Source organism: Neovison vison, chromosome 9, assembly GCF_020171115.1.
Source record: "Neovison vison isolate M4711 chromosome 9, ASM_NN_V1, whole genome shotgun sequence".
NCBI classification, from domain to species: Eukaryota; Metazoa; Chordata; class Mammalia; order Carnivora; family Mustelidae; genus Neogale; species Neogale vison.
Genome location: NC_058099.1, coordinates 23,597,945 through 23,742,123, shown reverse-complemented (window position 1 = coordinate 23,742,123; position 144,179 = coordinate 23,597,945). Strand labels below are relative to the sequence as shown.

At 43.5% G+C, this 144,179-nt stretch overlaps 4 protein-coding genes across 4 annotated transcripts; 2 read left to right on the top strand and 2 right to left on the bottom strand.

The window, feature by feature from the left end:
- Nucleotides 1-64,439: 64,439 nt before the first annotated feature.
- On the bottom strand, nt 64,440-65,968 carry ACTL7B (actin like 7B). The gene has a single exon (XM_044265190.1). The coding sequence runs from the start codon at nt 65,691-65,693 to the stop codon at nt 64,440-64,442; it is 1,254 nt and encodes a 417-aa protein (XP_044121125.1). The 5' UTR covers nt 65,694-65,968.
- A 4,397-nt stretch (nt 65,969-70,365) lies between these two features.
- On the top strand, nt 70,366-71,701 carry ACTL7A (actin like 7A). The gene has a single exon (XM_044265189.1). The coding sequence runs from the start codon at nt 70,366-70,368 to the stop codon at nt 71,683-71,685; it is 1,320 nt and encodes a 439-aa protein (XP_044121124.1). The 3' UTR covers nt 71,686-71,701.
- A 5,324-nt stretch (nt 71,702-77,025) lies between these two features.
- On the bottom strand, nt 77,026-136,622 carry ELP1 (elongator acetyltransferase complex subunit 1). The gene is made up of 37 exons (XM_044265187.1): nt 136,295-136,622; nt 132,349-132,511; nt 130,088-130,240; nt 129,793-129,874; nt 128,983-129,063; nt 125,576-125,661; nt 123,884-123,980; nt 123,113-123,203; nt 121,952-122,075; nt 120,728-120,821; nt 118,191-118,421; nt 116,991-117,161; nt 116,032-116,131; nt 114,199-114,381; nt 111,396-111,502; nt 110,984-111,087; nt 110,217-110,270; nt 110,027-110,132; nt 108,356-108,471; nt 107,693-107,766; nt 106,892-106,970; nt 106,713-106,792; nt 104,758-104,895; nt 104,570-104,655; nt 104,127-104,275; nt 101,814-101,937; nt 100,815-100,912; nt 99,143-99,344; nt 96,790-96,851; nt 90,146-90,208; nt 89,718-89,778; nt 87,766-87,879; nt 87,143-87,254; nt 85,210-85,337; nt 84,591-84,745; nt 81,567-81,642; nt 77,026-77,671 (listed from the first exon to the last, which is right to left on the bottom strand). Exons 2-37 carry the CDS (start codon nt 132,496-132,498, stop codon nt 77,604-77,606), a joined length of 3,999 nt encoding a protein of 1,332 aa, XP_044121122.1. The 5' UTR covers nt 132,499-132,511; nt 136,295-136,622; the 3' UTR covers nt 77,026-77,603.
- A 199-nt stretch (nt 136,623-136,821) lies between these two features.
- Nucleotides 136,822-143,610, top strand: ABITRAM (actin binding transcription modulator). Its single transcript, XM_044265186.1, has 6 exons — nt 136,822-136,942; nt 138,039-138,090; nt 138,677-138,806; nt 141,913-141,989; nt 142,289-142,358; nt 142,452-143,610. The coding sequence occupies exons 1-6, from the start codon at nt 136,864-136,866 to the stop codon at nt 142,587-142,589; spliced, it is 546 nt and encodes a 181-aa protein (XP_044121121.1). The 5' UTR covers nt 136,822-136,863; the 3' UTR covers nt 142,590-143,610.
- Nucleotides 143,611-144,179: the final 569 nt, after the last annotated feature.

The window sequence follows — 144,179 nt, the reverse complement described above, 5'->3', positions numbered from 1 at the left end:
CTTACTTGATAGAGATGGACAGCAATAGAGGCAATACAAGCAGGGGGAGTGGAAGGAGGAGAAGCAGGCTTCCCACTGAGCAGGGAGCCCGATGTGGGGCTCAATCCTAGGACCCTGGGATCATGACCTGAGCTGAAGTCAGATGCTTAACAACTGAGCCACCCAGGTGACCCAGAACCTTCTCTTACATGAAGTCAAAACCTTAAGCCACTAGGGGAATGGTAGGCAACCGCAACTCCACCCCGCCTCTCGAGGCGCAGGCTGAGATCCTCTGTTTGCAGAAGGGACAGACATAGCCATCTGCCTCTGGGGAAGAAGTAGGAAATTTCTCCATACCCATGGTAACCCCTGCATTGAATAACAAGCAAGGACCTTCTTCTCCTGGTGGGGAAGAGCAGAAAACCCTCTTGCAACCAGTTCTCAATAAGGAGCTACCACTACACACCCAACCAGAATGACTACAATTCATTAGACTGATGATGCCAAAAACTGGCAAGTTTGCAGAACAACAAGGACTCTCCTATGCTCCTGGGAAGGGTCTAAGCTGATGCAACCACTTTAGAGAAGTATCTGTTAGCACCGACCAAAGCTACACACATGTATATCCTATGACCACTTCTAGGTACTAATCTGAGCGAAATGAGTACAGAGGTGAGCAAAAGACATACAAAAGAGATTAATAAAGAGATTCATGGCAGATCTACTTGAAACAACCCAAACCATAAACAAGCCAATAATCACCAACAGTACCATGTATAAACTGTATAACTGTGGTTTTTCCCCACACTCCAGAATAAATACTACACAGCAAAGATAATGAGCCACTACTACTGGCAACATGAATCAATCTAATCAACATGATGCACAAAAGAAGCCAATTAAAGTGAACCCAAGAATTCATCTATATGAAGTTTAAAAACAGAAAAAAACAATATATGGGATGGAAATCAGGCAGCAATTATCCTTTGGAGGATAGTAAGTGGACAGGAGGTAGTGGGGGTAGGGGGAGGCACTGGGAGTCCTGGCAATGTTTTACTTCTTATTCTAGTTCTGGATATATGAGCAAGTGCATGTTGTGAAATTTCATTGAGCTGTACCTTTGTGATTTGACCACTTTTCCATTTGAACATTACATTTCAACTGAAAAGAAAAGTTTAAGGAAAAGTGACTGGTATGAAACGTTGACCAAGTCAGGCCTGCAGAAGTGGCGAGAAAGGAGCCTGAAGGCAGGAGAGGGAAGAACCAGAGCACGGAAGGGCCCTGAGTTCCAGACCAAAGGGCTGATCTTTCGTTCCACAGGCAAAGGAGGGCCACCAATTCTTTTTTGCTTTGTTGTTTGAGATAACTGTAGAATCATATGCAGTTGTAAGAAACAGTATAGAGGGGGCGCCTGGGTGGTTCAGTGGGTTAAAGCTTCTGCCTTCGGCTCAGGTCATGATCCCAGAGTCCTGGGATCGAGTGCCGCATCGGGCTTTCTGCTCAGCAGGAAGCCTGCTTCCTCCTCTCTCTCTCTCTCTGCCTACTTGTGATCTCTGACTGTCAAATAAATAAATAAAATCTTTAAAAAAAAAAAGAAAAAAGAAACACTATAGAGAAATTCAATATATCCTTCATCCAGTTTCCCCAGTGTAGACATCTTCTAGACCTATAGCCCAGAATCACAATTAATAAAGGGGCACTGATACAATGCACCCATGTTCCTCAACTTTCAGCACGTATGCACCCACTCGTGTGTACGTGTGTTTTGTTCTCAGCAATTGTATCACGTGTGCTTATTCACGTGGCTGCCACCACAGTCCAGAAACAGAGCAGCCCCATCACGAGGCTCTCCACTCGTGGCTGCACGAGCGGTAATACACGTTGACCATGGGATATTGCTCAGCGACGAGAGGGAACGAACTCTTGTTACACAGAGGAATTGCGCCCCGTGCAAAAGCCCACCTCCAAACAGTTGCAGACGGCGCGGTTCCATTTATAGGGCATTCTTGAAATGACCAAACGACAGAGATGAACAGATGAGTAGCTGCCAGGCAAGGGGACTGGGGGGCGGGAGGGAGGGGCTATAAAAGGGAAGCACTACCGGTTTTTGAGCCGAGGAGGGACAGGAACAGCACAGGCCAGTGCACCTCGCTCATTCTAAATGCTTCAGCTCTGACTTTCCAAGACTTGAATCGCCCGCCTCCCCATTCCACCTCTACCCCTACCCCACTGCCACCCTCAGTCTCTAGTGCTTGCTGATCTAATACCTACTCACTTAGCAGTGGCTTGGGCTTTGATTAAAGGGTCCTGTTGACCACGGGACCTCCCCCACTAGCACCCCAGTAGCATTTCCTCTGTCCAAGCAGAGCAGGCACTCACCCCTCCACACGCTGACTCCTTTTTGGTTCTCCTACAGACCTCCGAGAGGAGCTCAGAGTCCTTGCACACGCTCACCGCATTAGCGGTCTCGTGAATTTGGGAGGGTCCTAGGTTCTTTTCCTCCTCTTGTTCCTGCTTCTTCCCTGAATATTATTCTATTAAACTTTCAGAAACAAGTATGTTGTTGTGGGGGGCTGGGAGGAGAGGTTAGTCTGACATCACTCTGTTACTTTGACATGAGACCCACAGGATGCCTACAGGCACACGGTAAAGTCTGACCTAATCCCGTTACAAAGAAGGATTAAAAAGGCTGAGGATCTCCTAAGCATGAAGAGGCAACTCCCTCCTGCACTAACGAGAGGCACTCTGGGTCCCCGAAGTCAAGTAAGGAGAGAAAGTGCATTTCACAGCCACAAGCAGGGAGAAAATCCATGTACTACAGAGAGAGAGGCACACCAGGCCTCAGCAACAACCAAGCACTAAGACGAACTTGAACTCTGTGAGCCAGGCCCTGCACGCTGGGCTGGGGACACCTTCCCTGCAGTAAGGAGACAATGTAAGAAATCAGGAGGGAAGGGCTTCTTGGAGGAAGCCCTGTGAGCTGGGTCTAAAGGATGAGTAGCTTGCCAGGTAGTAAGGGGGAGGGGAGGGCGGTATACCAAGTAAAGGGAACAGCATGAGGAAAGGCACAGGCTCGGAGTAGACAGATGTGACTGGAAAGTATGGTGTGCAGAGGAAGTAGGGAACACAGAGACAGGAGAAGTAAGGGGCCACTGATCAGGCATCAGCTTTGAAGTGATGGGTAAGCAGTACAAGTCTTTTTTTTTTAATATTTATTTCTTTTGGAGAAAGAGAGCATGTAGGGGGAGGAGCAGAGAGGGAGAGAGAGAATCGGAAGCAGGCTCCACGCTGAGCAGGGAGCCCAATGCGGACCAATCCCAGGACCCTGACATCGTGACCTGAGGCAACACTGAGAGTCGACCGCTTCACGGAGCCACGCAGGGGCCCCAACAGTACAAGTTTTGAAAGCAGAGGAACGACTCCGTATCTTAGCAAGATTACTCAAATGGCCCCATACAAGCAGGGAAGTGACAGGGCTGAGACTCCCGTCCCAGAGATCAGTGAGGAACCCACTGCCTTCCCCCATCCTCCTCACTAAGACCGAGCCAAAGAGATGATCCAAATTCCCAGGAGGCTTACACGCTGAGGTGGTTTGAGGGCAAGCACTGCCTTCTCTTGCTGGGACAAGACTTTTTCAAAACAAGGATCAGGCTTCTGCTGGTTGAAAAAATAAAAGAGCACTGAACTCCTCCTGGGAGGAGGGGCTCCCAGCACAAGCCTGCAAGACTCGGGCCTTCCCGAACCCCTGTGTGAGCCACCAGGGCGCTGCCGGCCACGGCGCGAGAGATCCGGTCCGGCGTCGAGGCTGGAGCGTCAGGGCGCCCCGCACACCCGGCCGATGGGGGGAGGCAGGCTGATGTGTGCAGGGCCGTGAGCTAAGGCACCTCCTGGGAAGGAACATACCCTAAGGGTAAGAAACAGCCTGTTTAGCTGTAGGAAACTTAAGGATGGGAACACTCTGAGCTCAGCCAGGTATCTGCCGTTCTCACTCGTCTCTTGACGCAGCCCCCCGTGGGATCGGGTCAGACGTCTCAGTTGAGCAAAAGACTGGAAATGAACAAGAAACACTTGGGAGTTCACGCAGCTCTGCCTGGGGACCCTCGCACAGAGTGTAGTTAAAGGAGAGGAAACTGTCCTCCTCCACAGGCTTCTGGCCTCTGAGGCCTGGGGGCAGCAGCCAGGGAAGAACCGCGGGAGAAGTCACAGTCGCCTCCAGACGGGCACAGAACGGGGTCCCTGGCCGTGCCCGCCTCGCAGCGGCGATGTCCACCACGGCAGGGGTCACACCCGGCTCCGCGGCGGCACAGCAGGGACACTGAAAGCACTGCATACGCTCAGAGCTCATCACAAACACACCCGGAGCGCGGCTGGGCGCCCGGACGGAGCCGCTGCACAGGCAGTCGGGGATCCAGTGAGACTAATTTGCGTCCCAGTGTGAAGGCACGACAGCCTCACCAAAGCGCTCATCTGTCACGTTCGGAATGAGGGTTGTTCATACCAGAGAATATCAGCACTGGCAGGGCTGCCTGGTGGCAACGCAGCATTTAAACTTAACGGGGGGCGGGGGGGGGGGGGGGGCTGGGTGGTGCAGTCTGCCCGGCGTCCCACCTCAGGCTCTGCGCTCAGCGTGGAGTTTGCTTGAGACCCTCTTCCTCTCCCTCTGCGCCTCACGCGCGCACACACACACACACACACAAATCTTTAACACCCAACTAGGCTGGGAAGAAAACAATCTGACACATCTCCTCTGAGCATAACAGCTTTGAGGAACAGACGTGTGTGCAACAACTCCCACATCATTCCTACTGTTTCCAGTTACACGAGGTGCCTCCCAGGACCTCTGTCATTTCCCTCCAGCCCCTTCTCAGGAACCAACCCTACCTACATGCAAATGTTCAGGTAACTGGGGATTTTCAAGCACACGGTCATGATGAAATTCTGGAATATGAAATGCCAAGACCAGGGCCCTGGACAAGGTAACAGGAGGAACTCTTGTGTAATGGGTTACTACAGTAAAAGGAGCTTGATGGACTTGAGAAAGAAAAAAAAAAAATCTAGGGGAATTATTGTAATGTGAGAGATCATACAATCTTTGTGTGAGTTTCTACATCTGAGTTGGGCATGGACCAGGATAACTGTCCTCCTTGGATGTGGTGGACGCTATGTGATCCACAAAATACCCAAAGATTTTCCTGCTAAGACTCTCTGCTCCAAGTTACTTTGGGAATGCAAGGGCCCAACTTACAGAGCTGGGGCAGTCGAGATCAAGGTGGTGCTTCCTTTCCAGCCCTGAGCTGGGAGTCATATTACAAACACAGAGCTCAAATATTGCTGTGCTACATCAACAAACTGGTACAAACTGGCCTTCTTTCTGTCCCTCGAACATGCCATGTTCTTCCTGGCTTCTCACTTGTTCTCATTTTTGGCAATACTCTGAGCCTAGAGCTTTGCACAACCACCTAGGTAGCATGCAGGTCTCAGCTCAAATGTTACCTCAACAGGGAGTAGGGGTGCCCCCAGGGTGTTGGTAATGCACTATTTCTTGCCCTGAGTGGTGTAACTACACATGTTCACTCTGCAGAAATTCATCAAGCTGTACACTTAGGATGTGCACATATTTTTGCATGGATGTTATACTTCAGTGACAGTTTACAAAATAAGTCACCTCCTCAGAGAAGCCTTCCTTGACCATCCCATGCCCCCCCACCCTCCACCTCTCATGTTAGCCTTATTGTCTTCATGACACGATAATCGTTTCAAATTAACTTGTCTATGTTTCTGTTTACTTATTGGTTTTCTGTCTCCTTTTCTAGAACATAAGCAGCAAGAGACAACAGGGACAATATCTGTCTTGTTCCATGCTGTAGCCCTATTGTCCAGAACAGTGCCTGGCAAAGAGTACTCAGGAAAGAGAGATACATGAATAAATGGAGACCAACTCTCCCCCAGCCCTGTTGAGAATGAACTGCACACTTGGAATGTCTGTGAATGAAGCAGAAAGAAGTCTCCATCTGGGAGTCACAGAAACCAAGGATTCTCGAGGCCTTTGACACCATAATACATTCTGGTCAGTGAAGGATCACACATTTCTCCTGGTGGAGAAGCCAAGACCCTGCCCTGAAATCCCCGAGTCCTGGGACCCCTTGCAGGATGTGTGATCTTGGGCTCCCTGTGACCAACACTTTGTTTTCTCATACATTTGCTCTTTCTTTCATTCATTCATTCATTCATTCATTCAAGGTCTAGGCTGAAGAATGCTCACATGTCAGGCATCATGCCAGGTGCTGGAAGCACAATGACGCACTCACACAGATGTGGCGCGTGTCCCTGTGAGGTCCGCAGCAGGGAGTGATGCAGTGCAGTGTGGGAATATCGTGAGTTCCTTTGCTTCAAGAGGGAGGTTCTTCGTGCAGGAAATGAGAGCAGGTAAGTCCCCCCTCTGGTTTCTCATTTCTCACAGTCTCTCATTTCCCACAGCACACAGCAACCTGGACTAGCCATGTTTCACATGCCCAAGAGCCGCACGCGGCTCAGGGTCACCTTACTGGTTACCCTGCAGCTCTAGATCCTTCCTACTCCAAGCGCAGCCTGCTAACCAGCTACGTCTGTACCACCTGGGGGCTCATTAGAAATGTCAGAACTCATTTACTTTTAGATGGTATTAAGAATAGATGGAAACTAAAAGCGACTGGTGTCTAAGAAAAAGGTGTTCGTGTGTGTCTATCAAACAACCAACCAAACAAACAAACAAACAAAAAACAGTGGCGGTCTGCAAGGGAGCATGACTGAATTTTCTAAGGTACTAGTCACATTCTGTTGTGGGTTTATTTGCCCATCCCCCTTTTCTTTTTTGAGAGAGAGAAAGAGTGAGAGCATGTGAGCAGGAGGGGCAGAGGGAGAGGGAGGAAGAAATTCAGCCGGGAGCCCGACACAGGGCTTAATCCCCCCGACCCCGAGAGCATAACCTGAGCTGAAATCAAGAGTTGGATGTTTAACCCACTGAGCCATGCAGGCACCCCTGGTCATGTTCTCTTTCTTAATCAGAGTGCGAATTACATGAATAGATTCCACTTGTAAAATTTTGAGCTCTACACTTACGATTTTTACGTTTTTCCCAATGTAATTATAGGTTAACCAAGAAGTATTTCAGATCTGCGGCAAACTTGGCTCTATCTCTGTTAGGCTCCTGCGAGGAACACCGCCACCCCTCCTGTGTGCCTCCTGTACTCCCCCGTGACTGTCACACTCACAACACTCCTGCCACCAGGTGTGGTGGCTCTTCCCCCAACACCAGTCAGTTCTGGGATACCAGCCTGATGTCCTGTAATTTAACTCACTTCTGACACGATCTACCCGGCCTCAGATCCCACAGATGGAGGGCTCAGCCCCGCAAGACTGCCCCCCAACACCAAAAGCCAGTCCAGGCTGTGACCTGTACTTCTGACCAACAGGCTGTACATGGAAGGTTCCCACGACCCCTTCCTCAGGTTCACTTATCTGCTCAACCAGCTCATAGAATTCAGGGAAATGCTTACCAGTTTATTATATATATAAAGGATATAATAAAGGATACAGATGAACAGCCAGAAGAAGAGACAGTAAGGAGCAGGTCTGGGGACTTCCGTCCCTGTGGAGCAGGAGTGTGTAACGCTGCCAGTAGATGGACGTGTTCACTAGTCTGGAAGTTCTCCAAACCCCATGCTTTTCAAGGTTTTTATGGAGGCTTCATCACAGAGGCATAATGGATCCTCGACTTCATTTCCAGTCCCTCTCACCTCTCTGGAAAACAGGGAGTGGAGCTGAAAATCCCAAGCACCTAAACATGGCCCGGTCTTTTGGTGACGAGAGCCCATCCAGGAGCCCATGGAGAGGTCATCTCTTCTCATTAGAATGAAAGATACTGCTATTACCCAGGAAATGACAAGGGATTGAGGAGCTCTGTGTCAGGAATCAGGATCAGAGACCGCATATTAGAACAAAAGATGCTCCTAGTGTCCTTATCATTTAGGAAATTTAAAAAGTTTAATTAATATAGTTTTTTCCCTATCATTTCACAGCTACTAATATAAAATACATGACACAGGCTTCTACAAGATGTCCCTAATTGCTGGTATTTTCAGTTGGATAGCGAGAAGAGTCCCCTTTGGCTATAAGACTGACCTAGTGGAAATGACCTATTTTGCCAATTAACAAATTCAAATTTCTATTTATACTATCGTTGTGGAGAACTGCTTACATCCTTACTTAGGTACAAAGTTCCTGATTACAATTCTCAGGGTCAAAATAATTTGCTAACCTTGGGTCCTGCTGTAATATACATAATAACAGACACGTAAGCAGAGTGCAGAGAAATCAAATATTCTCACTTATTTATGGACACTGATTCTCTCATTCAGAACAAAAACATCTGCAAAAAGTTCATAAAGAATTAGGACTGAATAAATAATATATGTGAGGCCAGTCAATTAACTTGCAAATTGATTCCCACCCGCCCCCCTCAAAAATGGCCACAAGTTTGTCAGATTCTCGTCAAAGTTTTAAGACATGAATCAATTAGGTCCATTAATGAAACTCGTTCTACTGAGCGGTGCCCACTCAATTCTATGCATATTGCCCAGGCCCCTGATTGTGCTTATCTCTGTGCTGATTATTAAAATAACCAAGATGAATCCAATGCCATAACCCCGCCCTACAGAGCTGCTTACCAAGCAATCCCACCTGCCAAAAGACAATTGAACTTCAAGTAATTAATGGTACGCATGATTAGTATTAACTGAGTTTTAGTAAAACAGCAGGAAGTGACTTAGTTCCTGATTTTTAAAATTGTTTTATTTATGTCTTTATTTCTACATTTCTCCCTATTTCCACATTCTATTTTCCTGAAATACTTCCAAATGAACTAAAATTAAATGTGTGCTTTTACATTTCCTGTGGAAAAATATTTGGAAATTGCCTAAAATTTCAAAAAATCCCACAAAGACTTCCCACGAATCAAAGAAACTGCTGGAAATTTTTTTTTAAGATTTTATTTATTTATTTGGCAGACGGAGATCACAAGTAGGCAGAGAGGCAGGCAGAGAGAGAGGAAAGGAATCAGGCTCCCCGCTGAGCAGAGAACCTGACATGGGGCTTAATCCCAGGAACTTAGGATCATGACCTGAGCCAAAGGCAGAGGCTTTAACCCACTGAGCCACCCAGTTGCCCAGAAACAGCTGGAAACTTTTAAATAAATAAATAAGCACACTTTTCTTCCCTGCTAAACAGGAAATGCTTCTACTCTTACCACTTGCTCTGAGTTCATGAATCTCTTCTCCAAATAGGCTAATCATATCACAAATAGTTTCCAGGAAAATACGATAGCTATGAAAATAACCTCTACCCCCACCTTTCTCAATGGACCTTTTCCTGCAAATGAGGCAAAAATCTCATTGAATGGTGTTTTGAACATATGAGAAGAACTTGGTAGGACAGAAGAGATGCTTGCTTTCGAAGCAAGGATGAGGCAAACACAGATTTGAGAGGACCACTTACCAGGTATTGGAGCTTCATTTCCAGATCTTGAGCAGAGGGTGGGAGCCCCTTCCAGGCACAAAGTGAGTAGAACCCACTCCTGACCTCAGAGAGGAACTGTCAGGAAAAGAAAGGAGGGTGCTCCCTCCACAGAGGTTTCTGCCAGGTTCTAAACCCAATGCCTAAAAGTAACATATATGTGTATTAGGTCAACTTAAAGAGAAAAAGGAGTAGAAAGGAAGCTAGAAAATGTGCCCTTCCTAAAGGATTTTTTAAAGGTAGTTTAAAATCTAAAAATTTTTTTAAGATTATATCTACTTAAGAGAGAACATGAACAAGGGGAAGGGCAGAGGGAGAAGGAGACACCCCACTGAGCAGGGAGCCCGATGCAGGGCTTGGTCCCAGGACCCTGAGATCATGACCTGAGCCAAAATCAAGAGCCGGACACTTAACCAACTGAGCCACCGAAGTGCCCTTAAAATATAAATTTTTTTAAGTACTCTATAGAGAAAAGCTTCATACTCCATATCCAAACTCCCCTGCTTTCTTACCAATAGAACCCAATTTTTTTTAAAGGTGAGTTATTTATTTTAGAGTGAGGGAGAGGTAGAGAGAATCTCAAACAGACTCTGCCCTCAGCACAAAGCCCAATATGCAGCTCGATCTCATAACCCCAAGATCATGACCTGAGCCAAAATCAAGATTCAGATGCTTAACTGACGAAGCCACCCAGGTGCCCCAGACCTCAATTTTTATTAAGGGCAGAAATGACCCACTTAAAGACTACATTTCCCAGCCTTCCTTGCAGCTCACTGTAGTCATGTGACTATATTTTGGACAAGAGAAAGGTCCTATTAGCAAAGAGGAAAGGAGAGGCTGATGGGAGGAGAACCAAAAGTATCTGCCTCAGTCCCTAGCCTCAGGGAACCTACATATATATAGTGAGGAAGACAGGTGCATAACACAAGTCATGGTGTGTATTACATTCTCTTGTGTACAAAGGGCTATAGGGATCCTAAATGGAAATTACCCATTCATACATTGAGGTTATTTTCCTAGTGTTATATAAGAAAATGGATTTTAGAGCAATGCCTAGTTACCAGCTGTGTGACTTTCAGCAAATGTTTCAGCAAATGTTCTACCTCTCTAAGCCTGGGTTATCTCATATTTGAATAGAAAAATAATGGACATCGGGGAGGGTACGTGCTATGGTGAGTGCTGTGAAATGTGTAAGCCTGATGATTCACAGACCTGTACCCCTCGGGCAAATAATACAGATAATATAAAAATAATAAATAAATAAATGAAAAATAATTTAAATTTACTAAATTTAAATAAAAGTTTAAAGCATTCAGCATCGTACAAACCCGTATGGTAAATAAATCTAAACCTGACACACCTCCTTCCCACCTTTTCCTCAGGTTCTCTGAAAACTAAATGCCACTGTGCAGAGCCAAAGAAGTTGAATGCCGATGGGAAAGAAGGATGGGGTCTGATAACCTGTTTATCTGCCTTCATTCACAGGACAATTTCATAAACCATTCACTTTCACGGGAATCTTAGTTTCCGCCCTCTTCACTGAAACCAGATCATTTGGAAAAGTGGGAACTTCTTCACCGTTACTAAAATACTCATTTATTGGGGTGCCTAGGTGGCTCAGTGGGTTAAGCCTCTGCCTTTGGCTCAGGTCATGATCTCAGGGTCCTGGGATTGAGCCCCACATTGGGCTCTCTGCTCGCCAGGGAGCCTGCTTCCTCCTCTCTCTCTCTCTCTTTCTGCATGCCTCTCTGCCTACTTGTGATCTCTCTCTCTCTCTCTCTGTCAAATAAATAAATAAAATATTTTAAAAAATTAAAAATAAACTCATTTATTAATATGGTGTCACTCATGCCCCCCTAGGATGCTGGAGCTATTTCCTCCCCATCACCATGCCAAACACACCAAGTGGGAACCGAGAGTAGGGAGCAGGGAAGGAGGGAGCTCAAGAGCTTACAGTCCATTTCTACGTGTTTAGCAAGCTCCCATACTTAACTGTCTTGGTTTATGAGGAAAACCTGGCCAGAAAAATCATCCGTGATCTTCAGGGAACTTGACAGTGAGGGAATAAAACCAAGTTGTTGGGCTTGGAGTGAAGGGTTTATCTGTAGTTATCCCCCTCCACCCCCAAATTATAGGCATATTCTCATAGAAAAAACACATAGAGCCTCTCTCCAGTTCTGCCCAGTACAGGATTCAAGAATCCAGCAGAGACCAATTAGGCCAATGCCCCCCCCGCCCCCGCCCTGGAATATTTCACTCTGACAATTATAAATCAACTTTCAACAAGTAATTTCAGGCTACTGTATAGCACCTCAAAAACGTCATGGTGCCCCCACCTGCAAGTCAACAACAGTTTTAGCAGCATCACGTTCCTTGCCCCCAAAAGAAGGGTCTATATCCTGTGTGAAGAGTTTATTTCGGTGACTCAGTGATTTTCTTCCATGTTGAGTTGGCAGCCATCTGCCTGCTCCCGTCGGAGCCCCTGCTCTCCCTTCCTGATTCCACACACAACACACCCACTCCTCCAACCCCAGCATGTTCCAGTGCTCTGCTCCACTTTCTAGGCTTGTTCCCAAGGTTTTATTTGAAAAAATGCTAAAAATCCAAGGCTAAAACTTTTGAGAAGCATTGTTTCTTTACCCTTAATATTAAAAAACAAACAAACAAATAACAACAAAAACAAAACCTGGGGCATCTGGGTGGCTCATCGTTAAGCGTCTGCCTTCAACTCAGGTCATGATCCCAGGGTTCTGGGATCGAGCCCCATATCGGGCTCCCTGCACAGCAGGAAGCCTGTTTCTCCCTCTCCCACTCCCCCTGCTTGTGTTCCCTCTCTTGATCTGTCAAATAAAAAAAAAATCTTTAATATATATATTTTTTTAATGGATGGTGGGAAAAATTAAAATATTAATACTATTGGTAAGATCATTATGGGACATACAAACTTAATATATTTGAGAAAAATGAGGGCACTTATCAAGGATGCTAAAAGCATCAAATCCTTAGCCACAGTGGTACCTTTGATAGTTAATTGTGTTTTCAACTGTGAAAACAATCCTACAAAATCAAAAAGCATATATGAAATGTTGTTAAGATAGCATCAAAGATTGTGGCCAAAAGACAAGGTATAGGAAGACAGAGTCAAGACCAGAGGTCAAACTCAGGGTCGGACAAGATGGCCAGGCGGCCATGCAGGATTTATCAAGGAAACCCAGCGGCTGCTGGCAGAACCTGTTTCTGGCATTAACGCATAACCAGATGAGAGAAATGCCCATATTTTCATGTGGTCATTGTTGGCCCCCAGGACCCTTAAGGGCAAGACTTTTTTTTAAGATTTTATTTATTTATGGGGCACCTGGGTGGCTCAGTGGGTTAAGCTGCTGCCTTCGGCTCGGGTCATGATCGCAGGGTCCTGGGATCGAGCCCCGCATCGGGCTCTCTGCTCAGCCGGGAGCCTGCTTCCTTCTCTCTCTGCCTGCCTCTCTGCCTACTTGTGATCTTTGTGTGTGTGTGTTGTTATTTGTTTGTTTGTTTTTTAATATTAATATTTGCATTAGCAAATGGTGGAGTGGAGCAGTGGAAGACCAACGAAGCCCAAGCCACAGAAACATCTAGAGCATGGACTAGGCTATGAGCCATGAATAATATTCAAAATCGATCTGATCATCAAGTGTGCATCACTTCTCCTCCTCTGCCAAGACGTCTTCCTTTTTTGTTCGCAATAAGTGGACACAATCTTAGAAACATTACAGAATAAAAGCCCAGACAACTTCAGTCCTTTGGTTACTAAATACACATTGGCAGATCTAGATCTTATCCTGATTCGCTGTTGTAAAGCATGATCAGAGGCCAAAAGTACCATTGGGATTGCTGCGAAACATTTAAAAGCAGTGGCCCCTCTATTCATACCCCCCCTCAAATTATGGTTTAAGTATAAAGAACTATGAATGAAGGTGGTTGTCAGGGTTAGCTGCGGGGTTGTGGGTATTTTCTTTTTTTTTTTTTAGGGGAAGAAGTAGTTTTATTTTAATTTTATGGGCTCCTTTCCCCCTTTTAATAGCAATCTAATAGCATTTGGTTAAAAGCAGCTAACAAGTTATTTATACTATGCTCCCTAGCCAAATCTAACTTTATCTAGACACTGTAGATGGACAAGCTTGATGAACCAAAATGGGAACATTAAGCAAAATATCACAGCCCTCACTAATAACATTGTGACTTTGCTATCAAGTGTACAATCCTTCCTTCAAGAAAAAGCTTATGACCATTTTGTGTGGCTTATCTGGAAATTTCTGTAAATCTTATATTTTAGTAAAAAATATTTTTTGTTATTCAAAAAAAGATAAGGTATAATATACAATGGGAAATGGACACACTCTTCAATAAACAGTATTAGAAAAATGGAAAAAAATGTGGACAGCCACATGCAAAAGAATGAAACTGGACCTTTACACTATACACAAAAGTTACCCAAAATGGATTAAAGACTTGAACATTAGACCTGAAATCACAAAGTTTGTACAAGAAAACATGGCCAGTAAGCTCCTCAACATTAGTCTTGGCAACAATTTTCTTAAATCTGACACCAAAAGCAAAAGCAACAAAAGCGAAACTAAGCAAGAAGGACTACATCAAATTACAAAGTTTCTGCACAGCAAAGAAATATCAACAAAATGAAAAGGCAACTATTGAATGGGAGAAAATATTCACAAATCATATGTGTAAGTTAATATCCAAAATACATAAAGAATTCCTACAACTCAATGGCAAGAAAAAAAAATAATTCAATTTTAAAAGTAGGCCTAGGAGAGATGTCCATCGACAGATGAATGGATGTGTGTGTGTGTCTGCATGTGTGTATACATGTGTATACACAACATGTATACACACACATGCAGACACACACACACAATGGAATATTACTCAGCGATGAGGAAGGATGAATACTTACCATTTACATTGCATGGATAGAACTGGAGGATATTATACTGAGTGAAATAAGTCAATCAGAGTAAGACAGCTATCAAATGGTTTTACTCATATGTGGAATATGAGAAACAGTGCAGAGGATCATGGGGGAAGGAGGAAAAACTGAATGAGAAGACATCAGAGAGGAAGAAAAACCATGAGAGACTCTTAACTATGGAAACAAACTGAGGGTTGCTGGACGGGAGGTGGGTGGGGGGTTGGGGATGAAGGAGGGCATGTGATGTGATGAGCACTGGGTGTTGTACACAACTCATGAATTACTGAACTCTACATCTGAAACTAATGATGTACTCTACGTTGGCTAACTGAATTTAAATTAAAAAATAGTCATAGACTCTAAATAGACATTTTCCAAAAGAAGACATATACTTGGCCAACAAGTACAAGAAAAGATGTTCAGCATCACTCATCATCAGGGAAAGGCAAATCAAAACACAATTGAGGTATCACCTCGCACCTGTTAAAACAGCTATTGTTAAAAAAAAAAAAAAAGAATGAAAGAAAAAGAAAAACAAGAAATAACAAGCATTGGTGAGAAATGTAGAACAAAGGGAAGCCTGTGCACTACTGGTGGGAATGTAAATCAGTGCAGCCACTGTGGGAAACAATATGGAGCTCCCCAACAAATTAAAAATAGAACTACCGTATGATCCAGCAACTCCACTACTGGCTATTCAACCAAAGAAAACAAAAACACTAACTCAAAAAGCTACATGCATCCCCATGTTCCCTGCAGCATTACTTCAATAGCCAAGATGTGCAAACAACCCAAGTATCCATCGTTGCATGAATAAAGAAACTGTGCCATGTGTATAGATAGAGACAGATACAGAATGGAATATTACTCAGCCATAAAAAGAGTGAAATCTTCTCATTTGTGACAACATGAATGGACCTTGAGAGCATTGAGCCATGTGAAGTAAGTCAGACAGAGGTACTTTATAATCTCACTTTACATGAAATAGATTACTTTTAAAAACATAGATACAGAGAACAGATTGGTGGTTGCCAGAGGCAGGGGTTACAGGGTGGACAAAATAGGTGAAGGTCAAGAGTACAAACTTCATGGGGGAATGTACAGCACAGCGACTATAGTTAATAACAGTGTATTTGAAAGTTGTTAGAACAGTAAATCTTAAAAGTTATTACAAGAAAATAATTTGCATGCATGGTGATGGATGTTAACTAGACTTACTGTGGGGAGCATTTGCAATATATATAAATATTGAACCAAAATAAAATAGAAGACAAGGAATTACTTAAGACTTTTATTTAGGCTGTTGGGTTTACAGTCCTCACCTTATATAGTTCTGTTTTGCGGGTGTTGAACTCTCACATACGCTTTCAGGAACGTGGATACGTACAAAGGTGCTACCTGCAACCTAGCGTCTTCCACAGCTGTGGCCAGTCACGTCCTACACAGTGGAAGGCTCCAAGCAAATAGTCAAGCCCACACAGACCCAGGAGGAGGCTGGCCAGGAAGCACCAAAAACAAGCATGGTAGAATTAGAACTTGCAGCGTGGGCGGGGGGGGTGGGGGTGGCCACAGGTGAAAGTGGAACCCAAGACACAAACTCGGGAAGCCTTGAGGGGGGGAAGGAGAGTTAGAAGGCCACACATGCCAGACTGGCTGTGGGGACTAAGCACCGGGCGGAAGTAGGAAAGCTCCTCACAGAAACTCTGAACAAACCCCAGTGAGCACCCACAAGAGATTCTACTTGTTTGGAAGGAATAGTAATTAGCCAGTACCTGATAATCAAAGTACGTTGCTCCAGAGACGCCTTCTTTGACAGAAAAGTGAAATCTGAGCTATGATCTGCACTGTCTGGTCAGGAAATACATAGTCAAGAAAACACAAATGTTCTTTCTGAGCTAATTCTAGAGTAACACTGTCCAAGAAATACTAGGTAAGCCACATGCATAGTTCTAAAATTTTCTAGTAGCCACATTTAAAAGTAAATAGAAACAGAGGACATTAATTTTAATACTATTTTAACTCAATATATCCACAGTATCATCTTTTCAAAATGTAATCAATATAAATATTATTAGTAAGATGTTTCACATTACATTGACCATACTAAGTCTTCAAAATCTGACATTTTTTTTTAAGATTTGATTTATTTATTTGACAGAGAGAGACCACAAGTAGGCAGAGAGGCAGGCAGAGAGACAGAGGAGGAAGCAGGCTCCTTACCAAGCAGAGAGCCCAATGTGGGGCTCGATCCCAGGATCCTGAGATCAAGACCCGAGCCAAAGGCAGAGGTTTAACCCACTGAGACACCCAGGCGCCCTGACATATTTTTTAATACTTACAGCACATCTCAATATGACTGCTACATTTTCACTGGAAATACTTATCTGTATTTACATCATAAAATTTACAGCTGGATAAATAGATTCACGTACCCAAATTGTTTCAAATATACTTACAAGTTTTCGGGTTAACTAAAATTGGGTTTCGGGTTCTAAACCTAAATGTATTAAACAAACTTTAAAGCTCAGTTCCTCAGTAATAGCAGCCACATGTGGCTAGCGGCTCCCATAACAAACAGCACAATTCTAGACAACCGAACTGCATGTCTGGCTATTTTCATCTCAAAACCACCAGTGAATGTCTACACAGGAATAGATCATAACATAACAGAAATCGTAATGCTTTGCTTTTGAAGAAGGCTTTGAGATTTATAAGATCCTATATAAAGCCAATGGAATAGGATGGATGGTCTATGGGCTTGGTCATAAAAAAAAAACATGTGGGTTCCAATTCCAGCTGTGACACCTCCTATTACATCCTTCACAAGAGCCTGGCACGGCCTCAGCTCCATGTATGTAGAAGGGGACAGATATAGTGTGTCCCATCCCACTCACGGAGCTGACCTGAAGATCAAGGACGAAGATGAGTGGGAAAATGACTGCAAGTTAGAGAGATATTAGTTGTCATTATTACAGTAACTATAGGAGGTAGGTATCCACCTTGTTTTTATAAAAAAGAAACATAGTCTCAGGAATGTAATTAAGTAACCCAAAGTCATAGAGCCGGGATATTGCTGAGGAAGGACCCCAAATTACATCTTCTAGCTCTAAATTTTATGATGTAAATACAGATAAGCTCTATATCAAATACTTTTTCCACCATCGAGACCACAGACGGCTTATATACAATCTCAACATTTAGTTCCAATCTGAGAATATTTCGAGGTTAAGTAAAGAAATCTGAATCAAGAAATGAGGATGCCATATAGCTAAAGATAGTGAGAAAAGCCCAACATGTTCTAAAAAGAAATATGGACCATGACAGGAATGACCAGTTTCATCACACCAAGTTTTAAAGGCTGGTTTACTGAATTATTTCTTGAGACTGTCAGAAAAACGCCAGAGATTTCTCAAGCGTTTTCAAATATAGGTCGCTCTCTATCCCTTAAAGAAACATTAACAGCTCCTCAGAAGACGAGTCATTTCTTGAAAAGATACAGAACCTTTCAGGATAGACCAGAATCAAAAAAACACTTCTAAGTCTAGCAACACTTCCAAAGACAACTACTGTTTGAACTGCTTCTTTTAACAATGTGAGAATCCCCTTGCTTTAGTTTACTGCACTGATTTATCTTAAAGTCAAAGGTGATGCTTTATGGGTAAATCTTTCTGTGAAAGTAGAGAATTGTCCAGTTACCAACAACGTGACTATCTTCTGGAGGCCAGACATTGTATAGGGTCTTGGCAGGGGAGGAAGCAACACGTGATAAATAGTAAACCCTAGTCCCTCCTCCCACAATCCCCAATCTCAGCTGATGTCTGGATTTTAATTCATGCGGAAAGTGAAACACCAGGAGACAACCACCCAACGCTCCCACCACCGAATCTACCATCTTTCCCACAGCTAAACCCATACACACTGCCTTCCTTCCAGTTGCCGAGGATGAAGGCAGAAATAGCAAAGGCAAGACCTCTACCTTAACTTTGCTTTCCAAATCTCACGCAAGTGCATCTGACGGCTGGAAGCTGAATTACATCCAGAATTCTAACGATCAGGGAGCCCGGGATCATTTTCCCTCCTATCCCATAGACAACAGAGTAGCAAATTCTGATGATTCCACCTTCAAAACAGATTCTGAATCCTACTATTGCTCACCTCCTCTACCCACAGATATCCCCCTAGTCCAAACACCATCATCTCCACCAAGACAGCAAGAGCCTCGTAACCGGATCCTGATTCCAACGACACTCTCCTGCAATCTGTTCTCCAAACAGCAGCCAGCATGATTTTAAAAACTAAATCAGATCATTCCATGCCTCTGCCCTCACGTCTCCAATGGCTTTCCAGAGCCTCTGACACAGCAGGAAAAAGAAAGAAAGAAAGAAAGAAAGAAAGAAAGAAAGAAAGAAAGAAAGAAAGAAAGAAAGAAAGAGTCATGCTTTCTAGGAGAAATCCAAGAGCAGGAAAAGCATGACATCTACCCTCACTCTTGCCTTCTAAATCTTAGGTAAGTGCAAGTGATTAGTGGAAACTAAATTACATCTAGAACCCAAATCAAGGCAAGCTGGGATAAATGTAGCCTTTTACTATAGGAAGGCCCTGGAAAAAGAGGTTGGAATATATATGAAGGGAATCTACCATGTTCCCACAATGTTCATTGCAGCAGCATTTACATGAGCAATGGATAAATAGAAAGTAGACTAAACGCCCAGAAGTAAAAGGCTGGTAAAACAAAGTGGACTATACCCAGCTAATAAAATAACATGCTCATTTTTTTTAAGATTTTATTTATTTATTTGAAGAGAGAGAAGAACACGAGCACGGGGAGGGGCAGAAGGAGCCTGACATGGGACTTGATCCCAGGATGCTGGGATCATGACTTGAGCCAAAGGCAGACACTTAACCAACTGAGCGACCCAGGTGCCACAACATGCTTATTTTTGATGGACATTTTATCAATGAAGTGAAAAATCTTATGTCATTTACCAAGATAAAATCCTGTCAAAAAGTAGCACAATCTGATCTCACTTTTGGGGACAACTGGGTAAATTTAAATACGGCCTATATGGGGCGCCTGGGTGGCTCAGTGGGTTAAGCCGCTGCCTTCGGCTCGGGTCATGATCTCAGGGTCCTGGGATCGAGTCCCGCATCGGGCTCTCTGCTCAGCAGGGAGCCTGCTTCCCTCTCTCTCTCTCTGCCTGCCTCTCCATCTACTTGTGATTTCTCTCTGTCAAATAAATAAATAAATAATCAAAAAAAAATTAAATACGGCCTATATATTATTTTTAATAGCATAGTAATGGGATTTCGATCATATAGGAAAATTTCCTGTTCTTAAGAGATGAATGCCCAAGTGTCATGAACTTTAATTCAGAATAAAAGTATATACAGAGCGAGAATTTTAACCATTGCTGAATCTAGGAAAATGACATACAGCACTCATTGTACTACTCACTCTTCTACTTTTCTGCTGGTTCAGAATTTCTCAAAATAAAAATTCAGGGAGAAAACTGCCAGTTTGTAAGGCTGCTCTGAGTTCAGGCTGTTTTCTTTACTCAGGCCACATCTGAAAAAAATCTGTGCTCTCAGATTGCATGTATACAATGTTGTCATCTCCAGTAACCCAATATGGGTTTAGGCTGCTCTTTCTTCCTGTTCCCATTCTTGTAACATGTTCTGAGAAACTGCAACTGTTCCAGGAAACAATACACACACACACACACACACACACACAAAATAATTAAATCGGTGATGCTAAATACATGGCACATACACCACCAGAACCACCACCACACCAATGGCAGTCATAACTAATCAATCAGGCAGTCATAAATAATCGACCAAGGTACTCTTTCCTGCTGGTGAGATAAAATCTTTGCCGTCCATTGATTAAATAGACTACCTCAGCAAAACCTTGCAATACTATGATTTTCATGAGGGTCTCCAGGGCAGCTGTGCAAAAAACTCAAAACCTGAAAGGGGCAGTGGGGATGAATTACACAGGTGGGATGGGGCTCTTGTGGTGATGAGCACTGGGTGATGTATGGAAGTGTTGAAACACTATAATGTACACCTGAAACTAGTATCATACTGTATGTTAACTAACTGGAATTAAAATAAATATTTTTTAAACTACATTAGGTATATTAAAAAAAAAAAACTGAAACCAAACACCTCCATCCACCCATTGCCTCTTACTTCTCAAACCTTGGCAAAGTCTCTGAACGTTCTCTGGCCTTCAGTTCTCCTGTCTGTAATGAACTTTAATTATCAGTGGTTAAAAGGAGACAATGGGGGGCGCCTGGGTGGCTCAGTGGGTTAAGCCTCTGCCTTCAGCTCAAGTCATGGTCTCAGGGTCCTAGGATCCAGCCCCGCATCGGGCTCTCTGCTGAGCAAAGAGCCTGTTTCCCCCTCTCTCTCTGCCTGCCTCTCTGCCTACTTGAGATCTCTGTCTGTCAAATAAATAAATAAGAATCTTTAAAAAAAAAAAAAAAAAGTTTGGCTTTTCACAGCATTTACTGATCTTTAGCTTGTCCTTGATTCCATATAGAGGAACTATCTGTGGCCCTGGCTGCAGTAACTTTATGATCTCTCTGTCAAATAAATAAATGAATAAAATCTTAAAAAAAAAAAAGACAATGGACACTGTGTAAATGCCAAGGCATTTACACATCAAGAGTGGCATCATGGGGTGTCTGGGTGGCTCAGTGGTTAAGCTTAAGCAGCTGCCTTCGGCTGCTGCCTAGGATCCAGCCCCACATCAGGCTCCCTGCTCAGAGGGGAGCCTGCTTCTCCCTCTCCCACTCCCCCTGCTTGTGTTCCCTCTCTCACTATCTCTCTGTCAAATAAATAAATAAAATCTTAAAAAAAAAAAAAAGACTGATTCCCTACCTAAAGAAAACTGTAGACGATTTACTGATACCTAAGAGTAACCCAAAAAATCATGGTACTCACCAGTTTTCACCCAACACCAGAAAAAACGATACCTCCACCGAAAAAAATGTTAAAGGGACATCAGGAGACAAAAACAGAACCATGTTCTCCTTGATTTCCAGAGCTGTGCTTCTTTGCAATACCTATTATTTTGCACACTGTATTATCACAATACCTGCTCACAGTGGTATGATAGCCATCTCATGATTATCATACCCAAAGATAAATTCTTAGTTTCCAACGCCCAGACCTTATCTTCCCCATCTCACCCCATAGGAACCCAGCCTTCCACTTGGTCAGGCCCATATCTTTAAAGTCATCCCTGAATCCTTTTTTTTTTTTTTTTACAGATTTTGTTTATTTATTTGACAAAGAGAGATCACAAGCAGGCAGAGAGGCAGGCAGAGAGAGAGGAGGAAGCAGGCTCCCTGATGAGCAGAGAGCCCGATGCGGGGCTCGATCCCAGGACTCTGAGATCATGACCTGAGCCAAAGGCCGCTAGCGGCCTAACCCACTGAGCCACCCAGGCGCCACTGAATCCTTCTTTTTACATACTGGTTCCAAACCATCAGCAAATCCTACAAGCTCTACTTTCAAAAGTTATTCTGAATCCAACCACTTTTTACCACCATCTGGAGCCTCAATTGCGTCTCCCCTGGATTACAGTGATAGCTTCGTAGCAGGTGTTCCTGTTTCTACCCCTGTCGCTCCACAGCCTGTTCCCAGTGCAGCAGCCCAAGTGACTGTGAATCACTTATAAGTCTACTTACAGGTCACACAGGCCCACTCAAGATCCTTTAGTGCCCCTTTATTTTTGGGGGGGGGGATAAAAGATGTGCTATACATACACAATGGAATGCTATTCAGCCATGAGAAAGGAGGAAATCCTGCCTTCACTTTTAACTTAGAATAAAAGCCAATGTCACCTACATGATCTCCTACATGATCTAGCCCCAACTAGATGAGGACTTCCACTTGCTTGTCCTCATCAGGCTACACTGGGCTCCTTGCTGTTCCTCAAACAAGCTAAACACTCCTCCAACTCTACAACTTTACACTTGCTGTTTCTTCTGCCTGGAATTCTCTTCTGCTTTTAGGTTTCTGCTCAAATATCCCTTATCTGAAGAGCTTCCCCTAATTGCCTAATATAAATATCAGCTCCACTCCCCCTCCTCCCCCCTTCTATTTCCTGAACCCCCTCACTTCCCCCATTTTCTATAGCTCTACCCATGTCACTCAGAGCCACACATTGATTTGCTTGTTCATTGTCCACCTTCCCCTTCCGGCACGTCAGCCATCCAAGCCTAGACCTGTGCTTGGTCCACTATTGCAGGCACTCAGTATTTTTTCATGGAATGAATAATTTCCACTAAAGTACTTATAAGAGCTCCTAACATACAATCATTTTATATTTTTTAGAAAGATCTTCCACGGCCCCTTGTAATATTTGGAAACAAATGCTGAAATGGGGAATTGCTGGGTCCCGGCAGTCACCTCCTGATTCCTTTCAGGCCCACATCCCCCCCCCACCCCCCTTCTCATCTCTCAACAGGAACACAAGCCCTTCCCACCCTGGGAGCCTTTCCAGGAAGACAGATGGGGGAGGAGGGAGACGGGTCTCTCCTGGACAACTCTAGCTGCACATCAGGACTTGACTCTGATCCGTGCGGGCACCAGGGCTAGATTGGGGCCGCTGCAGGCCTCTGTTCTGACCGCCAGACAAGAATGTCTGTCTCTGTTCATTTGATTTAAGCTCTGTTTAATTACTAACTTGGTAGTTTCTGTTCTCTGCTTAGCTGCTTGTCAAGTATGTGGCACTTTTGATAATTTAAGGGTTGGAATTTAGTCTATTTTTGTAATTGAACATCAGCCTGGAGCCAGAGTTTCCCTTTTATTCGGGAAGACGAAACAGACAGCACATCAAAAGCGGGCATTCTGTAATTGGGTCTTTTCTGATACATTAAAAGCAGGCCTTTGCAACACTGGTGGTTGGTATCCTCTGGAAATCTCTACTGGGCCTGTAAACATGGAGTCTAGTGCTTTCATATCATTCATTTTTGTCTGTGTCCAGCTTAGTCCAAAAAATTACTCAGCAGTGTGGGGAAGCCACATGGAGAGGTGGCCTCGGGGGTGCCCAGAGAGTATGAGGACTGGGAGCTAGAGCCTGGGCTTCAAGACTGGCCCCACAGGCTCCGAAGTCAATGACTTGAATGCTTACCTAAGGAAATTCAGCATTCATTTGGCTCACAGATACCAGGCACAAGGCTCACACGAGTAAGAACAGGTCTGATGAGAAGACAGACACGGAAAGGGACCATCTCGGTCTACACACTGTTGTAACCAAGGTGTGCAGAGAGCATGTAGGAAGCCTAGGGATCAGGGAGTCCGTCTACTTGGAGGGTGCACAGGTATTTTCCAGGATTCAGGAAGCAGGCTCAGAACAGGACAGCCCCTGCAACGGCCTGAGACAGCCTGCACGGCACCAAAAGCGGAAAGTTCAGGCCAGGCTCTGTGTGAAGCGGGTAGTGAGGCTGAGGAGGGTGTGGAGCCACAGGACAGGGAGGACAAGATACAGGAGTAAAAAATAAAAAAAGTAAGGTCGCACCTATTAGGTTAAGGAGAAAGGTTAGGTTATGGAAAAAGTTGAAGTCACCGGGTAAAATGGGCATGCTAGAAACACGAGCTAACCATTACTGAGCTCTTCCCAACCACACTGTAACTGCTTCCCACTTGAATCTATGGGGTTTGGAGACAGTCAGCTGCCCAGGATGATTTAGCTGGGGAAAGGTGAAGAAGGGAATTGGAAGGCAACGTACAGACTCCACAGCCCCATCCTTAGCCATCACATGGCCTGCATATAGCGAAGACTTTGCAAATATTAAATGAGCTAACAGATACGAAAGGATTCTGCAAACTGTGAAGCACTGCCCAAACAGGGCCTCTGGTGTTTATCAGTTCTGTTACAGGGATCCCCAAACGGGAGGTCTTGCTTCTTCATCAATATTTGACAGCACAACCCTGAGCATTTTCTCCCAGCTCAGCCTAACAGGCAAGAAAGGCTGTGAGAAACCAAAATCACTCTAGATGAAAGGAAAGGAAGTCTGGGCTTGCATGAGTCACACTGAGGGATGGGAGAATGATACCATCAAATGAAGCAGCCCTTCTGAAAGCTTGGCCTGTGCTGGCACCTGCTGGTGCCCACAGTGGATATGCCAGCTTCGACAAGGATTTATCCTCTGTGGAGGGCGAATGCCCCAGGACAGTTAGATGTATGAACTGGGCCCTGGCGGGGGGTAGGGGGGTAGGGGATGGGTTGCAGCTAGGCTAAAAGGAACTGGGAGACGTCTTTTCCTTACCTGAAAGGTTACTGTGCATCTGTGGGAAAAAACTTCAGCCTGGGAATTCACTAATCATAACCACTACTAAGGACCTCCTATGTGCCCACACAGCTCTGAGCACCTCACACACCTTCCCCAAACCACAGCATTGCCTATCCCACCAGCTTGGCAAGACATCATTCTCCTTGTTTTAGAAATGCAGATAGCTCCGGGTTACTTGATTTGACCAGAATCACATAACTAACCAGTAAGCGGCAACCCTAATCCAGGATCAAAGTTTAATTTAATCCATACTCTTTACAGCACCAGGTTGCTTCCCAAAAACTTAAGTCCAGAGCCTAACTCTCCCCAGTTGCTCTGTCTGAGATCCTGGCCGTATCACTTCACACAGGGAGTTTGGTTTTGATTGACTGATGGGTTTGTGCCTGCATTACCCCAGAAGTTTAACTTCTTACATTCTCTCCCACTGTGTTTGTAGAGATCCTGGAAAGGGGAATGAGGTCAGAAACATAAGGAAAACTGGAATGACCTTTAAAATCTGAGGACCTGGAGTGCCTGGGTGGCTCAGTCATTTAAGCCTCCAGCTCTTGATTTTGGCTCAAGTCACGATCTCAAGGTCCTGGAAATGAGCCCAGCCTCAGGCTCCCCACTCTGGGGAAGAGTCTGCATCTCTCTCTGCCCCTCTCCCTATGTCCTTCCCCAATCTCACACACACTCTCTCTCTCAAAGAAATCAATCTTAAAAACAACAACAATGACGATGACAACAACAACAAAAAACCCTGAGGATCTGCTACCTCATAAAATATATGTTTGGACTTCATGGCTCCAAAAAGAAATGAGAACTCCAAGGGGCCCCCTGTAAAGGTTTCCAAATTTATCAAATATGGAAACCTCTGCCCCCGGTCATCAGTTAGTTAATGTTCACACCCTGAAAAATTCTCTTCACCCTGAGTGTCTCCAATCAAAAACCTAGAAAATTCGTTTTCTAGAGCTCAGTTAAAACTTCAAGAAAACAAAAAGTCTAGGTTAAACCATAGGTTACCAATATTTGACTGTTTTTTTACTTATAAAAAAAATTAAAACAATAAATTGATTTTGGTTCGACATAATTGAGGCAGGTTTTCAAAAGTTCCTCTATCACTGCAAAATGAATGAAGAAGCCCGTCCTGGGCCAAACATCAGCAGGCAGGCACAAGAACCACCTGGAGAATTTCTAACATAAGGATTCCATGACCCACCCCCATATTCAGTACCAGAGTTGGGATGGGATAGTTCAGCAATTTGCCTTTTTTTTTTTTTAAGATTTTATTTATTTATTTGACAGGCAGAGGTCACAAGTAGGCAGAGAGGCAGGCAGAGAGAAAGGGGGAAGCAGGCTCCCCATTGAGCAGAGAGCCCAATGCAGGGCTCGATCCCAGGACTCTGGGATCATGACCTGCGCCAAAGGCAGTGTCTTTAACCCACTGAGCCACTCAGGTGCCCCAGGAATTTGCCTTTTTAAAAGGCATTCTGGATATTCCAAGGCAGAGAGATTGCTCTAAAAAACGCTCCCCTGGAAAACTTCTGAACAGGAAGACTATTCTGTTCCTAACTACTCGGAAGACAGCACCCAAAATGCCATACTTCTCAAAGGGCACCCTTAATCTGCTTGTAGACAGCCCCAGGACCTCTGCTGCGAAGCAGACAAGAACCTGGAGACAGTTCCAAACCCTTCTTCCACAACTTTCCAGCTTTGAGAAGACTTTGAGGACCCAACCTTTTTGTTTTAATGACCCCCTGCCTCCTTTTGTGTGAGGTTTTTTGTTTTTTTTTTTAATATTGTTTATTTTGTTTTGCTGCCTAAAATTAATAATTATTGCAGAGGGCTCTAGACCACTCTTTAAATAGCAGTGTTTGGGTGATGTGCCCAGCGACAATCACCGCGGCGCTACTTGTTGGTTTAGAGACTATTTACGCCCATCTTCCGCATCGCAGATTCAAACCAAAGCCTCCTTATTTCCACTATGTTTGTTTTGCTGCGTAATGGTAACATTTACATGGAAATGGGTCTTTTTTCTCTATCCTATAATTTGGATTGTTTAGTTTTCCTTTTTGGACGTCTTTGATGCTGCTCAAGAGCGAAGTCCGCAGGAATCTGGAGAGAGGAAGGGAGTGGGCGGCAGGGGGCGGAGTAGGCGGCCAAGTTGTTTGCTTCTCTGTCTCCTTGGTCCCCCACCACCACTTTCTAGCTGGACTAAGCTATCTCCTTCCTGTTTCTGCTTTTCTGCCTTCTACAGCCAGGCTGAAATATGCTAGCATTTAGGGCCGGAGCTCCAGCTTTAATGCTGACTTGATAATGGGACTCTGAGCCCGTCTCTTTCCTCTCAAGGCCTCTCTCCCGCTGTGAATAGTGAGTGTCCAACCCGAAGACCTCTAAATTCAATCACTTTCACAAGCCCACTGGGCTGTCAATCCTCTGCACTGAGGTCATCAGAAAATAAGCCCTTTACTAGCCATATGACTTTCGGCAAGTTATTTAACCCCTCCGGTAGACCATCAAAATGAGTCACACCATTCTTTTCTACTTTCAAGGAAGAAAAAAGTGGATTGTTTATACCCAAGGCATGAAAATAGCAACCAATCCATGTTCCCTCATTTGTCTCTGAGTTCCAAAGATTATGCCATTACTGCGTAAGACTTTTCAAAGACTTTCCAAAGCTTTTAAATCCTCTATCATATCCCAAACACGCCCACCACCTTGTCACACCCACTAGCTCCAGTGCAACCCTAAAACCTTCTCATTTTAATTTCTGCTCCCCTCTCCCCTTTATTTCTTGCTAGAGGGTTCTGTGCAAAATGTAATTCCCCTTCTAGGAAGGTACTCTAGGGAAGCGCTTTTCTATGTCCGCAGTAAGGCATACAGAAGGATGTTCACTGGAAGCTTGTTTACCATAATGAATAATAAGAAACAAAGGTCCATTACCTTAAATAGCATGGTAGGCAACTCATTTAACAGAGTACTATGTCGCTGTTCAAAAGAATGAAGTACTAATATGGGTAGATGGACAAGATACACTGTTGAATAAAAGAAGCTGCATTAGACTGGTATGCACAGTATAATATCTTTTATGTAAAAAAATAAACTATACATATTCTAAGTGTATACATATCATGTGTGTGCACACGCATTCTCTCTCTCACACACACACACTACAAGCATAGAAAATGTTTAAAACAATGTATAAGAAACGGATAACATTGCTTACCTCCAGGGAAGGAGTGGTCAAAGGGACTTTAGGCTATGTGAAATGTTGTTAATATTTTTACACCAAAAAGTCACAGATTATTTAAGAAATTTAAAATTTATTTGAAATAATACAGCCCCTAAGTATATGATAATAGCACAAAGGATGGGGGGAAAGAAAAATATCCTGTTGTAAGGCCCTTACACTATACATGAAGTGGTATAACATTATTTGAAGAGGACTTTTATTTTTTTTGGAAGAAGACTATTTTAAAATGTGTAAATGAAAGATGACTATTTTAAATACTGTGAAATGCACAGAAAAAAATATTTAAAAGGTTTCACAAGACAAGAGGGAAGAGAAAAGAGAATCATAAAAAATAATTCAAAAGCAAGTTGGCAAAGGTGGCAAAAGGAACAAAGAACAGATGGAACAAATAAAAAACAGTTGGCAAGATGGGAGATTTAAATATAACCATATCAATAATAGCAATGGAAATGGTCTACCCACCTCAATTAAAAGGCAGAGATTGTCAGATTGGATAAAAAAGCAAGACACCATCATATGCTGTGTACAAGAAACTTACCTTAGAAATTAAGACATAACTAAGAAGTTTCAAAGATACAAGAAGATATACCATGAAAAAAAAAATAAAAATAAAAATATATACCATGAAAACACTAATCCAAAGAAAGCTGGGGCCCTTTATGAATGAATACCAGACAACGTAGACTTCAGGAGTATTACCACGTATAACAAGAGTCAATAATAATAAAGGAGATATTTATCAAGATAATAATAAAGAAGACAATTTGCCCACAAGACATAAGAATCCTAAGTGTACATACATCTGACAGTGGAGCTTGAATAATGCATGAAGCAAAAAGTGACAGCTCAGGAGACACACACAACACCAAGACTAGAGTTGGACAAGTCAACAATCCTCCCTCAGGAATAAAAGCAGAAAGAAAATCAGGAAGGACATGGAAGACGAAAAATACTATAAACTAACTTGACCTACTATTTATAGAGAATTCTATCCAACAGCAGAATACATATTATTTCCAAGTACACATGAAAACAGTCACCAAGAGACACCTTTTATAAAACAGACTTCAGTGAAGTTTAAAATATTGAAATTGTACAAAGTATGTTCTCTTACCATAATGGAATTAAATTAGAAATCAACACAGAAAGGTATTTGGGGAATTCCCCAATATTTGAAAATTGAAAACATACTTCTAAGTAACTCAAAGAAAAAGTCAAATAAATTTTAAAAATAATTTCAATGGAAAATGAAGATGACATATCAAAATGCATGGACTACAGATAGATCAGTATTTATAGGAAAATTCATAGCATTAAACTTGTATAGGGAAAGTATCCATACAACAACAGTAAACATTCTTAAAACCCAGGAGACTTTCTCTAAGATGTGTGGCAGATACCAACATAGTAACACAGTATGAGAAGGACCAGGATTTTCATGTGTCCAGGGGAAGTGGTGTTGGGAAAGGAGGCAGAGGGGTTATGGTGAGCAGACGAAGCCAATTTTCCAGAAAAAGGCTGAAACTCCAGAGAAGATTGTGCTGAGGTGAGAATGAGTGGAGCCCAAGTACAGATCAAAGAGAACACCGGCTATCAAGAGTCGGCATTTTGAACAAGGTGGAGATAACAAGAGAAAAGGCCAAATGATCCAGTTTGAGCTTAACCCTTTGTGTTATTATAAAGGCAATTAAATCTTGAGGTTATGTTCACTTTGAAAAAAATAAGCTTATACTAAGAAGAGAAGAACAGTCTCAAATTAATGATCTAATAAGTATTCACCTTAAGAAACTGGAAAAGGAAACAGAAGGAAGCAACCAGAAAGAAGAATGTCATAAAAACATGAGCAGAAATCGATGAAATAAAAGCCAGAAAAATAATAAAATCAATAAAATGAAAAGCTGTTTCTTTGGGGGGGGGGGAAGACAACTGATAAACCTCTAGTGAGACTGATCACAAAAGACACAAATCACCAGCATCAAGAAGAAGGAACAGTACCAGATCCACTAATATTAAAAGAAAAATAAGAAAATATTATGAACTATGGCAATAAAGTCAACAAATTGCATGAAATGGACAAATTACTTGAAAAAAAATAATAAAGCCCCTGACCAACTGCAGCGGATGGTGAAAATTCTAGTGTTTACCTGCCTGAGGCCTCCATGTAGAAAAATCATAATCAGTAAAGATATGGAAGCACTGAACAAAATGGACATTTATTATTGGAGTAAAAAAAATTAAAAAAAATAAAAAACGAATACTAGGAGTAACAAAAGAAGCTAAAAAACAAAAGAAAACAAAACTAAACCCAGAAAGAGATCAGCAACAGAGGTTAAGAACAGAGATGAGTAAAGAGACTACTGCATAGTAGGTGAGAGACGATGGTGAGAGACGATGAGGACCCCAGCTACCAGGGTGGGAGTAAGAATTGAGAGGAGATTAAAAGTTGAGAACTGTTGAGCAGACAGGTGCTAAATACTGGTGACTGATCATCCATGGGAAGGATGAAGAGGGCGGAGCAGAGAAAAGCTCGCCTGTTTCTGGACCAGGTGCCACCAACTGATACTGGGGCTAGGAAAGCAAGAGCCCTGGGCGGGCAGAGCTAAATTTACAGATGTTAAATTTGGGGCACCTGTGGGAAATCAAGGTTGGGAATATTAGCAAGCATCTGCATGTATAAATTTGAAGCAAAAGGGAGAAGTTGGTATTGAAATAAAACACTCAATAGGTAGAAACTTCCCCTCAGGAGACTGTAGAAAAAGAAGAGAAATGACTCAAGAGTAGAACCCTGATTACAAACTCATCTGAAGTTCGGGAAAAGCGTTGTGATTTTTGGAGTAAGACAGTTCAGAAGCAAGTACGATTAGCTACAAGTATGTTCGTCAACAACTTACACTATCAAAAACTTAGAACAAATCTGAATATCAAAGAAAAAACAGAATGGTTAATTAATAATGTAATATTAACTAAAAATTATGTTTAGGAAGAGTATACAATAATGTAGAGATTGCATATGATAAAATGTTAAATGTTTTCTGACCTTTCAAATATATAGATGTATATATATTATTTAAACACCAAACATACGCATAGTAAAGTCTGGAAAGAAATACATCAAAGTGTTAGTTTTACACGGTTGGGGTGGAGCCTATGAGCGCCTCTACTACAGGGTAATCTGTGTCTTGCAAATTTGCTAGATAATACTCATGCAAGAAAACCTGTCCAAAAAAAAAAAAAAAGAGAGAAGAAAAGAAACAAACCGTAGCGTCGTCTCCCGTCCCTGGTGACGACCGTCAGAGCCAGAGGCCCTAACACAGGGCCCGACACTGAGAGCCCCTCCACCAAAGCAAGGCTGTGATAGCAGCTTACCTGAGTCATGAAGGCTGCTCCACCCGCCGTGCTGGGGGCCTCGGGAGTCTGCATGAGCTTCTGCCTCTGCCCCTCGGGGGCCACCTCGTGCCTCCACCATCCTGCTGCGCTGATGGCCTTCACCTGCGGGTTTCAGGAACCATGCCCTGGCCTTGCTGCAGGCCCCGCAGCCTTCCAGGCAGTTCTCCAAAAAACAAAGTCCAGCACAGCCTGGGCACCTTCCGCCGTGTGGCTCCCGGTCCTGCGGGTGGCATGAGATGTTGGCCTCGCCAAGTCCCCGCAGCAGCCGTGGCAAAGCCTGTGGGCCAGCCCGGAACCCTATGCTGAACATAGGTTCTAGGTCCCCTTCCACTTCTCCTTCCACTCCCGCGACAGCCTCACGATGCAGGTGTGTGTAGTGCTCCAGCCCCTGGGACGAGGACACGGGGACCCCGGCCCGGGCACTTGCCTAGAGCTGGGCAGACAGGGTGGGGCAGAGCTCAGCGCACAGAGGTCAGTGCTACAGTGATGATGATGAAGATGGCCTGCGCCGAGCTCCAGCAGAGACGGCGGCTGGTGCTTGGGGTCTCTCCGGGCCCTCGGAGGCAGCCCTTGCCCCCACTGTGAGGTCCTGCAGGGCTGCGGCGAAGGACAGCTGGCGAAGCTCCTTAGGCAGGGGTGAGCGAAGGTCCCACCCTAACCTCGTCTCTGTGGGTAAAGCCCCAACTCTTCTTTCCCGACTTAACATCCAGAGGAGAAGCAGGGACGACCACCACCAGAACGCTGGAAGTTACCCCAGTGCAGGCCCCGCCCCCACGCCGCGGCCCCGCCCAGGCGTGGCCCCGCCCCTGACGTGGCCCCACCTTCAGGCCACAGCCCCGCCCCCAGGAGTTCCTGGAGTTTGGCTCGTGAATTCTCTTGCACCGTTATTACTGACCGTTACCTGGATGGGACACACCAGGCCAGCCGTGAGGGAGATAGGGCCCCTCGGGGAAGCTCAGAGAAGCTGGACGGTCGTCCAAACTGACAACACAGGGTAACAAGAGTTGTGATGGTCAAAGTGAGAGCACCGGTCCCTCCTTGGGAGGGTCACGGGAGGCCTTCCAGAAGGACCCCTCCTTCACACAACCCTAAGGAAGGAGGAAAGAAAGGTGGGATGCGACGGTTTTGAAGACTGACGATGAAAAGTTCCTATCCGAAGGTTTGTGAGCCTCGCAGCACATCTGTCGAGGTGGTGGGCGGGGCAGGAGCTTGAGGAGGATGAAGGAGGTTTGAGAGTTTTGTATGGCTGGAGAGGAAGCCGACACAAGGACCAAAGAGGTAAACTCGATAAGGGCAGGCAGTTTTCTCTCTCTGATGTGTCTCAAATGCTTGGAACGATGACTGCGATAGTTTACCCAAACTCTTCTGGTTTCAGCGGGTTGTGGGCAAGGCACAGGTGATGGAGGTTTTTTGCAAGCGATCTTCTTGCCCTGAGCTGTGTCCTGGGGCAAAGCCACTGAAGCAAGCATCTCATCCTTTGTTCCCAAGTGACTATTTGTAGAAGTCTATTCCAGCTGGGGCAAAAACCAAGTCTTGCTCATTAGGGTATCACCTAAGGCCCTGGCTGGGAGGGTGACTCTTTGGCTTGGTATGTCCCTAATCCTACCTCCCTTCTTCAATGCATTTATGCTGTGGATCTCCTAAGGTCCTCTCATCCTTTGGGGCCGCATTCTTTTTCTGGCTTTTCCTTGGGGCCTGGAGCTTATGGACACAAGGCTTCTGCTGCCCCAGGCTGCCCCAGAACTGGAAATGCTTTGGCCTTAACTATTTCCCTCCATGATAGAATTCCAATTCATTCCTAAATTCATTTCCATGATCATATTCCTAAAGTGGAAACTCAACTTAGAGAAGATACATACCATCCTTCTTTGGTAAGTTCATTCTCTCTAGAACTTTTCCCCTAGCTGGGGCTAGGCTTTAAAGTGGGGAATTGGTTTTTCTGGGGAATGGTTATCTGCTTTTTGATTGCAGGAGGAGGGCCTTAGAGATTGAATATGTGATCTCGGAAGCTAAGCAGGGTCGGGCCTGGTTAGTACTTGGATGGGAGAGATTGAATATGTGGAAGGGAAACCGGTGGGGAACAACTATCAAGGAACAGGAGAGTAGCCAGCAGGGACTCGTTGTGTAGAGCAGGGACCTCAGAAGAGCTGGCTACATTTCTCTGCAGAGTCTGTGAAGGTTTGGGGATTTGTAAGCTCCTACAGGCTATGCAATTTCTCTCGTTCACCTTCATATCTCCAGAAGAGTCAGAGGGCTATGGAGTAGGGCACAACATTAAGGGGTGCTTATCAACAATAGGGTTGGTAATATGTCCTTTATTGCTTTAGAAATGATCCCCTCTTCTCTCTCCTCCCAAATCTGGAAATCCACACTTTTGTGATTTGTATCTCCAGGAGCTTCTGGACAGTAGAGTTGAGAAAGAGTGTCTACCTGCATCCACGTATCTGGTTATAGGATCTCCCCAGAGGAGGAACCTCCTAGAATACAAACAAAACAAACAACTCCAGCTCGAAGTCACAGAATGAGAAGGTAGGGAGAAACAAGTCCTCAGCAGACACCTGCCACCAGAAGGTTGATAGGGGCAAGTGCTTTGAGCAGTCAGTGCTTGGGGTTGTTGTAGCATAAAGGGCCAGACAAAAGGGCTCTGAAGCTGAGCCTTCTGGAACACCATTCAGTAAGACTGAAATTGAGACACACTGAGTCATTATTGCAAAAGTCTGGCAACAGTGGGGTAGAGACAGTTGGTGGAAGGGGCTGACAGGCACATGAGTCCGTGGGATTCATGGAGTGAATGAGGTTTTGGTGAGAAATGAGAGGCTGAAGTCCTTAGAAAGAGGGTAGCATCACGTGAAGGGGTGGGATCTAGTTGGGGAAGAGGGTCTGGTATCTGAATGTGTTCTAGGGGAGAGGAGAAAGGGTAAATGATGGGTATAGAAGACAGTGTGTTATATTATAGCTCCAGAGGCAAAAAGGGATCCAGTGCCCCGTGATGAGAATGAATAAGGAGACCCGGGGGGCAAATGAGGAAGCTGGTAGTGGGGGTGAAGGAAGGATCGTGGAAGATTAGGTGAGACCAAGGCAAGGAGGACTCCCAGGCAGAGAAGACAAAGCCGTGACGGGAGTGGAGAAAGAGCTGCGTGAGAATGTGGGAGAGCCTCTGCTGGCAATAATAGGGTGGGGGGGGGGAGGAAGTGAGACCCACTGCGAAGGGCAAGACAGACGCAGAAGAAAACAGGCTCTGTGGGAGCAGAGTCAGACACAAGCTAGGAAAGTCAGACACAAGCAAGGGTTGATGGGACTCTGCAGGGTCCTGGAAAAAAAAGGCTGATAAATATGGGCTCACCCTGAAGGACAGGTAATGGGTTTTCTGGAAGGTCAGTAAAAGAGTGGAGGACAGAGTTAGAGAGGGCCCAGGTACAGAAGCTGCAGGAACCAAAGGGGACACTGACAGAGCAGCATCTTCCAAGGCCCTGCTAAGGTCAGAAGGTCCACCTCCCTGAGCAGGTCTCAACCCCGCAGTTACTAAAACCAGGAACAGAATAGGAACAAGAGGGTCTGGAGAGAGTAAGGGCACCTAAGGCAAGCTGCCTATACCCATTCCCCCCACACCCTACATAATACAGGTACCCTCCCCCCACCTTTTCCAAAGTTCATGTCACACCACTTTGCTTTTACAAAAGACCTCTATAAGTATCTGTTTTTGCTAGCTGAAAGAAATCCAAAGAGGATTTTCACCTTACACAAAGGATGGAAAGCAAAAAGTACAGTGAGCCCTTTTTTGGACACCAACCTGTATCACTATCTTACTATATCCAAACACCCCGGTAAGCACCCCCATACGTATTCATTCATTTCAGCTCCCAGAGAACACTTGGGTAGTTCCAGATTTCCCCTGCTTTTGGAAAGTCTGTGTTATGCAGCCTCGCTTTTAAGAAAGACCTAGTTACTACCTGGTTTTGCTACCCAAAAGACCTCCAAAGAGAATTTTTGCTTTTACTAAAAAAGGTCAACAGTGACAATAGCGTTGGGCGTTTGTGTTATGGGAGCCTTTACGGAGGCAGCGCACCCAACTCCTTCCACAGAACTACACTCAACCCCTCAGCATCATGCCATCCACCCTCCGAGCCGTGTCTCCGAGCCGTGTCTGCTCTTGAATGATTCTGTGCCTCCTTTAGCAAGATGTGCCTAAGTATCAGAAAAGCCTAAGAAGGTTTTTTTCCTGCAGGGGGTTATTCTGGGAACATCCAAAAGCTTTTCCATAAAAAATAATGGTAATGCTTCTTTGCTTTAGGCCTTATTTGGGGGGCAGGGCTTATGAAAATCTTTATAGGAACACACTACTTTTGGATAGTGGGGAAACCAGCATACCTTTTGTACTTCACCCCAAGTCTTGCTTTCTCATTCTGTGCCCTATGGGTTCCTCTTTCAGTAACAACCCCAAGCTGCACTGGGGCCCCCAAATTACACAGCCCATCTTAGAAAGCAGGGAAACAGAAAAGAAGGGAAGAGGTTAATCACTTTCAGAAAAGCCACCAAGGCTTCTTTCTGGCAAGTTCCACAAGCTGGTAAAACAACGGATGGAGTTACATGTTGAGAAAGTGAAAATTAGTTTGGCCTGAGAAACTGAAAATCCACCCTTCCATTCATCAAGCTGGGAAAACAGACACAGAACACAGATAAATCCAGCTGCCACGTTAGCAGAAAATTCTATTTCTCCCAGGGAAACACTGTAGCTGTAAAGTGTTCTAAAGACACTCAGTAGCATGACTATTACTTTGTTACTGAGGAATCTTGATGTCTAAAAATCGTAGTTTATCAGAAACTTTACTTTTGAAATAATTTCATTAAGAATGAAATATCCTGCTTTTGCCTACAGAATCTAATTCACTTTGACACAGAGCAGCTGTCTTGATATCCAACCCAGGAACAGATTCAGGATAAGGGTTTGGGTGTACAACATTCCACATGTATCTCAATTTGTAATTTCGAAGAAAAGGAGACCGTGTGCCCCTTTCATCATCCAGACCTAGTATTGCCCCCTTTTTCACACAGTCCTACTCTGCTTTAACTTATCAAAATACCGTTTCACATAAATTTCACTGACATGCCATGCTTTCTCAAAACTGTATCCTAACTTTTCCCTTTCTTGGTGACACCCCCCATGGTTCCTCTGGTGTGTAACCTCCATCACTGCAATGAGCCAATAAACCTGACTTTGTCCACTACAACTTTGCTCCTGGTGTCCTAAATAGGACATCTGGAGGTTCTCTGGATATTTGGTCAAGACCTTTCCTATTAAGCGCTGGCCTCTTTGACTCACCAATAATGTGCATATCTGAGACTCCTTGAATCTCAAGACACTGAAGGTATCTCTGTCTTTGATTGTGTGGCTTTAGACTGAATTTAGATTCTGATATTGAAGGACCAAAGATAACAACCAGTTTAATATTTGCTGGAATTTTTGGTTTCTTGATCAGACCTGAGTTTCCGCTGGTGAAATTGGCTTTTAATACCATCTTCTGTTTGCCTATGAGAACTTTCTCTAGTCTTCTCTGGATACGAGAAATTGGCTTTGGGAAAGATCTCGCCACATAGTTGAGCCAGGTGGCTGCTGATTTTTCAGGTCAGCAAATAGAAGCAGTCTAACCTTAGGACCGAAGACTTAAAACACAAGTGATATTTTACCTCTGATAAACAGTCCAAAAATCTCTTGTGGGCTTGTCTGCTAATGAGCTTGTGCTAGCACCTGGCATAGCTTCACCAAGGATAAATTAGAACCAGAGTAGCCGCTTGGGGAACTTTGACATGAATAAGAATGTTCATTTGAGAAATGCTGAGGCAAAAAGGGAACAGAAACTCTCTAGAGGAGATTGCATAACTGGTCTAAAAGAAAGATCACTGTGATTAATGTAGATTTCACCTCTGTTTCCTTTCTATAGGGATTAATAAACACTGGCTTTTAATTGTATGGCTTGACAAAATTGTCAAGGGCTTGAGTTACTGCTTAAACCTGTAACGACTTTCTCTTTTGTGTCTATATATGAGAAAGTTTTTTCTGCATATAAACGTACTCCCTTCTCCTTACAGAGAGAAGATAACCTTTTTACATTGATAAATTCCATATTTGTCTAAAGCTACCTTTCACTCAACTTTGTTGTTCTAGCCCTCTGTTTTACCCCTCACTTGGGAAATTCTAAAGATCCAATTTGACACTCAGGAAAAAAAAATCATTGTCATTATTTTGCATACTAGTCAAAAATACGTAAGAAAAAAAATTAAAATGTCAGTAAACTATTTTGCATTATAAAATATAGACAAATGTATTTAAATAATAACCCTCATTACTAGAGCTATGAGAGATCTAGCTTCAATATAAAAGCTTTTAAATATGACTTCAAGATTATTTAAATTTTGTTTCATGAATACAAATTTTATAAAGTATATATTTTTTTTAAGATTTTTTTTTAATTTATTTTTGGCATAAGAGTATTCATTATTTTTTCACCACACCCAGTGCTCCATGCAATCCGTGCCCTCCATAATACCCACCACCTGGTACCCCAACCTCCCTCCCCACCACCACTTCAAACCCCTCAGATTGTTTTTCAGAGTCCATAGTGTCTCATGGTTCACCTCCCCTTCCAATTTCCCCCAACTCCCTTCTCCTCTCTAACTCCCCATGTCCACCATGCTATTTGTTATGCTCCACAAATAAGTGAAACCATATGATAATTGACTCTCTCTGCTTGACTTATTTCATTCAGCATAATCTCTTCCAGTCCTGTCCATGTTGCTACAAAAGTTGGGTATTCATCCTTCCTGATGGAGGCATAATACTCCATAGTGTATATGGACCACATCTTCCTTATCCATTCGTCCGTTGAAGGACATCTTGGTTCTTTCCACAGTTTGGCGACCGTGGCCATTGCTGCTATAAACATTTTATTTATTTGAGAGACAGAGACCACAAGTAGGCAGAGAGGCAGGCAGAGAGAGAGGAAGGGAAGCAGGCTCCCTGTTGAGCAGAGAGCCTGATGCGGGGCTGGATCCCAGGACCCCAGGATCATGACCTGAGCTGAAGGCAGAGGCTTTAACCCACTGAGCCACCCAAGCATACCTACCTTTCTTTTTATATGCTAAATAAATTATAATTAACACTAAAATTAACTTTATTATATATACATATATATGTATGCCTACATGTACACATAAAGACACATTAATAACCTTTAATTCTATAAATGACAAAAAGATAGCTTCAAGAATATATTCCACATTAATGGATTTATTCACAGAAAAAGGCTTTTAAGCCTCTAACTGCAAATTGTAACACAGACAGTACACACAAAGAACAGAATTGGGGTTTTCTTTCCATAAAATGACCCAAGTTAGTTTGTGAATCACCAAAATATTCTGTTAACTCTCTGTCCCGTCATTCTCTTGAATAACACAAGTTTCCTTATTTTTTTTTTTTGTTCTAGAGGAGACAGCAAAGAAAGACTCCATAAGAAGGACCTTACCAGGTACTGTTAACAACTAAACACAACAGTAAACTCATGCCTCCCGAGTCAAAAGACATAAGCCACAGGAAACCACTGGGAGGCTGTCCTGAGACCTCAATCAGTGCCATGTGAGGGATGGTTCCAAAACAGACAAGGGCAGGAAGCTGCACCTTCCCTCCAAGACCACTGGGACCAGGCTGGTAACTGCAGGAAGTGCCACCTTCCCTCAAGACCCACCAGACAAGACCGCCAGAGCTACCCAGGAGGGTGCTTTAATCTGCATGTGCTTTTGCTCTTTTTCTCTCCTCTCTGTAAAGTTAAGGTTTAAACTGTTGATGCTTCTTAGCTATTAACCATGATACCTCCAAGGTCTTTCATACTGTTATTCAGTTGTTCGTATTTTACCTCAGTCTCTCCTCAGTTGGAGAGTCCAGGGCCAGGCTGCAATTTACTCACCATTTGGCTACAACATTCGATTACACAGTATGCTGGCTTTGTACTCACTTGCCTTTCGGGGCCATCCAGCTTGCTTTGCTGTCAGTGTCATGGAATTAATCAAATTACTTCCTAGGTGATAAGACTCAACCGAGAAGTGATCTGGGGATTTAAAATAGTTTAACAGGTCAAACAACCAGAATTCTAGAACCTCCTATCACATCATACATAGAAGGGAATTGGGGGGTCCTAAACAAAAAACGCTCAGAAACCTTTTGTTTAGCTTTCCTTTTGTTAGCTTTCCCACGTAAACTTTCACAAAAGGAAAACCAGTGGTGGTGGTAAAATGAGGGACAAAGAAGTGTTTTGAGAAAATGGGACCCAATGAGAGGAAAAGAGATGGTAAGAGTTCACTGAGGGAAGAGGGCCCCCAAAGGATACTCAAGCAAGGAAGCAACTGAGGTGAATATGCCTCTGGAGAGTCCGCAGAGAATACAGAAGGCGGTGGTATGGAGTCTGCAGATGGTCTAGAACGTGGGCATCTGTAGAAGCCAGTGAGAAAGTGGAAACCAAAAGTACAGGGACTGAGGGGTCCATTATAGGTCTTCAGAAGGTCCGTGAGAGGCTGAAGGCAGAGATTGATCTAAGCCCCTCAGAGGAATGGTGGGAGCCATAGGGGGGGTGAGGCAACAGCATCCTCCACAGACTCCCAAACAGCAGAATGTCAGCTTCCATGGCTGCTATATCACACAACGCAACAGTGGGGATCTTGATAAAAGTGCTGCCACAAACTGCCTGTAATTGGGACCTTGTCCAAGTGGCTGCAGAAGACAAGAGGAGTAAGCTAAGGTCAGTGAGCTGGGATGGGGCCTGGCAGAGCTAGAAACACTCTGTGTTCCCCCACATCCCAGACTTCACAGTGTTTCCCTCATTCCTCACACCAAGGCCTTCTTTCACATTCCCTTCCCTCCAGGCTTCCGAGCCGACGTCAACCGCAGGCTGCACTGGGCCCTGCCACTGCATAAGTCATCCTAGGAAGGGGGACACAGGAAAGAGGAGAGAGAGAGAGTCCTCTCCTCTGTTCCCCGGAAAAGCTTGTCCTGTGCTCCATCAGATTCTTCCAGATTCTCCAATCTGAGAATCCAAGAGCTTGGTTTACTTGTGGTAAAAAGAGGAACAAAGTGATATTTTAGGAGTCTTTGTGGAATGATATGTTGGGGCAGACTCTTGGAAGACTAAGACTCTGAAAGCAAGAAAATTATTACACAAGGTAAAATTGTCCATGACAAGAATGGGAAGTCTCTTCCCAGACATTCTCTCGTGCGATCCTCACAACAACCCTGTGAGGTATGGAGACCAGGTGACACCTCAGAGGAGGAGCCTGAATCTTGTGGAGGTCAGGACGTGGGAGTTCTGCCCCCAACACAAAAAGTGGTTTCAACAGATCTCACATGACTGTCCCCCACCCACCCAACCCCCCACCAAGAGCTCTGTTTTCTAATAGGGACTTGCTCTTGGAACTGCCATCCTCAGAGACTATGGACCTGGGTCCTCACGGAAACGTGAGATTAAGGTTAAACCTTGGGCATCCCACAGCTGACTGGACAAAACCTTGCCTTTTAGCGCTAGTTTTGTTCCTCTTTTTGACTCTGCACTGATCTTAAAAGACTAGAGTGAGTGGCTAGGACCAAATTTTCACCCTCTTCTCTCTAGGCTAGCTGCACAATTCATCATTCATTATTCATGGATAACCTGATTTTCTATATTGAATTAGGAGAGCTCTGGGATCCATCCCTGTTACTCACTTTAAAGTGGGTGAAATAATTGCCACTTCTCAAAAATTTCAAGGAGGGTTTTCTATATGTCATGCTCAATTGATTTTTCCGTCCCTATCCTCTTCAGACGAGAGACACAAATTTCCCAGAACAGCAAGCTCATGTGTACTCCTTCATATAAGACTTGACCTTGATGACAGAACTTGGGCTCTAGCATCTGATTCGAGGCTTTCAAAGGCTGGCAGCATTGTCCTTCCTATCAGCCCTAACACAAAGGGAAACCTTGGCCCAGAGACAGACCTGAGTTGAGATCATGACTGATGAATAGAGTTGAGGGACTCCGTCCTACAGGTAACCGCAATTTTCTTAATGATCCAGTCTATGACCAGTGACTCACTGTTGTCAGGGTTCTATTATGGAGCCCTCTACCACACCCAAAAACAGGGTCTATGAGCTTCGAATATAAACTCTAGTTCCCCCTGTAACCCTTGCCCTGTGCCCTTCAGTGAATTCTAGTCTTTCCTGAAAATTTCTATCTCCGGTGGCTCTCTGTAGCAAAATAATTGACCTAGGAAAGTAGGAAGAGGAAAAGGTTCATTGCTGCTGGGTCTGGCCCTAAGGTTCCTTTGCCAAATTGATGTGTCTGTTTTTCCTAAATGTTGGTAAATTTTGACACCTCTGTAAATAGCAGAGGAACAGAAAAGGAACCCCATACTCACAAAAAATATAAAATGGGACTAATGCCCTAAAGCTCATGAGAAGCATCTAAAAGCAATTACTCTGAAGTGCATAGAATCCTCACCTAATGCTGAGAATATGCACCGTGGCTAGAGTTCTAAGTCCCCATCATGGAGTTAGGGGACGGTGACACTGTTTTTGAGGTTGGAGAGAGTTCTTAAAGAGAAAGGTGAACCCACAATCCCTCCCCACAGCATTCAGGCTAGTAGATCCCTTCATCCTTCCTGGGGCCTTCTAGATCCTTCTATCCTTCTCTGGGCCTTAGCATTTTCCCAATTCCACCCTTTCTTCATATCCTAGACACACTCATACCTCCTATAATCCAAATACTCGCTGGGTCATTCCCATCGGTCATCTCAGCTTGGATCCTACCAATTATACAGCCTTTGGAAATCTCAAGTTCTTTCAGGAGTTTCTGCTAATTCCTGAGGATTTGAATTCTCAGGATTTCCTGTTCCCACTTCCAGATTCCCACCCAGCATTAATCCAGACATGGGCTACAGCTCTGCCTTCATGTTTACCTGAAAGAGTCCACTTCCACATAAAAGCATTAGTGAGCAATGTAGCCTTCACAAAATGATGCTGATGAAGAGGACTGGGCAGACCTCACCCCTGGCAAACAACTTTAAAATCCCCACCTACTGAATTAAGCACTGACTTCTTTCCTTACCTGAAGTAGTCTTAGCCTGGGGCACCCAGTCCTTTCTCACCCAAATGATGAGGCTTTGCCAGAACTGACAGCAAAAAAAAAAAAAAGTATGAAAGATAGATCCTCAGTTAACATGGCTCCTGGGATATTGTTGCCTTTAGGTTCTTTCAGTGAACAGAGGAAGTAAAAATACCTAAACCTTGAGTTGATATTAATATGTCAAATTTAACACAGGATTTTTATTTTTTATATGTATCTCCTTTCTCTCACAATGAAAAAAGTCTGGATCTTAACATGTTCATTTGTTCTTTTTGAATATATAAAATTATATATTTCAAAATTATACCACAAATATTACTTCTAATAATAAAACTATGAAGCAAAGTTTGAAAGTATTTGTAATTCTTTTTTCCTTAGAATATACCTTACCAAGAATGTATACCAGAAGAACATCTTCCAGAGTTACTAGAAATAATTCTTTTCTCTGTGTGGTTATGTAACCAATTTGATAAAGAGTTAAGGTTATTAATTTCAATTTCTTTTCAAGTTAAGGGTTAGCTCTATTTTTCCCTGATAATTTTAGTCTTCTGGAAAAAAAACAGAACATTTACATAGTTCAAAAGTCAAAAGTAAATTATATTTAAGAGAAGTCTTACTTCCAACCCTTTCCTTTGATTCATCAACAAAAACCAAGATGACAGAGCCTGGCTTTTATTTCTTTCCTCACGATGCAGAAGGAATGTGAAGAACAGGAAAGAACAGAAAGACTGCGGTTCAAATCCACTACTGTTTGAAGTTGGGTATTTACTAGATCTTTTGAGACTTGATTTCTTCATATGAAAATGGAAATAATATCTATTTCCTACAAACAATCTACAGATCAAATGAGATAACATGTGAAATGCCTTGTCCATAGTAAGTGCTCAAAATATGAGAGCTATTCCGTAGAAAAAAATTAGTAGGACTTTGAAATTTTAGATCAACTTGCCACCCTATTTTGGTGTCCTTTAAAAATAATTATAACATGGAAATAATAATGTATGCTAATAGTCTGGAACACAGCTCAGAAGATCTAAACAAAAACCTATATGTGAAGAGATATATAAAAGTAAACATTTTACAGGGTGCCTGGGTGGCTCAGTGGGTTAAAACCTCTGCCTTCGGCTCAGGTCATGATTCCAGGGTCCTGGGAACGAGCCCCGCATCAGGCTCTCTACTCAGTGGGGAGCCTGCTTCCCCCTCTCTCTCTGCCTACTTGTGACCTCTGTCTGTCAAATAAATAAATAAAATCATTTTAAAAAAAAGTAAACACTTTACCTATTCGAACCAAAAAAACCTGGACTTGTCTGGGGGCAGTGGTGAGGCAGATTACCAAGAAAAGGCATAAAAAGGAAACTGAGACTATTTTAGGGACTGAACGTTTGTGTCTGCTTCAAAATTTATGTCAAAACTTCCCATCACCCCCCCCACCACCACGTGATAGTATTAGAAGTAGAGCCGTTAGGAGGTGCATAGGATTGGATGAGGTCATAAGGCTACAGCCCTCACTCTAACCCTAACCCTCTTAAGAGTCACAAGAAAGCTTACTTCCGGTGTCTCTCTTCCCCTGTGAGGACACAGCTAGAAACCACCCTCTAGGAACCAGGAAGTAGGCTCTGGCCAGGCCCTCAATCTGCTAGCGCCTTGATCTTGGACTTCCCAGCCTCTGGAACTGAGAGAAATAAATGTTGTTTAAGCCATTCAACCTATGGCATTTGTGTTACTGATGTGTTACTGATAGATGACGACTTTTGGAAATAAGAAGCAGAATAAACATCTGTGACAGCACTACAGGGATGTGGGATAAAATCCTTAGAAAATGAAAAACTCAGTTTTTCATTTTTTAGCCCAAAAATGAAACCACTGTCTATGCTGTCTATAAACTTCATGCTTACGGTAGAGACTTAGAAAAATTAGACAAGCCAAGAGAACTGATAAAACAATGAAATAATAAAAGTGGCTAAGTAAAAAAATAAATTCACAAAATCATGAGTTTTTCAAATTCTACTTAGGGACTTAAAGGAGAAAAAATTTTTTCTAGGAAAGGAAGATACACATTATTTTAGGATGGAAAGACACTACATTATAAAGATGTCAGTTTTCCCTAAATCTATAAATCATCACAATTATAATGAAAAAAGCAACATGATTTTTAGTGATTTGGGTCAAATATTACTTAAATTAGTATAACCAGAAAACATTGGGGCATGGTCAGAGATATTCTGTAAAATTATAGTAATGAGGCGGGCAAGTGTCCCAAAAGTATATTTTAAATGTTTAAAATAGTTTAATAAAGGGACACCTGGGTGGCTCAGTGGGTTAAAGCCTCTGCCTTCAGCTCAGGTCATGATCCCAGGGTCCTGAAATTGAGTCCCACATCGGGTTCCCTGTTCAGCAGGGAGCCTGCTTTCTTTTTCTCTCTCTCTGCCTGTCTCTCTGCCTGCTTATGACTTCTGTCTGTCAAATAAAATCTTTAAAAAAAAAGATAAAATAGCTTAATAAAGTTACAGTAAATACAACAGTATGGTATTCACACAGAAATATACAGGAATGTGAGCGTGAAAAGTCTATAAATTAACCTGTGTATAGAAATCTTGTATCTTGTAAATTACAAATAGCATGTCAAATCAGGAAGATGGGATATTCAATAAAAATTGGGGCAATTGCCTGCATGTTTGGGAGGAAAAGCTGGCTATAACTTGCTCCTTAAATAAGCATTTTTTTAAAGATCTTATTTATTTATTTACTTACTTATTTAGAGAGCAAGCAAGCAGGGGGAGGGGAGAAGGAGAGAAAGAGTCTTAAGCAGACTCTGTGCTCAGCTCAGACCCTGACTCTGGGCTTGATCTCACCACTCTGGAGCTGAAATCTAGAGTTGGACACTTAAGCCAACTGAGTCGCCCCATATAAGCATATTTTAAAATATTAAAAAGCTTTAGAAGACTATCATCTTGGAGTGTGAGACGCATTTCGATGGTTTAAAAAACTTTAAAAGTATAACAGCAGAGCATGCTTTTTAAAATAAATTCAGGGGCACCTAGGTGGCTCAGGGGGTTAAAGCCCCTGCCTTCAGCTCGGGTCATGATCTCAGGGTCCTGGGATCGAGCCCTACATCGCCTGGCTCTCTGCTCCGCGGGGAGCCTGCCTCCCCTCTCTCTCTGGCTGCCTCTCTGCCTACTTGTGATCTCTCTCTCTCTCTCTCTCTTCCTTTCTGTCAAATAAAGAAAATCTTTTTTAAAAATTAAATAATTAAATAAATAAATAAATTCAAATAACACATAAATGTATAAATCCTGAAGGGTAAGCGTTCTCATCCCTTTACACTTCCATTCTGAGGAAGTGGGCACAGTTAACAATCTGGTGTGTGTGGAAAGGCATTTTTTTTTTTTTTTTAGATTTTGCTTTTTTTTTAAGTTTTTTATTAACATATAATGTATTATTAGCCCCAGGTGGAAAAGCGTTTTAAAGCATAACCGGAAAACCAGAAATCTTGTAAAGACTGATTCATGGGCCAGAATAAACAGGTTTAAATTTTCTGTACTAAAGGTAAAAACAGTCAAAACCAAATGACATACTGGGAAAAATCAGAGCTCAAATGATACAGAATATCCCTATTTTATGCAATGTTCTTACAAGCCAATCAGAAGATGATTAATTCAGAACTACAAATTAAAGCTCTTCAACTCATTCATGAAACATAAATTCCAAGAACAATGAGTGTATCTTCCTCTCATAAGAATGACAGAGGTAATGAAAATTTAAACCAAAATAATTTTCTGTACCTGTATATTAAAATAATACTGGGACCCGCATATTTTCTATCACTACTTTGAACAGTACTAAGAACAAGCACAATTAATGTAGCCGGTCTTTCCAGGAAATGCTTTACTTCTAGAAGACTACAATACAAAATAATTAAAATTATTTACTCATCAGGACTATTACTGACCCAGGCTTGCTGCAAGATCTTTGCTTCCTTGTCCCCACTGATCCGAGGCTACTATAACATTGAAAACTAAACAATCCCAATCAATTTCACAACTGGCAAGCCTAGCTTGCTCTTTCCTTGGATACTTTTTTCGAGCCCTAGACATACTGGTTGCTCCCTACATTTGCTATTTATTTTTTTCCTAATAGAATTCTTTATACAATTTAATTTTTTTAAAGATTTTATTTATTTATTTGACAGACAGAGATCACAAGTAGGCAGAGAGGCAGGCAGAGAGAGAGGAGGAAGCAGGCTCCCTGCTGAGCAGAGAGCCCGATGCGGGGCTCGATCCCAGGACCCTGGGATCATGACCTGAGCGGAAAGCAGAGGCTTTAACTCACTGAGCCACCCAGGAACCCCTACAATTTAATTTTTTTTTTTTACTAACATATAATGTTTTATTTGTTTCAGGGGTACAGGTCTGTGAATCATCAGGCTTACACAATTCACAGCACTCACCATAGCACATACCCTCCCCAATGTCAATCACCCAGCCACCCTCCCCCGAAATCCTCAGTTTGTTTCCTGATATTAAGAGACTTTTATGGTTCATCTCCCTCCTCAGTCCCCTCTTGTTTCATTTTTCCCTCCCTTCTCTTTCACGTGCCCCCCCTCAATGTCCTCATATCAGAGAGATCATATGATAATTGTCTTTCTCTGATTGACATATTTTGCTTAGCATAATACCCTCTAGTTCCATCCACATTGTTGCAAATGGCTACATTTGCCATTTCTATATTCTCCGGAGCTCTCTTTTACTTTTCCTATTTGTTAATTACCTTTTACTAGTTAACAATTCTTTATAAAGTTGTTCACATTACTAGTGTGGCTTACGCTCCTAACTAGATGCTAACTCGTATGTCTACCAACCGTGTGGGTGAGGGCCTATATTTGTTATGTGACCCTAACAAATTATCACCAGTGTAGGAACTTAAAACAACACAAATCTATTACCTTATATGGCCTGCAGGTCAGGAATCCAAGAGGGATTTCACTAGACTAATCAGGGTGTGATCAGGCTGCATTTCCTTCAGGAGGCTTTAGCTAAGAATTTGTCTCCTGTTCCTGGGGTTGTTGGCAGAATTCAGCTAGCTCCTTGTGGCTGTAGTACTGAGATCTCCATGTCTTTGCTGGCAATCAACTGAATCATTCCCAGCATCAGAAGCTACCACGTTCCTAGACTTGTGGTCCCCTTCCTCCATCTTCAAAACCAACAATGCGGGGCTCAACTCTTCTTTCCTCTTCTACCTCATCTCTTTAACCCAGCCAGGAAAGGTTTTCCATATTGATGACTCTTTGATTAGATTGGGCCCACCCAGGTAACCTGGAATAATCTCCCCATCTTTTAACTGCATCTGTAAATCCCTTTTGTCATATAAGGTGACATTCACAGATTCTTAGAATTAGGGTGTGGACATCTTTGGGGGACAGTATTATGCTGCCTAACACAAGGTCCTTTCCAAAAATCTTCAAAAATAGTTGTTAATCTTTCCAATCATTGATTCATCTCCCTAAAAGAACATGGAGAGAATCCTGTTGATCAAATGAAATTACTAGGCATAAGGCAGTAAAGGATCAACATATTAACTGTATCCTTATCACATTCAGAATTGAACTCTTCTGCCCTTCTCAAAACCAATTTTCTTCTAGTGTTCCCTACCTCAGCACCAATACTCTCCCCCTACTGCCTAAGTCAGAAATCTATATTTATCTCCATAGCCTGTACTCTTCTCTCCTTCTCAATTGCTCCTATCTTTGTGCTCATTCTTCTCATATGAGTTACTTCCAACAACCTCCCGTTTCTACCAGTCTCCCTGTGCCCAGACTTGTTTTCTTAGAATTCATTCATATTGCAACCTGAGGGCTTGAGTTACTTAGCTCTTGCTACTATAACAAAATATCATAGACCGGATAACTTAAACAACAGAAATGTCATTCTCAGAGGTCTAGACATTAGAAGCCTGAGGTGCCAGCATGGTCGGTTTCTAGTGAGGACTCTCTCCCTGGCTTGTAGGCGGCCACCATCTTGCTGGTGTTCGTATGATGGGAAGAGAGGATGAGGTCAAGGTCTCTGGTATCTCTTCTTATAAGGACTCTAATCCCCACCCACATGACCTCACCTAAAACCTAATTATGTTCCAAAGGCCTTATCTCCAAACTGGGGCTTAGGACTTCAAAATGTGAATTTGGGGAAGGGACACAATGCAGTTGATAGCAGAATTTTTTCCCCCAAAGCAAATACCTTGCTTAAAATCTTTCTATGGCCCCCCCATGCTCTTAGGATACAGCCCAATTACCTTGACTTTCAAGATCCTGCATCATCTCTCCCTACCTACCCCATCTTATACCACTGTCTCACATACCCTGGTTAACTGACCATCTCTGCCTTCTAGAATGTGTTGCATGCTTTCTTGCCTCAGGGCTTCTGCTTCTGATACTCCCCTCTGCCTGTATTGGCTTGATCTACTTCTTTTGCTTCTCCAGCGACCCTTCTCCAATAGCCTGGGCAGCTCCTGGTCTGGGTCTGGTGCTCTCCCTAGGTACTCCCATTGTACCCTATGTTTCCACTTACCCCACTGCCTGTTATTCTCTGTCATTCCTATTAAGCTAGAAGCTCTGAGAAAGAGGTACTACCTGTTTTGTTAACATTACACTCCTCGTATCTAGCTCATTACTTCATATGTGGTAGCATACAACACATGTTTGTGTGTGTTTAGATGGATGGATGGATGGATGGATGGATGGATGGATGGATATGTGGATGGATAAATGTGCTGCATTTGAGGTAACTGTCAGGCAACCAGCTAAAGCCACCCAGTAGACAGATCCATAGACATGGAGTTCGGGAGAGACGTCTGGACTAGGGAAAAGCCAAGTTCAGCCAAGAACATGTCATCAGCTTTCTCTTAGAAAGGCATACTTTGAAAAGTCCTTGAGTTGTCAGTACTGGGCCAGACCCTAGTTTTGAGTGTATTTATCTTTATCCTCTGGGATAATCTTTCTGCCACATCTTAATCCTAGCCCTCTGGTATTCATGATCCTGAATTTATTGCTAACTATGAGCTTTTTTCCTAGCTACTTTATTATAACATGACCCTTTGAGGTAGTTACCCTCATTTTACAGGTGTGGAAATAGAGGCCATGAGGGTTACCCTCCTCAGTGATCTCAAGTGTTATAATCAGTGTTCTGGATACTATGAATTGGCTCATTCCATTTCCCATCTTCCTTCCAAAGCTGCACTAATCAATACCCTAGCTACCAGGCACACGTGACCCTTCAAAATTAAATTTAAATAACTAAACTTAAATAAAATTTTAAATTTACTTCTGCAGTTGCCGCATTTCAAGTATTCAATGGCCACATGTGGGAACGGTAGATCTAGAGTGCCTTCCCTTATGGGAGGTCAGAAAGCAAAAACTATACTTCCCACACTCTTTTGCAGGTTCTGGATGCAAAATTTGTTTACCAATTAAATATGCCTATAGGAGTTTGCTGAGGCAAAAATAAGATAAACATGGGCCACCTGGCTGGCTCAGTCAGTACAGCAGGTGACTTTTGATCTCGGGGTTGTGAATTCAAGCCCCATGCTGCGCATAGAGCTTACTTTACAAAAACAAAAACAACAAAAATTAAACACATCCATGAGGATGTCAAGCTTTTCTGCAGCAGCACACTAGGGTCTGTTTAGCTTTCTACAGGTCAAAGGCAGCTGTGGTGTTGGCATTGGCCTTGCAGGCAGTGCCAGCAGGTTTGTGATTCCCACTGCCTTATCTCAGCTCAAACCTACAGTGATAGGTTCTTCAATTCAATAGTTCTTAAGGCTTAAGAGGTGGTAGCTTTCCAAGTGCGTCATTTCTGTAGTGTTCAAGGTTCCTAGAGGCCCAGAACCAGAACCAGTTTCCCCGACACTCATCACTATTCTGGTGAGCAAAATTGGAGCGCCAGGGTGGCTCAGTGGGTTAAAGCCTTTGCCTTTGGCTCAGGTCATAATCCCAGGGTCCTGGGATGGAGTCCCCCATAGGGCTCTCTGCTCCGCAGGGAGCCTGCTTCCCTTCCCCTCTCTCTCTGCCTGCCTCTCTGCCTACTTGTGATCTCTGTCTGTCAAATAAATAAATAAAATCTTAAAAAAAAAAGATTTAATGTATTAAAATCTCTTCCTGCTTAAAATATTCAGAAAAGCTACCAAATTTTGATTGATGACAGAACAAGGCAGACTGACAATATAGCTCTTGTGTTTCCAGATCATTCCTTTGCTTTCCAAATTCCATACATGCAATCAGTCTTCTAAGCAATTGAACTGGGTAGCTGTGCACTTGATTGTCTTTTGAAATTATTTCCCCATTTCACTCTCCTTTGATATATGACTTATGCCTTTCCAGATGAAACCTAATCAGTCTCTAAAAATGAAATGTGGTCAACAAGACAACCTAATTCCTTGACCTGACCCAAGCACACCAGTAGACTACAACTGTACTGTGGTAAAATACAAAAAATAGAAAGCAAATTTTTCTAGGTCCACCATGCTGAATGGCATAGATTTTCTTAGATAACAAGCATGTTAATGTAAATTAGTTCAATCAGCCTGCTTTCTTACTTATTCCTTTGTGAAATGAGCCAGACTGAGGAGTTGGGGAATTTGGCTCAAATGTAGGGGAGGCAGCAATTTGTAGGGAAGGAAGGGCAAAAGCATCGGGTAGAGTGGGCATAAGGCCCTGGTCACTGGAGAATCGTCATCTCTATCATGACTCTCTTTCCTTTCTCACTAGCCCCAGAACTCAGACAATAAATTATAAAGGTGTCTGGGAACGAGCCTGGGTATGTGTCACCATGAATCACATTGATTCTATGCAAAAACATAGTCTCGGTTCCAAACAACAGGAATGTAAGTGAATTGTCAGACCACTATTATAAATTGGGTACAGCCTGTACCAGCTTCCTGCCAGCCTCTACCTGCATGAAACAACCAAACCCATTCTACTTATTAACTTAAGACTTTAAAACCACCAAATCATAGCGAGCACTTATTTTCAGAAACACATTCTGGCTTATTGGGAGAGGCACCAAGCCTAGCTCCTGGGCCCTGGAGTCACCATGACCCAAGCTGAAATCATATTCCCGTCATATAGTAACTACATGATCTTGGGCAAGTGACCTGAGTCTGTTTTCTCACATATAAAAAGGGGGGGGGGCGAACCCTATTCACAGGATTTTTATGAGAGATTTATATGAGACAGCTGATTTGCTTACCTAGGAAAACTGTCAGAAAAGGAAAAGTGATAGATAATAGCTTCCCAGAGAAACCCCACGCCCAGTCCAGTAATTTTCCCAAAGGGTCAGACTTCTACCAACTCTGGCCTAGAGTTCTTCCAGTTTTGTTCAAAATATCTCCCATTTCCTATTGTGCTCTCCCCAATAAAGTTAAAGGATAAATGTACACATCCAAAAGACCCCCAAAATATAGTAATTTAGAGGAGATTTCTGTCACTAAGGGCTCTGTGGTCCAGGTTGGTGAGTGGTTTCTTCATGTGGCCGTTCAGGAACCCAGGTTCCCTCCATCCTACTGCTCTGCCATCACCCATCAAAGGCATCGTCCTGGTCTGCATGGACAAGGCTAGGTCACAGGCACGTCCACGTTCCAGCTCAAGGGAAGAGAAGAGGGAGCGCGGCAGCAGGACACCAGTTTGTTAAGTTGAAGATGACCTCGGAAGTTGCATGTGACTCCTCCACTCCCACCCCATGGGCCTGAGCTTAGTCACACAGCCTCACTTAGGTGCGAGAGAGGCTGGAACGCAGTCTCCAACTGCAACCCATGTCCCCGGCTACAAATCCTATCGAAGAAGTGGAATGTTGTGCTTGACAACTATTATTCTCTGCCACAGCCTTCCTCCTGCTTCTTCAACAACACTTGGCCTGTTGTTGGTCTAGCTGTGAGCCTTTGCCATTTACTAAATCGGGCCTCGCTTAGGGGACGCTTCCTCGAGGCCCTCGGACCCTCTGGTGAGCTATAATTGGCCATTTGGGCTCTCTAACTCCAATGAAAAGCTGGGGCCCAGAAAGGGAGCCCTGGGAGCTCGGTTAAGGGCGAGGGCTCTTCCCAAAGCGCCATCCAGTTGTTTTCTGAACATCAGACTTTGATGTGAGGGGCCTTTCCCCCAGCAGGGTGTGAGACACTGGCTTGGCTGTTACTGGAGGTGACTCATTCCTGCTCTTTCTACAGAGAGCAAAATGACATTGTTTCTGCCAGGAGTGTGCTCCTGTGGCACCCACAGACCAGTCTGTTCCTCTCTGACTCTCAAAGGATTATAAAGTACACAGGGTGAAGGCTTCGATGTGCCAAGCTGCACGTAGCTCAAGGAGATGCTCTCAGGGTGTGGAGAGAGCGCACGGCCAAACACCAGGATCTCACGATGGCCTCAGCTCCTGTACTCGCCAGCCATGTGTCCTTGGCTGAGCTGCTTCCCACCCCTGGGCCTCTGTTTTCTCATCTAAAAGTATTTGAATGGATAAGGAAGATGTGGTCCATATACACTATGGAGTATTATGCCTCCATCAGAAAGGATGAATACCCAACTTCTGTAGCAACATGGACAGGACTAGAAGAGATTATGCTGAGTGAAATAAGTCAAGCAGAGAGAGTCAATTATCATATGGTTTCACTTATTTGTGGAGCATAACAAATAGCATGGAGGACTTGGGGAGATAGAGAGGAGAAGGGAGTTGAGGGAAATTGGAAGGGGAGGTGACCCATGAGAGACTATGGACTCTGAAAAACAATCTGAGGGTTTTGAAGGGGCGGGGGGGTGGGAGGTTGGGGTACCAGGTGGTGGGTATTATAGAGGGCACGGTTTGCATGGAGCACTGGGTGTGGTGAAAAAATACTGAATACTGTTATGCTGAAAACAAATTTAAGAAATTAAAATTTAAAAAAATCAAAAATAAAAATAAAAAGTATTTGACCGGCTCATTTCTAGAGTCTTTGTTCCAATCCCCCAGTTGTCCATGACCTTTTCTTGTCTGTTTCTTATTTGCAACCCCTCAGCAGTCGTTCCTAAGGGAAAAGATACCTCTTTCCTTCTCATTCATTTATCCTCCGTCCATTACCTGAAGTGGGGAAAATCCAAGGTCTCCCAAGAGCCTTGCCCTGTGCACTTCCTGGGCACCAAGACCTACGGCTGGCCTTTTGCTGGGGCCAATCCCAGCCAGATGTCAAAGCAATGTTGATATAGTGTTGACTACTGTCCCTACAATCCAAGTCTGCAGAGAGACTCGGGTAGACAGCAGGTGCTGGGAGAAATGAAAAATGTATGCAGCAGATGAGCAGTATTTTCTCCTAAAGCTGAGATTCTGTGGACACACCCAAGCACAGAGATGTCCTGGGGCATAAACACTTGTTTCACAAGGTAACATGACCAAAGCCACAGATCTCTGCAAAACCAAACTCATAACTACAGAAAGAACAAAATGTAAATGGGAGCCCCTTTTGCAGGCTCTCACATGGCTGCCCCAAATTCCTAGTTTTCTTCCTTTCCTTAAAAATAAATTTCATTTGAACAGGTAGCATGTTGGTTGGAGGAAAACTCAAAGGGGCGGGAAGGGTGTAGAGTAAAAAGCAAGTTTTCTTCCCACCATTTCCAGGTACTACTACCAACAAATAGCAATTCTAACTTAGTGATAGAGAAATAGACAACCTGTATCTAATTTGATTATTCAATAGTTTTAAACAGTGGAAGCTACTAATTGCTTCCTGAGGAACATCGTGCCATGTGGCAACCTAAGGACCAGGCTGAGGCGAAAGTTCCAACAAAGAGAAGGAACTGAGAAGGTGAGACATGCCAGGCATTCCCCGATAATGAGGAAGAGGGTACCAAGAAGAGCAGAGGGCGAGTATCCACTGGAGACAGGAATCGATACGACCTAGACACTGCCCTGAAGGATGCCCTTGTGGAAACCCCAATCCGCCAGACCCAAACCAATGCCAGGAAGCTCACCGGACACTGCCAGATGGCAGTTTCTAATACTTTTCTTTTTTTAAACTATTTCGCCAGTTTAGGAAAGTAAGACCCAAGCCAATGCCCAGGGGTAATGCCAATGTCCAACTACCTTATGGCTTACACACCCTCAATTTAGTGCTGAATCCAACCATTTCCCCAAGACTTGGGTCAGCAGGAAGGTTTCTCCTTGGTTTCAAAAGGGGAAAAAAGAAAAAAAAAAACAGACTGAAAAATTATTCTCCTATCTCTATGTTCCCCTTCCCCAATCTCTGAAGATTCATCTGGTAAACTGCTTTCAATTTATTGAGCCAGAACTTTCAAAACTTAATTTACTTGGGAACCAGCACATATAACCAGAGATTACAGTGGCTGGAACAATGTCCTTAGAGGTGGAAAGATGGTGGCTGGTTCACACAAAACTTCAAATTCTTGGAGGAGCATTAGAAAACCTGCCAGATGGCCGACACCGAGACTGGTCCCTTACTCCCAATCCCTCTAGGAGGTAGAAGACCTTGAATCACTTGGTCTCTATTTATACACACACAGTTGGTCAGTCAAGAAATTTGTCTTAACCCAAAAAGTACACCAGTGACCAAGACATTTCCAGCTGCATATATGGACTTTTTTACAGAAAATTGCCTCAGTTCTCTGATCTATTTGAAATAATCTAAGACTTCATTTTACAAATGTTCCCCTAGTTTAATTAAATTTCTAGTGAGCACATAAAAAATGGTGGCTTCCTTCTCCTGAACACTGGCATTCTCTTCATTTTGTGCAAGTCTGAGACTTGAGTGTGTTTTTAACTTACCTTTGTAATCAAACACAGGCATTAGGAGGAATTCCACAATCAGGAATGGGATGCCACATGTCCTAGTTTGTTTTTGGCCCCGGTGTCTCCATCTTCTGGCTACTTGCTAAGCAAAACTCATTTCAAACCAAGTGCTTCCTTATTCTCCACTGGTGTTTCTCCCTCTCACACTTAGTTTCATCTATATTGGCAAAATGAATTCAAGAATTCAGACTGTTGTTACCAGATAATTCAATCAAAACTGTTCTAGTGAGGGGGTGCCTGGGTGGCTCAGTGGGTTGAAGCCTCTGCCTTCGGCTCAGGTCATGATCCCAGGGTCCTGGGATCGAGCCCCGCATCGGGCTCTCTGCTCAGCAGGGAGCCTGCTTCCTCCTCTCCCTCTGCCTGCCTCTCTGCCTACTTGTGATCTCTGTCTGTCATATAAATAAATAAAATCTTTAAAAAAAAAAAAGAGTAGATAATCATTTGGATCTGCCTGGTTGAATATCTAAAAAAAAAAAAACAAAACTGTTCTAGTGGGATTGTATTTGTTTATGTCTCTTGGAAGTGTAAGTAGGAGCTGACTTTTCCCCTAAATTACCCGGATACAGCAAGCCCATGACCAGGCGAGTTTTGCTGCAACAGTCTGTTTATACTCCTAACACCAACAGCGTTATTATTTACCTCGATGAGCCTCAGGCTCCTTCTCTCTGTAAAATCAGAATCACAACTCCTACACGGTCAGCTTGTTGATGAGACTAAAGGAGACTATAAATACAAGGACTGCTGCCTCCAGCAGGCATTCTGTACATATTTAAAAACACACACATTTGTGTGTTTGTACAATACACACGGTACGTGGATCGGAACACTTACACTGCTCTTTACAATTTATGAGATATTTACCCACATTTTCTCTTCAATCTTCAGAAAAGCACGGGAAGAACAGGTAGCCACCATTTTATAAATGAAAGAGCCAGAGGTTAACTGATGTTAAACAGCTTTCCCAAAACCACATAGCTGGTCTGAGTTGATCTGTGTAACCCCTTACCTTTCCACGGCCTCTACGCCGAGACTCCGCGCTCCACACAGCGGACTAAGGTACTGGATCTCAAACTTGGTTGCACGCTGGAACCAGCTGGAAAACTTAAAAATTAATGCTAATACCCCATCCCACCCACAGAGATTTTGATTCAAAGTGTAGCCTTGATATGAGGATACATTTCTTTTCTCAGTTATCTCTTCATTTTCAATTAAATTTTTTTATTGTGAGATATTTGTAAATTCATGTGCAGTTGTGAGAAATAATGTAGATCAATCCCGTGTAGCTTTTAGTCAGCTTCCCCCAACAGTAACACCTCGCAAGCCTGCAGTGTACTACCCTAACCATAAGACTGGCACTCGTGCATCGTCAAGATGCGAACAGTTTCACCACCACAAGGATGTCTTGAATTTTCCTTTTATAACACAGCCAACTCCCACTACCCAGCTTACCCTCTGGCAATTGCTCATCCATTCTCCGTTTCTGTCATTTTGTCATTTCAAGAATGTTGGATAAATGGAATCACGCAGTCTGTGGCAATTTAGGATTGGGTTTTTTCACTCAGCAAAACTCCCTGAAGACTCATCATCCAAGTAGTTTCATGTTTTAATAGTTCTTTTTTTTTTTTAATTGCCGAGTGGTACTCAATGGTACGGTGGTGCCAGTTTACTCAACTGTTGAGAGACATCTGAGTTGTCTCGAGTTTCTGACAGTTATGAATAGAGCCGTCATGTACACTCAGGTACAGGTTTTTGTCTGAAGACAAGTTTTGATGTCTCTGAGATCAATGCCAAAAACAGTGGCTGGGTGGTACGGAAGCTGCATGTTTAGTTTTATAAGAACCTGCCCAAGTATTTTTAGAGTGACTGAACCGTTCTACATTCCCATCAGCAATGCACGAGTGATCAAGTTTTTGACACCATTTTTTCTTGAACGCCAATTTGATAGGACGGTGATAATTTCTGTGGTTTTAAAATTTGCATTTATTTCCCTAATGGCTAGTGACTCACCCTAGTGAATATCTTTTCATGTGCTCATCTACCAACTGCGTATCATTTTTAGTGAAATGTCTGTTCATGTCTTATGTCCATTTTTTAATTGGATTGTTTGTTTCTAAATGTTCAGTTTTGAGAATTCTTTGTATATTCTAGATACTAGTCCTTTGCTGGATGTATGGCTTGCCAATATTTTCTCCTGGCCCATAGATTATCTCTTGTTTTATTTTTTAATTAACAGACTATTTTCTTAATTAAATTATTTTTAAACAGGTTTAGATTTACAGAAAAATGAGCAGATAGCACAGAAAGTTTCCACATACCATACCCCCAATCTGCCCATAAAATTGCCCTATTATTACATTTTGCAGTAGTATGGCACATTTCTCATTATTAATGAGCCAATACTGACACATTATTGTTGAAGTCCATAGTTTTTATCACTGAATAACGTTCCACTGTATAGATGTACTACCATTTACCCATTAACCTATCTAAGGACATCTCTGTTCCCTCCAGTTTTGGGCAATTATGAATAAAGCTGCTGTAAATATCCATGTGTATGTTTTCTGTGGACCTGAATTTTCAGTTCAATTGGGTAAATATCCAGGAGCGTGATTTTTAGATCACATAAGAATATGTTTATCTTGGTTAAAACAAAACAAAACAAAACAAAACACCTCTCAAATGGCTTTTAAAAGTGGATGCACCATTTTGTATCTTTTATATAGGATTGAATACACTTTCATATGCTTATTTGCCATCTGTATATCTTCTTTGGTGAAGTGTTCATTCAGATTTGTTGCCCATTTTTTAACTGGGTTTTGTTTTCTTATTGCTGTGTGTTGAGTTCTTCCAATACAAATCCTTTATGGGATATGTTTTGCAAATATTTTCTTCCACTCTGAGTCTTGTCTTTTAATTCTCTAAACAGTTTTTTTCACAGAGCAGAAGTTTTTCATTGTAATACAATCTAAGTGATCAACAGTTTCTCTCATGCATTGCGCTAGTGTTATACCTGAAATTCTATCACCAAGCCAAAGGTCACCTAGTTTCCTCCTACATTGTCTTTTAGAAGTTCTGCACGTTTGTGTTCTACATTTAGGTCTATGATCGACTTTGAGTTAAATTTTATGGAGGGTAAAGTCTGTCTAGGTCTTTTTTTTTTTTTTTTTTTGCAAAAGGATTTCCAATTGTTCTACCTCTGTTTATTCAAAAGGTTATCCTTTCTCTATTGAATTGCTCATACTCATTCGCCAGCAACTGACTATATATTTGTATGGATCTATTTTGGAGCTCTCAGTATGGCTTCCATTGATCTATTTGTCTATCCTTCACCAAGACCGCACTGTCCTCATTATCGTAGCTTTACAGTAAGTGTTTGAGTCAGATAATGTCAGTCTTCAAACTGTCTTTCTTCTTCCTCCCTGTTGTGGTGGCTATTTGGGGTCTTTTGTTTTTCCATATAAACTTTAGAATCAGTTTGGCAAAATCCACAAATCACTTGCCTCCAAGGGGAGGTAGAAGATTAGCTCCTCACCAGGCCCCATTAAGAGCAGAGGAGGAACAGGGAGGAGGTAATTGCCAGCTAGCCTCACCTCACTGCCGCTGGGTGGGGATGAAGGTACAGCTTCACACTGGATCCCATACACACACTCCCTGACTTGGGAAATCTGAGGATGGCCCTCACTTCCATGCGGCAGAGGGTGGGGTGGGAGACCAACTCCTTATTCTTTCAGCCGCCCTGAAACCCAGTCTGTCTGTCTTCGATTTTGTCTGTTTGGCAAACCTTCATCACAGGACCAATTATACCAACTACATTTTCTTTAGAGATCCTGCAGAGTACTGGAAAGGAAGCACAACAAAAACTCCAGGCAACAGAAATTAAGGAGTCTAGGAGCAATAAATGCAGCATACCTTTCCCCGGCCACCTTCTCCATGTCAGACCCAAGCCGCCACCAGGACTCAGAGATGGAAAAGGCTCAGCCCGTCCTTTCCACCAAGTTGTACACACACACACACACACACACACACACACCATGGCAGACCTGCAAACTCACAGCACTGCAAAGGGGTTCAGGGAGGAAGCTCCCTGCCCCAGTGTGTCGGGGAACGCCTTCCAGGGGAGCGGACAGGGGGCTGTGCCTTGGAGGAAGACTGGGTCTTAAACAGGTAACGAGAAACGTTATGACCCAAAGGAGCAGCATCTCAGACACCCAGCACCTTCAGCTTGTCCCACGCTTGGCCACAGCTTCTGACTGACTTCGGAACACTGACGCTGTGCTTACTGCGTGCCCTGCATGCTTCCGAGCGGCTTCTTTACCTGAGTGCCTCCTAGAATCACCTGGGGGAACTTCTCGCTTGCAGACCCCGAAGGGCTTCCCCAGATCTATTGATTCAATCTAGGAGGATGGTCCATGCCAGTTTTGTTATTTATTTTTTGGAACTAGCTCCCTAGACAGTTCTGCGGCCCACCATCTCTGCCCCACCTTCCTGCTTCCCACCTTAAATGAACTCTCTGTGGTGGGCCGGGGACCCTGATCTGTAACACCTGCTGATTTCTGTGGGGGCCAATACACCCACCAGGTCCAATTCAAGCCACCAACACAAATCAAGAATTTAGTTCGGCTAGCAAAATTCCTGACTAGTCTAACAATAGGCTCTCACAGCCCATCCTAAGAGCTAACCTCAGCATAACCAAGGGCCTACACTCCCTCTCCCCATGGGTTAAGAAATACTGCATTCCAGGAAAATGTGGGACCAAACAAAAAACCCACCTAATGTCAAGTAGAACACCATTAATAGTTTGTATTGTAATAAAGTTCATTGCTGGAGCACCTGGGTGACTCAGTCCATTAAGTGACTGCCTTAGCCTCAGGTCACGATCTGGGCTAGGGTCCTGGGATTGAGTCTCCTATCAGTCTCCCTGCTGCTCCCTTTCCCTCAGCCCCTCCCCCTGCTCATGTTCTCTCTCTATCAAATAAGTAAATAAAATCTTTAAAAAAAAGTTAATTGCTTAATAAGCCCATCTTAGGCAGAAAACTCTTAATGCAAACTTGGTAATAACCATTGGGGGAAGAGAGATCAGGCTGCCCAGACAGGCAGTGAGCATGAGAGACCACCCGCTGTGTCCAAAGAGTAGAATTTTACCATGTGAGGTCACTCTAGTACTTGTTGATTTATGCCTCCGGCTATCTCAGGCAAGAGAATTCGCTCCCTCTCTAAAAGATCAGCATTCTTCACTTTCGTACCTCATCATGAAATTCCATTATATATGCTGTTGTTCATTACTTTGTATTTGTTGTTCACAATTTGAAAGCAGTTTTTATGACTTTTTTTCCCTTGGTTAAAGAAATTGGTAATTTACAGGAAGGTAGGAAACAAAGGCAAAGGAGGCATTTTGGAATCACAAAACTTCCATTTAGCACAAGACTGATTAACCAGGCAGGTGAATTTGGACAAGATTTTGTAATCTCTCCAGACTCTAGTGTCCTCATCTGTGAAATGGGGGAAATACTTGTAACTTCTTCCTCATAGGCTGGGAGTAAGTCATCTCGGTCAGTAGTCGCGTTGAGCACTGGGGTTGCAGAAAGCTAAGATAAGAAAGTCAAAGTTCCTGCTTTTAAGGAGCACCACCTTTAACCTCAGGGACAAATATGGACACCAGATAATATAGGATACTGGCCAGTAAACACTCTTAGATAGGACACTGGCCAGTAAACACTCAGGTTTCTGCATTTCAGCATTGTGTACTACCTGATGCTCTCTGAAACCTTAAGAAAAAGTCTTCGTGTGGTAGCCGATTTGATGGGAAATAAAGTGTTGGTCCTAAAATTTCCATTGTAAGAGCCCTCTCCAACCCCTCCTCCCGCAAACCAGCCTGGAGGAGCACCACTACCGAGAAGGAAACTGAAGCCGGGTTCCACGTCCCACGTGCCAGAGGCGCAGGGCGAGAGCGTCGGTCATGGAAACAGCCTGCCGGTAGAGGGCGCTCCGGGCCCGGGCGCATTCTGAGCTCACTTTCCCATCAGGGCACCCGCGTCTGAGTCCTGCGCTCCGGCCGGCCCAGCTTCAGCTTGCTTCCTGGTGACAAACGGAGCAGTTCCAGGCCACACCAATGGCATGTCAAGCTTCCCGGCGAACGGCCTGTGACTCGGCTCGGGCACCCTGAGCCCATAGAGTCCCATGCTCATTCTAGCCAGGTAGACAGATGGCGGCTCTGATTGGCTTCGCCCCTTGGCTCTATAGAGGAGGTCTGCCCTGGGCCCCACGTGATGCCCAGGCAGAAGACGGATGTTGTGGGCAAAGTTTGAGGGGGAATCGGAGGCATCAACTACCTGTTCCACCTGGGGCATCGTAGCTAGACCTGGGTGTGACCGCGCATTGGGGGTTGGAGGCGGAGTTCACACATGCACTCATCTTCCCTGTACGAGCACTGCTTTCACGGAGAGTGAGCTCTTCAGCTCGGAGAAATTCATACTCAGAGGCTGGCCATTCTGCTCACCCCTCTACCTGCGCGCACGGGAGGGGGGCTGTGCTCCCAGGGGCCATTCATTACCGCCCCCTCCCCATCCTGTTTTGTCTCACACGCTTCAGTGGTAGATCCTCCCGTACGTGGCATTTCCAAGTCTCCATTCTCTACCTGTCCCACAGGACAGGAGGTCACCCTCACCCACCAGGAGCACCTTGCAAGCTTCAGGTCGCAACCTTCCTGCCCTGCATCCGCTTTCCTTCTTCCAGAATCAGGAAACCTCCGGCCTCCTGCAGTCCCTCTACCATACTCGTTTGCAGTGTGATGAGACATCAACATCTTCTCTTATCACTATAACGTAGTCCTACGAGGGAGAGGAGACAAGCGCACGTTTGGATGGTCATTTTGAGCGGGAAATCACTGACTCGTAGTATTCCGCCAAAATTAAATCTCCTGTTGTGTCTGTGATGGGCTTGAATAAATTCCTGCCAAGGAGGAAGTGTTTCTACAGCCTCTGCCACACAGAGAGGAGGAGAGCAGCACCAGGCGAGAGCAGTGGGGCAGGGATCCCGGAGAGGGAAGTTGGAGCGCAAGCAATCTAATTTAGCAAATGATGCAGCAGCAGCACGTACAGGTGAAGAGATCAGGGTGGGAGAAACTGGCACAACCTGCAGCATGCATGCCCCACTGGAAGAATTCGCATTCCAGAAAACATCCAGACACCGTGCTGGCCAAAGGTAATGTGCCTCCTGGCACCATCAACCTGCAGCCCCCAGTCCACAACCACCCTCCCCACAGGAAAGAGCAGAGGTCCCTGACTATCACCATGGTCCTGCCAGCCTCCCTCCCCCAGGGACTCCCACCCTGGGCTAGAGACCCAGTTCCGGGCGATGGGGAGGGACTAAATGGCCAGCCACTAGGAAATGAAGACCGCAGGCAGTGACCTGAAGCACGGGCCCGGGACAGATGCAGTCCTGCAGGGTGCGGCAGATCAGGACTCCTAAGAGGCAGCTCAGCACCATCCGATAGCCCATCAGATTCCACAGCTCACGAGTGTTTGATCCCACAGATGCTTGGTCATGGGCTCCATCAGCAGAGGGGAGCTAGAGAAAGAGGAAGCAGCCACCCTCCTCTCGGCAGACGGTCATCCCTGAGCTGAAATCTCACAGGACGCACCAGCTTCTCCCTTAGCCCTGAAGCCACCAAATGGCCGCCATGCCCAGCACTTCTCTACTTAGAGCTTTCCAATACTACCTCCACCTTCCCACCCCCAGAAGTACGGAGCTCTGGCCTCATCTGCTTACCACATGGGTGACCACCGTGTGTGATCCCGAGGGAAGGGCCACATTCTGGTCATACTTGCTATTAAGAAGCACTGCTATAGACTGAGTGTTTGTCCAAACCCCGGCCCCTGCCAGTCCCCTTGGTCAATTCATATGTTGAAAATCTAGTGCTCAAGGGAAGGGTATGAGGTGGGGCTTTGGAGAAGTGATTGGGTCATAGGGGCAGCCCTCATAAATGGAGTAGCGCCTTCATACAAAGGCCTCAGAGTTCCCTATCCCTTAGGCCAAGCAAGAACACAGCAAGGTGCAGGTAGTCTACAGCCCAGAAGAGGGCTTTCACCAGAACCCAGCCATGCTAGCAACCTCGGCTTGGACTCCCAGCCTCCGGAAATACATTTCTGTTGTTTAGAAGCCACCTGGTCTGTGGTCTTGTGTTAGAGCAGCCCACCCTAAAGCAACCATGATTACCCTTTTAGAAGTAATCATGGCCTGGGCCGGAAGACTTGGGCTCAACGACTGTCATAGGTCCCTCTCTCCTGGTCCTCAGTTTCCCTGTGTTTGTAGCAAGCAGAGAACCACAGGGTTCCCAAAGAGCTTTCTGGTTTCCTTTGGCATCCTCAGGATTCAGTGGCTTGGCTTTGCCAGTGCAAACACAGCTGCCGTCTGGGCTGGGGCTGGCAGGGGTAGGGCCCCTGATAGGCAGAAATGGCCACTCCCAATCAGAGCACACACAATCGGGACGCACACCCACGGGCTGCACCTTTGAAAAGGGTGGGTTGTGGGGGTGGGGGCTAGTGAGAGCGTCTGGGGAGCTCCAGCAAGCAGCTGTGGGCAGCAGTGAGAAGATGGGCGACCACCAGAGCTAGAAACAGGAGACTGAAGTCTGACACCTGGCTAAGCCTCCCACCCACCACTGAACTAGGGGCCCCAAGCTAGCCCCTCCACGTGAGCCCTGGTCTGCCTCCTGGTCCATGCTCGAGCAAGCAATATGCCTGTCGAGCAGGGTCTTGAACTCGGGGGAGCTAATGGAACACTCCAGGCTCTGAGACGATGTCGCCCTCATGATGAGGGGCGTGGGGCACGGGTCGTGAGCCACCGCGCACCGCTCCCCCACCCAGCCCACCGGGTACTCTTGACCCCGAAGAGCAAAAGGTGCTGAGATCTTTGAGTCCAAATCCCCACACCCCACCTGCTGCCAGGCGAGAGCAAGAAACACAGACTAGACCAGAACTTGAAGTTTTATGAGAAATTCTGTAAATGCGCAGAGTGGCCGGAGGCCGCGTGCCCACCAGGCCCCGCCCGCCGGGACCCCGGCGCTCAGCACTTGCTGTAGACGGCCGCACTGCCCCGCTCCTCAAACTCTTCCTTGCTGACCCAGAGCTGCTGGAAGGCCTGCAGGGAGGCCAGGATGGAGCCGCCGGTCCACACGGAGGTCTTCCTCTCGGGCGCAGCAGCCACCACGGGGCTGTCCCCGGGGCAGAGGAGGCTCAGCTCCCTCTGGAAGCGCTCGGGGAAGCCATCCAGCATGGTGGAGCCGCCACACAGCAGCACGTTGGCGGCCATCTCCTCCCTGAAGCCCGCCTCCTGGCAGCGGTCCAGGCAGGCGGCCGTGAGCGCGGGGAGGCCGGGATGGTTGCTGCCCACCAGGCTGGGCTTGAAGAGCATCTCGGCGCACTGGAACCGCTCCTGGCCGATGGTGATGAGCTTGCCATCCGGGAGCTCGTAGTCCACGCGCATGTCCTCCAGGCACAGGGTGAGCTCCTGCTCGGGCACGAGTGCCGAGTAGCAACACTTCTTCTTGATGTGCTCGATGATGTGCAGGTGGTCGTCCGTGAACTTGTGGCCAGCCTCGTTGAGCAGCTGCAGCAGGTAGTTGGTGAGGTCGCTCCCAGCGTAGTCGGCGCGGCTGGTCAGGCCCGGCAGCAGGTCGCCCTCCGAGATGGGCACCACGTGCGAGACGCCGTGCCCGCTCTCCACCACCAGGCCCGAGGTCTTGCCGTAGGAGTAGATGGACAGGAGTGACTGGGATGTCACGTGCATGGCAGGGATGCCGAAGGTCTCGAACATGAGCTCCGCGTACTTCTCCCGGTTGCTGCTGGGGCTGAGCGGGGGGTCGGAGACCAGCACCGCATGCTCCTCAGGGAGGATCTTCATGGCCGTGTGGAAGACGTACTCCCAGATGCTCTGGACGCAGTCCCAGTCCACCACGATGCCGTATTTGAGCGGGTTCATCAGCTTCAGGGGCGCCTCCGTGTTGAGCAGCTCATGGCCCACGTAGGTCTCCTTGCGGGTGTCGCCAGCATCAGCCGCCTCCGAGTAGCGCTTGCCCACGGTGGAGGAGATGAAGTAGGTGGGCCTGGGCTCGCCGGCATAGCCGCACTTACAGTACTGGGAGCCCAGGTCAATGATGAGGGCCTTGATCTTACGCACCTTCTTGGGCTTCATCTTCAGCGGGGTGACCAGACCTGTGTCCCGGATGCCAGCATCGGAAACTGGCAGTGTTCCTGCCTCTCCGGGATCACCCTGAGCCGTGCCTAGGGGCATGGGGCTAGGGCTGCTCCTCGTCGCCATCTTCCTTCTTGGCTCACCTTTCTCACATCCACATCCTAGAGCTCCGTGGGGAGAAATAAGACGGCCCCCGCCTCCAGCAGTGCCTTGGCAACCCCTCAGGATTGTGATGTCACTGAGGGCCGGTCCATTCTGGCAGCCCGGGGAGGGCTTGGCCTCGGCAGGCCCTTGATCTGCCACCCCCACGGCTGTCCACCTAATTTGACTTTGCTCTAAGACATAGCAGGCGGCCAGCAGTTTTAGAAACCCAGGCACACTGGGGTGTCAGGTTTCCACCCCCTCCCCTTCCACCCCTGCTTCTAATGCCCTGTGCACTGACTGAACACCTTTCCCTTCTCTGCTTCTTGGCTGAGAGGATAATAAATATTTGAGCCCCTACAGTAAGCCAGGCACTGTACCAAGTACCGCACATATGTTACTCCCTAGAATCCTGAGAGGTACAGGGCTGAGCTGAGGAAATGAAGGTTCAGAATTCAAATGACTTGCTCAGGAGCAAACAGCTCTTGAAATGTTTGCATTTTTATTCAAATTCATTCAACTGTGTGCACCAGATCTTAGAGCATGAAGGTTCCAACAGTACCCTCATCCCTTCATTCAGCATTTACTGGGGCTGGTGGCAGGTCCAGCCCAGGACAGCTTGCCAGTGACAGACGCCAGAAGCCTGGCCACAGCAGGGTCCCCTCTAGGTGGGAAGGAGACAGAACGGATGCAGACAAGTTTGTAGGTAGAAGTCTACTGGGAGAACAAAGGGGCACGAAGAAGGAGTGACTACTGGAGGGAAGGAGTCAGCAGTTTCTAGAGAGAGGTGATCCTAAGTCAACTACCATGTGGGTATTTGACAAGTAGCTAGGAGGAGGGGACGGCATCCCAAGCAAAGAGCACAGCCTGTGCAAAGGCCAGGGTCGGGGGGAGCAGGAAATGTTGGGAGCTTCTAGGAGTTAAATGTTTGGAAAAACAGATGAGGCTAGAGAGTTTATGGAGCCAACTAGGGAGGGCCTCTAACACTTGGAGTAAGAGCTTGGGTTAAATGGAGGACAGGTGGGGAACAAATGAAGATTTTAAGCAGGGGGGTGGTCAGATCTGACCGCTGGAAAATTTAGACAAGATCTGTGTTTAGCTGTGATGTAGAGGGGCACAGCCACGGAAGACATTCCTGTAAGACCTGAAGGAGACCTAAGCCAGGCTGGGACGGTGCGGAAGAGAAGGACGAACAGATTCTCCAGAAGTTTAGAAGGTAGAATCTCATCCACTTGGTTGGCTCCCCAAATATCTCCCATTCAACCCAAGTTGTCACTCTAGCATTTAAGGCCTTCTCTCATTGCTCCTGTGACACCTCTCACCTCAAACACTGCATTTACATCAGATGACTAGACCAGCTGTGGGGAGTGAGGGAGATAGAAGGATGAATCCCTCACCTCCGCCAAAGCAAAGAAAGATGGCCTGTCGTCCAGAGCAGGCAAAGTCACTAAGTTTCCATAGGGCCCTGCATCCCAAACCGTCCTCCTTCAAAAACAAAACAAAAAATCTCCAGGTGATTCGTAAGAAATCCTGTACTTTGGCATTTTCCTTAGTAGATTATCTTTCTGCCCTCCCATAGCTGCTAAGATCACAGTGACCCAGTTCACCTTTCTTTCCATAATCAAGGGTAGGTGGTGTCTCAAAAGCCAGAGCAAGGATACCAGCTCAGGGAGAGATGTGTTTCTGGGTCTCATCTTTCCAGTTTTTTCTTCCACTACAAGAGGGCCTCAAAGTTGCTTTCAGGAAGGATCACCTCACAGTTTTCTAGCCTTGGGCCAGAGGAGCACAAGTAGGTGTAATTCCAAAGAAAATATGACCTGAGATACTTTGGGCAACCGAGGGTGCCTCTAACCAGGAGGGACCTCATCAGAGATCCCTGGGAGCCCACGAGTACCTCAGATGGTGAGTAACAAGTACAGGGGCTTCTGCATGCCAGGCACTGAAGGTTTGGAGTGCAGTGTGCCAAGGGTCTCCATATTCTCCCATCATCGATACCATTAACTGTCTCCTGACCCCCAAGAGGAGAGAAGGAAGACAAAGGGAGGACATAAAAGCTAAGAGCAAGGGGGTTCATTTAAGAGAGAGCGTCCAAGCATGCGAAATCCAGAGAGGTGAACTAAAAGGAGTGAAAAGCATCCAGTGACATTAGCCTGAAGGATCTGGGGTAGACCAAGAGTCCCTGCGCTCTTAGGCCTTACAGACAGGAAGGAGAGGGTGTCTTTAAGCCGGCACGGCACCTTTCCCCACCCATACTGAAAGGAAGAGCCAAAGAGGGGTAAGCCTGGGAGGGGGGAACATGTGCAAGCCAGCCTGGCAGGCTTTAGTGTCTGAGCGAAGTGGGAAGCACAGGTCAAGGGACAGGGTGAATAAAGGCCCCCAAAAGATGTCCCCATCTTTAATCCCTGGAATCTGTGAATGTTATCTTTCATGGCAAAAGGTACTTCACAGATAGGAGTTAAAGAGTTTGAGATAGGGAGGTTACCCTGCATTATCACGGTGGCCCTGAACTAATCATCAAGGTTTTAATAAGAGCCAGACAGGAGGATGAGGTCTGAGATAGGACAAAAGAGGCAGAAGTCAGACACGTCTTTGAAGATGAAGGGGCCCCTCGCCAAAGAATGTAGGTGGCCTGTAGGGAGCTGGAAAAGGCCAAAGATGATCACCCAGAGCCTTGGGAAGGAACACAGTCCCACCAATAGCTTGACTATCGCTGAGAATGCGGACTTCTGACCTCCAGAACTGTAGTTAATAAATCCGTGTTTGAAGCCAATAAGTATGTGGTAATTTGTGACAGCGACCACAGGAAAGGAGCATAGGCTCTTACAGTAATTTATAGGAATCCAGGGCAGTGACAATGCACTAGGCAGCTGCACATCTGTCCGAATTCAAGACGAGGGTTGAGAAGGAAAAATTGGTCACCCTACATGAAATGTGCCTTTGGTTATCACATAAACATTCTTTCGAAGTCAAACGATCCAAGTTGGCCATGCAAACCCCCACTGAAGAACGGGCAAGTACACAGTTTTTTAGGCAGCCAGGCATAGAGAAATACTTTCCTCTTCTTTCAAAACTCAATGCTATCTCATCCTCTACCCATCGACCCAAGCAGACATCTGAGGTGACAGCATGACTGCCCCCATTAGGCGGTCACAAGACTGGTCTCGGTGCTTTTCTTCTCTTACCCCACACAAGGAACCAAAAGCATCCCCAGTAACCTCCTCAAAGGGGAAAGCCCCCCCTTTGGAGCAACTGACTCTTTCATGAAAAGCGTGGGACCGCGTAACAAAAAGCTGGTTTCTGGATGCCCTGACAGTGACGGGTGTCAGCCCCACCGTGCCTATCTGCAGAGATGTCATGTGAGATGATGGCCGCGTGTGCTTAGAGACACATTTTGGGTCTCACTGAGGTGTGTCCACACCACACCCCTGGGATGAAGTCCCTGTCAGGACAGCTTGGCCCCCACTGGCTGGATCCCACAGGCGAGCCATGCACCTAAGAACCTCAGTGTTCTCATCAGTGCAACTCTGTATGGTCTGATTTCATCGCCGACCCAAGGACCCGCGTGAAGGTGTATGTGTACACATGTGACTAAAAATTCTTCTGCAGGCTGTCATAAGGGACAACTGAGACACAAGTGCTTGGCGCGGTCACTACAGCAGCAAGCAGTCCTGCCCAAATCTCCATCAGGTAGTGTCAACTGTGCGCAAGTCTCTAGTGCTTTCTGACCTCATGCAGAGTCAGAGCCAAAGTCATAGCAGTGGCCCGAGAGGATGGATGTGGGCTGCTCCCCCTCCCCACCCCCTTCTCCCACCTCACGTACTTCTCCTTGCTGTCCCCACTCAGCACACGGGGAGTGGGATCCTCTAAGTTAGGGGCCAAAAAACCTTTTTTGTAAAGGGCCTGATAACCAGCATCGTCAGGGTGGCGGGCTGTGAACTCTTTGTGGCAATGAGGTTATAGCATAGAAGCAGGCACAGATAGTACGTAAGCTACTATCTGTACATTAAATGAGCATGGCTGTGTTCGGATAAAGATTGATTTATGGAACACAGGGGGCCGGCACTAGTTTGCTGACCCCCTCCAACATCTGCATCTGCTGCTCCCAATATACACCCGACACACGTGGCACTGTCCGTCCCCTCCTTCTGGTCTTCGCTCAAGTGTCACCCTCTCAGGGATCCCTGCCCAAGCCCAGAACATGGCCACCATCCCCAAGACCCTTCCCTGCCTTTTCTCTTTTGCCCTTAACCATTGCCCTTAACCATTTCCCAACAGCTGTTTGTCTTGGCCATTGCCTCTCTCCTCAGCCCCCACTGACTACAGTGTAAAGTCTACAAGAGCAGAGAGTGTTGTCTTTTTTTCCTCCACAGCTGCCTTTTATTTCCAGTGTCCTTTCATGTAGCAAGTGCTCAATAAATAACTGATTGGCTAAAATCAGGTTTATTATCAAATCTAGAAAAAGGTTAAGTGACCTCTAAGACACCACCCCAAATCCACCCTAACATGGGACACAGGTTTCCACTATCTAGAAAGCCCCCGGTCACCAGATTACGTCACAATCAGTGATGTCATTGTTGGGAAAATTCTCAAGTTGCCCTCTGATATAAGCCTTTCAGGCCTCGAGGCCGGTGGGATCGAGGAACTTTCTGAGAGCAAGATGGCTCTTGATAGCATGTGGGCTCCCCAGGCATCAATCATCGGGGATGGGCCTGCCAAGAAAGTGGGTGAACAGGCGCCCCTACAATCACACATCCTCCAGACTGCCTCCTTAAAAGATGGCCCAGCGAAGCGGGCAGTGTGGGTCCGCTGTAACCATTCAGAGCCAGAACCTGCTAAATTAACGACAGGCAAGGAGAAATCCAAGCTAGTGGTGACCAAAGCAGTGGTCGTGGACCTTGGCACTGGCTCCTGCAAATGTGGCTTTGCCGGGCTGCCGAAGCCCACCCACATCATCTCATCGACAGTGGGCAAGCCCTACATGGAGACCGCCAAAACCGGGGACAATCGCAAGGAGACATTCGTGGGGCGGGACCTCATCAATCCAGGGGTTCGTCTCAAGCTAATTAATCCTCTGCGGCATGGCATCATCGTGGACTGGGACACAGTGCAGGATATCTGGGAATATCTCTTCCATCAAGAGATGAAGATTGCCCCAGAGGAGCATGCGGTCTTGGTTTCAGATCCACCCCTGAGCCCACACACCAACAGAGAGAAGTACGCTGAAATGCTGTTTGAAACCTTCAGCACTCCTGCAATGCACATCGCCTACCAGTCCCGCCTGTCCATGTACTCCTACGGAAGGACCTCTGGCCTGGTGGTGGAGGTCGGCCACGGCGTGTCCTACGTGGTCCCCATCTACGAGGGTTATCCTTTGCCCAGCATCACCGGACGTCTGGACTATGCAGGCTCTGACCTGACAACCTATTTGATGGGCCTGATGAATAATGCGGGGAAACACTTCACCGAGGACCAGATAGGGATTGTGGAGGACATCAAGAAGAAATGCTGCTTTGTGGCCCTGGACCCCATCGAAGAGAAGAAAATCCCAGCCACCGAGCATACAATTCAGTATACTCTGCCTGACGGGCAGGTGATAAACCTGGGCCAGGAAAGGTTCCTGTGCGCAGAAATGTTCTTTAAGCCTTCTCTGATCAAGTCCATGCAGCTGGGGCTCCACACCCAGACTGTGTCCTGCCTTCACAAGTGTGACATTGCCCTCAAGCGGGATCTCATGGGCAGCATCCTGCTGTGTGGGGGGGGCACTATGCTCAGCGGCTTCCCCAACCGCCTGCAGAAGGAGCTGAGCAGCATGTGTCCCAACGACAATCCGCAGGTCAACGTGCTGCCCGAAAGAGACACAGCGGTGTGGACAGGCGGCTCCATCCTGGCCTCGCTTCAGGGCTTCCAACCCCTGTGGGTCCACCGCTCTGAGTACGAGGAACACGGGCCTTTCTTCCTCTACAGAAGGTGCTTCTGAACTCCGACCAAGCGTGGCTGCCATGCGTCCGCTCTGCTGGGTGAGCACCCGTCCGATGCATAGGGAGCTACATTCGCACGTTCGCTTCTGTAGTATTAAACGATCCTCGTGTTCCCTCCATAGCGTGTGTCTGTATTTCCTGACTCAGTAAGAGCAAGTTCATGAATGCAGCATGTGCCAAACGAAGTTGGAGATGTGGGTGAAACAACAAAGGCACGTATTACGTGCTGCTTGCTTGAACATTCTTGGGAAAAACTAGCTCTAACCTTATTCTGTCCCTTTTTGTATCCCGTTTTAAGAAAGATCACACTGTTACATCCCAGAAAGGGAGCGTGATAAAGATATAGAGTCAGTGCTTTAGGGCATATATGCTTAGGGCATATAGAATATTCCTTTTGATCAACAACAGGAAGTCTGCTACAATGGTTCGGTCTCCCACAGAGCTGCAGAGCACACTTCATGCTTCATGAAGGCTTGTGAAGAGTGGACTAGGGTGTGTGGTTCCTGCTGGAACTAAGGGAAAGCAGTTCCCTTAGTTCCAAAAGGAACTTATGTCTCAATACAGCTCTTACCAAACCATCATGGTGACTGGCTGCTGAAACCTGCATGTAATGAACAAGGTGTATGTGTGTGTGTGAAGGGGCAACTCTTCAGCTGCTCATCACCCACTAGACTGGATTCCCCATCAACCTGTAGGATACACAGCTGGGATTGGGGATGGGCGTGGGATAGAGGTTGGCAGTTCTGGGGCTAATGATGTAGGTTTGCGGGAACCTGCCCTACACTGGTCATTCTACCCCAACTGAGGAGCCAGTAGGAAGATTCAGTCCTTCAAGACCAGAGAAGCCCTTTTGGGGCCCAGCATGTTCTGTGGTGGTCTTACAGGGCCACTTTTTAAAATGGAACACGGATTTTTCAGAACAGTCCCCAGTACAGTCTCTGTCCTGTCTCTCAACCTCAGCATCTGAACACTGGCAGGGAGCAGCATCAAACAGTGGAAAGAAATGGGTTTGAACTCTGATCTGAAACCCTATTTCACTACCACCTAACTGTATGGCTTGAGTCTACTTACCTATAAAATTGAATTCAAAGGCCTACTTCAGGGGTGCCTGGATGGCTCAGTGGTTAAGCCTCTGCCTTCAGCTCGGGTCATGATCTCAGGGTCCTGGGATCAAGTCCCACGTCGGGCTCTCTGCTCAGCAGAGAGCCTGCTTCCTCTCTCTCTTTCTCTCTCTCTGCCTACTTGTGATCTGTCAAAGGCCTACTTCACACAACTGATGTAAAAAAAAAAAAAAATAGAGATAAACACTGAAATACTAGTATCTGAGCGCAGAGCCTGACACGGGCTCAATCTCATGACCCTGAGATCACAACCCAAGCTGAAACCAAGAATGGGATGCTTAACTGATTATGCCACCGAAGTGTCCCTTACCATGGTTTTCAGTCACATGCACACCCAAAGGCACCTAGGCATTCAAGCACTCACAGAAGAGGTCTGGCATCTCTACCATGCCTAGGGAGAAGCCCTACCAAGCTATCTTCATAGTATCCAGGTTTGCCTAGACTGCCTCGAAAGACCTAACTGCCCAACCCTGCATCCAGGCCTAGTAAATACGGCTGACAGGCACCAGCAAGCTGGAAGAGAGAAGTACAGCCCGACACAGAAGGGCTTCTCATGTTCCTAGAGTTAGGCAAGGGTGACTAAACCTTACCCAGCAGTATCAGAGGATCACCTAGCAGCTGGGTACATAGGGCGGTATAAGGTCTTATTAACCTCAGTTTCTGCCCAACATTTCATGAACATTCACTGTTGAGCAGGTTAAAATTTGATTAATTCTAACGTTTGACCTCACTGGCAGGGTGCTAAAGCCTTTGGACCCTTCCTTAGAATAATATGTTAAAATGCATAAAATAAAATACATAGAAAACCAATCCTATAGAAACATACTATCTTTAAATCCCTTAAGTATCTATGGATCCCAAGTCAAGGATCCCCAAAAAGGTGAGTTTTGATGAAGGGGAAGCATGAAAGGCTAGTTCTGGAGGGAAATCCCCAGGCCACAGTAGGTCTAAATGTTCTGCTGCAGTTTAAAATGAAAACATACCAAAAAAAATAAAAGAGAAAAGTACCAATATAAAGCTGAATAGCTATGTACCTTTTTCAAAATACCTTTATGGGAGCACCAGGGTGGCACAGTCAGTTAGGCATCTGTCTCTTGCTCAAATCATGATCTCAAAGTCATAAGATTGGACTCCACATTGTTAGAGGGAGGGCAGGGTTCCACACTCAGCACAGAGTCTGCTGGAGTTTCTCTCTCCTGCTCCCTATGCTCTCTAAAATAAATAAATCCTAAAATGGGGCGCCTGGGTGACTCAGTGGGTTAAAGCCTCAGCCTTCGGCTCAGGTCATGATCTCAGGGTCCTGGGATCAAGCCCCGCATCCAGCTCTCTGCTCAGCAGGGAGCCTACTTCCTCCTCTCTCTCTACCTGCCTCTCTGCCTACTTGTGATCTCTGTCAAATAAATAAAACCTTTAAAAATAAATAAATAAATCTTTTTTTTTTAAAAAAAAGACAAAAAAAACCCACCACAACCCATTTCCATGAATTCTCACTTGATCTTCACACAATTCCCCTTGTAGGAAAAAAAAGTCATCCTCATGAAAGAGAGGGAGGAAGAGATGAATAGTTTTAGTAAGTACATGAAAGTCGTCTTAGTTTAGTGATTCTCAACTGGGGGCAATTTTGATCCCAATGAGAGACGTGGCAATGTCTAAAATTTGTTTTGGTTATCAGAACAGGAGTGGGGGATATACAGTGCTGGCAGCTAGTGGGCAGAGGGCAGAGATATTGCTAAACATCCTATAATACACAGGAGAGATCTCTACAACAAAGAATGATATGACCCAAAATGTCAATAGTGCTAAAGTACACAGTGGTACTAATGGGTACACGAGGCAATATTCAGTGAAATTAAATGCGCCTGTCCAGGGGTGCCTGTGTGGTTCGGTCAGTTAAGCGTCTGCCTTCAGCTCAGGTCATGATCCCAGGGGGTCTGCTTCTCCGTATCCCTCTGCTCCTTCCTCTACTTGTGCTCACTCTCTCTCTCTCCCACAAATAAATAAAATCTTTTAAAAAAAAAAAGTCTCTGTCCAAGGACACTAAGATGGGTGGACCCACGGCCTTGTTCTTCCCTGTATACCAGGAGAACATCTGTTGATGTTAAAACCCTTGGGACTCCAGAGCCAGTGAGATTAATATAGGCATGAGGCAGAAGGGCTTAGGGAACATAATGACACAAGAATCAATTCAGTGGGGACGCCTGGGTGGCTCAGTTGGTTGGACGACTGCCTTCGGCTCAGGGCGTGATCCTGGAGTCCCGGGATCGAGTCCCACATCGGGCTCCCAGCTCCATGGGGAGTCTGCTTCGCTCTCTGACCTTCTCCTCGCTCATGCTCTCTCTCACTGTCTCTCTCTCTCTCTCTCAAATAAATAAATAAAATCTTTAAAAAAAAAAAAAAGAATCAATTCAGTGTCCCCAAATGTCACCATATTAGCTTTGACTTGTCTACAGCTTCTGGGATGTTAATGGGTTACCTAGCTTCTAAGATGTTTATTCTCCTTACCTCGGTTACTAATAAATATGGCAGACAAGGAAGGACAGCCATAAATTCCTAAGGGCTTGTTCAGGTGGTGCTTCCAGTGACGCACAAATTTACGAGGAGGCACAGGAGGTGAGGAAAAAGCTGATTTGCCTTCCCAAACTTGTAGTAACCTTAAGTAATAAGAATCATTAGTTTTATTTATTTTTGAAAACACCCTCTTCAATTATAGCTATGAATAATCCCTAAAAGGTAAACCTGTGTGTGTGTGTGTGTATAATACATGGAAAATGAATTTAAAAGATGGGGCAGTGCTAAAAAATTACATCAAACTACACTCATAAAGACATAACAAAAACATTACCTCCTGCCTCTGTTCTTTTTTAAATGTATATTTAAAATGGGTTGAGAGACACAGTCCTCTGCAAGTTCCCTCTTGATGTCTGCAGCATCGAGCAAAACTGACTCAGTGGGACCAACAAAACAACTGGAGTTTTTAGCTTACTGCAGCATGAACTTGCTTTGGGGCAGAGTTCAAATCTAGTAGAAGACTTATATATTCTTTTCCAGGACCTTGACAGAGCCTTTTCCCCAAATTAAGCGTTTATCATTTCCAGACATTTCTCTTCTTCCCATACACCGCACTTTCCCCATGAATTCTTCTGTGACCTTGTTTGGAAGGTCTGCTCTAGGCTGCTGCCTTTCGAACAAAATTCCATCTTGCTCACAGGAAAATAGCTAGTAATTGATAGGTATTTGTATTCACACAAATTCTTTCTTGATGCTTCAATACATTATCTCAAGGAAATGGAACATCTCAAGGAATAGAACATCTATGAAAAACCACACTATTATCAACAACACATTTACTTCTATTCCCAAACTATAAGGCACGGGTGCCCTTACCATTATCATAGCAAGAGCGCTAGAATATATTAAAATGCCACATAAGATACTATGTTTACTTACCCAAGCCAAAGAGTGGTCACAAAGTACTTTCAGCCTTTCAATGTGAGGCCCTTAATTACAGCAATCTATTATGGGTATAAATCATAAAGTAGATTTCTATAAGGCAGGATATACCTTCTTTTTCTTTCCATTGTTTTAAAAAAAAATTTTTCAGACATGGAGAGAAATTGAGTTGTATAAGCAAAAACACCTAGACTCTACCATTTACATTTTGCTATTTAGGGAATGACTTTAATTACAATTCTGGGCATATCTCTAACTCCGCAGATCAGAGGCAGCATTTCCACTCAAGCACAGTCAGGAATGTCTGGGTCTGGTATTAAGGGCACGGAAGCAATTTTTAACCTTACCCAAGAATCAGCCACAAAACCGTTGTCAAAATGAACTGAGCTTTTTCTAGATTAATCCAAAAGAGAAACATTCTCATATTTTTCCAAAGAAAGCAACTAAAAGAGGTCTGTGAAGCACCTTAAGGAAAAATAAATGAAATGGCCTTGACACAGACAAAAACCTTTTAGTTAAAAGCAGCAATTACTTGGAGAAAAAAGGAACAACTCAACAATCGTGCACACCGTTCACCATACTCAACGTGCGGGATACTGTCTCCGACATGCTAATGGGTGCCAGCTCTAATACTGCTGACTCCCTCACAGAAAACTCACGGGCAGCAGAGAGTCCCTGTGGACACTGCAGTCCTGGAGCTCAATACAGTTCTAACTGGAAGCACGTGATGTGGTACGAGATTACAAAGTCAACAGCTGTCGGCATAGGAAAGCTTAGAATTTCAAAGGATATATTTAGCTTTTTATTCTGCTTTAGTTCCAGGTGAAGAAGTCATTTAAGTGATTCAATTTCACCAACTGCTGGTAGCACAAATAGCCATGTTGTTTATACATAATGCTCTCCTCCCAGAACATAAAATACTCAAACAACATTATTTTCTTTTCCTCACACTTTTGAGGTAGGAGCCATGAAACATTATTCCCAATTAACTGAGGCACGAATCAGTTAATTATGTGACTTGTCGAAGGTCCCAAAATGAATGGGACTGGTAGCTGGGAATAAAAGACAGTCTTCTCGGTGCTTAAATACCGGAAACACACTCTCGAACAGCACTAAACAAAAGAGCAGTAATTCTTACAAAATGTTGCAATACTGGTTAAAGCGTAAGGTTTTGCTAATTAAAATTATACGCAAAATAAAGCAGAAATGCTTGGTGTCTGCTTAGGTCTGCTGTATGGAGCAGCTCTCCACGCTGCCAAGGCAGATCGCTATCTTACTCTTCCCAGCTCCTGATGGCCAGGCCCCGAAGACGAAGGGAAAGGAGAACCACCTCTGCTGGGGGTCATTCACTCTAGAAGACTCAGTTTCCACTGGGTTTTTTTGTTGATCTTTGGGGGTATAAGAAGCTCAGCATCTAGAAGAAAGGAAAGGAAAACTGTGACAGACACACCTTCTTGCTAGGGGGAGCTGAGGCAGTAATTCTGCGATAAAACTAGTGCCTGGGCTTGGCAGCTACAAGATAACCATCAGACCAGAGAGAGCTAAAGCTCCTGTTACCCTCCAGCCTCCAGTCAGAGCAAACACAGCCTGAAGGCCCTGCCCCAAGAACAGAGAGTTCCACTTCCGGCAGGTGAAGGGTAGAAGAAAAGAACGCCCACTGAGTGATTCAAAGAATGTTCTAGATTTTGAATGGGAGGGGATGGTGGTGGTTACAAAGCCATATGTAATTAATAAATCTCATCAAATTTTACATTTCACTATCTACAAAATTTTCCCCAATTATAAGAGAAAAAAAATTGTAAGAGAAAAAATGTTATCTGAAAAACAGAGTTAATGAACAGAGAAAACTTTTATGATAAAAAAATTCTACACATGATCAATAAAAATGTCCCTACTCTTGGAAAAAAGCAAATGGAGGAGGAGAAGACGGATGGGGTGAAATTGTCACTGTCAAACAAAACTCCCAGGCCCTCTTTCTTTTCTTTCCTTTTTTTCTTTATTTTTTGGAAGATTTTGTTTTTAAATAATCTTGTCACCCAACACCCCAAGATGAAGTGACATGGCTCCACCAGAACCCTCTTTCAGATCTGTGGGAGCAGACATATATAAAGGCAGCAGAGATACGAGAAAATACATGTATAAAAAGATGTTCTTTCTCGGCATTGCTTGTTAATACACTTCCAACAAAGTATATCTATATACATGAGCCACACAAACATTAAAAATTATTTTTAAACATATTTAACCAATGTGAGAAAAATGCTCTAGAGTGTTTTTAAAAACATGATTTTCATATTATACATACATGTATTAGAAACGATCAAATTTTAATATTCTTTAACATGCTTTTCTGTACAATCCAGATTTTCACCATTAACCTCATCAGTTTTATAATTTCACACACCATTAGTGCTTTCTGCTCCAACAAACAAAAAGTTAGATAGACAAAAAGACCACAGGAGGTTTTCTTTATATACGGACACTGATACTGGAAATTCATTATTAGCAAGGCCCACCAACTTGCGTGAAATGGTGATTAAACTTTAAAGATTTTTTTTTATTTATTTATTTGACAGACAGAGATCACGGGTAGGCAGACAAGCAGGCAGATAGAGAGGAAGGGAAGCAGGCCCCCCGCCGAGCAGAGAGCCCGATGTGGGACTCGATCCCAGGACCCTGAGATCATGACCCAAGCCGAAGGCAGCGGCTCAACCCACTGAGCCACCCAGGAGCCCTTAAACTTTAAATGAGATGATCTTATAGAATACCCAGTGCTCATGACATCACGGGGGTATTTAAAAGACTAATGAACCACTGAGCTCTACCTCTGAAACTAATAATATACTACATATTAATTAATTGAATTTAAATAAAAATAAATGAGATGATCTTTTTTTAAACATCTTTTTTTCTTAAAGATTTTATTTTTTTTGACAGACGGAGATCACAAATAGGCAGAGAAGCAGGCAGAGAGAGAGGAGGAAGCAGGCTCCCTGCTGAGCAGAGAGCCCGATGTGGGGTTCGATCCCAGGACCCTGGGATCATGACTCAAGCTAAAGGCAGAGGCTTAACCCACTGAGCTACCCAGGTGCCTGATGATCTTTTTTAAAAAAAAGAAGTTAAGGGGCGCCTAGTCAGGTAAATGTCTGCCTTTGGCTCAGGCCATGATCCCAGAATCCTGGGATCGAACCCTGCATCAGGCTCCCTGCTCAGTGGGCGTCTGCTTCTCCCCCTCTGCCTCTACCCCCTGGCTTGTGCTCTCTCTCTCTCAAATAAATAAATAAATAAATACATTTTTAAAAAGTTATGGAAATATTCTTGTTAAAAATTTAGACATAAGCATAATTTTGATATCTACATTTAACTAAGAATACCAAGCACTGACTTTTTAGCAGGAAAGAACTGTGCTGACAAACTATTATGACAATAAAACATGACATCCTTCACCTTCCCATGTCTGAATTTCACAGTGTAAGGGTTATTTTTGCAAAAATACTTTGAAGATCTTATCAATTATTCCAAGGGCTTTTCTTACTCTTTTGATAGTCGAAATCATTCCCACTTGAAGCAGTTACTTTGTTATCAATGATAACAAGCCCAACTCAGCTATGATGATTCAAGCACTTCTCTTGAAATACTTAAATCCATTTTATGAAATCCTACATTTTTGCAAGACTTACAACAGATCTGCACAACACTGCAATGTAAACATGGAACATGAAACAGAGATAATGCCTAGCAAACCACGGACCCCACTTGCAGGCCGTGTGAGCATACTTAACTCCTCCTTTGGCTAGGGAGGAGCAGTTGCAGAACACTGCTTGGGACTTTGTCAGTAGTTCATCTGCCTATTTTTAGATTATGAGAACCTCTCTTTCCCTATGCCATCTTGTAACCACAAGGACATTGATAATACTTATGTACTCAGATAATGAGGAGCCTCAAATAGCATCTCTAAGGCTCAGCTGGAAAATGAAAGTGCTCTTCGATAAAGCCACCAGGACACTTGAAGCAAAGGTGTGACCAAACTCCATGTGAAGGTCAGCATCAGGCCAGTAGTGAGGAAAATGGGGCAGAAATCACAGCTGGATTGTGGAGTACAAACTGAGCAATGACCAAGCTGCCTTGGTCCAAGATGTATTCTTAGCATCTCAGAACTAAGTATATGTTGGGACTGATAGCAAAAGCAGCTTGTCAGCCTTCAGGAAGAAGGGGAGCTAGGAATACAGCAGCTACTGTCCCAATACATGACATAAGCTGGATAGGAAATAGCTCATTTGTTCCTGGTAGCAACATTAACTGTTAAACTCCAAATTTAGTGTAAACACCCACGGCTACTTCAAATGTCATCAGAAAGCTAGTATAGCACAGTATTTAAAGGAAAAAAAAAATTCTGGAAAATCCAAGTTACAGTAGTAAAGACTCCCAATTATTTCAGAACATACCACTAACATTTGAAAACTAAGAGGCTGGTATGCTTGATTGATCCACCTAAAGGGTAAATACTCAAGCACCAAATTGATCTGTCAAAAGTTTCTAACTAGGGGCGCCTGGGTAACTCAGTGGGTTAAGCCTCTGCCTTTGGCTCAGGTCATGGTCTCAGGGTCCTGGGATCGAGCCCCGCACTGGGTTCTCTGCTCAACAGGGAGTCTGTTTCCCCCCTCTCTTTCTGCCTGCTGCTCTGCCTACTTGTGATCTCTCTCTCTCTCTCTGTCAAATAAATAAATAAAATCTTTTAAAAAAAGTTTCTAACTAAATTTAAAAAGAGCTTTTGGGGCTTTAAAATATAAGGGCTACACAATCTAATCAGGAATCATCTCCCCTGACAACAAATAAAAAATAAAACATTTTCGGTAAACTTAAATAGGAAATGCAAGTAAAATGCTAACATTCTTTGGATTTGCTTTCAAATTATATTGTCAATCCTGAAGACGGTTATGAAAATGCCCCCAAGATGCAGCGCATAACTGCCAAGAACCAAAAATGATGACTTGGGAGAATCCTTAAAATATATATATAAATTGGACTGTTTGGACTCAAACTTCAACTATGGTGTGCCTGTATGGACAAGTGTATGTCAGATGATCTTTTAAAAATTTATACATTTAATGTCATGTTGGGCTCCCCACCCCTCTGGTTCCCAAAACTAATAGCACTAAGTCAATTTTATTACAGATATACTCATAAAATTGAGGGAAAATTGTTGTCAATACCTGATCTTTCCTGACTCCACTGACTTTCTCGACACATAGAGAAAGAGATTCCTTCTGCCAAATACTGTGATAATTTGAAGAGAAAACAATACTAACCAAGAACAGGAACTGAAGTCTTCTGTTGTTGATAAGAAGCCATGATACTGTTTGCAGTAGAATCAGGACCTAGAACCTAAGTAGAAAACAGATCAGCAAAGATTATTTTACACTTCTGATGACCGCACATACCAAAGGCCAAGTTTCTACCAGCAGTAAATAGCAAGTCATTTCAAATTATCAAGCACAGTAATTCTCTTCTCCTTTCTAGTTTTTACTTTGCCAGGTGTTCCAATCTCTCAGACCTCCAAATCTCCTTTCTTCCAGAAGACAAGGTAATGATAAGGGGAAAATAAAAAAAGGAAAATCTTAAGGAATATAAGCCATATCCTAAGGGGAGGAGTACAAGAGGTTATAGAACACACAGAGCATCGAAACGCCTTCAAAAGATCTGTTGGAATTTTGATATTAAAACCAACACGTGGGGCACCTGGGTGGCTCAGTGGATTAAGCCTCTGCCTTCAGCTCAGGTCATGATCTCAGGGTCCTGGGATCGAGCCCCGCATCTGGCTCTCTGCTCAGCAGGGAGCCTGCTTCCCCCCTTCCCCTCTGCCTGCCTCTCTGCCTGCTTGTGATCTCTCTCTCTGTCAAATAAATAAAATCTTAAAAAACAAAAAAAAACAACAAATACATGCATGTATCAGGGAGTAGAATGCAAACTATGTACACGTGTTCAAGGTAAAACCAGACCCTTCACAGGAATTCCACGTTTGTGTAAGGCTCAGGGGGGCACACACCAGGCCCTTTGCTTTGTCTTCACTTGGCTCAGCGTGCATACCCTTGGGGAAACCTTCTCAGCAGCAATGTCCTGCTCAAAGCACTTTCACATGATTCAGGGGATCCTGCACCTGTGCCATTACCATAATTCACCAACCAAAGCAAACTCATGTGTACCATTTTCCCCAGAAGACTGTTCAAGTTGGTGTCTAGGAAATTAATATGATCTTCAGCCATCAAAAAGAATGAAATCTTGCCATCTGCAATAACATGGGTAGAGCTAAAGTATATTATGCTAAGCGAAATAAGTCAGTTAGAGAAAGACAAATACCATATGATCTCACCCATATATGGAATTTAGGAAAGAAAACAGATAAATATATGGGAAGGGGGAAAAGAAAAAAAGGAGCAGGTAATAAGCCATAAGAGACGCTTACGATAAAGAGCAAACTGAGGGTTGATGGAGAGACGGGGCTGGGGATGGGCTAGATGGGGGATGGGGATTAAAGGGGACACTTGTTATGAGCACTGGGTAAATTATTTAAGTGATGAATCACAAAGTTCTACTCCAGAAGCCAGTACTGCACTGTAGATTAAGTAAAATTTAAATTAAAAAAAATTAAAAATTAAAAAACATATTAAAAGTTTTTTTTTTAAATTACTATGATCTGACTAGAAGAGGGTAGGGGAGAGCATGAGGAGGTATTATAAATTGCTAAGCTTCAAAACCACTACAGTTTTGAAGATGATCACATTTCTTCTATGAAATAACCTATTTTAGTAAATTCAAGTATTTGTAGGGTACTGATTCTCAACTTTTACTTTCAAGGTATGCTAAATGTGCCCACATCTACCCTCTTATCTAACCTTCAGAACATTCCAGTGAAGCATATAGGGAAGTATAGCCCCATTTGTAAATGAGGAAATCAAGGCCCCAGTAAAGCTTATGTGTTTCTAATCAAGGAGTTCAAAACCAGTCTCTCTCCAGGCTCCAAACCCTTCTCTGTGGCTTGTGGTCCCAGCCTGTGATGCTGGGACTGGGAACCTGAGAAAACATTCTGCCCTTTGTCAGCTGCCTCGTTACACTCTGCCCATAGCAGACACCAGAAGAAGAGAAGGCTGGAGGAAAAGGGACGTGCTGTTCGCTTTCACTCAATAGTTCTTAACCCTCAGAGTAGCCATTCATTTCAGTTTCCTTATTTCTCTACACTTAGAGCCATCAAGCCCCCTCAGAAGTATCAGCACCAGCTGGCTGGCACCCCTTCTCAGAGGGTCAAGAACCGGCGCAGTAGGGACCCACCTCCACGCTTCTGAACTACAGTAAACCTGAACTCTTCCTTGTTCCCTCAGTTACCAACTCAGCGCTCCTTCTCTGGGTTCTCCTTTTGCCTTCTCAGTTGTCCAATACTTGTTCCACCAGTTCACTATATTAAATTCTTTCTGTTCAAATAATAGCTGTCGTTCTTTTCCTTAAGCGTACCTGACACACCAGCCATTCTAAATCAAAACAGGAACTCTTAACAACAGGCCTGAGGTGTGAGAGACTGAGCAAAGCTCACACAATAAACAGATGACAAAACATCAGAATTCTTGACAGGACACGACTGCCTTAAACATGAGCAGCAAAGCTCCTTGTAACAAGAGTAGAAGCAACAAGTCAGATAATCCGTAAAACAATACGGAAAGCAACTGTCTGGTTTACTTTTTCTTGTTAAAAATTTTATTTATTTGAGAGAAGAGAGAGAGAGAGAGAAACAGCACGTGTGAGTGGAGAAGGGGCAGAGCAGAGGGAGGGAGAGGGTCTCACGCAGACTGTGCTGAGTGCGGAGCCCGGCGCAGGTTTCCATACCATGACTCTGAGATCATGACCTGAGCCAAAATCAAAAGTCAGAGCCTTAACTGACAGAGCCACCCAGGGGCCCATGTCTGGGTTACTTTAAAAAAACACTGATACGATCCAAAGTCTGCACAGGGATGTGAGAGGCCAACTCTGGCCCTGTCTCCCTCTTTCCCCTACTCTAATCTCACTGAAGGCTGGGGCAACAGTTGAACTTGCCCATCTTCTCCACAGCAGCTGTTTCACGTGGAAAGGAGAAACAAAGCAAACTTAACCTCGGGTAAGGTGTACTCAAGTAGAAAATCTTCTTAGTGACAGCTTAAAAATAAGCCTAGGATAATGTAACTATGGCATATCATGTTTTTAAGAACAAGGAAAACTCTGGCTTTGACTTTCAAGAGATCATGTGAACATTAAGAACCTGTGAAATGGCTTTAAAAATGCACGTTCTGTCTCTGAGGAAAACTTACAGGTGTAGCTGAATTCTGCTGGTGGGTGAGAGTCCAAATTTCTGGAAGTGACCTTTCCATCAGCTGGAGGGCATCTTCAAAGGCCTTCTGTAATCCCCTTCCTTGCTCATCAAACTCAAAGAGAAAGAGCACCTTTAAAATATGGTATACTTCATCTAGAGAGAAGAAATTCGAGAAAGGGGTTAACTTGGGTCCCCAGCTCCATTGCTAGGATCGTAACACAATTTCTTGCCCAAGCAAAAAAATATTTAATATTACACTGCAGCTGCCATCTCCCACATTTTCCTCCATCTCCCCAAATGCTGGAGTAATTCATAATTCAACCTGTCTACTACAAAAAGGAAAAGGAGCACGCCGGGGCTCCAGCAGGAAAGGGTATCTTCACAGTCCTTTTCCCCAGCTTCAGTACCAATGTCTCCCAGCGGGGCTGGGCAGGGCCCAGTGGAGGAAGGCTTAGCTTCCCAACTGAGGCTGGTTCAGGAACGTGCCCTGAAATGAAACTTCCTGCCAAAAGTCTGTCTTTCCCAAGTTGGGAAAACTGTATCGTAATTATCTGCTAAACTCTGTACTATCCCTTTACCTTTTTGGGGGGCAAGAATCATCAGTATTGAGAACATACCTTTCAATTTTTCAGTGCTCTGTACAATTTCACCGAGGGCCTCCAAAAGGGCCAGATCCTCCAGCGGACTCCCTTCTTTGAGGCTATGCTTCTTCCGCTCTGCTTTGCGGCGATTCTTAGATGACCGCCTGTTAGAAGAAATTTGAAAGATGTTATAAAAGGGGCTCTCTTTGCACTGAACAGATTAAAATGAATGTACCTGTTGGCCACCAACTTTCTAGGAACCCAGAGAGTCTATAGATGGTATGTGTATTTGGGGGAAAATGGTGATGAGGTGTTGGGAGTGATAGCTAAAATAAATTTGGGAAAGGCAAGTCTTACAGACAGGAAATAATAAGGAAAACCCTAAAAAGTAGTATCTGGCCTTGAACTTTTAATTAAAATACAGAGGTTATATTTTTGATAATGAGAGCTAGAACAACAGAACCACCAGCTTAAATTTTCTAATGAAAAACAAATCTAAAGAAAAATTTAAATGAGACATAGACATGGCACATTGAAATTTGGATATAATAAAATATATATGATACCTGTATCTCTCCTGCTCAGAGGTCTTTAATTATGCCACCTGTCTGGGACTCTCGCCCTGGCTCTGTAAAGCCCAGTTTCTTTTTTTTTTTTTTTTTTTTAAGATTTTATTTATTTCTTTGACAGACAAAGATGACAAGTAGGCAGAGAGAGAGGGGGGAAGCAGGCTCCCTGCTGAGCAGAGAGAGCCCGATGCGGGGCTCAATCCCAGGACCCAGGGATCATGACCTGAGCAGAAGGCAGAGGCTTTAACCCACTGAGCCACCCAGGAGCCCCTGAAAAGCCCAGTTTCTAACTGACTCTCTTGCAGTTTCTGATCACTCCATATAACCTCATAAATCTCTATTCTGAATTCATAAAGCACAATTCAGTTTGTTTATTTATCTATTTTTATTTTTCAGTTTGTTTATCTATTTTTTTTTTAAGATTTTATTTATTTATTTGTCAGAGAGAGAGAGGGAGGGAGAGCAAGCACAGGCAGACATAATGGCAGGCAGAGGCAGAGGGAGAAGCAGGCTCCCTGCAGAGCAAGGAGCCCGATGTGGGACTCGATCCCAGGACGCTGGGATCATGACCTGAGCCGAAGGCAGCTGCTTAACCAACTGAGCCACCCAGGTGTCCCTTATCTATTTTTTTTTTTAAGACCTTATCTATTTGTCAGAGAGACACAGAGAAAACACGAGCATGCGTGTGTCCACACATAGTAGGGGGACCAGCAGGTAGAGGGAGAGGGAGAAGTAGTCTCCTTCTGAACAGGGAGTCTGATGCAGGGCTCGATCCCAGGACTCAGATCATGACCCGAGCTGAAAGCAGACACTTAACCGACTGAGTCACCCAGGCCTCCCATCATGATTCAGTTTAAATATACTATATCTTGTATTGTTCTATGCTTCCCAAGGATGACTATAAGCTCTTATAACCCACATCTCCTTAAACATTTTGGTAACATCCACTACAACTAGCATATGGGTTTTCTGACCGAATGCTACACTGCATATGCATGATGACTTATTTTATATTAATAATCTCTTCTAATCCTGACTTTGAACTGAAGATGCCTGATACCATTTTCCTTTATAAACTTTTAATTTTTTAAGTGCCCACATAATCTGGTCACTTAATATTTGTTAAATGAATGAAATCAGATGTCATAAAAATTGAGTGCCAGAGTAGAGGCCTTGTGGGTACAGACAAACACACGGTCCACAAAGCTGCAGTAGAAAAACATTTCAACACCAAGTCTAACTCCTCAGGTATGTGGGGAAAGCCCCTGCACTCCAAATCCCGGCCTTGAGGACTGTCCTTCTCTCCCCTGCACTGTCCGGATGAGAAACTGACCTCCTTCCTTGCACTCTGTCCACACACCCAGGGCCTCATCCATGTGCTACGTAAACGTGATACGTACGCGGATATCCTGGAGTTGCTGTGGGAGTATCTGCTGCTCGTGTCACCGCCACTCAGGACACTGCTAGTTTCAGAGAAGAGGTCAGACTCTTGGCCCTGGGGCAGCTCATCATCTACAAAAGAAGAACCAGATACGGAATGAAAACTCCCCGCTGATGTAGCTTTACCTTCAATAGGGTAAGTGGACTATAGTTCACCAGGGCATAGCTGAGGATGGGTGAAAATTATTAGAAAGTCGATCTCAAAGTGAAATGAGATAATTATTAAATACAGTTACTACTACCATACACCAGCACACCAGTACCAAGGTTATTTTTCCTCTTCTTTTCTTTCTGAAAGCAAAGGAACCTTTGGAGGTGAGGACACTCATTCTGCTCTGCTTGGTGGGGGTGTAGGGGGTGTAGGGCATGTGTGGCAGAGCTCTTCCCATTCATGCTTGGTCCTGCCCCCAGCCCTCCCCAACACACACAAACAAGACATACACAGTCCTCAAGGGGTTTCACGAAGGACTTAAACATCCCCCAGCACAGTAATCACCGTGCAGGAGGCACAATAAGCAGCTAAGACAAAGTATGGTATGTCCCCACCATGCCCAATTGTCAGTGTCTCCATGTAGACACTCACCCAGATTCACCTGCTGTGCCCTCTCCTTGAGATCTCGAACCACCAATAAACGGTTTTTATGGCGATTGAATGTGGCTGTCTGAGAGTCCAGAAGTGCCATATAATTCTTCTGGGCTGGGGGTGCGGATGGAAAATATTTTGAACAAGATGTTTAAGTAAAAGAGAAAAACACTCAAGTAAGGCAGTGAGGGAATAAGAATTTAACAAAAAGAAACAGATTACTAGGTTTTCCAAGCAAGATTTTTTTTTTCCTTAAAGAGAATTAACCTACATTGTTTTAGGAGAATGAACTACACATTGAAATTTCAAATTTCAGAGTTCATCAACATCATCCTAGAATGCCCTCTAGCACTAAATTAGTAATATCACCTGAACAAAGACTCAGTACCCAAGAGCAGACTAGCAAAGAAAAGGAGTATACAGGAAGCTGTTAACAAAAACAGAACAATCACTGAGATGTTTCTGAAACATAGGTATTAGGCCTATGCAAATGAAGAGTCAGCATTTTTCTAGAACTCAGTAGGGGAGAAAATCCAAGCAAGAGACAGCTAGATGGACAGCTGGAGGGTCAGGATGGATGCTTTCGGCAACGTAACTAAGCAAATGTTATGAAAAGAATTCTCCTACGGTGTTAATGAGGATGGGAGAGGAGGGACGCAGGCTGGGTAAGCGTGTGAGCACATGTACACATCAGAAAGGCCTGATCCTACTCACAGTGTGGACTGTGCTAAAAAAGGCAGAGCTTAAAACCAACCCCCACTGCTGGAAATTTCTGTAAGCCAAACAGATGTCTTTCTTTTCCATCTTGCTTTTAAGGAGTCAAAGTGATCACCCAAGTATTCCAGAACTGGTAAAACTCACCTGGTTTAATATATAAATATATATTCCACTTAGATTTACCAACTGTAAACATTTTCCTTCCTGTTTCTCTCCATACCACATATACAACTATTATTTTTGTGGAACCTTTTGAGAGTAGGTTGCACAAATGATCCTTCCTTCTTAAATACTTCAGAACATCTCTCTTAAGAATAAGGGCATTGGGGCACCTGGGTGGCTCAGTGGGTTGGGTTGCAGACTTCCGCTTAGGTCATGATCCCAGAGTCCTGGAATCGAGCCCTACATCGGGCTCTGCTCAGCAAGGAGCCTGCTTCCCCCCTCCTCTCTCTCTGCCTGCCTCTCTGCCAAATAAATAAAATCTTAAAAAAAAAAAAAAAAGAATAAGGACATTATTATGATCTCATTGGTCGTGGGATCAAGCCCTGTGTTGGACTTCACACTCAGCATGGAGTCTGCTTAAGATTAGAGAATCTATCTTCCTCTGCTCCTCTGCTCCTTTCCCAACTCTCCAATAAATAAATCATTTAAAAAAAAAAAAAAGGATATTAAGGATATTATCTAACATAAGCATAGTATGTAAGAAATTGGCCACTAACAGAATACTGTATTATCTAATACCTAGTTCATATTCAAGTTTACCAATTACTCCCAAATATAGATTTTTTTAAAAAGATTTTATTTATTTGACAGAGAGAGAGAGAGAGAGAGAGAGAGTGTGTGTGTGTGCATGCACACATAAGCATTAGGAGCAGAGGGAGAGGGAGAAGCAGACTCCTTGCTGAGCAGGGAGCCCAAGGTGGGGCTCAATCCCAGGACCCTGAAATCATGACCTGAGCTGAAGGCAGATGCTTAACTGACTAAGCCGCCTGGGCATCCCTACAAATAAAAATATTCTTAACCGTATCTTATCACGTTTTTAACATTCAAGTATTTTACATACTACCATTTGACAGTTAGCATATTTAAAAATTCTAATCAGAATTAAGTGTTAAACCCAGTCAAAACTCTGATCAACTCTATGATTAAAGGATGTAATAACAGGCAGTATCCTTCTCTTTGCGCTTCCCCACCTCTACACTTCCAAATGTAGAATTCTGAGATGCAACCCTTACCTTCTAAAATGGAAGGCTTTATGTTGGTTTCTATTATATCTGGTCTGTTATATTTGTAAACCTAAAAGGAAAAAGACAGTAGTTTTAGGCAGGAAAACGCATGTCACTGTAGAGGTAAGACATTTGGAAGGAAATGGATGACTTTCGGAGGTCACCAGATTATTTTCAAGCTACAAGGTAGCTAATGAGCATTTAAGTCATTTTGGTAAAAACCAGTAATATTTCACATTTAAAAAACTAATTCCAAACATTAAGAATCAATTCTTTAAAAGGTTTTTAAAATACTGCTTATCCTTAGAGCAGGAGCCTAACTATTTTGACTTAATTTTGCTAGCCTCCGAAGACAAGGGATTCCAGCTGACCTTTCTACCCTGCACTCTTGCTCTGCTAAGCACCTAACACAGGGAGGATTTTAAAGGTTTTCCTACCAGTCTCAGAGCTTCTTCCCAGGCAGCTCCTTCTAGTAATAAGAGCACAGCTTCTTCATAATCCTGACAAGGAAACAGCAAGACAGATAACAGGTGAACGGGGCAAGCGGGTCAGATGCCACCATGATAAATGGCGCCACTGCCTATGGAGGGGCCTTCTTTGCCTGCCAGCCCCCCCGTTATGGTCCCAGTTCCTAGAATCAGGTCTGGCCTCCAGTCCCTACTCAGTAAACAGTGATGCAAAAGACAATGGGTGGGGGGTAAAGATAGATTCTGGAAATAACCACAGAACACATGGCATCATCTTCCTATGTCCCTGAGCATTGAAACCACCAGCGAGGTCTGAGAGAAATGCCCACCGCCCCAGCTATACTACCCTGTTCAATTTGACAGGTTTAAGGACTTTTAAACTTTTCTTTCTGCTCTTCGTTTTCTTTTTCCCCCCTCCAACTTTTATTTTGAAACACTTCAAACCTCCAGGAAACTGAAAGATGAGTGCAATAAACATGAGTGTAATAAACACCTGCATATCCTAAGTCTTCAAACATTTTTGATGCTTGTGGCCTTACCAGTAAAAATTTTTGAGCATGTACTACAGTATGTAATTACTTAATGTACATATAAGGCATATAAAACAAAGCATTTCGATAGGTACAAATCGTGTTTATCTTTTTTACTACTGAAGTACAGTTGACATACAACGTTATTGGTTTCAGGCTTACGACACAGCAATCTGACAGTTCTACACATGACTCCGCGCTCCCCATGGTGAGTACAGTCCCATCCGTCACCACACACCGTGATTCCAGTATTACTGACTATGCTCCCCAAGCTGTACTTCTCATCTCCGTGACTTATTTACTTTATAACTAGAAGTTTGTGAAACTGGAAGTAAGTGAAACAAAACACATTTTATGTTTTTTAAAGGGGATGCACAGAGCTGAAACCAAGAATCAGACACTTAACCAACTATGCCATCCAGGTGCCCCTGGATTTCACCATTTTAAAATGTGTTTTGTGGGGCGCCTGGGTGGCTCAGTGGGTTGGGGCCTCTGCTTTCGGCTCAGGTCATGATCCCAGCGTCAAGGGATCGAGCCCCACGTCGGGCTCTCTGCTCGGTGGGGAGCCTGCTTCCCCCTCTCTCTCTCTGCCTGCCTCTCTGCCTACTTGTGATCTCTCTCTGTCAAAAAAATAAATAAAATCTTAAAAAAAAAAGTGTTTTGTGGGGGCGCATGGGTGGCTCAGTGGTTTAAGCCTCTGCCTTCGGCTCAGGTCATGGTCTCAGGGTCCTGGGATCGAGCCCCACATCAGGCTCTCTGCTCAGCGGGGAGCCTGCTTCCCCCTCTCTCTCTGCCTACTTGTGATCTCTCTCTGTCTATCAAGTAAATAAATAAAAATCTTTAAAAAAAAATGTGTTTTGTGGGTTGCCTGGGTGGCTCAGTCGGTTAAGTGTCTGACTATTGGTTTCCACTCAGGTCATAATCTCAGGGTTGTGAGATCGAGCCCAACATCAGGCTCTGCATTCAGCATGGAAACTGCTTAAGATTCTCTCTTTTTCAGGGTGCCTGGGTGGCTCAATTGGTTGAGCCTCTGCCTTCGGCTCAGGTCGTGATCTCAGGGTCCTGGGATCGAGCCCCGCATTGGGCTCTCTGCTCAGTGGGGAGCCTGTTTCCTGCCCTCCCCGCCTGCCTCTCTGCCTAGTTGTGAGCTCTGTCAAATAAATAAATAAAATCTTTAAAAAAAAAAAAAAAAAAGATTCTCTCTTTCTCTCCCTCTATACCTCCCTGCTACTTTTTCTCTCTCTCTCCCCACCCTCTCAAATAAATAAATAAATCTTTAAAAAAAAAAGTGAGATACATAAAACAACTGGCTGGGTTTCCTCCAGTAGTCATGGTGATTAAAAAAGGTGGGGATGGGTATGCATTAGATTAAAAGAGATTTAAGAGACTAAGATATAAAATGCAATACATGACCCTAAATTGGAACCTACTTTGGATCATCCTACTATAAATTATAAATCATTTGGAACCACTGAGGGAACTAGAATTTTAATTTTACATAAATTAAAATGTATTTACCTGGAAAGATGAAGACCATAAACACTTAAAGAAAATTTATAAAGAGCACAGTATAACTTCGTTTTGGTTAACCATGCGAGAGAGAGAGAGACAGAGAAAGAGAGAGGGAGAGCGCGCGCACGTGTGTGTGTTGTGCACACGCATACGAAGAGCACTACAGGAAGAATTATAAAATGGAAGAGATGACTAGCAAACTCTTGAGTGGTAGGAATGACATGCTTTGTTTTCTTATTACTTTCAGCATTTTAAAGAATCTACAATATATACATACTACTTTAAATTATTTTTAATTAAAAATATTAAATAGAAGTAAGCATTTTCTTCCCAGACCCTAGTGCATATGCCCCACTAACAGGCCCATACCATAGGTCCACGAAGGGACATAGCAGGGTATGTGCTATTTGACCCACAGAGAAAGAAAGAGGGTGGTGGGGGGGAAGCTGTTCTACCAAAATGACAATCACATGACATACAAGGACTCTGAAGTGTATAATTTGTGGCATTTACTGTGTTCACAATACTGTGTGACTACCAACCTTTTTAAATTCACCTGATAAAAAAACACCCCCATTTCCCACTCCATTCCTCCCCTGGTAACCTCTGATGTTCCCTTTCTTTGGGTTTGCCTACTCAGGACATATTATACAACAGAAATCATACAACAGGTGACATTCTGTGTTTGGCTTTTTTTCACTTAGCATAATGTCTTCAAGATTTATCCAAGTTGTACCATGTATCAGTTCTCTGTTCCATTTTTTAAAATTAGTTTTTCTGATTATAGTATAACGCAAATAACATAAAATTTATCATTTTAACCATTTTTTTATGTCCAGTGGCATTAAGTAAATTCACATTGTTGTGAAACCATCACCACCATAGTCTCCAGAACATTTTTCATGTTACAAAATTAACTCTATACCTGTGAAACAGTAACTTCCTATGTTCCTCTCCCTCAATCTCTGGCAACCACCTTTCTACTTCCTGTCTCTATGAGTCTGACCACTCTAGGTACCTCATATAAGTAGAATCCTGCCATACTAGTCCTTTTACATCTGGTTTATTTCACTTAGCACAATGTTTTCAAGGTTTATTCAAATTAAAGCATCCATCAGTTTTACATTCCATTTTATGACTTCATTTATTTATTTGAGACAGAGAGAGTAAAAGAAGGGAGAAAGGCAGAGAGAGAGGGAGAAGCAGACTCCCCACTGAGCAGGAAGCCCAATGCAGGGCTCAATCCCAGGACCCTGGGATCATGACCCGAGCCAATGACAGACACTTAACTGACTAAGCCACCCAGGGTGCCCCGTATGTTGAACTTTTTAAGGAACCATCAAACCATTTCCCATAGCGGCTGTGCCATTTTACACTTCCAGCAGCAATGTATGAGTGTTCCTATTTCTCCACATCCTTGCCAAGTTTTCATTTTTTTTTCTAAAGATTTTATTTCTTTATTTGACAGATGAGATCACAAGCAGGCAGAGAGGCAGGCGGAGAGAAAGGAGGAAGCAGTCTCCCTGCTGAGCAGAGAGCCCGATGCGGGGCTCGATCCCAGGACCCTGGGACCATGACCTGAGCCGAAGGCAGAGGCTTAAACAGACTGAGCCACCCTCGTGCCCCAAGTTTTCGTAAGCTATAAACCAGTACCACTTGTGGACAAATACAAAAATCCTTTAGAAAATTTTAGCAAACTGAACCCATCAATTATGAAAAAGGATAATACATTATGACCAAGATAGGTTTAACCTAAGGACTGCAAGATTGGTTTAATACTCAGAAATCAATGCATTTCATCCTAGCACTGGTCTAAAATGAAATACCTTAGTTTGAAAAATGCATTTGACAAAATTCAATACCTCTTCTTGATAAAAACTCTGGGAACCTAGAAGGGAATTTCCTCAACATAAGAGCGCAAGGATTGGTAACTTCTTTTCAGTAACAGGCTAGACAGCAAATATTTTAGGCTTTTAGTCAGACCATCTCTGTCACAGCTCCTCAACTCTGAGGTTATAGGTATAAAAACAGCCACAGAAAATATGTAAACAAATAAGTGTGTCCATGTTTCAATAGACCGTATAAAAACAGGTGACTAGCTAGATTCCTAGACTAGTTTGCCAACCCCAATAGCACTACCAAGTTCTCACATCTATTAAGAAACAATAGCATGGGGAATCTGGGTGGCTCAGTTGGTTAAGAATCTGCCTTCAGCTCAGGTCATGGTCCCAGGGTCCTGGGATCGAGCCCCACTGAGCAGGGAGCCTGTTCTCTCTCTCTCCTCCCTGCTCAGATCCTCGCTCTCTCTCTCTCTCTCCCTCAAATAAATATGTAAGATCTTAAAAAAAAAAATTTTTAAAAAAGCAAACATCATACTTAATGATGAAAAACTGAATTTCCACCCTAATACCAGGAAAAAGGCAAGGATGTCCACCAACCCTTACCACTTCTATTCAACACTATACTGGAAGTCCCAGCTAATACAGTAAGGCCAGAAAATAATATGAAGGCATACCAATTGAAAAGATATAAAACAGTCTTTGGTCAAAGAAACCATGCTCATTAATATAGAAAATCCTAGAGAATTTACCTCCAACAATCCTAGAACTACAAAGTAAGTTCAGCAAGACTGTAGGATATAAGGCCAATTTAAAAACAAAACAAAATTTATTTCTATTTACTAGCAACAAAAAAATTGGGATGTGGAAAAAAAAAAAATCCTAGTCAAATACTAGTCAGAATTACTGTAAAACTCTTCTCCTTCACCGTACCGTATCACCCCTTCACTAAAGCTTCTTTGTCGGATTTCCTTACACTTACTACACCGTGGCAGGCTTCCAACAAAAAATTACACAAAGGACAAAAACCCTTTGAAAAGCCAGAAAAAGCACCAGAATAAGACTAACACATGTAGGGATACTGAAATTACAAGCTCAGGAATTTAAAATAAGTATGATTACACCTGAAACTAATATCCTACCATATGTGAATTATGTTTCAATTAGAAAAAGAAAAAAAAAGAGGTATGATTAATATGCTCAAAGCTCTAATGGAAACAGCAGACAACATGCGAGAACAGATGGGTAATGCAAGCAAAGAGATGGAAACTCTAAGAAAGAATCAAAAAGAAATGTTAGAAAACAAAAGCATTATGTGAGCAAAAGAAGCCAGACTCAGAAACCACATACCAGATGGTTCCATTTATATAAAATCCTAGAAAAAGCAAAACTGTAGTGACAAAAAGGACATCAGTGGTTGGTAGGAGCTGAGAGTAGAAGGAGAAGACTCACTGCAAAGGGGAAGTGGGGAACATTTTGGGGTGTTACAAATGTTCTATGAGCATGGTTGTAGCAGCATTTGTCAAAACTCATCCAACTGTTCATTTAAAATTGTTAATTGTATTATATGTAAAGTATACCCAATTAAAAATATACAAATTATGAACATATAAATTAAATATATATATGAATTAATCTTCATTTGTATAGAAAAAAAGGATGGTGGCCTCTTCTCCATTTAATTAACCATCTTAGATGATGTATCATTCTACCCTAGCCCTGTTACTGTGCATTATTTTATTCATTGATGTTTTTGGCTCAATCACCCAACGTAATTTCTTGCTTGTAATTTTAGTGATCTTCTTTCACTCACCCTGGTTACATCAAAGACATTCAGGTATTTTAAAAGCACAGTTATGTTATACAAATGTGCCTACTAGTAACAACTGTGAAAAACACTCTCTAATCAAAGGCTAAAACTCTAGAAGGCAGTAATCCCTGGTGTCAACTGTGTATTTATGTTCTATTAGTCTGTGGCGGGTGTCGATGCATAGTGTTTGCTGTTGTTTTTTTTTTTTTTATGATTTATTTGTTTTAAAGGCAGAACGAGTGGAGAAGGGGTAGAGGGAGAGAGAAAATCTCAAGCAGACTCCCCACTGAACATGGAGCCTGACGCAGGGCTCAATCGCACAACCCTGAGCCAATGACCTGAGCTGAAATTGAGAGTTCGACACCCAACTGACTGAGTTACCCGGGAGCCCCATTTCAGGGCACAGCTTTATTTTCATAATAAACTCTACAATTCTGTCCAGAGCTGGTAAAGGTACTCGTCTTTATAATCTGCTGGAAAATTGGAACGTATCAAGCTGCCTGAGTAAAAGACCCTTCTAACAGGGAGAATGATTCTAAAAGCCAAAAAAAATCTGAAATCCAATCCCTTTGTTTTAGAATGGTCCTTTCTCACTGTTTCTACCTCACAAGTTAATACAAAAAGCACAACTCCCTTGAGATTTAATTTAGTACTTTCTACCAAGGTCAAACCACTAGTGCCTATTGTGGTAGAGTTCTTTGGTATTCTACCTTACAGAACTTATTGTTTACAGAACTAATTATTTAGAAATAAGTTAAATTTAGATGTGTAAGTCAGGTCAGCAAGAGAGAAGATCTGCAGAGCTAATACTGTCTCAGGACTTCCGAAGTACCCCAAGTTCTTCTTAATTTTCATGATCAGTTACGTACAACTGGGAAGACCTTGTTTGTTGACTGGGTGGCTGAAGGGAGGAAATGAGGTTACCTGGGCATACTGTTCCAAGACTGTGGCTGCGTCACTGTGCTTCCTCTGCTCAACCAGCTTTCCTGCAAAGATAATAAACATTTGACCATAGCTGGCTTGCTAACAACAGGATTACCAAAACACTCAAGCTAAAATGGCTTTTGGGGTTTTGTTTTGTTTTTTTAAGATTTATTTATTTGAGAGAGAGAAAGAGAAAAAAAAAAGAAAGCGAGCACCCATGTGGCCACACAAGTGGGAGGAGCAGAGGGGGAGAGAGAGAATCTCAAACTAACTCCAGGCCAAGCACAGAGCCTGACACGGGGCTCCATCTCACGACCCTGAGACCACAACCTGAGCCCAAACCAAGAGTCGGGTCCCCAAGTGACTATACCACCCAGACACCCCTGGAGGTACTTTTTAAATAAAAACAGACCCCTACAAACTGGAGATTGAGCTCTTGTGTACGTTCAAGCAGAACGACTTTAAAACAGCATTTTCCAAAGTGTTCCCTAAGACTGTTCTGTAGGATAATAAAAGGCAAAACCAAAAAACCATTCTTGGGTCGTGTAAGTTTGTGAAACACAGGGTATAACAATGCTCAACAGATTCCTTTGCTGAAATGCTTCATTAATATATCTTCATTACGCATCAAACTATATACTTTGTGAATTTCTGTCAGGAAACAGGAATACTACAGAGTTCTCTTAAATGGCAGTTACAATCTAAATTTAGCATGGAATGCGAAAACCATGTACAGTCAAAATTAGCCAAGAGAACAGGCTTATAAAGGCACACACAGGACCTAGCATCTCCGGCTCATCCATTTCTTCCTCAAAATGAAAGAGGCTGCTGTTCTCCGGTTGAGCACTAACATGAAGGTACTTGGCTTAGGGGTCATGCAGCGTCTTTAGATCCTGGAATCACTCAGCAAGCTGAAACAATCCTGCTTTGAGAAACACACGGAACCTGAAGCTGACGACAACCGGCAGACTCCTGTCTCCCATCTTACACAATCTCCACGCATAGTCTCCCTGACAAAAACAGGTAGAATCACCTCCACAATCTCAACAGCTACCTTTCTTTTCTTATATAAACGGCCCAAGTTAAAGTGCACACGAAGTGACTCGGCCTTACCCCATTTCTCAACGATCTCTGACCACCACCTTTCCTACCGCTTTTGCTAAGCACCGGGGAGAACTGGGTGTGCACCACACGGCATGACAAACAGCAAGCTAAGAGTTATAGAGAGTGTATGCCAAGATAATAGGCCCTAAGAACAGAGCTGGAAGATATAAACTACCAGAACATAAGTTGCTAAAGCAGAATAACAATGGAGCCAGAATAAATACCTAAAAGGCCTAACACAAGGAATTCTCAGAAACTAAAGAGTTCACCATGGAAACGAAGAGGGCTTACAGAAGAGCGTACAGACCTAATAACCAGAAAATACCAGAAAAAGAAAAGTGATAACCTCATACATTTTTATGACCCATATAAAAAGGAAGAATGCAAAGGGCTAAAGAGGACATGTACATACATCTGACAGAATTTAACTGGGAATTTTTTTCAGGACTGCATTTTTTGGGAAACCATAACAGTATTTTTAAAACTCTTAACGAGCAAGGCAAGAATATACCAAGCATAACTGAGAAGGCAGGGCGCCTATTCACCTCTTCTCCCAAGCAGTCCTTTAGCTCTCCTCCCTCTTAAGGAATCAGACTCTGACACAGGCCCACCTCTGGTTCAGACAGTCCCTAGACCTAACACAACACAGGTAAACTGTCTTTGCTTTCAGAACGCTTATACCTCTGGCCTTTTCTTTCACCTCATTTCTCATAAATGCTATTATGATTCCCAACTATCTGTCTATACCTGAATGGCCCCATCCCAAAACTCATGTTTACCTTCTCACAGGGCACATGGCCGCACAGCAACTCTGTACTATGATGTAAGTTTGGGCAAATGAGATGGAACACAAGTAACAGTGTAACTTCAAGGTCATTTCTAACTTTAAGTGTTTTCCTAAGCCTCTAGCTTCTTCCCCTTCCTAAGGCTTGGAATATGGGTATGGAGAAAATCCAGCTACAACCATCTGCTTGAGATGACAGAGCCACAGAACAGAAGGACTTCTCAGTCCTTATGTGAAAGACAGAAGCTTTCATTATCATGCCACTGTATTTGGGGACTCTCACGATAGCAGTGTAACCTTTACTTTAAACGACTCTAAATTATCTAGTTAATTTTTATTAGTGAATATGAGACTGTCTCAAGGTATGCTATCCTAAATTTACTTGCAAAATTGCCAAAGAAAGGAAGAAACAAAAACACCTTAGGGAGAGTTCTCCTTTGACAGAACCTAAAAAACCACGTTTACCTGCCAGAGTTCTGCCGAGGCCAGCCAGCTGGTCTTTGGTCAAGTTAAGCTGGGCTGCCATGCAGAGAGCTTGCTGCCAGCTGCCACTCGCCAGAAAGGCATCGAGAGCTTTCTCATGAGCACCGCAGCGGGCAAACACAAGCCCTGCCGGCTCATAGAGGCGCTCCTGTGTCAGGTGTTGCCCGTAAGCAATGCTGATATCCTGTAGCGAGAGGAGAAGGGAGGCTTGGTGAGGAAAGGCAACTGTCACTTCTTAACCTCCAGTGTAGGCTGTCTCAGTCACTACATTTAAAAGTCTCTTGAATTACTTGGAAATATCCTGTGGTTAATCAGTGAATTCCATCAGCCTTCCATTCAAAACCTTACTGAGGATGTGCCCTGGACTCACCCAACAAATAATTACTGAGTACTATTCAGGGCACTGGGAATCACAGAGCAGTGCAAAAAATAAAAACAAACAGTTAAAACCCAAACAGTAACAAGCACCACCACCAAGTTCCTGCTCTTGTGGCAACACTTATAAACACAACACGACCTGTGCCATAGCGATAAAGGGACAGGGAGCGACGGGAGTGCTACTTCAGAGGGCTGTGAGGAGAAGAGCCATGTGAAGGGTCACAGGAGGGTAATCCAGGCCGAGAGCTACGGAAAGCACCATGGCCACCTGGCAGAAATGTGTACGGAATACACGACAGAACAACAAGAAGGCTGGTGTGAGTGGACAAGGGAGAGCACGGGAGGGAGGAAGAGACAGAGAAAATGAGAGCAAAGAGGCAGCCACTGTCTAAATTCTCTGTCCTCAGGCTCAATGTCAGGCAGGGCCACAGAGAGGAATACAAGACAAAGCCCCTGCCTTTAAGCAGCCCAGGGCCGGTGGGGAAAACAAATGAGGGCAGCAGCAGTTGGTTACGTGCCGCCTCTGAGCTGAGAAGGTGATCTGGGAGCTCAGTGTGGCATCTTGCCCAGGAACAGTTTTCTGGCAGAGGACACCCGAGAGTTCAAAGACAAGGGGGGCTAAAGCAAGGGGCAAGGAGAAGCCTATTAGAGGCAGCTGGTGCTAAGGAAGCAGGCGGGAGCCAGAACACAGAGACACGGAGAACTGCGGAGGGCGGGAGGGTGGCGGTGATGAGTCATGGTTACAGCACAGGTTCCGGGATCAGAGAGCCTGGGCGCCACATCCCAGGCTTCACACACGGGCTTCCAAGGCAAGTTGTTTCCTCATCTGTTTACCTGATCAGGTTGTCATAAGAATCACAGAATATACTAAGCAAATACCTGGCATATTAAAAAAACTACACAGATGTCTGTTTAAACAAACAACCAAACTGTATCCCTTTCTCCTAAACTACAAGAGAAAGATCTACACGCTTCAGGACGATCAGTCACTTGACAGCAAGGCTGGGCTGGAGCAAGGGGTGGGAGGGAAGCAGGGAACCCCAGGCAGAAGCTGCCATGGTATTCATAATGATGAATGGCGGACAACTTCTAGCTTTCCAGCCTGGACACTTTCTTCAGAACAGGAGCAGGTCAGGGCCATTCTCCCAGATAAGAGCTCAGGACAAGGTGACTTCATCTGAAGATAAACCGTGAGGTCAAGAACGGCATTACGGACTCAGGGTCCTTACCCCTAACCAGCACAAAGTCAGAAGAGCCTCATTTTGGCACCACTCACCTTGTACTGTTGAGAGTCTGACGGATAGAACTTCAGAGCTTCCTTATACAAGTTTTTATCTTTTATTAAGTTTAAGCATTCTGGGAAGTACTCGGATCCTGAGGAATAAGATTCATACATACACAAGTTTAAGACTTCGGAAGTGTAATGGATTTCATTTTTACCAGTGGTCCCTACATGAAATCAACAAGGGACCTTTTTAAGACCCACAGAGTCAGAGTGTCAGAATCCAGGAATTGTAATTTTAGCAAAGCCCCCCAGCAGACAAGAGGTATGAGAAGCACAAGCTGAGATCAGAGTTCCATGTAAAAGGATGCTTTATACACCATCGCTGATAAATGACTGTCCAACCTTCCGTTTGCTCAACCTCCTTCACCATAATCAGTCGGGGAGCTCATCAACCATTCGGACACCGGAGTCCCAGCCCATCCCAGCTCAACCAGATTCTCCAAAGCAGCTGAATAATACCCAGGCAATTTCTTATCCCCAACTTAGCTCTTGGAGAGAACCACACCTGCTGAAGTCAGAAACTCCAGCACGGGACAAGGATGGGGTGAGGGGGAACAACAGGCACCATGCTCATCCTATTCTGTCGCTGTGATGTACACCTGCGTCCTTCTGGGAACAGCCAGTGCGCATGGCCGCTCACTCCAGACAAGCTACGTTTCCCCTGAGTGTTGGCAAATAAGGCAAGAAGCACATTATCTCACAATTTTCATTCGGAGATACTGAAATGAACTTAGGAGGTGATCATCCTTAACCCAAAAAGGATCTGCTCTATTTTGTTTTAGTTGGGGAGCTCCTCCAGTTCATTAAAAGCCACTTGTTTTGTCTTCAGCTTTTCAGATCATCTGATAAAAGAAGGTGCACATATCTGCTAAAATTTTTAGGGGTGGAAACTGAAATCAGTCTATGTCTAAACTAACACTTTAATTTATACCCTGCCTAGCTCCAAAGATGACCTGAAGCAGAAATAAACATACTAATTCTCACACTTACCACATTTACTGAGGTGGCCAATGGCTTTTTCATAGCGTTTCAGGTATTTATCTATGGTGAACCGCTGATAATTAGTTTCCATTTTCTTAAGTGTATTAAGAAATGGAAGATATTCTTTGGGATCCTAAAACAAATAACAAAAAACAAAAAACACCAATAGGAGATCTTTATTGCTTATGAATACATTTACTTATAACAATGCAAATAAGTTATAATAATCAATAAACCCAAAGATACATAATTTTTAAAATACAAACCGTATTAGTATATTAATTACATATTGTATAAATATGCAAAATGAAACAACATATAACAAGTTTTGGCAAAAATGCTTTTAACGTGTAGGTGTTGTTTTCATTGAGAATGATGATGACAATCTGTGCAATCTCACGAAACCACTTATTTCAGAGGCTAACAAGGAAGACAAGGTCAGTCTAGAAGATACTCAATAAATGTATTCAAATTTCTCCAGAAGTGCAAGACACTGTGCTTGAAGCTGTTTGCATGACATTGCATGTCCTTCCTCTGCAAGTCTTTTCCAAAAGATTTTACTAATTCTTGGGGGTATAGCTCAGCGGTACAGCATTTAACTGCAAAAGATTTTACTAATTCTTGAGAGAGAGAGAGAGAGAACATACATGTGTGTGAGCACATGTATGTGCAGGGGGGAAGGCGAGAGGGAGAGAGAGAAACCCAAGCAGACTCTGTGCTGACGGCGGATCCTGACCCAGAGCCCAATCCCAGGACCCTGAGATGATCATATCCTGAGCTGGAATCAAGAGTCGGATAATTACAAAAAAAAAAAAAGAGAGACGGATAATTAAACTGGCTGAGCCACCCAGGCGTCCCTCCCTCCAGCAAGTTTTAAAACAAAGGCAAAATTGTAGTGAGTTGAAGATAAAACTCTAAGGGGGCGCCTGAGTGGCTGAGTGGTAGTTAAAGCCTCTGCCTTCAGCTCAGGTCATGATCTCAAGGTCCCGGGATCAAGCCCCGCATCGGGCTCTCTGCTCAGCAGGGAGCCTGATTCCCCCCTCTCTCTGCCTGCCTCTCGGCCTACTTGTGATCTCTCTCTGTGTCAAATAAATTAAAAAATAAAATCTTAAAAAAAAAAAAAGATAAAACTCTAAGGCCCTGCCAACCAAGATTTTATCAGCACTGATTGTCTGCAGTTCTGTGCCACGCCCCAGAAACCGTTTTCTTTCTAAAGAACAGATGCTCCCTGTTCTTAATGCAATTTCACTGGGCAAACAGGATAAGTACATAAGAACAATCTAGAAAAAAAAGAAAACCCCAAAGAAAAAATAATAAAGTACTTAGGCATTTAATATAGAGAACTACAGGGCAAATTGTTCAAACAACATACATTTAGGAAGAATTCGCTAATAACCAAGCTTGCTTACTCTCAGGAGACCCACCATCTAGCGGAGCTAGAATGATACACAGGGGTGGGCGCTGGTGCAGTGGAAGCACAAATGTGGCCCACCTCCTTCAGTCCCTGCGTGGCAAGGAGGCAGGGAGGCAAGAATGGAGACAAGTGAGAATTAACCTGGTGAATGGAGAGGGAAAGAGTGGTGAAGGGAAAGTGGAAGTAATGCTACCTGCTGCGGCATGTGGTGTGCGGAGGCAGGGGCGGCAGGGAGGGGCGGCAAAAGCACTGCCTCCCCTCTACAGGCTGAGAAAAAGGAACATCAAGAGAAGAGCACAGATGGATACACAGAGACCAGATCCTGGGAGAGGGGGTTAAGCAATATGATGGCTTCTGAACTTTATCCTAGGGCCAGTGGAGAGCCCATGAAGGATTTTAAGGAAAAGAATGAAGGATCACCGTTTGGCTTTTGGAAAGATCACTCTGGCAAGATCAAGGAGAGGGATGACAGAATGAAGCAGAAACTGAAGACCCCAGACCAGACTAGGGGCACCCAAACTCTCTTACTGCAACATGCTACAGTGGGACGAGAGGCCCCAAACCTTCCTATTCTCTGCATTCCCACTTTCCAGCCACATAACAAGAACCGGATGGGAACACACATCATTTGCAGTGTTTCCTTTGTAAGAGGCAAGTTCCTTCACACATATGACCATAATCTTAAAAATAACCAATTAACTTTATTTCAAAACACTTTGATCAGCCCTGAACTGTGACAGAGAATGGGGCTTGGAAGCAGGTGCCCCGGGAGCCCCCAGCTCCACCCCCAGGCCTGTCCTCGCTGTGTTCACGTCAGCACGATCCTGAGCCGCCAGAGGCAGGGCTTCTTTCTGCCACGACCGCAGAACTGAGAACTGAAAGGTGGCTAAAGCAGTAACTGCACCTACCTTCTGTGACTTCTCAGCTACCATGAGGACCAAATCAAAGTTGTAGGTCCCAAGAGAATGATCATATAAGTCATTGACGTCTACCAGAAGCAGCAAATACTTCAGGGCTTCCTCGGCACTCACGGCGTCGGGAACAGGTGGAGCGCTGGCTGTCGGCATACAGGAAAACAAAACACAACAAAGCCATTTGGGGAAAAAAGCCCACATTTCTAACAACATAACCAAAAAGACAAAGTAACTGATTTTCTTGACAGAACTGGATGTTACAGGGCTTCTCCTTCTGTACATTTTTATAGGCAGGTGCTGTGAAAAACAGACACAGGTCTTCGAATGGCAACCCACAAGCCCCGTACTAAATGTGTGATGCGGTGCTGACCATGGTCGCTGAGCTCCCCAGAAGCCGGGAAGCCTGGTGCCACACCGTCTGTGAACAGGACTCTTACCTTGAAGCTCGTGGACCTTCTGTAGCACAATCTCCAGCTCTGGGGTTGTTTTCTTCACGTGAGAGGTGAGGATGGACAGGCAGTACCTGAGGTGGGAAGTGAAGAACCCCAGAATGAGGATGAACGGCGGAGTCAGGACATCAGTACACCTCGTGACTCAGAGACCCCGGCTCGTGGGAGGCACGTACCTGTGGGGGTTTATGCTCTCCATGGCTGCTCTCAGAGCGTCACAGACAACGTCTACTTTTTTCCCATTGGGATCCTTGGACAGCTGGACAGTGCTGGCAACTGGCGGAGGATACATGGTCTTTGTAACATCTTCTTCCCTAAGAACAAGTTCTTAAGAGGTCACTACCTGAACACGTGTCCCAGCTACCAAAGGACGGACATCTACCCAGGCAGGTCGAGGAGGGAATAAAAATGACTTTTGTCGAACAGTTTATCAAATTCACATAAGGTGAAAATGAAGAAACAAACTGAAAAAGGAAACATTTTTATACAAGACTCGTACAGTGATGTTATAGATGTTTTATTGACATTAGCCCCGAACTGCGTACAGACAGGCGGCCCCTCCAGGAAACAAATAAACAAACTGCAGCGTATCTGCACTAGGGCACACGGCTGAGAGGTAAACATAAAGGAACTTGTGATACCAGTAAAACACAGGTGAATCTCAAAGTGATATGCTGAGAGAGCAGCCTAAATTACACAGAGTGAGAGTAAATACTATATTTACAAGAGTAAATACTATATGCTTCCACTTAAAAGTTCTTCAACAGGCAAAACTGATCTACAATGAAAAACTCCCAGCAGTGGTTGCCTAGGGGGAGGGGACAGGACGGACTGACACGAGGTTTGGTGAACTTTCCGAGGTGAAGGAAATGTTCTCTATCTTCATGGACATCTGGGTTACATGGAAGTACACACTGGTCAGAACTCACTGAACACTGCATTTATGATTTATGCATTTTACCACACATGAATCTGACCCACAGAGAATGTACTCTAGTCAGTGTTCTACGAATTGAAATACTGAGACATAAAATAGACTGAAGGCTACAATTAACTTAAAATTTGCATTAAAAAAATGAATAATGGATGGATAGATAGTACGTCGTGACAAAGCAAATACAGGAAAATATGAACTAGAGAGTCTAAATGGTGGTACAGGATGCTAACTGGACTTTTATGTTTAAAAAAAAATTTTTAAGGGGCGCCTGGGTGGCTCAGTGGGTTAAGCCTCTGCCTTCCGCTCAGGTCATGATCCCAGGGTCCTGGAATCAAGCCCCACATTGGGCTCTCTGTTCAGTGGGGAGCCTGCTTCCTCCCCTCTCTCTCTCTCTGCCTGCCTCACTGCCTACTTGTGATCTCTGTTTGTCAAATAAATAAATTTAAAAAAAAAAAATCTTAAAAAAATTTTTTTTTAAATTGGAAAGAAAGTCATCTCAGAGAAACATACTATTTGATTTCATTTTTTTTTTAAAGATTTTAATTATTGGGGTGCCTGGGTGGCCTCTGCCTTCTGCTCAGGTCATGGTCTCAGGATCTTGGGATCGAGCCCCGCATTGGGCTCTCTGCTAAGCAGGGAGCCTGCTTCCCCCTTTCTCTCTGCCTGCCTCTCTGCCTACTTGGGATCTCTCTCTCTCTGTCAAATAAATAAATAAAATCTTAAAAAAAAAAAAGATTTTATTTATTTATTTGACAGAGAGACACAGAGAGAGAGAGGGAACACAAGCAGTGGCGAGTGGGAGAGGGAGAAGCAGGACTCCTGCCGAGCAGGGAGCCTCATTCAGAGCTTGATCCCAGGACCCTGGGATCATGACCTGAGCCAAAGGCAAATGCTCAGTGACTGAGCCACCCGGGTGACCCTGATTTCAACTTCATAAGACAAACAGTCTTATATGTACACCAAAAAACAGTCAATTATAATTCTAAATGACATATTTTCAAGGCTTAGTTTTAAATAGGCTGATTTTAAAAAGAAGGGAAAAGGGCAAAAATCTATTACAGGCAGCATCTGAGAGGTACAGTGATAAAAAAAAAATACCAAACACAAAGTTAATTTTTCTCCTCTAGCTATTTGTTTGATTTCCTAAACTAGATAAATTATGGATATGATTCATGAGTTATTCAAAATACTTACTTCAATTCTGTGAAAAACAAATTAATATGATTTACAGAGTCAATCTGTCTTATGAAGGTTTCCACATTTTCAAGAAACACCTACCCAACAACAAAAAAAAAAAGGATAAAAAATTTTAGTTCCAATCACACAGGATCGTCTTAGGTAAGCTAGAGTTAATATCAGACCTAGAAAATTACCTTAGGGTTGTGGTCATGAATCAGATTGAGATTAATTCTTAGTTTCCTCATACATTCAAATGCTTCTTTAAACATAAGTCTTTGAAGAGACAGAGAGAATGGACAGAAAGGTCATTTTACAAAAACTAAACTCCCTAGATTCAACACCATTATTATGATATAAACCAGTTGTAATTAGAATATAGTCCAAATGCCAAACAACTACTACTGGATTTCTACTTCCAACTCACAAAACGAAAAATCAGTTACCAGATTTGCTTGCCTTCGTTTAACAGACGGGACTTTTGCACCATGGCAGCCTGAGCACTGTATCTCCACATACACACGACAGAAGATCATCACAGAACTTAGGTTAAAGATCATTCTAATACAAAGTTTCCCCCAAATAAAGTGAAAATGGATCATTTCCTTCACAACAGTGGCTCAGGCATTCTTGGGTCACAGGCTCCTCTGTACATCTGCAAAAGCCTTGGGCCTTCTGCCCGAATAAATCCACACAGACATAGTCTGGTGCAATTTCCCTGGATTCACAGAACATCTAAAACCCATATGGATCCCCTCAGGCTAGAAAACTGTATCCTACATGATGCATTTCATGATTCTTTCCACTAGGAATATTTATCAGATTATGTAACATACACATCAAGTGTAGGAGGAAAAAAAGCCTCTGAGAATCTGATTAAAGACATACATAATACAAGTCTTCCAGGCTTCTAAGTTTTAAAAACTTCAATAGAATACTTACTATCTTCACATATAAGTCATAACAATAAGCAAACTAGTCATATACATGGTTCTTACTTGTCCAGCCACTTCCGAATCTGAGATAAAACCAGAGCTCGATGATGAACAACTTCTAAGTTTCCCCTTGGCATCTTAAATAAATCAGAACAATAATGTTTTTAATTAAATAGAAAAAATTTAAACACCCAGGATACACAACTTCACCTAACTCAACTCTTCATAATGAAGGGAACTACCACGATCCTGTAAGCACATGAGCACACTTTCAGCAGAATCTAGTTATGCACAGTATTTATTTTGACTTCCCAGAGAAGCTTCCCTTCTAGCCTCGCTGGGCACAGCATATATAAGCACTCCTTTGTGTAAAACTAATGGAGAATCTAGCAAGGAATGGCTTATAATAAATTGTTACAGGGGCGCCTGGGTGGCTCAGTGGGTTAAAGCCTCTGCCTTCGGCTCGGGTCATGATCCCAGCATCCTGGGATCGAGTCCCGCATCAGGCTTTCTGCTCAGCAGGGAGCCTGCTTCCTCCTCTCTCTCTCCCTGCCTCTCTGCCTACTTGTGACCTGTCAAATAAATAAATAAATAAATAAATCTATCTCTTAAATAAATAAATAAATAGTTATAAATGATAAGAGGACCTAAAATAAAATCTGCAAGAATTGTTTCATATTGACAGCCTAATGACGATCAGAAACACAGCCTGAAAAATCAGCTTACCTGTAATATAAGTTTTGTGTCCTGGGGCACGACAGTGACAATACGTGAACCCCTCTCCACCTTCCGCAGAGACTCCCCTTTAGACAGATGGCTGCTGCTCAGACCTGCATGTAATGCTAAAGACAGCACTGGCTAAGCCGTAAGAATCACAGTCATGACAAGCCCCACTGTCCATTAACTGTGTTTGGAACTTTGAAATTTGAAATGTATGATCCAAAATAGAAGAAAGCAGGAATGCCTTGGTGGTTCAGTCGGTTAAGTGTCTGCTTTCAGCTCAGGTCAGGATCCCAGGGTCCTAGAATCAACCCCTGGAACAGGTTACCTGCTCAGTGGGGAGTCTGCTTCTCCTCCTCCTTCTTCCCCCTCCCCTCTGCTTGTGCTCTCTCTCTTTCAAATAAAGAGAATCTTTAAAAAAGAAAGAACAAAACTAAAAACTTCAAAACAAACAAACAAAAAAACAAGCCCACAAAAACAAAATAGAAGAAAGCAATTAACCACCCCACCCCTTTGCTCTCCCATTTAACCTTAAAACCGGTAGGCTTTTTTTTTTTTTTTTAAAGATTTATTTATTTATTTGACAGAGAGATCACAAGTAGAGAGGCAGGCAGAGAGGGAGAGAGAGAGAGAGAGAGAGAAGCAGGCTCCCCGCTGAGCAGAGAGCCCGACGCGGGACTCAATCCCAAGACCCCGAGATCATGACCCGACCCGAAGGCAGCGGCCCAACCCACTGAGCCACCCAGGCGCCCTGAGACCGGTAGCCTTTCTGACAAACAATCTCATTCCTGGAACCTGCCTTCTCTCACAGAGCCCTCATGCATATTCACACATGTAGCTTCTCCACTGATTCAGGAAACAGGGAGGATGCAGTTTCTCTATTTCTTAGTACTAACAGTACACTGTAATCACATCAGTGAAAGAATCCCAGTTTCCAAGTTGGAAGCAAAGACAGGAAGTAGAGTTTTCTAAAATAAGAAACACACACACACACACACACACACACACACACACGCACGCACGCACAAAGAGCGGGGAGGGGACACATGGAATTAAAGGCAAAACAGACAGTTTCCTATAAACCACAAGATGGAGTCTTTCAGACCTATACTGGAGGGTGGTCACAGTGAGCAAAGGAAGATCACAAAGTTGTTAGAGCCAGTTTGTATCTGCATGGTAACCCAGGTAAAATACTGCATTAGTTATATAATCCTGAAAAAGTTTTGTTTAATTTCACAATGTTCTGCCTCAAGAAGGACCTCCTTCTCTGGAAGTTCTTTGCTGATTCATACAGAATACTGACCTGATATACTGTGTTGAGATTAGGGGCTAAGTACATGAATTCTAAAGGTTTTCTTTCTTTTTCTTTTTTTAAAAGATTTTATTCACTTGTGTGACAGAGAAAGAACACTAGCAGGGGGAGCAGGAGAGGGAGAAGCAGGCTCCCCTGAGCAGGGAACTGGATGCGGGTCTCCATCGGAGAACCCCGGGATCATGACCTGAGCTGAAGGCTGACACTTAACTGAGCCATCCAGGCGCCCCTAAAGGTTTTCTCACAGTCTAGAACTCTGTGATAAAAAGCCAAAGTAAGTGATGAACTTTAAAGTCATCAAGATTTCAAAGCACAAAAGATAATAGAAGAGGGACTATTTTCTACTATACACACTGAACACCTACCGTTAAATGAAGCATCTCTCAAGCAAAAACACTGGCAGGTATGGGAATGTGTTGTCAACAACAAGAATTCACCATACACTGCAAATGATGTGATATTTGAAGAAACCTACAAGAAGGCAAAGGGAAAAGTTAGCTTTGTTACTTGGAGTCAATACTGAAAAGGATCCTACATTAAACCAAGCCTTGTTACCTCTGTGTCATTGATGAAAAAGCGACACCTGTCACTCAGACCAAGGACACATTCCTGCAAAGAAACAAAACCGAAATTACAAACAACTCTGACCAAACTAGTTAAACCTAATTTTTCTATCCCTTAATTCTATTGCCCTGTGGTTTCATATCTAAGTCCATGTCAAGACTGAATAAAAAAGACACCCATCCTCATGGCTACCATCTTCTCAGCAGCCACCAAACCCCTCAACACTCCTCTACCAGACCCGTTCCTTTCCTTCATTCTCCTATCAGAGGGGATCGTCATATCTACACTGATAGATTACAAATTCCACAAGAGCAGGGATTAGTCAGCTGTTTTGTTCTACAACTGCTGTATCCTACCACCCACCACAATTATAGACATTCCAACATTTGATGAAGGGCAAACTCCTGAATACTATTTTTGATATTACATTTCTGCTGTCCCCAAATGGTAAATAAAACTAACTCTGATGATCTGTACAATGGGGGCTAAAAGTCTGCCAATCACATTTTCCTATCTCTTATAAGTTACTCCTTTTAGGAAAGGAATCAACTGGCCACTACATACATGTCAGACAATCTCTTAATTCCATTTCATAGATGAAAAAGATGAGGTTCAGAAATTTCCCACTGTTGCCCTTAGAGGCAACAGTGCTCCCTTAGGAGCCCCAGATCTACCTCCAAAGCCCATATTCTTTTATAATGCCGGCAGTCCCTGGACCACTGCTCTAAGTGGTTGTTTTCTGCCCTGTGTTCACTTGCCTCTCCTCCAATCATGGCCAATTCAGTCTGTGTGCATGGATAAGGAAACTGAACAGGAAATCCACCAGGCTTCTTCCACGGCTCCACAGCCAGAGAGGGTGATTCTGCAGGATTGGCAGATGAAGTTTACACAAAACGGGTATGCTCACTATGAAACTGTTACATCAATACTTGCTGAAACAGTTAACATGCAATTTGGATCACTTTCCAAACATATTTTGGAAACTCATTAGAACACTGGTCCATTACAGAATACACCTGCCAATTCTACACTACAGCTTAGGGTTTTCCAGGACAGTTAAAAGACCTAACCATCAACGTAGCCCTGATAAGAAAGTCACAAGTACACATTCTCAAGAATTAAACATTTATGTGAATCATAAACATGCTTTCCTAACATTCTGATACTCACCCCAGAAGTACTTAAGTATCTGGCCACCAGCCAGCTGCAATGCTACTGACTTGGTCTTGGAATTGCAACACAGACTGATGATGATTCCATCCACTGTCACAGATGAACTGATGAAAGCAAAAAAATAACAATTTTTTTTAAAAAGCAGGAATCAGAGTGTGAACAGACCACTTTTCTCAAAAGTAGTAGTATCCCACTGATTTTGCAGAAACAGGAAAAGAAATAAACAATTTCCCTTTGGCCTGCACTGCCTATTTCAACACAAGATAGATATAATACATACACACACATGCACGCATATACACATTGATAGATAGATACTGCCAGCAGAAGGCCAAAGTAATGACCTGTCACACGACACTGTTTTCCACAATGCCAAGAAGCTAGCTGTCTCTGCTGTGAGGTCATCACTCCCATGCCAGCAGCAACTTAATACAACTTATTACAACCTACTGCCTTCATTAGATATGCATGGTATCATTTCTGTCTCCTTAAAATGTATACTGTGGTAAATAAAGCTGTAAGTCTATAGGAAAATGAGCATACTCAATATCTCTTATTGCTATCATATTCATTCACGGAAACTGGTGGGTCTTCATTAATGAGAAGAGGAGAATCTGTTCCTGTCATATTTTTTCCTGTGTCAATGAACAGAGAGTAGACATGTTTTTAATAGACATGGAAGAAGTAGCAATAAAAGCAAATGTTGCCAATCTTAACATTTATTCAAAGAATTTTTAGCCAATATACAAAAAAACTCAAAATGTCTCAAATTTCGTGAGAATAAATGATCTGAAAATAGGTTAAGAAGACAGACTCCAGAGCCAAATGGCTGGGACTGGATTGAAGCTCTACCTACATGATGTCAGGCAAGTTACTGAACTGCTCTGTGCCTCAGTGGTTTCAGCTATAAAACAAGGACGCTAATAATACACACTTCCAAGAGGTAGCATGAGAAAGAAGTGAGTTACCACAGCAAAAGCACTAAAGAGTTTCTTCTACAAAACTTAAGCTATAATAAATATAAGACATTAAAAGCTATAAGCTCAAACAAGGGACTTTATAGTCCCTAAAGACATTAATATTTTGTAAGAACAAAATACTTTTTTTGAGAAACAAAAATCAAAGCAGCAGAAATATATATATGTATATGTATATATACACACACACATGCATACGTATATATATTTTTTAAAGATTTAATTTATTTATCTGACAGAGATCACAAGCAGGCGGTGGGGGGGAGGGGAAACAGGCTCCCTGCTGAGCAGGAAGCCCGATGTGGGGCTCGATCCCAGGACCCTGAGACCATGACCTGAGCTGAAGGCAGAGGCCCCAACCCACTGAGCCACCCAGGCACCCCAGCAGAAATATATTTTAAGTAACTTCTCATTTCCTTTACAGCAAATGAAATGATCTAGTTTTTCTTTCTACAAACTGATGATAAAGAATTTCAAATTTGGAGAAGCAGAAATATGTACAACTTGGGTTATTTCTATTGTAAATTGTTCTACCTTTTATTATTTTTTAATTAAGCTTTTATTTTAATTCTAGTGTAGGTAACAGTGTTGTCTTACTTTCAGGTGTATAACAGAGCGATTCAACACTTCCAGACATCTCCCAGGGCGCATCACGATAAGTGTACTCCTTAACCCCCAGCACCTGTGTCACCCATCCCTTCCACCCCATCCGCTCTGTTTTTTAAATATTTTAAATTATTTTTTATTTTTTTAAGACTTTAATTATTCTTTTGACAGAAAGAGACACAGTGAGAGAGAAAACACAAGCATGGGGAATTGGAGAGGGAGAAGCAGGCTTCCCCTAGAGCAGGGAGCCCAACGTGGGGCTCAATCCCAGGACCGAAGGCAGATGCCCAATGACTGAGCCCCCCGGGTGCCCCCGCTCTGCTTTTTTAAATTAAGCTCCTGGCTATCAGAGTTGTTGCATATAGCTAGAAAATTTTTTGTACCCGTCCGGATATTCACAAAAAGCTTTGTAAAAAACAGGAAGTACTATGAGTCAAAGAATAGGAGTTAACGAATACACTAGAATATGTTTTATGTACACAATGAAGAAAAATTCCTAAATTTTGCAGCAAGGGTTTTCATGGAAAACTGAAATCTAACTAGGAAACCCTTAATTACAAATGAGTGTGAAGATTAATATCAGCTTGTTTCAAGAGCCAAGTTTTGACAAGGGAAGCCTGAGGATTCTTGGAGATGTCCAGGCCCCGCCACCTACCGCACAATGAGGCTTGCATTACATGAAACAGCCTCACTCATTACCTGAAACCTGTGACAAACATGCAGTGTGAAACCGAGGGCCAGGGAGCAGTGAAATTTTAGCAAAGAGAAAGAGAGATGACCTTCTAGCAGTACATGTAGTCAAGCGCCCGAGAGAACAGAGAAGCCAGAAGCAGCATTCAGAAGTCACCATACCCACTGCAGTGCATGTACACAGACCTTACCATTGATCTTAGTAACTAACCAGGGTAACGACAGTGGCTAATTCTCTTGGGCTAACAGTTACCTGCCAGAGTGTAAGTATATGCTGAATTAAAAATTTTAACACATCTTATAAATGTTTCGACCCATTTATTGGTATCTGCCTTGTGGTCCAGCACCCCTGGTGCATTTTTAGGTTTGTATTGTGACATGACTCAAAACTACACTTAACCGTCTTGCTAAGTGTGTTTAACAAGGAAGCAGTTGCCCTCAACCCTGCTTGCTAGAAGTCAAAAGAGTCCTCCACCCAGCAAAGACAAAAGCGTAACCCCACGGAATACAGGGAAGTGTCGCGATACCTGATACTGAGCTGTCCATGCTCATCATCCGTCTCGGAAGGGGCCAAAGTCAGATGGTGAATGACAGACTGTGCGCCGGACGGACTGTGGCTTACAGCCAGGAAAACGTCTTCTTGAATCCAGGTGAGAAGGCTGAGCTTCAGAGGGTTTCCTTCTTGATCTTCACCATTCTCAAACTGAATTCTGTTTTAAATATTGAAGAATATCTAAATGAATTTAGAAATAACATGAATAAAGCTCTAATATCACTGAGATTTTCCTAAACGATTTTTAGCTTTAGATTTTCCTAAAATGATTTTCCTAAACAAAGAATGAACCACCGTGTACAGAGTCAATTCCTAATTATTTAGAGGGACAAAACCTGCAGTAATGCCAGAATGTTTTTCTATTTATTTACATTTCCTATGTTCTGAGATCTTCAGGTTTGAAGAAAACACCTCAAGAAACTGACTACACAAGAAAATCACTTGCCCCCGGCCTTACATATCAAACCCCAGAGGTTTTCCACTGTCGCCACTTACCAGCATTCAAACCCGGCTCCAGCAGATGTGTGGGTCTCAGCAGAGTGGGTTATTTTTAAGCATCTCACATCATAATGACTAATTAGCTTCAGAAACGGATCTCTGGCCTCTAACACCTGCCTCCTGTAGCATTAATATCTCAGGGGACAGCAGATTTTTGCCAACTCAGGGGAACCCCTAATGTCTACTTCTCCAGCCTTTAAGCCTAAGTGACAAATCCTCAGCATGCACTAAAGAAGCGGGGTCACTACACCCTGATCTTCCTACTCAACCAGCTCTCCCTGGTCTCAGTCCCTCCACTGCGTTCCTCCCCACATAGGGGCATTCCCATCTCTGGTTCCCTCCATCACGGCCAGTGCTCCCAGGGCATTTCTGCCAGTCCTAAACTCATCTCTTCTTCAAAGATCAAGATAAGTATTCATGTCCTTCACGAAATCTCCTAAATGACCAGGAGCTATCCTCTCAATTTTTTAAAAATCAAATTACATAATTGCCTCACACTTCCTAGTTTGCCTTAAGTCTGTCCTCTAATAGGTTCAGTTCTGTGAAATGAAATAATCCACATAAATGTTCTTTGAGAACGACTAAGCATTATAGAGACAGCCCCCAAATCACAGGTTGAAAATTTATACACATTACCCATACTGCATATATTTAAGAAACATATTACTTACGAAATTCAGTTAGTTTATTGTCCCTATTAATTTATAAATAAATTAATTTATTTATAGTGATTACAAACATAGGCTTATCAAGTAGAATTAAGTCTTGGATTCTCACAGAAGTGGTATTATAATTAATAATTAGCTTCAGGGTCATTTTACAATACTTACAGTGCACCTGAGGTACTCATTTATACCTAACCATTTATAATACTGTTTTAATGAGAAAATGCAGTCTGATTTCCAACCTGGGAAACTCAAAATGCAGCAACCCAAAGTTCTGGAGTGTGGGATGGGACAAAGACCGCATTCGGTCAACCATATGTGAACAACGCAGACCCCCTCATGTACCTAAGTCAATGCGGCTTGTTACCATCCCCATCTCCGCCTTTCCCACACAGAGAACCAAGGGCTACTGGAGGAAATGGGTTCTAAGCCAGCTACCAGCTTGGCTCCATTGCCACCCATCAGCACGTGGCATTCAGATCTATAGATAACTGGTTGGCTTCCCCATCTATAGATAACTGACTTCCCCAGCTGACTCAAAAACCAGGGCCCAGGCATTGTATCTACTTCTTGTTCCACTCGGCAATAGGCGTGGAATAGTAACAGCTACTCCCAGAGGTCCAAATTAATTGCAAACAACATACTTGTATCTCTTTTCCAGATGAGGTGTTCTAAGAGAAACTTTAAATCCATTTCCACCCACAGCTCCCAGCTTCACTGTGGAATCCACACTTGGACTATCACCTAAAACATAAGAACAGTTACTATCACAGTAAACTACACACATTTTTCCTGATGCTAAAGGTATTGAATTCTGCATTTAGTGGGTTCTAGAAGGTAATCCACTTTAGATATAGAGAGATCAGAAACAACCACATCACAACCTCTTTCTTAAATCTCTGTCTGCCTTTCAGACTGAAAATTCAGGACCATTTGAAAACAAGGCTGTCAGTATCACATGCCAGTATAATTTACAACATAATCATAGAACTCAAAATAAAAACACCTTTCCGCTTCTCCTGGACATCACGAAAGCAACTAGCAACTGACAGAAATGGGATGGTGGAAGGACAACTGGATTAAAAGCTACAACACGTAAGCCGAGATCCTCATCCATTCTTGTTCGAGCAAAGTGCAAACACCCTGGCATTCTCTTCCCTCCTCTATGGAACACAAAAATACCAGCTCTGATGCTGCTCCTAGGAAGGCTGTGAGATCAACTAGAAATATGTGCAAAGGCAATGAGAACCGTAAACCATGTTAAAGACACAATAAGATACTATGCTACTTCCAGGGTGAATGTTATTCTTAAATCATTGACTCTTTAAGTTCAACAAATAAAAGGAAGTGCTCTTATAAACCAGAGTGGGGTTAGACTCCCCCACCCCCCAAAAATCCCACAAGTCAATTATATATCAATTATATATCAATATCAATTATATATCAATCAATTATATATCTCCATATATATTATAATAATGATATTAATTACAAACGTCAAAGTTTTTAGAAACACTGGAGCTAAGGCAACACCACACTGTAATTTGATTTTGTGCAAGAGGGATTTGGCTCAGAACGTCTTAGTAACAATTTTTGAACATACCACATTTATAAACAGAAATCTGGTTACTGGCGTCCAGGATTGCAAGGTCATTACTCTTCTGGGGGTGTGCAGAGAACACGACCTGATTCACAGGGTGTGGGAGCAGCAGTTGGTAGGTGCACATGGGAGGTGGAACCACACTCTGTCGGAAGACTGTCACCAATACCCTGTCTGTGTATAAGAGGAGAGATTAGATACATGGATGTTTAATTTGTAAAATGGAGCATGTGACAGCACAGTACCACTAAGAATGGGGGTAGAAAATATACAGCAATTCCTAAAAATCTTTGCTTTTTTTTTTAATATAAATAAGCTTAAACATAATATACAGGGAAAATTATGTATCAGGGCTCTGTATCTGACTACTGTCACCTCCAGTCCAGTTGGACTCCTCTGGAGTTGGGAGTCCAACTCTTATGAAAAAGGGGAAGAAGGCCAGGGTTCCAGTTTGAAACTGAGGCCAGAAACAAAGCCAGACTGAACCAAGGGTACGATTCTCTTGAAAATCGTTAAACGACTCCCTATGTATGTTTTTAGTAATAAGACATATCTGATTAAACCCTCTGGACAAAACACAGAATTATAAAATCTATATTAGGACTACTACACAGAACACAGAACAAAATTAGCACACCCAGGCACATTACAATCTTAGAAACAAGTTTTTCTTTATGTTATCAGCAGTAAGTAAACTGTCTTTTCAGGTGAAATTGCCCCAATTTCCTCCCCCTCATCAAACAAAATCCTCACACTAGACAGTTGTCTGTGACTTGAACATACTGTACAGATTATATAATTAATAAGTATTATGTCAAAAAGCAACCCAAATCGGGGGGTGCAAGGGTCAATGTAAATCTATGTCAGGGCACAAAGGTAAGGCCAGCACGCCCAATGTCACAGGACCACTGCTGTCTTTCTCCACACCTGGGGTCAAAATTTTCAACGTCTTCAAAGAGCAGACAAGTAAATTCGTGAAGACTACAGATGTAATGGGGGTGGGCAGCAGCAGGGGTGACGAAGGACTATGGTTCTCAGAAGAGTACATGCCCCCACTAAGGGCATCCCGATTCAATCAGAACAAAACACGAAGTAAAAATAAACCAAACCACCAAAGCACCACACCCATCAAAATTCCCCAATTTTAGTCAAACCACCACATCTGCAGGCACAGGCTCATGGACACACTTCCCAGCTCCTTACTTCCATCAATGACAGCGACGTTTGCCATGTCACTGGAATTGTCTCCCGAGCTCCGGTCAGTCGTCCAGTGCCAGTCGTAGCAGAGGTAACGCCAGCCCTGACACAGAACGTGCAGCCGGGACGGGGTCACTGGGTCCCACATCAGAGACACGAGCTTGCTCTTCCCACAGGTGCTGAAGGGCAGACTCTGCTTGAGATACCAGTGATAGTTCCCCACAGTCCAGAGCTGCACTGCAACGGGAAACCAAGGACGGCCGTCAGATGTCGGACAACCAGACTTCCCATCACCTCCCGGACAGGGGATGGGGGATATTGTTTCTTTTTCAAATGACCCCTCCTGCTCAGCATCCTCATCCAAATAATACTGTCAATAATAAGAGTCAAGAAGTAGTTTTCCACGGGGATGAACGAAGGCCAGAAGCACATATGTTCAGGTTATCTCTACGTTCAAACTTTAGGATCACGGGGACAGAAAGTTACTAGGATGACAGTGCTTTAGTGAGCTGTTTTTTCATGCAGATTTATACAGAAGAAAATCAGGCAATTAGATTAAAAGTATTAAAACACTCAATCTGAGAGCTCGAGGTTAGTATCCTCTGCTGTACTAGACTGATTCTTTTCCCCCAGGGGCTTTCCCTACAGTTATGCCCCAGGTGATCTGTTATTAAGCATGACTCAGCTCTCAGAGAATAATCACTACTTATCCTTTATCAGCAGCCGTCCCTTCCAACATCTTTTAAAAGAGTAAGACCTACTGCTGGGGTAGGGAGGAGATGGGAGAGATACTGGTCAAAGAGCACAGACTCTTGCGTTCAAGTTCCGGGGAGCCGATGAACAGCACGCTGACTCCAGCTAACAGCCTGGACGGTACACCTGAAAGCGGCTGTGAGACTACGTCTTTAATCTTCTCACCGTGTTACCCAAACTGGGAATTCCGTGAAGTGAAGGATGTTAACCAACTGCACTGTGGTAGACACGTCACAACATACACACGTATCGCATCGTCCCAGCGTGCATCTTAGGCTTACACAGTACTGGAGTTCGATAAAGCTGGGGGGAAAAGACCTAATCATGTCTAAGCCAATCTTGAAACACTTCTACCAAGCTGTAAGTTGCTAAGTTAGACCACATACTCCCGTTCTGTGAGGACAAAGGGGGCTGTTCCCATGCCACACTTTTATCCCGAACATACCACAGTGCCAGCCCCTGCCACCCGGCCTAATCAGTGGTCCGCAACTCTGGCTGCATGTTATCACTAACTTGGGAGCTTTTTTATTTTTTTAATTAAGCACTGACGAACAGTCCCCATTCTAACACACCGAATCCAACTCTGAGATGAGGCCTGGATGGCATTTTCTTCCTACAGGTACAGCCAGCATTGAGAAGGGTTGTGCCATGAATGAATAAACAAATTGCTTCTAGATAACATTTCAGTTCTAATGACTAAAAAGTTTTTTGAAAGCCGCTTAAAAAATAAGCAACTAAAAAGATTTATGAACAAAAATATTCAGTGTGTTGCTGTTGACAGGAAAAATTACAAAACTTCAAGTGCCTAACAGCATGAGATTTAATAAGATGTGGCACAAATGTGTCTTATACAGCAATTTAAAATGATGCCCATGGGTACTTGAAATGGAAACGTTTGTGACATTATAAATCTACATGTATCACATACGTAACTGAGATCAGAGCTATACTGTTTCATACATATAAAATCTGGAAGACAAGAAAATTTTAATAGTGCTCAATACTGAGCAATAGAACTATAGAACAACTTTTGTTTTTTCTCATCCTTACTTTCTGATACTTTCACATACTACACAGACACTGAAAAATACTTATCTACAATCTGACCTACAATAAAAAGGTAGAGAGAGGGTTCTTTCTTGGAGCTAATGCCATTTCTCTTTCACCGCTAAAGCTTTCCTGTGGCCAACACTTCACCTTCCTGCAGCAACACCATCCATGCAGAGGAAGCACTGATGGCTTGGGACGGTTGGTTTCATATGTCAACTTGGCTAGGCAATGATGCCCAGCTATTTAAACAAACACTAGTCAAGATAGTGCTGGAAGGTTATTTGGTAGATGTGATTACCTTTCACAATCAACTTTAAATACAAAAGAGTATCCCTCAGAACGTGGGTCTCACAGAAAGAGTTTATGGTCTTAAGAGCAAAAACTGAGGTTTCCCAGAAAAGGAATTTCTCAAGACTGTATCACAGAACCTGCCTGAGTTCCAGACCATAGGTTAGTCCTTACAGATTTACGACTCAAGACAGCAACATCAACTCTTCACTGAATTTCCAACCTGCCAGCCTGCCCTGAGTCTATTTGTCTAGAGAACCTTGACTGATACGTGACTAAGATCGATAAATAATCAAAACTAAACGACTCCCTCATTTCCACCTGTCTATCCCCTCAGTTACCTCTGATTCTACTACAGGACAAAGGGCAAGGGAGAAAAGCAACTCCACAGCCTACGACTTTCAACCACATTTTTAATGCAGTGCAAGGCTCAGATACTAGTGCTGTCTCACCATAGGTTTGTAGCGTGCGATTTTCTTCCCTCTGAAGGTCTTCCAGCCAAACTGCAAGCACAGTGGAATCTGCATTCCAGAGCAGGCCATTTACCTAGTAGGAAAAAAAAAAGACGTGTCACTGGCTTTTAACTATGTATATATTTCAAAATCCTTATCAGAGCTGAATTCCCTGTTCTCACAAGCCAAATAATCCTACTACCTGAGCTGATGCCAGACTATAAATTATGAATTTAATAAAGCAAATCTAGGTAATATGTCATTATGTGTAGGAGATGTTAAAAAAATGCATTATTCTTAAAAATTTAAGACTTAGCCAAATGCAAGTTGACATTTTTAGACAGCAAGTTGGCATTTTTAGACATTTTTAGAAATCTGAACATGAACTAGGTATTAAGATAATAGTAAGGAGGGGCGCCTGGGTGGCTCAGTGGGTTAAGCCTCTGCCTTCGGTTCAGGTCATGATCCCAGGGTCCTGGGATCGAGCCCCGCATCGGGCTCTCTGCTCTGCAGGGAGCCTGCTTCCTCCTCTCTCTCTGCCTGCCTCTCTGCCTACTTGTGATCTCTGTCAGATAAATAAAGAAAAAATCTTTAAAAAAAAAAAAAAAGATAATAGTAAGGAATTATTACTAATCTTGTAAGGTGTGATAATGGACCTACCTGCTAGAAATGAATATTAAAGATACAATTTCTAAAATTAAAACCCCAGGAAATAAAAACGTGTGTGTTTAGGTTAGAAAGCAGTGACTGCGTGAAAACGCTACAAAATGTTGGCATCTTTTGAAAGTGAGTACAAAGGACATGGGCGTTCATTAAATTCTTCTCTCAACTTTAACTTCAATTTTTAATTTACTTGCAACATAGTTTTAGATATTTATGTTTATATAATTAAAGCTCACCATTTGGTGTTTCTGTGACCCTAATGGGACACAAGTCATTTAAGGTTTAAATGTTATTAATGAAAAGTACCTACCACTGGAAGCACCATGCTTTTGTTTAAATATGAGATTTTCTATCTGTGTTTTACCTAGGGTACGAAAGAATGCCATTTCTTCTTTGTCAAAGGTCCTTAAAAAAAAAACTCTCTTTCAAAAAAGATTCAATTTTAAGAAACCACTATTTTTACTGCTGTCTACTCTGGAGCTTCTCTTTACACGCCCATTCAGATAAAAGCCTCTATAGCTGTGGGAAGTCCTCTCAATTTGAAACAACTCAGGCACTTACCTTAACCTCATCTTTGAGGAAAGGAAGCGTAAAATGTCCATGAAGAAGGCCATTTTTCTCAAAGAACACAATATCCTGCTGATTGGGTTTCTCTTGGGTAGATGCAATCAAACTACCTGAGGGCCTTAAAGCAAACCCTGAGCGTTAGGACATCCGAAAGCACAGCCCGCGGGCTAAGAGCAAGAGGAAAGTCAGAGAAATGATTTTTCCAACAAAAAATTTCCACCCAAGGAAGGTTTAAACTGCACATGTCTCTTGCCAAGCACTTCAGCCTGCCCAGAGGAGAGATGCCTCTTCCAAATCTGCACAAAGGTTCCATTTGCCCACAAAGACTTACAAATTTAGAATGCACCAGTGTGACTTCTAAAAAGGAAAACAATAAATTTCTAAAATTACTCCAAATATAATGTCCTATAAAAACATAATGTAGCTCTCCTTCAAGCCTATGACTTCAGCAACTATTCCAGGCTCAGGTGCTTCGTAAGACTTCTCAATCGACTTAAAATATTCCAATCACCTCATCTTGTTCATATTTGTCTCTACAGTTTTAATTTAAATCCCTCTCTTTGCTCCATCATTCAATCGTCACTCAAACACTGGTGGGAAACATGACATCTAAAACCCAGAGACCTAGGGGTTTGGCATGTAACAGATGCTACTGAAAAGGAAACATTTCTTCAGACTTTACTCAGGGAAGCTGCAGAGACCGGAAAGGAGGTAAACTGAGCCTGAATCCAGCCTGCATTTTCCTCGGCAAGCAGAACCCTCCAGTGAAAGAGCTTGTGGGCTGTGCAGAGAAGAGAGCCCTTTTCCCAGTTTTCACCAGAGCTCCACTGCCCCATAGAGCTTTGTAGACTATGACTTCCCTTCTAAGCACCACTCTCTGCGATACACAGTGGCTTCATACAGGCCTGCCCTATAAGCTGTCAAACGTGTGGGCCTTGAAATGACATCTGTGAAGAAGCTCTGAATCCATTATTGAAATTGAATTCAAAATGAAGAAAAATGAAAACGAAAAAGATATGGGCTTATGGACAAATGAGAAGTTAATATCCTTCTGAGTTACTTTAACACCTGTACTCAACAGGTACCACTATCCCTACCAGTAGTTCCAAGATCCTCTCAGAGGAAGAAGTTAACAAAGTTTCTTCTCCAACTCACTTCCAAGCCAGAGCTGGTCCCAGTCCTGCCACAGGCTCACTGGTCGACTGCAAAGCAAATTCTCGGTTCCAAACTCTGACCTTCCGAGCTCCTGGGCAGCAGGCAGGGTCAAAATAAACAAACTTAGAATGTTGTCAAGTCAGAACTATTCAAACATCTCATTAATGAAAACCACCAAGTAGATTAATCTGGTTAGTGGGTTAAGCCGCTGCCTTCGGCTCAGGTCATGATCTCAGGGTCCTGGGATCGAGTCCCGCATCGGGCTCTCTGCTCAGCAGGGAGCCTGCTTCCTCCTCTCTCTCTCTCTCTGCCTGCTTCTCTGCCTACTTGTAATCTCTCTCTGTCAAATAAACAAATAAAATCTTTAAAAAAAAAAAAAAAAAAGAATTTATACCCAACAGGTAGGAGGCTGGACCAGATGACTTCAAAGAATTCTTATAGTTCTTAGCTCTAAATGCATTTAATATCTAAAGCAGCACCTTGTATGTATAATTTTAGAAAGCAAAAGGAAGAGGGGCGCCTGGGTGGCTCAGTGGGTTGGGGCCTCTGCCTCTGGCTTGGGTCGCGCTCCCAGGGTCCTGGGATCAAGCTCCTGTGGGGCTCCCTGCTCAGCGGGGAGCCTGCTTCACCCCCCAACACCTGCCTACTTATAATCTCGGTCTGTCAAATAAATAAATAAAATCTTTAAAGAAAAAAAAAAAAGTGAAAGGAAAAAAACCTTCTTGAACTTCATTAATTTTTTTTTTCTTTAACTGCAATTTATTTCCATACCTGTCTCTGGGCAAACAACACTCACAGCAAAAAACTGGCCGTCACCACGCCACGTCACTTGTGGTCTATGGTCATCCCAGGGCAAAGCCGACTCGTACTAAAGAGGTGAGGGAACACAAATGTTACTGGGCGACTTAAATGGCCCAGAATCAAACAAGCCCCAGGCTATTAAAGTTACATCTTTTACATGAGGTTTCAGCTATCTAGAAAACCAACTTCACAGAATCCTCAAGAAGCCTTCTAGAAGGTCTCTTAGGCCCAGAAATCATCACGAAAAGAGAACAAAACAAAATCTATCTTTAGGCATAAAAAAAAAAAAAAGTGGCCTCCAAGCACAGCAACATAGGAAAAGAGCTGCACATCTGGATATTAAATAAAATGAGCTCAGGAATCTGCCAGGTATCTAGGATAAGGAAATAAATGTTTCATTTATCTAAATCGAAGAGGGTAGACTTCTGGTTCTTTGATGACTGTGTAAGCTTCACAATAGTACAGAGATGAGTTAAGAAGATGAGAGGAAGGCAGGCAGGGAAAACCTGAGGCAGTAAAACCAGTAGCAATGGGCGAAAACACAGAAGAACTCTATGTGCCACCCATGTATGGAAAGAAGAATGGTCTCAATCCTGCATCTCAAGCCTGAAGGCCTTGAAGAGAGAGACTCCCCATTCCAGTAACAGGGTGCAGCAGAATGGTACCAGTGCCACACTCTACACAGGAGGGAGTACATAGGCCATCTAATAAGACCTAATCTCAATGACATTGCCCTACGACGGAGAACACAAACTCCTCTAGTGAAGGGTTAAGAGATGACAGATGAGAACTCATTATGGATGGACAATGTAAATGCCAGGCAGTGTATTACTGATCCACCTGTCTCACGGAGCTCATGGAAACGTCTACATGTAACATAAATGATATGCTTCCATTTGCTCAGCCCAAATCTTGGGATCATTCTCAATTCTTCTCTCTCACCCCACATTTAACCCATTATCACTAACTCCTATAGTTCTACCTTCAAAAGGTATTCATAAAAAAGGAAAACAAGGCGCCTGGGTGGCTCAGTGGGTTAAGCCGCTGCCTTCGGCTCAGGTCATGATCTCGGGGTCCTGGGATCGAGTCCCGCATCGGGCTCTCTGCTCGGCAGGGAGCCTGCTTCCCTCTCTCTCTCTCTCTCTCTGCCTGCCTCTCCATCTACTTGTGATTTCTCTCTGTCAGATAAATAAATAAAATCTTTAAAAAAAAAAAAAAAAAAGGAAAACAAAGAGTTTCATCCAAAGGGAAAAAAAAATCATACAAAGTATCTAATATATATGTAGGAATAAAGTGTGAAAACACCCATGTAAATGATCAACAGCGAATGAAGGGCAGCAGCTCTTTCTGGAAAGGAAGGAAAGAGTAAGAGGAAAGGATACACAAAATGTTTCATTTCTATCTGTGATGATATATTTTTTAAACTGAGTATTGGTTATAATTATTCTCTATACGGAGAAGAAATTACAAAGCAACTTGGCAAGAAAAAAGGTCTTTCTAGAAGGACTCTTTCCCTGAGGCCTCAAAACGGTTTCAGTTTTACTAAAGCACAAGAGCTCTGTCCATTATCAGCCTATAAGAGGACACCCAGAGTTTCTGGTAGATAGCAAAACTTCTCTATTTGTTCCAGTCAAGGCTCTGTATCCATAGACCCAATCTTACCATCTGCACCTGAAAGGCTGCTTGCCGGCCTTCGGATCCGTGGAACTGCGTCTCCTTCCTGCCCCATCCAACAGTGATAAACTTGCCTAGGGAACAATGGACGGAGAACAGGCAATACAACCAATTAAGTTAAATGAAATGAAATAAAAGCAGTTCCACTGCTATTCTTTATTAAGTTAGTCATTGGCAATTATTTGGGTCCTCTCAGACCTCTCAATACATTGACCAGCACTCAATATTTGAAAAACCAATATTCCATATTATACACAGCAATGATTTTTGAAGAATTTGAAATGGTCTTATTTGGGAAAGCACTTTACTGAATTCCCTTGATAATATTCTTTATTCCCTTGATAAAGTATAGTCAGCAATTCCCACAATGCAAGTAAAAGGAATGAAAATGAAGAATTTACAAGACACGACCATAGATAAGAACATTAAACTCAAGATGAGAGTTGGGAATAAAATTCTGATTATAAGGATTCAATCAACTAAATGTATCCCATCTCCCTATCGGTGGCGGAAGGAACTTTAGATTACAGAGTTCACTCTTCACACAGACACAGACTGTGGAAGTGGCCAAAATTAAAACACAGGTTATTTGCCTTCTAGCCTGAGGTTCTCTTTAAAGCATAATCTTTCTCTTGCATAGAATATGAAATGAGAGATGCTAAAATAATGCAGCCCCCGTTCCTGGAGAAGGATCAGGCATCTACTGGCAACAGGAACTACCGAGATGTCTCTGAAAGCATCAGCCAGATCCAAAACCCAATACTTCCCTCCTGTCGCTGCTTCTGATGAAGCAGGGCTACTTTTATAGTTTCTATATATTATGGGTCAGCATGACATTTCCTGTCTGCTTTGCATGGGCACATGTGAGTACTATAATACCTCAAAGTGCACCTTGCAACTGTCTATGAGCAACAATACCTACCCCAGTGCACACCCTTGTGCTTCTGAAACCTTCCAGAGAGATGTAAAGGACCAAGGAATAAAGCAAGACAACTGTCCCAATGGGAGTAGACAATAAGTGATGGGGTTAGAGCAGGGATCAGCAAACTACAGTCTATGTCTACATTTACAAATAAAGTTTTAATGGGGGCATGTGGGCAGCTCAGTTGGTTAAGCATCTGCTTTTGGCTCAGGTCACGATACTGGGGTCCTGAGATCGAGCCCCACATCAGGCTCCCTGCTCAGCGAGGAGCCTGCTTCTCCCTCTCCCTCTGCCACCCCCCCCTGCTCGTGCGCATGCTCTATCAAATAAATAAACTGAATCTAAAAAAAACAACAAAGTTTTATTGGAACACAGAGGTGCTCATTCCTCTATGTGTTGTCTACAATTGCTTTCACACTACAATAGCAGAGGTGAGTAACTGCAAGAGAGGCTAAGTGGCCTGCGAAGCTGAAAATAACTCCTATCCAGCCCTTCACAGAACAAGTCTGTCGACCCCTAGGTTAGAGGAAAAATACCTACTCACAACTACACAGACTGATTTTTTTGTACTGATATATATATATATATATATATATATATATATATATATAAGACCTAAGACTCTAATTTGGATACCTTCTCCCTTGACTTACACTCCTCTATTCGGCTTCTTCTGAAAAAGTTAGTGGGATTAGTCAGGCCCAGTACACTTCTCCATCCAAAGATATGTTACTTCTATCATCAAAACAGATGCCCAGGAATTCCACCAGGGATCCACCAGGGTACTCTTCCAGTACCATACCTGCTCCTACCAATTTCACCTCCTCCCAAGACTGGGAGGTTCCCTCCATGCCACTGACTCCCAATCCACGGGTCTGGCCTATCCTGAGCTCCAGCTCCTTGTATCTTCGTACTCCACATGGTGATCCCATTCGGCCCTTAAACAAAACCCAGAACAGAACTCCCCACCTCTCGCTTCTAGCCCAGCACTTCCCCACCTTCCCTCTTAGTTGCTGCCATCTTTATTCCCATCACCTGACTTCTGACTAGAGTCCCACTAAACTCTTTCTTCCTCACCTTACATACCCAAGCCCATTTATTTCACTTTCTAAACTGCTATTTCTCAAACTGGCTAGAATGGCAGGGGAACCATGCATACATAGTGCAAAGACATTTCTCAGATAATTCCAAAAATGTATGCCCCTCTTTCTGAGAACCAAATTTTTCCCGAATTCACTCCTTCTTTCAGCCCCACACCCAACTTATTTGGATTCCTGTACCTCTCTTATCTGATCACCCTTCCTCCAGCCTCTGCCCTCTCCACTAATCAACCAATCTTGCATCATCAAAACCTTTAATGGTTGATCATCTGTAAATCCAAATTCCCTACCAAACTTCATCAAAATCTATCCTGTTTACTTCAAGCCACACTCGTGTCCTGCCAGCAGCAATACAGAAGTGCTCCCAGCTGCCTCAACAAGCCGTGACTCACCGAGGAAGCATATGTGCCTTGAAACGGACTAACTCATTGCTTAGACCACTCCTCTCCACCCTCAACTCTCACCAACCCAACACGACTTCGGCCCGGCCAAGACTCAGTTCACTCCAGCCTCCTCTGGGAAGTCTTCCCTCTCCACTGCTCCCTTCCTCCCCTCATGCTACCCTAATACCTGCACATCATGCTATCATGGGACTCCTCAAAGGAAGACCTGAATTATCCACGGCACCAAACACACTGCTGTGTTCATAGCACCTACTCAAAAATCATTTCTGAATAAATTATTTTTTAATGCATAAATGAGTAACAATTTTCTAAATGATTTCTCGGAGTTGGCAGAACAAGAAGGCATGAGGTCAGGAATAAACAAAAGTAAAATCCCTTCTCCCCTCATCCCTTTCTCCAATCAGGTCATCTATCTGGTGCCCTCATGTTGGTCAGGGCTTCTTACATATAATAAACCCCTGCCCCCTTCTCCCCTTTCAATAGTACCACAGATTCAAGGCCCAAATCACCTCAGCTGCATATTAGCAAGATAACAATCTGATGGTTCCCAGGAAAATGTAGAGTCAGGTCTAATCAGCAAGAACTAAAAATCAGCCTTCTATCCCACTTCTCTTGTTTTTGCCCCAAAACTGTACCCCAGAAATGCTCTCTTTATTTTAGCTAGCACAGTTCCTTTCGTTAAGTCCCAGCCTATGCCTGTCCTGAGCACTGGGCAACAGCTATGCAGGTACCATTAAGCAGATTTCTGTTCCCCAGGTTACTGGCAAAGTGAACTCTCAGACTTGGAGAGGCACCAGCCTCTTACAGTCTGGTACAGGCTAAAGGAATGGGCTTCTCAGACATTTAATGCACAAGGCCTCATGTTTCATAATTTTGGGGGTTTACGATGTGGCTATTAATGTACAAGAAAATGATCAAACCTGAGAGGAACTTCAGATCACAAAATGTTTCGAACAAAGTTATACTCACTTTCACCAAAATCATCCTGGTGGATCTGCTGTTCCATGATTGGTTCAAAGTCTTTTGTCATCATAATTAGGGTCTGTTGACCTTGGATAGGCACAAACAAGAACGATTTTGTTTTCGTGAAACAAATTTGGCATTTTGTAAGTAACTACAACACTGGAAGTTACAGAACTGGATTAGAGGAGTTTAGAGTCAGAATAGGGAAGATATAATTCGTTCTAAATATTTTGACTCTCACTTGAAAAAAGAAAAAAAAAATCTTTGACCAGCTAAGTTACTTGGTGCTTATTCTCAGCCATTTATATATGGAGAACTAACATAAAAGTCTACCTAGGCTTCCTTACTAACTTCAACACTTCACCAAGGTATCTCTTCCAACACACACCTCATCAGGGGGGACCCAGCTTACAGAAACTCATCTGGAATGAAAAGACTTAAAGGAAAAAAAGTAATTTTTAAGAGCTCATGAGAGCTCCTAAAAGAGCTATAAGAGCAGTCTTTATAGCGACTCTTCCTCTTGGGTAGGTTAAATATTGTTAATGTTTTTAACTACAACTGTGGAGCTTGTAGATTCTCCAACTTCTACAATTTTGTTTCCCAGTTCCAAAAATTGAAAAAGTAGTATGAAATAACTTCTTAAAACAATGTATTAAGAGGTGAAACTTAAGTCAAAAAGAACACATTCCCTCTAGATTACAATGCTGATATCACTGTTCCAAGTTTTTTTTTTAATAAACCCTGCAAAACATAAGCTCTAAGATATTAGGAGTCATGTTTTATGAAAGTCACAGTGAGAGACAGTGACAAGCCTACCTGTAGCGAGAAGCACCAGCTCTTGGTCAGGACTCCAACTCATGACAGAGATACCACTGGCCACACTCCCAACACATTCCAGCTGCATCAGCAGACAAAAGAGAGTTTTTGAAATACAGCCAAAGCCATGCCAACAACTTTTTGTAAAGAAATACATCACGGAAAGGCTCTAATTTGCAAAATGCTTAAATGTAACACTTAAGCATTAGCTCCAGATTTTTTAAGCTTCTACAGAAAACACACAACTTGTGTGAGGATGTGCGAGAGTTCCTCCTCACTGGACTGCTCCACTTACCTGGCACGTGCTGAGATTGCAGAGTATGACATCTCCCGAGGCTGTGGCCACACACACAGACTCCTGATCCAGCAAGTCCTGAATACCAACAATGCAGCCACTTCCATCGTCTGGAAGAAAGCCTTCAGCCACTAAAGAAATTTCATTTTTCACCTTTCACCAAAACAAATACATAAGTAAATTAGGCCAGTCTATTTGCAAAAACAACATTTAAAAAAAAAAAATTAATGCTTCCTTCCTAATATAAAAGCTTTCAATTTTTTTCTAGATTAAAATCCAAACTTTCATTTCAGAAATAGCGCAACACTACTATCTTTAACAAAAAAAAAAAATAGCTAATCAGACCTTTTTGCTAAGTAAGCACTAAACAAAAGCAAGAAGCATGGTCTCAAAAAAAAAAAAAAAAGCCCAATAAAACATGAAGTTAAAAACTATGGTTTTCTGGGGCACCTGGGTGGCTCAGTGGGTTAAAGTCTCTGCCTTTGGCTCAGGTCATGGTCTCAGGGTCCTGGGATTGAGCCCCAAATCGGGCTGTCTGCTCAGTGGGGAGCCTGCTTCCTCCTCTCTCTCTGCCTGCCTCTCTGACTACTTGTGATCTCTATCAAATAAATTTTAAAAATCTTTAAAAAAAAAACAAAAAACTACGGTTTTCTAAAATTTCTGTAGTATGGGATAAAAGAATTAAGGATGTAATCACCTAAAATACATTAGTAGCAAAATATATAATTAAAGGAAGATCTCAGAATCAACTCAAAGATTTTTTAAATATGTCTATAGATATATACACACATGTACATATATATGCATATATGCATACATGTAAATGTAAGTATATAGACACACATATATACATACACTACACACTCAGAATCCAGCAGTGAAGATTCTAATTTAGTTGGCACAGGATGGAGGGTGAAACACAATTTTAAAAATCTCTACAATTTTCATCAACCGGAGAAAAACAACTATCATGTGATCTCCCTGATATGAGGAAGTGGAGATGCAACATGGGGGGTTAAGGGGGTAGGAGAAGAATGAATGAAACAAGATGGGATTGGGAGGGAGACAAACCATAAGTGACTCTTAATCTCACAAAACAAACTGAGGGTTGCTGAGGGGAGGGGGATTGGGAGAAGGGGGGTGGGGTTATGGACACTGGGGAAGGTATGTGCTATGGTGAGTGCTGTGAAGTATGTAAACCTGGCGATTCACAGGCCTGTACCCCTGGGGATAAAAATACATTATATGTTTATAAAAAATAAAAAATAAAAATAAATACAAAAGAAGAACAGAACCTAAAGGCAAGCCAATGTTTAATACAATGTTCAATACAAAAAAAAAAGACAAGCCAATAGTCAATACAAAATGAACAAATTTTTAGTACTTATTGTAATCAATTTCATTTACCTAGTGATGCTTTAACTATATACTTGTGCAATATTCTGAAGTCAAGTCAATATTTTTGGTAAATAATACTTGGTAAGGTTAAATCAGTCAATATCCTACTATGAACATTTTCTTGATTTTTTCATTTTTGTTTTTGTTTTGGTATATACTGAAAAGAATCCTAAACACAATGGTCAGAGACTGGAATTCAAGAATGTATCAAGCATCTTCCAACTGTGTAAATTTGGCTATCACTTAACATCTCTGAATCTCTCAATGTTGAGCAAGTACAAAACTTTGTTGTTACACATTCACACTTCTTCACAGGATTACTGTGGTGGACCGATATCATTTTGGAACTTTGTGTAAAATTGTATAAAGAGAATTGTATTACTTTGGTGATCTGGAATCTTTGGTTTTGGCACAGGCACCTGTTAATTGCTAGTGGCAAACCATAGTAAAAATAAATTTTTTAAAAAGTTTTAAAATAACAAAGGAATAGAAAACAAAACAAAAAAAAAAACCTCTACAATTTTCATTTGCTCTCCCTGTTGAGATTCACTGTTACTTAACATGATGGAAAAGTAAAAAGCAGGGCACCCAAACAAAATACAAAGTCAGGATCTTGTCAACTTACATTTCAAACAGAAGCAGAGTTAAGGGTAGGTTACTATTTAAGTAATATCTAATATGACACCAATATAAAGCAAAGGGAATGTTCGTTTAGGAGAATATGAATTCAGTAAGATTTATATTTTTATTTATTTATTTTTTTTAATTCAGTAAGATTTAAACTAAAGACTATGTAGGGGAAGGTTTGGAAAAAGTTAAGTTGAGGGTCCTGCAAGCATTAGCATTCTCCATCACTAACTTACTGCTCTTGTGACAGGGTCTACTTCTGTCAGTCCAATGTCTGAGCCAATGAGCACCGTCCTGTGTTCAGTTCGGAGAGAGAAGCACTGAGGTTTCCCCGGAGCCGGAATATCCCTGAACTCCAGGGTCCGAAATAACTTTAGATTTCTCATGATGAAGCAATTCCTGAAAGAAAAGAATAAATACCTCCTGATGAAGGATTACTGAGAGGAAGGAAAAGCTTACTAGTGATAGATGACAGAGAAGCAAAATGGTTCAGGGGCAGGGATGTGGTAGTGAGAAAAGCCAAGGAAAAAAAGAAACAGACCTAATCTGAACCCACAAAGGGATGCGTGCCAGCAACCTCACCAACTCAGGGTGTCCATCTATGCTCTACAAACTGAGGCTCTGAGATCTACTTTACGTTCCTAGTTTATGGGAGAGGAAAGATCCTCAACCTCACAATTTTTTCTTCAAAAAGATTTAACAGCAGTTATTTCTCAGCAAAGTTGAAAAGATCCAATAAATAGGAAAACATTTCACTTTTGCATGTAAAAATATCTTCATAACCTGATTTATAAATCATAATATATATGTATTCATACATATATGTATCTATACTGTCAGTTAAAGAAAATCTAGAATAAAATGGCTTTAATATCACCAGATAAATTCATAAACTGGCTTTATATGTTCATTTAAAATATAATGCTGAGGGGCGCCGGGCTGGCTCAGTGGGTTAAAGCCTCTGCCTTTGGCTCAGGTCATGATCCCAGGGTCCTGGGATCGAGCCCTCCATCGGGCTCACTCAGCTGGGAGCCTGCTCCCTCCTCTCTCTCTGCCTGCCTCTCTGCCTGCTTTTGATCTCTATCTGTCAAATGAATAAATAAAATCTTTTTAAAAAAGAAAATTAAATAAAAAATAATGCTGAAATTAAAGATAGAAATAAAAGTATTTATTGTTCTCAGGGAGAAAATAAAGACACTATGAAATTATAGCAGTTTACTTCAAAATAACGACCAACATCTAAAGAGCCTGATGACTTGATAAAACTACTTCACATAATTCTGCTTTCCTGGCCTAGTTTTTGCCAGTATAATAGAAAAGGTGAAAAAGGATGATAAATAGGAAACCAACGTTGGTCTGGCCAAATCAGACTTGCTTTAATGCACAATGTTAGCTAAGAGGAAAAAAAAAACAACTAATGTTAACACACTGGGTATTTGCACTCAGATCCCTTTAAAGTTTATAATTAGAAGTCCCTAACTTACGGTAGGAGTGGCAAATATATATTTTAGTATATGTGCTGCCGAAGCGAGCACAGGAGTGGCAAATATATAGAACAGAATGGCCCTATTACCTTCATCCAAGGTGAATTCTCTCATCTTGCATTTCATACATATGACAGTGTAAGAATATAATGAGTTAATCCTTATCCTACCACTGCACATAATTTTAAGTGTAATATAAAATAAGTACATGTAATGTAGGTTAAGAGGAAGGCAAGATGATACATGGTGGGAGTAAAGAAGAAAATCAAGACCAACAATGGTTTTGTAAGCTTTGGTGACACTCACATTCAAGAACTTCTGGAAACTGTCTGAACTGTATTACACCATGCAGGGTTTTAATTTAGACCTAATTCTATGTAGAAAACTTGGGTTTTTAAAGAAATTTAAAATCACCTTTCATCTTTAAATATACACCAGTGACACAGATCTGAAAGGATGGGTAGATTCACGATGAGAGACTGACTGCTGGTTAGACATGAATAAGCGAGTAACAAAAGAGCAAGAAAAGAGAACAGAGGGGCGCCTGGGTGGCTCAGTGGGTTAAGCCGCTGCCTTCGGCTCAGGTCATGATCTCAGGGTCCTGGGATCGAGTCCCGCATCGGGCTCTCTGCTCAGCAGGGAGCCTGCTTCCTCCTCTCTCTCTCTGCCTGCCTCTCTGCCTGCCTCTCTGCCTACCTGTAATCTCTCTCTGTCAAATAAATAAATAAAATCTTTAAAAAAAAAAAAAAAGAAAGAAAAGAGAACAGACAGGCAACTGGGATCCAATGTGTAGAGTCTCCTGTCTTCATGCTAGTTTATCTAATAATAACCATGCTATTACTGTTCCCATTATCAGATCATCAAAATGTCTTCATACCCCTTGCTGTGAACTTGGATTCCATTAACCAACAATCTGTGGAGCCCTGAGGTCCAAGGGCCCCATGGTAAGAATTTGGAGGATAAAGACAGAAGGAGCTGAGGACTTTCTTTGTCCTGTTATCTTGCTGTGCGTGTCACTGTCATCCCAGCAATGGGCCTCCATTCTTGAAGGGGCCTGTGGTCCCAGTTCCTAGTACTCCCAGGACGAAGCTCATCAACCTCACCCCCAATGGATACGAGCACTAACCAGGCAGTCTTTCTCCAGACACTGAAATCCAGAACGCGGGACTCCTCCTCTGAATTCCAGAGTCATCAACACCAGAAGTCTGAGTCCCAGACTTAATAGTGCCTCTCCTCCAAGATTAGGTCATGATAACTCCATCTTCCCTTGTTTCAAACCCAAACCTTAAGCTAAGTGCTGTAGCTACTTCCATCAGTTTACCCTTTACACTACTTCACTGCCCCCTTTCTTTTATTTCTCTAAGAGCAACTTAACTAATTCTTCATATAAAATTCTGTTGAAATTTTGTGTGATTTCTACTTTCCTGATTGGACCCTGACTAACCGTAACAGCAAACAACTGGAGTTCTCAAGTCACAGAGCCCCCCAAATCACTAACAAAGGCGAGCTCGTCATTCATTCCCCCCATCCCAACCCTTCTAAGCTCAAAAGGAACTCCTCTAACTTTTCACACCTACACCCTTATTCCCTTATCTTCTCAGCAGTGTCCTTATTCCTTTTCAAGTCTAGGGAATTCGTATCCTCCACCCTCCCCCAGGACATTATTAGTTCCCTTTCTTTTCAATCTGCAATGCCCAACTCTCTCACCTTCCATTACTCTATTCCCAGCCCTTAATTGTGCCATAGATCTCTTCATAACACAGATCAAGTCTGTATCCTCTCTGAAATTTCTGGCAACTCCTCCACCCTGCTCCTCTGTTCTTTCAGCTCTTGGCCAATTATCATGCCCACGACCACAGGTACAGCTCACAGATATACTGATTAGATCTACATGTCTAGCCCCAACCCTTCCCAAAGTGAACAATAAACCCACATTCTCAACCTCCTATTGTTATCTCAAGGGTGTCTCACCAGCACATCAAATACCACCTGGAAAACGAAGTACTGCTATTCTCTATTCATTTGAGTTTCTATTTGAGGACATGGCATTTCTTCTACTCTTCCTGCCCCCCAAGATGCAAACGGTCTTCCCCTTCTTTTTGCTCACATATCATATTAAACTATTCATTTACTGGTTAGTTCCCTGGTTGTCAATATGCATTTTCAATCCTTTGCAACGTCTCATCGATCCTACGACCCAGTTTGTAGACAACATGAAACATCTACGGAGCACTTGGTGAGTGTTAGGATCTGAAGACAAGTCACTGCCTACATGGAGGTCTCCTAAACCGAGAGAGGGCCATAGAGATGGAGAAGCAAAGCAGACATCTCCACGAAAAAAAGTCGTAGATGCGAGCAGCGGCGCGGAACTCTCTCATTCAATCCACTAATAGCAGCCGCCCATTAACTGGTTTCGCGGTACTGTCCACTCCTGCAAAGAATTCAGAGGCTGGGTAAATGTGCAGCCAGGGGAGCAACACGTCGTCCCCTGCATGCAGCGCAGCGCTCCCGGAGGGAGCAGTTGGCAGGTCTGCAGAAAGAGAACTTAAGGTTCAAGGGCAGAAGCAGTCACGCCGCACTGCACTCCGGGGCCTCCTGCAGCAGGCAGAGGCTGCACGTTCAAGGGTCCCCTTAGGACATTCCGAGCATACGCCCGATTCCGTGCCCTCCACCCCGAGGGAGTCGTTCGAACGCTCACCTGCGACGAGCTCCGAGGACCCGCAGACAGCGGTGCGTCCACCCTCGCCTCACCCGCCACGCAGAGTGGGCCTTCCAGAGCCCGCGCGAGGCTGCACACACGCCTCTCTCCGTCCGCGACTCTCCAGCTTTTAGGACACGCACGGGGCCGCCCTGTAGCTCGACCACGAGGAGTAGTGGCCGAAGCTGGGCTGAGGGGTAGTCCGCGAGATCGCTCAGATCGAGGGAACCAGGTGGAACACGCTCCCAGCGGCGCGGGAGTGACGTCACGAGGCGCAGGGGGCGTGGCCGGCCTTCTCCAGACCCCCGGCAAGCTAAAGGTGGGGAGCGGCGTGGCCACTCCGCCCCTGTCCCTCCAGCCTCCCGCCAAGCCTATAGTATTCGATAACCGTATTGACGTCGGACTCCGAAACCCAGTGCTAAGAAGCTCCGGTGGCGGAGTCCACGGGACAAGGAGCAGGGCGCGTGCGCACTCCGCAGGCCGCGCGCCGGAAGTACGCCTTCCTCCCGGGCCTGCTCGGAGGAAGTGCTCGGGTACCATAGGGCGGGGTAGGGGCACCCGCGGTCGCCATGGCCACCGAGCCCGCGGCCGCGGAAGCTACTGTGCCGTCGCTCGTGGATCGTTACTTCACTCGCTGGTACAAAGCCGGTAAGTGGAGAATGATGTCGGCTTCTGCTCGGCCGCGTTGACCTGATGCTGTAGGGACAGCGATGACAGATCATGAGTCACACGCGTTTTCCCGGCGCTTCCTCCCCTTGTCAGAAGGAATTGGCTGCCTCTGTTCCCTTCTAGGCGGAGGCAATGGCAGTTGCAAAACCGTGGAGGCCTGCAGCACAGCCGGGTGCACTCAGGGGCTGGCGTCGCAGTGCGAGTTCAAGGATGGGTCGCTTGCGGGAAGCTAGTCTAAGGCGAGGCACCACCCCCAGGAAGGTGGATTGCAATCGCCCTGAGTGCCTGCAAGGATTTGACGGGTTCAGTCCTCGAAACTGTGCTAGAGGCAGAGACGGAGAGGAGCACTGGGTTAGAATGGAGGCATTTAGAAAGCAGAATCTAACAGTATGGATAGAATCGTATACTTGTCACTTGGAAGTAGAAAACCGTGTTGTCCTGCTTTGTGTACCCAGTAAATATCAGTGGTGGGAGCATCGTTGAGGACCCTTCTCCAACCCCTACTTGCCCCCTTTCATTCAGGGGTAATAGGTGTACTTATCTTTTAAAATATTTTGGCATACATGTTTTAGCCAAATTTAGGGTGACTAGCCGTCCGGGTTTGTTGAAAACTGAGGTATTTCCTAGAATCTGAGACTTTCAGAGCCAACATCAAGACAGTCCTGGGTCAACCGGAAGAGTTGGTCACTCTAAAATTGACCCACAAAACATATGCTGCTGTATTATATAAAGAATGCATTGCTAAAGGCACTTTTTCTAATAGAAACAGTGAGTGTACTCATTTTTTTAAAGTGAGGATGAAGCAAGATAGAGCAAAGAATAAATAATCATCTAATATTGAATGACGGATTCCATCTGGGCCAGATCTCTTTAAATACATTACAAAAAAGGAAGCCTTCATATATATATATATATATATATATATATATTTATGTATGTGTTTTTAAGTAATGAAAGAATACCAATGATTAGCATGTGTTCAGTCTCCATAATTATCTCTACAAACCAAAGAAAATACCACACAGTCGCAGTAAATATTGAGCCAACAACCAACAGACTCGTTCATTCATTCTAGATGTCAAAGGCAAACCCTGTGAGGACCACTGTATACTACAGCACTCCAACCGGTAAGCAAATTGGGAATTTTAAATTTTTTTTTAAATTTCTGGTTTCATAGCCTGCTATTGTCTTGGATTAAACAAATACATACTAAATGACTATCTTCCATTGTGTTGAAATGGCATTTATTACAGGAGTTTGGCTGACAAAAGTGAGTCTTTCAGTGCAACAAACTTGATTACCCAAACATCCAAATGGAGAACCACACCGTCAGTCAGCCCCTAGCAGAAGTAACCAGCCTGTGCCTAACCACTGAGAATTGCCAGGGCTCACAGAAGGGAGTAGGGTGGAGGCACAGGTAGTATCCCAGACATACAGGGATGCCTTACTTCTCTCTCTTCTACCTCAGTTCTGCGTAAAGACTTCTAGTGCTCTTCCTTTTTCTGGGAAGGATATTCAGTCTCATTTTCTCTTTTATCATTGCATTCCCTTCTGCAGTTAAGCTCCAGCAGTAGCCAGAGGAAAATGCGGCAAAATGATAGTTTAACTAAACATTTAAATGTCAGTTCATGTATTCTTGTACCAGTAGGAGTCCTGTGTGGTATGTGGAAGAATTGTACCAATAACACAGCCTCACGTTTTTGATCCTTATAGAATATGTGTCATCACATTGGCAGAATCTCATCCAGTTCTTCAAAGTGGAAAGACAATTAAAAGCATCTCCTATCAAATCAGTACCAACTGTAGCCGACTTCACAACAAGGTCTCTGGGAAATTTAAACGGGTATGTTCCCGTCTTTCTCTACTTAAACCTTCAGTGTCTTAGGAATGATAGATCTAGTCAGTCTTACAATCCAGTGACATATGCTAAGCATACTTCTCTGACAGTTTGATGTGCTGATTTTTTAAAAAAGATTTATTTCTTTTAGAAAGAGACCACAAGCAGGAGGGGCAGAGGGAGAGAGAGAAAAATCTCAGGCAGACTCTGTGCTAAGCACAGAGCCTGATGGGGCTTGATCTCATCATGACCCTGAGATCACAACCTGAGCTGAAACCAAGAGTTGGACACTTAACTGACTGTGCCACTCAGGCACCTCTGATGTGATTTTAAGAATACTTTAACCCTGGGACGCCTGGGTGGCTCAGTTGGTTAAGCAGCTGCCTTCGGCTCGGGTCATGATCCCAGCGTCCTGGGATAGAGTCCCACATTGGGCTCCTTGCTCGGCAGGGAGCCTGCTTCTCCCTCTGTCTCTGCCTGCCACTCTGTCTGTCTGTGCTCACTGTCGCTCCCTCTCTCTCTCTGACAAATAAATAAAATCTTTAAAAAAAAAAGAATACTTTAACCCTGAGGGCCCCTGGGTGACTCAGTAGGTTAAGCATCTGCCTTCGGTTCAGGTCCTGAACCTGGGGTGCTAGGATTGAGCCCCATTTCAGGTTCCAGGCTCAGCAGAGAACCTGCTTCTCCCTCTCCCTGCTGCTCATGTTCTCTATCTCTCTCAAATAAATAAATAAATAAAATCTTTAAAAAAAGAAAAACCTAAAGAAATTCTTAGACCAAAAAATGAGGTATTTCAGGAGGTACAGGATTTGTCATATTTTCAGTTTTGTACCGCCATTCCTATCATTCCCAGGGTGGAGGATGAGGAAGGCGAGCTTTTGAAAGGACAGCTTTCATACCAATATAACAAGATCTTTTGTCTCTTCTATTAAACCAGTATCCTGAGTTCTATAAAATTTAGGTGACCAACTCTTCTTTACCATGTATTTTCAAATGTAAATTAAAAAAAAAAAAATCCTCAGGTAGTGAAAAAAAAATCCGTCTGAAAAAAATACAATATTTAATCCTTACCATTTTCCATTCTTTAATTGCTGCCAATTTGATACATACCTAGCCACACCCTGTACCTTCACATGGTCCTGCATTGTACAGGATATTATTGCTACGCTCTACAACTTTCAGCAGGATGGACACATTTTATTAGAGGATCACACCACAAACAGTTCAGTAACATACTGAAGAATCCCCACATACTCACTGGATAAGAAGGTTTCAGTGGACGATGTAGGTCCTTCATTTTCTGACGTGATACTAAGAGTTTCTGCTAATTACCCTCACTAATACAGGTGACCCTTGTTTATTCTCCCCTTTGTAGGTTTGAAATTCCCCTAATAATGTACCTTGCAAATAATTTTTCCTTGCTCAGCAAACACATGGACTTAGAAAAGCATGAGCCTTTCTTAAAAGGTAAAGTCTCTAGGAGCACCTGGGTGCCTCAGTCGGTTGAGCGTCCATCCCAGTCTTGCTTTTGGCTCAGGTCGTAATCTCAGGGTTGTGAGATCGAGCCCTGCAATGGACTAGTGCTGAGCATGGAGCCTGCTTGAGATTCTCCCTCTCTCTCTCTGTCCTACCTACTCTCTTCCTTTCCTCCCCACAAACCCAGCTTCTCTCTCTTTAAAAAAAAAAAAGTCTACAAACTACAAGTATAACAGTGTTTGTGAAGTTCCTGTGATAAATCTTTCTCCAAAATAGTATCACTGTTGTTACTACTGAAAAATAGAGAAGAACCTGCATATGAAACCCACTATAGATAGCTTTTGATTCTCAGCACTGCCAATCATTTATTCTCCCAAGGGAGGTGGGAAAAAAAAGGGTCAAAACACTTCTGCTCTTTTAACGTAGACCCAGTGATACATACACCTTTTGGGACAAATCCCCAGCCCCTCCTCCCAAAAGTGAGGAGTTACACTGAACTATTTTGAAATGAAGTACCCATATGCAGACGATTGAAGCTACTGTGGTAGCATTTGTATGCTGTGTAATGTTTTGAGTACAGAGGGCGCCTGGGTGGCTCAGTCGGTTGAGCATCTGACCCTCGGTTTCAGCTCAGGTCATGATCTCACGGTCTTGGGATCAGGCCCCATGTCTGGCTCTGCAAAGAGCTTGGAGTCTGCTTGTCCTTCTCCTTCCTCACCTTCTGCTACTCTTCCCACCCCCACCCCACTCACAAGTTCTCTCTCTCCCTTTCTCTCTCAAATGAATAAATAAAAATGAATAAAATCTTTTTTTAAAAAGAGAGGAAAAAATAATATTTTGAGTGGTAAAGAGTTCATAGAGAATAGCATCATGACCTCAAATACCCATGTTAACTATAGGAAAATTTCCGGGGGAAAAAGTGAGCAACAGACATGCATGAATTGGTTTCCCGTGGTATTTGTCAGAACCTCACCAAGTACATGGATATAGGGGAGTACATGAAACAGTCATGCCATAGCGTTCAAACGGAGGAGTGTTAAAATGTAGTATTTGCTTCTGGGTTATAAGGATAATGGGTAAACTATTCTTGTTTGCTATTTAAAACTTCCTGTATTTTCCTAATTGTCCTCAAAGTGCCTTCTTTTTAATTAGAAAAATACCACTGCTTCAAAAAGTGTTAGTGATTGAACCTGATAAAGAAGTTCCTTTATCTAGTAAGTTCTAATATAAAAATATTATGAATCATAATGAAAGTAAATTTGTATACTGTTCTTTCATACTGTCATGTTGAATCTCCTATTACTGCTTATTAATAGATTTTCCTACATTTCTGAAATCTTTATATCTGGCCATATGTAGCTTTCTCACTTAAGGTTGATAAAATATATTCTTAATCTTTAATTAAACTACCTGTTATACATCTTAGTCTGCTCTTCCCCCCTGAGCCTTTGATGGTACCTGGCCCATAGCAGGCACTTAACGTAAATGTTTGAATAAGTGGTTTTTCTGTACTTAAGTCATTTTTATTGAAAACACCAGTTCCAGGAACTGGTGTTCTCTTACCACACCGAGGCCTGCCTCTCAAAGGAAAGTGAATATATGCATCACTTAATTACTTCTTCCCTTTCATTATTAGGGGGCACAGTTTCTAACAGAGCTTGCACCTCTGTGTAAGATTTACTGCTCCGATGGAGAAGAATACACCGTATCTAGGTGAGTTACTTTTTAATCACAATTTAGGAGAAACAAAGGGGTAGTATTTTTCTTAAAAACAACTTTTTTGGGGACGCCTGGGTGGCTCAGTTGGTTGGACGACTGCCTTCGGCTCAGGTCGTGATCCTGGAGTCCCGGGATCGAGTCCCACATCGGGCTCCCAGCTCCATGGGGAGTCTGCTTTGCTCTCTGACCTTCTCCTCGCTCATGCTCTCTCTCACTGTCTCTCTCTCTCAAATAAATAAATAAAATCTTTAAAAAAAAAACAAAACAAAAAAAAACCTTTTTTTTTTAAATAGCTGTGTTAGAGGACGGTTGATGGAAGTGAATGAAAACATTCTCCATAAGCCATCTATTCTTCAAGAGAAGGTAAAGGAGGCAGAAGAGAGTATGACCCCATGCACGTACTCTTTATCTGACTTTACACTTTTGACAGTACTAAATATTCTACTTCCTCCCCAGCCATCCACCGAAGGCTACATTGCGGTTGTGTTGCCCAAATTTGAAGAAAGTAAAAGCATAACGGAAGGGTTACTGACACAGAAACAGTACGAAGAGGTTCTGGTGAAGCGCACGAATGCCCCGACAGCCACATCATGAGGACTGCCGCGGGGAACGAGTATCACGGCTTCCCCCTCCCTGCCTCCGCGATCCCTGCTCTAGAGAAGAACCAGCACAAGGGACGCCGGCGTCACGCCCGCCGTCCGCAGAGAGCCCGGATCGTCCGCTTCACCTAGTTTCCCCTCTTCGTCTTGCATAACAAGACTTTGTTCCCATTTTGTACTCGCCTCCCAGATCCTCCCTGCCCACATACCCACTCTGTTCTTTTGCTTTTCTAAAACTGGCAAGCAAGGATGTTTTTGATTAAAAACAAAGCACTTTGAGGAAACTTTGGACAAGACAGAAAAGTTTTCAGTAGCAAAGTAAAAATAATTTACCCATCATCCTGTAATCTATTGGTAAATATTACATTTTGACGTGCTTCGGTTTGAATGTTATGGCATGGTTATCGTTTTTTGCCTCAATTTTCCCTTAGTTTGAAGTTTAAAAAAAAAAAATCAGGTCTTTTTTTACCCAGTCTACTTCCGAGTGACGCTACCAAAAAGGCCAGTGCCACTTCTGCTGCCCCAGCTCTTGTCCCCTTAGGTCGCAGGGGAGAGACAGAGGATACTTGCCTGCTCCTTGTGCGGTTCAGATGGTCTTTCTCTCTGAAATGAAGTCCAGCGTAACACTGTGGCTTCTTAAATGAGGGAAACCGTAAAAGGCTTTGAAAACTACAAAGGGCTTTCCCAGCATGGAAGTATTCTGATGCGGTGTAAGGCTGCTAATTACAGCACATACAGGGTAGCCGCTCAGCCTCAACACTCTTGCTATGGGGCAGCCAGCCCAGAAGTTAAGGGCAAGTCGCCATAATCCAAAGATACAGATGCCTTTGAATGGAACAAAAACTTTCACGTCATCTAAACTGAAAATGGAACTGATTTATAAGATTGTCTACTCATTTACATTGAATTTCAAATAAAAGGGCTTTTTTAAATTGTTATTTTTTTCCGTAAAGGCTGCAACATGTGTACATTTAAATATCTGTGTAAATAAAGCAGAAGATGTAATTTAATACAGAGGAAATAACTTTACCTGTACATTCCTTTGGTTCTCTATCCTCTTATGCTGTTGAAGACATAAGGCATTCCTTCCCTTCCCCTAGTTGCACTTAAATAAGAGAATATTCTCATTTCAGGTATTTAAAAATATTTTGTAAATCTAAAAGTTACTTGTGACTCAAAAAAACTTCTTGTAACTTGAGTGCCAGTGTGACAGTCCCTTAAATACACCCACAAGACATAATACAGGCAGTTGCTCCACAGACAGCTACACTGATGAGCTGTGAGCTGGAAACAAGCACAAACCAGCACATCCCCATTTTGTGTAGCGTAACGATTCCTGAAGACCTCAGAAAACCAAGATGTTAAAGATACTAAAAGAAATAGAAATACCTCATTCTCCCATACTCCTACTGTGATTTTAAAGAATATTTTGGTTTCCAGGAATAAAAATCAGACAATTTTTTTTTAAAGACTTTATTTACAAAGACCGAAAGCAAGAGATCACAGAGGCAGAGGTAGAAACAGACTCACCACCAAGCAGAGAGCCCGATGTGGGGCGTGATCCCAGGATGCTGGGATCATGACC

Coding starts and splice junctions, on each gene's coding strand:
- ACTL7A (XM_044265189.1), top strand. CDS start 70,366: ATGGCTCTTGATAGCATGTGGGCTCCCCAGGCATCAATCATCGGGGAT.
- ACTL7B (XM_044265190.1), bottom strand. CDS start 65,693: ATGGCGACGAGGAGCAGCCCTAGCCCCATGCCCCTAGGCACGGCTCAG.
- ELP1 (XM_044265187.1), bottom strand. CDS start 132,498: ATGAGAAATCTAAAGTTATTTCGGACCCTGGAGTTCAGGGATATTCCG. Junction 101,938..104,126: donor TAGCTGAGAAGTCACAGAAG/GTAGGTGCAGTT, acceptor TATTTGTTTTAG/GATCCCAAAGAATATCTTCC. Junction 87,880..89,717: donor AAAGCCTTCCATTTTAGAAG/GTAAGGGTTGCA, acceptor CCGCACCCCCAG/CCCAGAAGAATTATATGGCA.
- ABITRAM (XM_044265186.1), top strand. CDS start 136,864: ATGGCCACCGAGCCCGCGGCCGCGGAAGCTACTGTGCCGTCGCTCGTG. Junction 136,943..138,038: donor CACTCGCTGGTACAAAGCCG/GTAAGTGGAGAA, acceptor CATTCATTCTAG/ATGTCAAAGGCAAACCCTGT. Junction 141,990..142,288: donor GAAGAATACACCGTATCTAG/GTGAGTTACTTT, acceptor TTTTTTAAATAG/CTGTGTTAGAGGACGGTTGA.